At 34.6% G+C, this 107,885-nt stretch overlaps 3 protein-coding genes across 3 annotated transcripts; 1 reads left to right on the plus strand and 2 right to left on the minus strand.

Annotated features, from left to right (window-relative positions):
• Positions 1-14,067: 14,067 nt before the first annotated feature.
• Positions 14,068-18,159, minus strand: LOC133327530 (ester hydrolase C11orf54 homolog). The gene is made up of 6 exons (XM_061536048.1): positions 18,072-18,159; positions 17,624-17,722; positions 17,434-17,565; positions 14,614-14,925; positions 14,364-14,530; positions 14,068-14,241 (listed from the first exon to the last, which is right to left on the minus strand). The coding sequence occupies exons 1-6, from the start codon at positions 18,157-18,159 to the stop codon at positions 14,068-14,070; spliced, it is 972 nt and encodes a 323-aa protein (XP_061392032.1).
• Positions 18,160-24,914: 6,755 nt separating this feature from the next.
• Positions 24,915-26,413, minus strand: LOC133327531 (small ribosomal subunit protein uS12). Its single transcript, XM_061536049.1, has 3 exons — positions 26,306-26,413; positions 25,505-25,664; positions 24,915-25,198 (listed from the first exon to the last, which is right to left on the minus strand). Exons 1-3 carry the CDS (start codon positions 26,307-26,309, stop codon positions 24,931-24,933), a joined length of 432 nt encoding a protein of 143 aa, XP_061392033.1. The 5' UTR covers positions 26,310-26,413; the 3' UTR covers positions 24,915-24,930.
• A 15,085-nt stretch (positions 26,414-41,498) lies between these two features.
• On the plus strand, positions 41,499-100,988 carry LOC133327533 (uncharacterized). Its single transcript, XM_061536051.1, has 3 exons — positions 41,499-41,630; positions 94,941-96,845; positions 100,829-100,988. Exons 2-3 carry the CDS (start codon positions 94,946-94,948, stop codon positions 100,981-100,983), a joined length of 2,055 nt encoding a protein of 684 aa, XP_061392035.1. The 5' UTR covers positions 41,499-41,630; positions 94,941-94,945; the 3' UTR covers positions 100,984-100,988.
• The last annotated feature ends 6,897 nt before the right edge of the window (positions 100,989-107,885 follow it).

Raw genomic sequence — 107,885 nt, forward strand, 5'->3', positions numbered from 1 at the left:
ACAGAAGGGAAAGGGATATTAATGAAGGAAAGGCTTGTAAAAGGATTATTGCACACTAATTATCCTTTTTTTAAAATTTAGTGGGTTTTGATTGCGCAAAGCTAAGGCAAATTTTAAAAAAAATCTTGGAAAATATTAAAAGTAGAAAAAGGAATTTGAGCAGGCAAAAAAAATCTTGTAGGTGATTCCTTTGACATGAAGGGTTCAATTGACAAAAAAAATCATCAACGGGTAAGAATTTTTATGAATAGATGAAAAAATCTAAAACTTCGTGTGTGAAAAACATGAACATTTGTTGTTATGGAAACTGAGGATCATCAATTTTTCTTCATCCAAAAACAGACCTTCTGAAGCACAATTTTTTTTCTATTGAGAAAAGTCCCCCATAATCGGAAGATTCATTTCATCTCTCAAAATATCAATTTTTTTCGACAAAAAACATGGCTCAAAAAGCTAATGAAAAAACCCCTAAGAAACTGCGAACAGAATTTTTTGAGTAAAAAAATTCTATTAAACTGAGAATTGTGACTGAGAACAAGTGAAAAGCGTTAAGTTCGGCCAGGCCGAACTTTGGATACCCTCCACCAAAGGTATACTGACAGGTACTTGAAATGAAAATATAGGGAACATACCAAAAAGTGGACGTATACCGACAGGTCTACAAACCGATTATGGAAACCATAATGTACATTAAATACAAATTTCCGCAATTTTTAATGGATATTTATACCCTCTGTCGTATGGCTAATGAAACGAAATATTGGTTCCAGACCCCATGTTTCTTTGGACCAAATCCGTTTCAGAAATGTTGGATTTCATCACAACCTCTTATTTCTTGCCAACTTAGTTCAAGTTCGAAGATTGGGAATATCATTCCACACCTTCTGGCTCCTCCCACACACAAAATGGTCAAAATTGTGCAAAAATTAAATTTTATAATATCATGCGAACGGACTATTCTATTTGAACCAAATTTTGTACAACCTATTATCTTAAGCAAGCCTAGATTATGTAGGAAGATGGCATCTATTGATTCACTTCTTCTGGTGCATCCCCCACAAAAGGTCAAAATTGTCAATATGTATAAATCCAAAATCAGTCAACGCTTGGTATGGTGGAACATGAGACCATCACGAACGTACTCAGGAATTATTTCAGGAGGTTGGCTGGAAGCTGCCGGTAACTATTTTAATAAAGGAATGGGCGATATATGGGGACTACCCCAAAAAGTGGGGCGAATATAATTAATTTTTGGTAGGGACATTTGTTATCATATACGACTACAAAATACTAAATTGCAGGAAAACGCGCTCAAGAACCCAAAAAAAAAAAAATTTAAAATTGGAGGGTACCCTTATATGGGGGCTACCCGAAAAAAATTAACCTATATTTATAATTTTTTGTGGAGAGATTAAGTACATATTAAGAACTCAAAATAATAAAGTAACAGCCAATTCGGTGGAAAAATACGATCAAAACACCTAAAAAATTCTGAAAATTATGGGGTATCATTATATGGGTGCTACCAGAAAAAGTGGACCTATATTTATAATTTTTTGTTAGGGATTTTAATAACCAATAAGAACCCAATTTACCAAATATCAGCGAATTCGGTTGAAAAACACGCTCAAGAACCCCAAAATACTGAAAATTAGAGGGTACCGTTATATGGGGGCTTCCAGAAAAAGTGGACCTATATTCATAATTTTTTGTTGGGAAATTTAGTAGCCAATAAGAATCCAATGTACCAAATTTCCAAAACACAGTACAGGTCGCATTTATGATCCGAATTGGATGAAATTTGGCATAGGTCACTTATTTGGGCCAAGAACGAACCCTATTGAAATTGGGAAAAATCGGTTCAGATTTAGATATAGCTCCCATATATATTTTCGTCCGATTTAAGGTATATGGTGTACCAATGTCCCTATATATCTTCCGATTTGCACGAACTTTGGCACAGCGTTCTGAATTAGGTCTAGAATGATGTGTGTACAATTTCTTGAAAATTGGTCCAGATATAGATATAGCTCCCATATATATATTTTCGTCCGATTTAATGTAAACGATGTACCAAAGTCCCTATATATCTTTCGATTTGCACGAAATTTGGCATAACCTAATGAATTAAGTCTAGAATGATGTGTAATAAGTTTTCTGAAAATCGGTTCAGATTTAGATATAGCTCTCATATATATTTTCGTCCGATTTAAGGTAAACGATGTACCAAAGTCCCTATATATCTTTCGATTTCCACGAAATTTGGCATACCGTAATAATTTAAGTCTAGAATGATCTGTGTTAAGTTTCGTGAAAATCGGTTCAGATTTTGATATAGCTCCTACATATTTTTTCTTCCGATTTTATGTAAATTATGCACTAAAAACGCAACGTTTTAGTAGTTAATATAAATTAATTTCTGACAAGTCTTATTTAAATCGGTTCAGATTTTGATATAGCTTCTACATATATATTTTCGTCCGATTTTACACAAAATTGACACAAATTTTGCTCAACGTACTAGAGTTAGTATAACCTAGAAGTTGGATATAAACGCATTACCAAGGTGGGTCCAATCGGCACAAAATTTTGCACTACGTACTGAAGTTACTATAACATAACGTGTGGCAGGTTTATTTGAAATCGGTTTAGATTTCGATATATATAGGTCCTTGAAAAATTCGACGTCTGTTAGGATTCATCTGTTGGATATACCCAAAGTGGTGAAGGGTATCATATAATATTTTAAAACATTCCGACATCAATTGTTGCTTAAAAAATATTTTGTTTAAGTATCCAAGGTTCTGGTCGTGCTCACAATTTTTTTTTTTAAATCCAGGCTTGTGCGAGTCCTCAAAATAAATCCATTGAAAATTTCACGCAAATAAAATATTATTTCAAGGTCACCACTAATGACCACCCTCACATTTGGTTGGAGACTAATAATACAAGCATCAGTGTAATTAACCAACACTGCACACTTTGTTAATTGCTTGGCCAATAACAACAACGACAACAACAAAACACTACCAGACCTCAAAATTATTTCACACCTAAATGAAGCCACCAACCACAGTCGAAGAGGAATTGTGCAAATGGTTGTCATTGGAAACAATAAACGGCCATTTAACTACACTGGGAAAACAAAGGCATTGACTGTTAGTGGATCCACCCTGCACTTCCGCCTCCACCACCTTCTTATTCTTCTTTGTGGCAAATAATTAATTGGCCAAACCAAAATGATTGACAATTTAGCGAACAATTTAAAAAGGCCACATCGGTCTTCAGATTCAATGCGAACTCAATAAAGAAGAGATTTTTAAAATCAAAATTGGGAAGTGAGTCAAGTCAGACAGTCAATTGCTGCAATTAACCCCTCTGCTGCAAACACCCCCTACTTCAAAACACACCAAACACCCATGAATGAACGACTGGCTGGACGGATGGATTTCAAAAAAAATTTGGCACACAAGGTGTCAAACGTGTAATTGAGATTTGGTGAGGGGAGTTCGAGTCACACTTCACAAATGGACCAAATCGAAAAGGGGGTTGCAAACAACTCCTTTTGTTTGTTTGCTTTGGACTTGTGGCAGCAAAAATATCCTTGTTCAGCCGGTCCTGCTGCTCTCAACAATTAGCTGTTGTTTTTGCTTGTTTTATTGGCACCAAATGACATTAATGACCCCCGCAGTCACCCTTTTGTACTCGTTTCCACCAAACGAAGGAAAAAAGTGATAAACGTTCGGTGGTCCTCGTCACAGTTAATATTTCACCATTCGGACAAAGAAGAGAGCAACTTTGTATCTCTTCCTTTGTGTGTGTGTGGTTGTGGCTTTTGTGGCGTTTTCATTTTTAATTGGTAACAATAATTTATTGGAAATCACGCATTTTTATGGACGTTGGAGTTTCTGTGAGGAGGAGTAGGGGGTGGGGGTGGCTTCAATTCATTCTCGTAAATAATTGTAAAATGAAATTAATTGTTCCGATGTGATAAAAGTGATAAAATAGAATGAAATAAAATAAATTGTAGTTTTTGGTTTCAGTTTTTTTGTTTTGTTGTTGTTGTTGTTGTTGTTCCGATGATAAGTGTTTTAGCCGAGACATTTTAAAAATCGTTGACAGCTGTTAAAACTTGAAGTCGATTTTTCCTTTTTTTTGTGGATGAAACCACAAAATTTGTTGTGTACGAGTCATGTTGGAATTAATTTGGGAGATTAATATTGAAATACAATTTGAAGAATATTTGTTTCAAGGAGGGGATAATTCAAAAAAATATTTTTCCATGTTTCAAACAAAACGGGGATTTTTTTAATAATAATTTTAAGTGCAAAATTGAGGCTTAGATTTTTGAAAGAGTATTTTTTTCAAGCATTCGCAGAAGTAGTGGTCTATTAAAGGATTGATTTTTTTTAATTTGTTTTCAACGATTAAAACGGGCGTGGATTTTTAAAAGTATTTATTCAAGGTCTTACTCAAGACGTGGATTTTTAAAGAATGTATTTTTCAGGGTCCCAAACAAGGCGTGGATTTTTTTTTATTAATTTTTTTTCAGGGTCCCAAACAAGGCGTGGATTTTTAAGGAATATTTTTTCAGGGTCCCAAACAAGGCGTGGATTTTTAAGGAATATTTTTTCAGGGTCCCAAACAAGGCGTGGATTTTCAAGGAATATTTTTTCAGGGTCCCAAACAAGGCGTGGATTTTTTTTATTATTTTTTTTTTCGAAGGTCCTAACCAAGGCGTGGATTTTTAAGGAATATTTGTTCAGGGTCCCAAACAAGGCGTGGATTTTCAAGGAATATTTTTTGAGGGTCCCAAACAAGGCGTGGATTTTTAAGGAATATTTTTTCAGGGTCCCAAACAAGGCGTGGATTTTCAAGGAATATTTTTTCAGGGTCCCAAACAAGGCGTGGATTTTTTTTATTATTTTTTTTTCGAAGGTCCTAACCAAGGCGTGGATTTTTAAGGAATATTTGTTCAGGGTCCCAAACAAGGCGTGGATTTTCAAGGAATATTTTTTCAGGGTCCCAAACAAGGCGTGGATTTTTTTTATTAATTTTTTTTTTTCGAAGGTCCTAACCAAGGCGTGGATTTTTAAGGAATATTTGTTCAGGGTCCCAAACAAGGCGTGGATTTTCAAGGAATATTTTTTGAGGGTCCCAAACAAGGCGTGGATTTTTAAGGAATATTTTTTCAGGGTCCCAAACAAGGCATGGATTTTTATGGAATATTTTTTCAGGGTCCCAAACAAGGCGTGGATTTTTAAGGAATATTTTTTCAGGGTCCCAAACAAGGCGTGGATTTTTAAGGAATATTTTTTCAGGGTCCCAAACAAGGCGTGTATTTTTAAGGAATATTTTTAAGAAGTATTTTTAAAAAGTATTTTTTCAATGCCTGGATTTTTAAAGAATATTCATTAAGGCCCCAATCAAGCCGTAGATTCAGGGCCACAACCAAGGCCTTTTTATACTCTACACAACTATGTTGTCAGGGTATTATAGCTTTGTGCAGCCCCAAGAGTTTGCAACGCCGCGAAATATTGGTCCTAGACCCAACTTTAAGTATACAGATCGTCATATCTCGGCTAGCTAAGTCGATCTAGACATGTGTGTCAGTCCGTCCGTCTGTCCAATATAATTTGTAAACACGATACAGGCCACAGTTATAGACCAATCTTCATGAAATTTTGCATATAGGATTGGTTGTGGCCAATGAAGACCCCTATTGTTTTTGGTAAAGATCGATTAATATTTAGGGGATGAAATGGGCCAAATACTAAATTTTTGTCGGTTTTTCTGGTCGCTCCAGAGGCCGCAATAATGGCCCGAACATCGTGAAGTTTTGCATGGAGAAGGGGATTGGGCCAACGAATAAGCCTGCCTATTTTTATAAAGATCGGTCTATATTTAGCGGGTCAAATGGACTCTGACTTTTGTGTGAAAATTAACAAATTTGTATTCTATTGCGTATATATTTACCCCTGAAGGACATAGACCCGAGAAGTTGATAGTAAATCCAAGAGGAGCGGTTGACCTTTAAATTGATGCCAATTATATTGTCGGATGTGCTCAGATATGGAGTTATATATAATAAGGTAATTGTGTCTATGTGCATAGTATTACTATTACTCCATTAGAGGACGGAAATGTCCCGCTGATCGCTTTGAAATTGTAAAGGAAGTTCCGATTATGGTCAAGGACGACGCATATAGTTTTCGGTGAAGTTGAGATTTTATTCAGGGGGTGCAATGAACGGAATCCTTTAATTTTGTCAGGTTTTCTATTCGCTCTATTATACGCAGAACATCGTATATTTTACAAGGTGAAGGGGATGTGACCAAATACTTAGAGCGGCTGTTTAGATGATGATCGGTCAATATTCCGAGGGTCAAATCAACCAAAACCTAATGTTACCAGTTTTTTATTTTATGGCGTAAAAATTCACTTCAAGAAAAAATAGAAAATATGCCAGATTTAGAAAGTGAAATAAAGTTGACCTATAATCAAAAAAGAGGGTGCGAATATCACGAAATATTGCCCAGGTTCGGAATAAACACCCGCAAAAAGTTAGATTTTTGTGGAAGTTGTGTAGGGTATCATATGGTCGGCCCCGTCCGACTATACTGCTCCGCTCACTGGTTTAAAAATATTTTTTTTTCAATCCTTAACTGCGGGGTAGATTTTTATTGGTAGTTCTTCTTGAACAAAAATTGAGTTAACGCCATCTAGGTTTAGCTTGCCTCAACACATTTCCCATCATTTCTAATTGGAAATCTTCTATATCAGTATCAAGAGATCATAAGAAATTAAATAAAATTCATCCTAAGAAAAAGGTGGAAATCCTTTAAGAAGACACAAAAAATAGTGAATTACTTCAAAAAATTTGAAAATCAGTCGTTTCGGATATTAAAAAAAAAAATTATAATGTTCTGTGTATTAGAATGTTATGTAAATCACAACATAAGTAGCGCCATCTGTGTGTAGGGTTTGAGGTTGTGGCATAAATCTTATAACCCTTATGTCTTAGCAAATCACACTAATCCTGGTTTTAGCAAGGATAACAACCAAACACAATATTTAAAAATTTAAAAATATTCTTTAAAAAAATCCACGCCTCGGTTAAGCCTTGAGAAAAATCAACGCCTCGGTTAAGCCTCGATGAAACCTTAAAAAATATTCTTTAAAAAAATCCAACACCTCGGTTAAGCCTTGCAAAAAAAATCCACGCCTCGGTTAAGCCTTGAGAAAAATCAACGCCTCGGTTAAGCCTTGAAAAAATATTCTTTAAAAAAATCCACGCCTCGGTTAAGCCTCGATGAACCCTTAAAAAATATTCTTTAAAAAAATCCACGCCTCGGTTAAGCCTCGATGAACCCTTAAAAAATATTCTTTAAAAAAATCCACGCCTCGATGAAACCTTAAAAAATATTCTTTAAAAAATCCACGCCTCGATGAAACCTTAAAAAATATTCTTTAAAAAATCCACGCCTCGATGAAACCTTAAAAAATATTCTTTAAAAAATCCACGCCTCGGTTAAGGTTCGATGAAACCTTAAAAAATATTCTTTAAAAAATCCACGCCTCGATGAAACCTTAAAAAATATTCTTTAAAAAAATCCACGCCTCGATGAAACCTTAAAAAATATTCTTTAAAAAAATCCACGCCTCGATGAAACCTTAAAAAATATTCTTTAAAAAAATCCACGCCTCGATGAAACCTTAAAAAATATTCTTTAAAAAAATCCACGCCTCAATGAAACCTTAAAAATATTCTTTAAAAAATCCACGCCTCGGTTAAGCCTTGAAAAAATATTCTTTAAAAAATCCACGCCTCGGTTAAGCCTTGAAAAAATATTCTTTAAAAAATCCACGCCTCGGTTAAGCCTTGAAAAAATATTCTTTAAAAAATCCACGCCTCGGTTAAGCCTTAAAAAATATTCTTTAAAAAATCCACGCCTCGGTTAAGCCGTGAAAAATATTCTTTAAGAAATCCACGCCTCGGTTAAGCCTTGAAAAAATATTCTTTAAAAAAATCCACGCATCGGTTAAGCCCTGAAAAAAATTTCTTTAAAAAAATCCACGCCTCGGTTAAGCCTTGAAAAAATATTCTTTAAAAAATCCACGCCTCGGTTAAGCCTTGAAAAAATATTCTTTAAAAAATCCACGCCTCGGTTAAGCCTTGAAAAAATATTCTTTAAAAAAATCCACGCCTCGGTTAAGCCTTGAAAAAATATTCTTAAAAAAATCCACGCCTCGGTTGAGCCTTGAAAAAATATTCTTAAAAAAATATTCTTTAAAAAACCTTAAAAAATATTCTTTAAGAAATCCACACCTCGGTTAAGCCTTGAAAAAATATTCTTTAAAAAAATCCACGCATAGGTTAAGCCCTGAAAAAATTTTCTTTAAAAAAAATCCACGCCTCGGTTAAGCATTGAAAAAATATTCTTTAAAAAATCCACGCCTCGGTTAAGCCTTGAAAAAATATTCTTAAAAAATTTTTTTTTAAAAAAACTTAAAAAATATTCTTTAAGAAATCCACACCTCGGTTAAGCCTTGAAAAAATATTCTTAAAAAAAATCCACGCCTAGATGAAACCTTAAAAAATATTCTTTAAGAAACCCACGCCTCGGTTAAGCCTTGAAAAAATATTCTTTAAGAAATCCACGCCTCGGTTAAGCCTTGAAAAAATATTCTTTAAGAAATCCACGGCTCGGTTAAGACTTGAAAAAATATTCTCTAAAAAAATCCACGCCTCGGTTAAGCCTTGAAAAAATATTCTTTAAAAAAATCCACGCCTCGGTTAAGCCTTGAAAAAATATTATTTAAGAAATCCACGCCTCGGTTAAGCCTTGAAAAAATATTCTTTAAGAAATCCACGCCTCGGTTAAGCCTTGAAAAAATATTCTTTAAGAAATCCACGCCTCGGTTAAGCCTTGAAAAAATATTCTTTAAAAAATCCACGCCTCGGTTAAGCCTTGAAAAAATATTCTTTAAAAAATCCACGCCTCAGTTAAGCCTTGAAAAAATATTCTTTAAGAAATCCACGCCTCGGTTAAGCCTTGAAAAAATATTCTTAAAAAAATATTCTTTAAGAAATCCACGCCTCGGTTAAGCCTTGAAAAAATATTCTTAAAAAAATATTCTTTAAAAAAATCCACGCCTCGGTTAAGCCTTGAAAAAATATTCTTTAAAAAAATCCACGCCTCGGTTAAGCCTTGAAAAAATATTCTTTAAGAAATCCACGCCTCGGTTAAGCCTTGAGAAAATATTATTTAAAAAAAATCCACGCCTCGGTTAAGCCTTGAAAAAATATTCTTTAAAAAAATCCTCGCCTCGGTTAAGCCTTGAAAAAATATTCTTTAAGAAATCCACGCCTCGGTTAAGCCTCGATGAAACTTTAAAAAATATTCAAAAAAAAAAAAAAATCCACGCCTCAGTTAGGCCTTGATGAAACCTTAAATAATATTCTTTACAAAAATCCACGGTTCGGTTAAGCCTCGATGAAACCTTAAAAAATATTCTTTAAAAAATCCACGCCTCGGTTAAGCCTCGATGAAACCTTAAAAAATCCACGACTCATTAGTCCTTAAAAAGAGTTCTTAAAAAATCCACGCCTCCTTGAAAAATATCCTTTAAAAAATCCATGACCATGATTAAAGATTGACGAAATATTCCTTAAAAAATCTATAAATTTCATTTTCAATAAATTTATATAAAATGTATGTATGTACATACATATGTATGTATGTATCCATAAATATATCATCATCCCAATACGATATAAATAATTTATTCCAATCGACTGAATTACCGATTATCATTTTCTTGGCAAAAGCTGAAGCAGCTGAAAATAATCTCCACCATTGTAATATTTCGCATGGTTGCTATTGTTGTTGTCTGTGGGTTTTGAAACTTAATATGGCGAATTATTATGTTTTAAGTATTTTGGAAAAGAAATGAATTTTATACAACCAGCACACAACACACACACAGATACAAACCAACAATCTTAAATACACACAAATATGTAGATGTGTATATATAAGAAAATCTAACGTCTGTCTCTGCCATCGCCGCCAACATTATTTTCAGTTTTATACATAAATGATTGCAGATAAATATGAGCAGAGGAGTAGAGCGGCCGGCAGCATGAACAGCGGGGACGGGGGAACAGCATCTCCTTCTTCGCCAAAAATATAACCTGAAACGATGCAATTATTATGCTTTTCACGATGTGTTTTGTCTGCCATCAAATGAATAAATGAATTGTTTATGGAGGGAGAGAGAGCGAAACAAAAAACAACAAGATATAAATGGCTCTTACAAGAAAAACAAAAAAACAAATAGAGTAAACAACAACATCATCATCACCGCCAAACAGAATAGGCAACTCCCCAATAAGAAATCTAGAGCACAACAACAACAACAACAAAACGCCAGCAATAAGAATTCTCCATTATTACAAATAACGGAAACAAATACTAATGCAACAGCATGAGAGAGAGGAGAGAAGAGAAATCAGTACGCATGATTAATAAGCATAAAAGAAGAAATATAAAGAGATTTAACAGTGATGGCAAAATGTAAATTGTAAGCAGGGTTGGGAAACCAAGAAACGTGAACATTTTAAGGCATTTTTTCAAGGGTTAACAAAAGTGTGGATTTAAAAAAAAATATTTTTTAAAGGGTTTGACTAGAAGTGGATCTTTTAAAGAATATTTTCAAAGGCCAGATGATAAGTTCATTTTTTAACGAATATTTTTGGTGTCGTAGGCCACAACAAGGCTTGGATTTTTTAAAGAATATTTTGTCGGAGGCCACAACAAGGCGTGGATTTTTTAATGAATATTTTGTCGGAGGCCACAACAAGGCGTGGCTTTTTTAAAGAATATTTTGTCAAGGCGTGGATTTTTTAAAGAATGTTTTGTCGGAGGCTTCATCAAGGTTTGGATTTTAATTCGCCATATTAAGTTTCAGTGCTATTTTTTAAAGGTTAACCAAGGCGTACATTTTGTCAAGAATATTTTTCAGGGACTTACCAAAGGTGCGGATTGATTAAAGAAATGTTTCGAGGCCTTACAAAAGGTGCGGATTTTTTTAAAGAAACATTTTACAAGGATTAACCAAGGCGTATATTTTTAAGAATATTTTTCAAAGGTTAACCGAGGCGTAAAATTGTTAATAAATATTTTTTCAAGGACTTACCAAAATTGCGGATTTTTTCAGGTTTGTTTTTCAAAAGTTAAAGTAGGTTTAAATATTTTTTTTTAGGACTATTTTTTTCAGGAACTTACAAATGGTGCGGTTTTTTTAAAGAAAATATTCGAAGACACACAAAAGTTGCGAATTTTTTAAAGAAATATTGTTCAAAGATTAACCTAGGCGTGAATTTTTTGGAAATTTTTTTGGAAAATCTATTTTTTTTATTTTTTACAAAAGGTTCTGATTTTTTGTGGAAAAAATTTAAAGGGCATGACAACCATTTGATGGGGTCTACCCCTTATTTTAAGTCAATATTGATAATTTTCTGGTAAGAGGACTAGTCTACCAAGTGGACCAATCTTGAAAATATTTTGTAGGATTTAGAATTTGCTATCCAATGAGTACCCTAAATACAAAATCAATGAGTTACTACATAATATCTGAACTCGTAAGCACCTGTAAATATTCGTCCGATTTTATTTAAATGGTGCACGAAATTTGGCACAGCGTACTGAATTGAGCCTAGAATCGGTTCAGATTTAGATATAGCTCCCATATATATTTTCGCCCGATTTAAAGTAAATAATGCACCAAAGACCCTAAATATGTTTCGATTTGCACGAAATTTGGCACAGCGTACTGAGTTGAACATGGAGTGATGTGTGCCAAGTTTCGTGAAAATCGGTTCAGATTTAGACATAGCTCCCATATATATTTTAGTGCTATTTAAGGTAAATGTAAATTTGGCACAGCGTACTGAGTTAAGCCTGGAGTGATGTGTGCCAAGTTTCGTAAAAATCGGTTCAGATTTAGATATAACTTCTTTATATAGATTCGTACGATTTTATGTAGATGGTGCACCAAACTTTCAATATTTTTCAGAATGAAGCAAAATTTTGCACAGCGTACTAGATTAGGTCCAGTTTGATCTACGTGAAGTTTTGATGAAATCGGTTCAGTTGTAGATATATTTCTCCCACATATATAGTTTATCCGATTATATGCAAGTGGTGCATCAAACTCCCAATATTTTTCCGATTGAGATAAAATTTTGCACAGCCTAATAATTAGGTCCTGTTTGGTATTTATGAAGTTTTGTTGAAATCGGATCAGATTTAGATTTAGCTCTCATATATATAGTTTCGTTCGATTTTAGGTAAATTGTGCTCCCACATCCGAGTACATACGACAATATAATTGGTATCAATTTAAAGACCAACCACTCCTCTTCAACTTCTCGGGTCTATGTCCTTACGGGGTAAATATATACGCTATAGAATAAAAATTTGCCATTTTTCACACAAAGTCAGGGTCTATTTGACCCGAAACAGTCATACTTATTCTTTGGCCGGATCCCCTTCTCCATGTAAAAATTCGCAATGTTTGGGCCATAATTGCGGCCTCTAGAGCGACCAGAAAAAGGGACCAAAAACTTAAAATTTGTCGTTTTTTCTGTTTGCTACAGAGGCCGTAAAAAATTTTGTATTCTGTAGCGTATATGAAAGACAAAGACCCGAGAAATTGATAGTATATCCAAAAGGAATGGTTGGTCTTTAAATTGATACCAATTATATGGCTGTATGTAGTAGGATGTGGGAGTTACACTTAAATATCCCCCACAAATGCAAAATTTGGTGAAGATTGGTCCATAACTGCTGACTGTACCTTGATAACAAATTATAATGGACAGACGGACGGACACGCAAGTCTGGATCGACTCAGCTAGTAGAGATATGACAATCGGTATACTTAAAGGTGGGTCTAGAACCAATATTTCGCGGCGTTACAAACTCTTGGGGCACAAGGCTATAATATCCTGACAACATGGTTGTTTGTGTAGGCCTCGTCTAAACCTTGAAAATTTTTTTTTTTTAAAAAATCCTCGATTTGGTTAACCCATGGTTAACCCTTGAAAAACATTCTCGTCTGCTGTCATTTATCTAATTTGTTACTTCCATCTCTGACAAATTGGATTTCAAGTTAAGCACTCTTAAAGAGAATACTACCGTTAAAGAGAGTTTATCTCATATTGTAATAAGCATGCCGTTATCTATAAAGAGAAATTCATGATTGGGATTGGTTGCTGCCACCCCAATAACAAATACTCTCTCTCTTTCTCCCTGTGATAAAACACAATGAAGCCACACCCCTTGTTGCAAATGGAACTAATTTGAGCTGTGGATATCATCGAAAAAAAAAATGGAAAACACACCCATTTTCTCATATAATTTTCTTAAGCAATGGCCTCATTATTTTGTTTCTTTTTTTTCCCATTCTCTTTTAATATCATACCATGTGGAATGAGGGTAGTGTTCGGTGCCAGCAGCAGCAGCAGTAGTAGATGAACGAACACTTATTATACATAACATCTCAAATAATATGGATTTAATGGATAAAACGACAATGGCCATAAAAATCCACAACAACTGAACCGAAGCGAACAGAACTGAAAACAACAACCAACAAATATTCTGCTCTGCGGCCTCATTTAATAAATGGTATAGTTATTATCTTGCATTAAAAGCAGTTTATAACAATCACATAAACTTGGAAAATTGGAGGGTGTAAGTGGGGAGATCAGAAGCAATGGCCCCTGGCTTCCATTCCGGCCACTTTTGAAAATATGCTTACGTTACTGTTGTTCTACATATATCATAAAAATAAAATTTATTATATTTGTGTAACAAAACTTTGTGTATTCACATACATATATACAAAGAAAAAATTCCACACAGCTATACCGAAAGTATGGCGGGATGGACGAGCAATCAAAATTAAGTCATTAAAAGCACCATCATCAAATACACCAACAGGACGGCTGGTCCCTCTTTCCATCCACCTCGCATTCTTTTCATGATTCGTCTACATTTAATCTCTACCGAATTTATGTGTCTCCACTGGTTTATCCACCCGCACCACACGTTCGGCCACATTCAGATAAGCCTCATATTCCACAATCTCAGGTGTGGTGTCGTAATGATAGTGGCCACCCCAATTGGAGTTGGAAAATGAGTGGAAATGTTGTAAACGTAAATCCAGATCCTATAAAAAGAGAGACAAAAAAATTAATAACGGCGATATTAAGGCAAACATTAATCTCCAGTTAGCCAGCCAGCTAGGCAAGCACCCAGAGAGTGACTGAGTCACTTCTTCACGAGTCTTACGTGTTCATGAGTTATCAATGTGCCCACGGCAGTTAAGGTAGCTGGCATTTCATAGAATTTCAGCCATTGATTCAGACCATGTTCATCGACAATGGGTGTTTTGCTGAAATCCCGCATGACATGCTGATGGGCTTTGCCTTGATTAATTTTAAACATGCCACCCATACCTAGGCAAAAAGCAAAGACGAAGAAGAAAAGTTAATAAAAGAGAAATAATAAATTAAAGTTCGAAAGAAAGGACGATACTTACCCACACACTTATCCTGATATCTCTCCAACAGACCTTGGCGTATACATTCAATAAAATTCAAATGGCCGGTACGCTTTTTACATGCGATTTTTAATACTTGACCTGGTTCGCCGCGACACACAAATAAATTTAAAAGTAATGCACATCGTGGTTCGGTATCGGGAATAGATTCCAATACACATGTCTCTTCTAAACCAGAGACCTTGGCGGTGTAGCTACCACTTTTTAGTTGGCCATCTTCTGAGATGCTCATATTATAGATACCTTCACAATTGGAATTACGCAGAGGATAGGGTCCAGCACCGGCACCAACTGTTTGGAGTGGGGAAAAATTAAAATTACATTTAAAAAATATATATATAAATACCCGGATAATATTTCTATAGGAAAAAATATTCGGATAATAGTTTCAAACAACAAAAAATATTTGGATAATAGTTTCTACAGAAAAAAATATCCGGATATTATTTATAAATAACAATTAACCGGTTATTATTTTTATAGGAAAACATTACCCGGATATTCTTTTTTAAAACCGGTAAAATTATCCGGATATTTTCTATAGCGACAAATTATCCGAGTAATATTTTCTATAGGAAAACAATTATCCGGATATTTTGCTATAGAAATACAAAATATCCGATTAATATTTTCTAAGCGAAAAAATGTTACCCGGAAATTCTCTATAGGAAATTTTTTTATTCGGAAATTTTTTTCTGTGGGAAAATCTCTTATCCGGATACGATTTTTCTATAAGAACCGGATATTATATTCTATAAGAAAAATTATCCGGATATTTATTTATATAATAAAATAAAATCCGAATATAATTTTCGTTAGCTAAAAATTATCCGGATAATATTTTCTATAGTGACAAATCTGTAGGAAAATCTGTTATTCTGTTAAAATTTTCTATAGGAAAATTTGTTATCCGGATAATATTATCTATAGGAAAATTTGTTATCCGAATATTTTAAATAAGAAAAATGTTGTACGAATAATATTTTCTATAGGAAATTTTATATCCGGATATTTTCTATAGGAAAATTTGTTATCCGGATAATATTTTTCTATAGGATAATATTTTTCTAGAGGAAAAATGTTATCCGAATATTTTCTATAGGAAAATTTGTTATTCGGATAATATTTTCTATAGGAAAATTTGTTATCCGGATATTATTTTCTATAGGAAAATTTGTTATCCGGATAATATTTTCTATAGGAAAATTTGTTATCCGGATATTTTCTATAGGAAAATTTGTTATCCGGATATTTTCTATAGGAAAATTTTGTTATCCGGATATTTTCTATAGGAAAATTTGTTATCCGGATATTATTTTCTATAGGAAAATTTGTTATCCGGATAATATTTTCTATAGGAAAATTTGTTATCCGGATAATATTTTCTATAGGAAAATTTGTTGTCCGGATATTTTTTAAGAAAATTTGTTATCCGGATAATATTTTCTATAGGTTTATTTATTATACGGATAATATTTTTTGGGAAAATGTGTCATCCGGATAACATTTTTTGGGAAAATGTGTCATCCGGATAATATTTTCTATAGGAATTTTTTTATTCGAATAATATTTTCGATAGGAATAATTTTTTTTATATATGAAAATTGTTATCCGGATAATATTTTCTATAGAATAAATTCTTTTGTATAGGAAATTTGGTTATGCGGATAATATTTTCTATAGGATCATTTTTTATCCGGATAATATTTTCGATAGGAAAGTTTGTTATATGTACAAAAATATACGGATCATTTTATCCGTGAAATTGTTGCGACAGAAAATATTATCCGAATAATTTTTTATATAAGATATAATGCGGATATTTTTTCCTATATAAAATAGTATTCAGATAATTTTTTCTATAGAAATCCGAATAATTTTCCATATAGAAAATATTATACCGATAATTTTTTCCTATAGGAAATATAATTTTTTTTCCTACAGAAATATTATCTGGATATTTTTCCCTATAGAAAAGATTATATGTAATTTTTTTATTATAGAAAATATTATACGGATAATTTGTTTCGTCAAAAAATATTTCGAAAATCTTTTTATAGAAAATATTATTCGGAAAAATTTTTCCTATAGCAGCAAATATCTGTATAATTTTTCCTACAGAAAAATTTATTTGGATAATTTGTTCCTACAGAAAATTTTATCCGGATAATTTTTTCCTAATACAGTATAAACTTGATAATCCGGACCTCGACAATCCGGATTATTCGGTAATCCGGACTGCATTCCACAACCCATTGCGTATCCTATAATCCGGATTGATTGACTTATTTGACTCAAAAATCCGGATTGTAAGGATACGTTACTTTTTATTTTAATAAAAAAATCCTTGCAAATTTAATTGAAAATGGTACCCATTATATTCAAAGTTCATATTTTTGAAATGAATAATTTTCACTTTTAATAAAAACATAAAAATAATTAAATTATCACCAAATTAATATAAATTTAAACCAATTAATAAAACTCGATAATCCGGAAATCTCGGTAATCCGGATTGGGGTCTGCAATCAATTATCCGGATTAGCGAGTTTTTACTGTACAAATATTTTCAGTAATTTTTTTTTTTCTACAGAAAATATTATCCGAATATATTTTTATATATATAAAATCCGAATATATTTTTATCCGAATATATTTTTATATATATAAAATTTTTATCCGGATAGAAAATACTATCTGAATAATTTTTATCATAAAAAATAACATCCTTATAACATTTCCCTATTGAAAATATACGGATAAAATTTAAATTCTGGCATGTTAGGTCTTCTTACACACCTGCCAAAATTTTACCACCACCCATAGTCTTCTGACAAATTTCCTTGACATTGTATAATTTTTCACGTTGAACCAATGGCAGGAGATATGGTGGGCCGCCCAGCTCCAAAAGGGTTGGTGAACCACCCAAACCTAAAAAAATTAAAACAAACTTTATTATCCAAATAAATATATATATATTTCTACTTACCCGAATCCATTAAACCAAATTCCGGCTTTTTCAAATCGGGACAATTGGTAACTTCAACGGTGACATTTACGAAATTCTTAACCAAAGCTGAGTGAATAACTGTTAAAAAGTTAATAAATTTACATTAGCAACCATTTACAGTTAAAAATTTAACAGTTATGTTCGGCAAAGAGCTTTTATCAAAATTGTCTCTCCCTCTCTCTCGGTATGTACCTTTCAATGTAAATGTTATTTACAGTAAGTTCAGGTGTGTACATTCAGAAAAGAGAACATTATCTGTTTATCTCTCAAGGTAGATAACTCTAAGAGAGCAAATATTTTTGTTGTTTTCTTGCATAGATGGGCCATCATAAACAAAAAACATGTGTTTTATCTCGCAAAACAAATTTAGATAAAAGCAATTTACGTAGAAATTTATTGCCGATTAATTGAGACCACAACAACTCACCTTCCTTAAGTTCCTGCAATGAGGGCTGATATAGCGGCTTCTCTTCGTATAACAATTCACTGGTATTTAAAGCACTTTGTGATGCCATTTCTATTCACTTTTTTTTTAATTTCAAACACACCTGGACTTCTTGAACTTGTTTACACACAAATGGAATGCCACCGAACCCAACAAACTGAACGTAGTACTTTAGCGGACGACTGAAAGTTAAAGACTGACGTCCGAGGTGGAAGACTTGTTTTTTTTTAACTCACAGCGGAATGAATGAGAGAGTCGTTCCAAAACAAAACAAAGCACGACAAACGAATACAACAACACCAAGGTGTTGTGATCGTTCAGATACCACCTCGGGCTGCATTTGACCGCCGCTACCCCACCACCACCACCACAATAAATTCTAATGTGGTTCTTTGGAATGAGGGCTAACTTATACCGCACCAGGTCATTTGTGGAGGTATTGCTTCGGGTTGTTGTTGTAGTAGTTTCTGTTCGTTCTATGGATTGTTTTTATTTGTTTACATAACTGGCCACTATCTTTGCACTTCATGGCACAGGGTGTGCGGTTTTTTTGTTCAAAATGCGATAAGGTTTTTTATTTTGATTTTATTGAAGTTGGTACACACACTTATTTAGATAGTGGTCCTACATATAATTTAGGTACGAGTTTTTTTCCGAATAGAGAATCAGCGGTCACACTTAAAGCACAATTAGTGCTCATTATTCAACACTTATTTGTCTTTGAGAGTGATTTATTCGATTATTTTTTTCTGCTTTCAGTAATTACACTGAACAGCAGAAAATTTCAAAATTCTGATTTTTGAAGTTGAAATTTGAAAATTATTGAAAAATAAAATAGAAAATACTATCCGGATAACAAATTTTGCTATCCGGATAACAAATTTTCCTATAGAAAATATTATCCGGATAACAAATTTTCCTATAGAAAATATTATCCGGATAACAAATTTTCCTATAGAAAATATTATCCGGATAACAAATTTTCCTATAGAAAATATTATCCGGATAACAAATTTTCCTATGGAAAATATTATCCGGATAAATTATTTTCCAATAGAAAATATTATCCAGATAAAAGTTTTCCTTTAGAAAATATTATCCGGATAACAAATTTTCCTTAAGAAAATATTATTCGGATAAAAATGTTCCTATAGAAAATATTATCCGGATAAATTATTTTCCGGATAACAGAAAATATTATCCAGATAAAAGTTTTCCTTTAGAAAATATTATCCGGATAACAAATTTTCCTTAAGAAAATATTATTCGGATAAAAATGTTCCTATAGAAAATATTATCCGGATAACATTTGTCATATAGAAATTATTATCCAGATAACAAAATTTCCTTCAGAGTATCGGTAAAAAAAAATCGACAAAAACTGAAAATATCAACAAGTGAAAAGCGTTAAGTTCGGCCAGGGCGAACTTTGGATACCCCCCCACCATAGATATACTGATAGGTTTGGATCAATTTTGTTTCAGAAAATTTTGATTTCATCCAAACTTTGCCCATCTTATTATTTCTTCCAAACTTAGTTCAAGTTCGAAGATGGGGAATTTCGATCCACTCCTACTGGTGCCTCCCACACAGGGGCTAGACCTAAATGCGGGTTATAGTTCATTATCGAACCTTACGTTCTAGTTTTTTTTATGTCCTCCGCAGGTGAAATTATTACAACAGAGTCTTAGAACCAATCCCAAAACGCGAAACAAATCAGTTAACTATTTTAATATAAAAAGGGGGTTATATGGGGACTAGCCAAAAAGGGAGCGAATATAATTAATTTGGGTAGGGAGATTGGTTACCACATACGACTGCAAAATACCAAATTGCAGCGAATTCGGTTGAAAAACGCGCTCAAGGTACCCTTATATGGGTGCTATCCGAAAAAATGGACCCATATTCATAATTTTTTGAGGAGAGATTTGCTACCCAATATGAACTCGAAGTACTAAATTACAGCCAATTCGGTCACAAAATATGATCAGAACCCCCAAAATACCAAAAAATTGGGGGTACCGTTATATGAGGAATACCAGGAAAAGTGAACCTATATTTATAATTTTTTATTGGTACCCAATAAAAACACAATGTACAAAATTTCAGCAAATTCAGTTATAAAACGCGCCCAAGAACCCCATAATACTGAAAATTGGGGGTACCCTTTATGGGGGCTATCTGAAAAAAAATGTCCCTATATTTATAATTTGCTACCCAATAAGAACTCAAAGTACCAAATTTCAGAGAATTCGGTTGAAAAATGCGATCAAAACCCCAAAAATACCGCAAAGTTGGGGGTACCCTTATATAGGAGATATGCCTAAACGTGGCCTGCCCTGCCTGCAGACAAAATACGACTATATGCGAAATTTTGGCGATCTATTTCAATTCGTTTAGACGCTAGAGTGATTACAACAGACAGAGGGAAGGCGGGCATGCTTAAATCGTCATAGATTTTTACCCTGATCAAGAATATATATATATATATACTTTATAGGGTCGGAGGAAATGATTATTTCGATGCGTTACAAACGGAAAAACAAAACTAATATACTCTCCATACTATGGTGGAGGTTATAAAAATGGTTCCAGAGTCTTATGTAGACTTATATTGACATTTTCTGCAACAAACCAAAATGTCAAAATACAACCACTAAGGTTAAAACTGTCAAAAAAATAGAAAATTATATGTCAAAATATGGAACTAAGTTAATAGTTTTCTGAATAAATGAATGTCAACGTCCACCAAATTACAGTCCTTTAGATTGAAAAAAGGAGGCAAAAACTTGGAAAATGCTGAAAATGGGACATGACCTTTATGTGAACGCTATTTTGTGGTTATTCAACTAAATTTTTCGCCATCGAATTTTTTTCAAAAATCTTAAATTTTAATCATGTAGGCTAGTGTAGTGTCATATAAAAATCACTGATAAGATTTTTTCCATCCCGCGAAAACAGCAATACAATTTAAAATGTTTACTATATTTGTTACCAAAGTGTTGTTGGTATACAACAAAGATGATAAGATTACAAATCTGTTCACACCAAAGCATCTCAGCAGGGGGAGAAAGTCTATAAAAATTCTTAAAAATTTACAAACACTGAATTATATATAGAGCCCAAGATCACTATTTCGATAATGTACATTTTTGTCGTATAAAAAATCATATACCCTCATTAGCCATAAGGTTGATGGTATAAAAATTCCAAATCTCTATAAATATCTCTATCTCTATTAAAAAATATCAACATACAGTCGAATATTTTATGGGGTCTCCTATAAATAAGGAGGGTTTGTGGGATGATATACAAATGGTAGGACTACTACAACAACATTCCAAAAATAGGGATATTAAAAATCAAATCTTTGAAATACTTCCGCAGAAGTGTGATCTTAAAAAAAATTATCAGAATTTATGTTATGAACTTACCAGTAAATTGGGGCACAGATTCAACTTTAAACTCAAAAACATCCCTTCTCAGGCAACATATTTCTTCTATTTTCAAACTAAGGGAATTGTCTCTGTTGCTTAGTATATTTCACATTTTCAACACTGTGGACACTTTGTGAGGGCTACCTTCCAATTATTGTTAATCTAAATACGACGCATAGCGGTAGAATCTGGAAATGAAAATACACATGTATATTAAGAATATAAAATTCGTAAAGAACAAAATACATACAGACATCAAAATGTTAAATATCTTCTATGTCATGTTGTGTACCATTGCATTCAATTACACCAGCATTGTCCACTCTTTATTTCTTAACAATTTCCAAATCATGTTTCGTTTTGTCTTAACTGATCAAACGTTACTCTCAACAACGCGTACCATTACAGCAATTTGATATGACAAATTCTTTGGAAAAACTTATTTAAATAGAATAATTTGATAGAAACGACGTAAAGGAACAACAGTTGCACTAAATTCTAACAAATATTACACTTTTTAAATAGTTTTAAAACACAATTTCAGCAATTTTCACTGCTAAACCAAATTCACAAACAAAAAAAGCGCCAACTTCCAATTAGACTGTCAATTAATTACATCTCATGCACTGAACATACCCCATTGTAACGTTGTGATGAGCAGGGTTGTATTTGTTTACTGCATTGTTAAAATGTAATTAGTGCATGACGTGTTGTAGTATGAAATGCCTTACGTATAACCGTTCTAGAGGGATTGAAGGTGATTTTTTGTTTGTTTTATAAATATTTCATTTAAATTAGAGGTAACTGACATAAAAAATGACAAAAAAGAGTATCTATTATTTTAGTCATCTATGTATTAAGGAAGAGAAGTGAAAGGTTTTGCTTTTTTAATGAAAATTGGTTGTGAGCTAATAGTACGTTTATATTATATTGGATTTCGTTAATCCAGTGGATTTGAATTGTCAATTCCATTGTATATATGTCAAATGAATCCTGACAAAGTAGGTTAACCCAGTAACAAGTTCTAATGTTAATGCTGCCTAAGGTGAGGGGAGAAAACATATCAAGAAATTAAGGAAGACTGACATAAAAGTCTCCGAAATACATCCTGTGGAACCATCACAGTTGCCCAATAGTCAACCGAAATATTAGTGGTAACTAAAACATAGAACGACATTAACGGAAAAACACCTTCAGATTTTAGATGAGATTTCTACATCTCATTTCGTCAGCAATTCGTTGATAAAAAATCGCCCTTGATGGCCTATTATAAAACAATTAACCGGTCAGTGGTAATCTTTGGAGATTAAGTTTAGTTTGGGAAATTTTATAATAGAAGTGCAAGAACATTCAAATGCCGTCCTGAGCTAAGGTCCAAAATAATGCTCGGTAAAATGTTTCAATGTAAATAGCCTAGATTGTGACAGAACCCCATACATCCTGAGTCAATGGCCTCAAACTTCCTTTGAGACCAATGTATTTTTATACCCTCAGCATTATGGTTAACGAGGTGAAAATTTGCCTCACCGAAATATTGGTTTTAGACCCCATATTTTTTTTTTTTTTTTTGGACCAAATGAGTTTCAGAAAATTTGGGGTCGATTGACAAAAGTCCGTCCGTTGCCCGTCTGGTCGTTTGGTGCGCACGATAACTCTCGAAGGGACTAATCGATTTCATCCAAACTTTGCACATCTTAACGTTTCTTACAAACATAGTTGAAGTTCAAAGATGGGGAATATCGGTCCGCTTCTTCTTGTACCTCCCCCATAAAATGGTCAAAATTGTGGAAAAAATATTATAATATCATGCGAATGGACTATCCGTTTTGAAGCAAACTTTATACAACAAATTAACTTTACCAAGCCTAGATCCGAAAATGGGGCTCATTGGGCTACTTCTACTTGTAGCTCTCCCACGAAATGGTCAAAATGTTCGATATTTATAAACTTAATAAGGCGAATGGAATGTCCGATTTGAACCAAACTTTGCACAACATATTGTCTTTGCAAAGACTAGATAAAGTCCGAAGATGGGACCCATCGGTCCACTACTTCTGGTACCTTCCTCAGAAAGATTCAATATTTTATAAACTTGTAAATTTAATTTGAAGCGACTTGAATACACGATTTGATCAACAATAAATCCGAACCCTCTCGGACAAAAACAAAGACCTTAAATGTTATGCCGATATTATTCGCTTTATAATATCGGCATAACATTTTTCCTATAGAAATTATTATCCAGATAACAATCGAAAATTGTATGTCAAAATATGGACCTATGTTAATAATTTACCAAATAAATGAATGACACCCTCCAATAACCCGATGTGCAAAATTACAGTCCCTTAGATTGGAAAAAGGAGGCAAAAACTTTGAAAATGCCGAAAATGGGAGGTGACCTTTATGTAAAAACTTTGTGCATTTCAAGACCTCCGCAAACAATAGGCTGAGGGTATATTTCTATGGCAACATCGACTGAGATCTTCCCATTGGAAGAAAATTTGAAATACCCTCCCAATGGCCGGCGACGAACCATATATTTTCTATTTGAAGAGTGATTCAGCCACATAGCAGTTGCTTAGCTCCATGCGTGAAGGCTTAAACCCACGGTCGAAGACCAAATCTACAGCCACTAAAAGCAAACTTTGCGGATTTATTTCTACATTTGAAAAAAATTTAGTAATTCTAATGCTTAATTAAAAAAAAAATCTGTTGAGTCAAGGTTTTAAGAAGGGCTTAAATCGCTTCATAATTGTTCCTCTAACAAATAAATTCTAGTCTAGTCTATTCCAAAGTTTTTTTTATACGAATTGTATCCTCGAGTCCCTTAACGAATTATTAAAATCTTAAAAATTTATCGGTATTTTACTGCCCATTCATGGTCAGGATAATTAGCAGCTTAATATCTTAATGTATGGCCTAGAGCGTAGTAATTAAATAAATAATTAAGAAATTAATTTATTTGTGGACCCAAACTTTTCTTACGGCTTCTAAATGTTCTCGATCTCAAATTGATGTCAAGACATGGAACCCCATATTTAGTTGGGTCAAATATATGTCGATGCTAGGCTTGTTATCTCATACTTCTTCAAAAAATTGCAAGTCATCAAAACAATCTCGAGTATTTTGATTATTGTATGTTGTTCCACCCCATTAAACATCAGCTACAAAGCAGCAGTTTTTTTTAACAATTTTTTTGTATATTTTTTTTCTTGTTGTGTTTTAAGATTTCTTTTCTAAAAGAATATGAAAAAACAAAGTATTAAATTTTTTGTTTTGCAATGTTTTTAGAATAAAACATTTTTTTTCTATTTTGGGTATTTTCTCTGTTTGTTGTTGTTGTTTTACAGAATCTTCTTAGGTTAAAAGAAAATAATAATAATGGATAAAGGAGAAGCTTCTTAAGAACGTGGACGTTCCTTCTTTTCCTTGTACAAGGCCAAGAGGGAGACGTTGGCTACTTTGACAACCTTGAAACGGACACCGGGAATATCACCGACGGCGTGACCCTTACGACCGAAACCGGCAACCAAAACTTCGTCGTTTTCTTCAATGTAGTTCAAGCTACCGTCACGAGGTACGAAAGCGGTGATCTTCTTGCCGTTCTTGATCAGTTGGACTCTCACGCACTTACGGATGGCAGAGTTAGGCTGTTTGGCTTCAACACCACTGCAAAGGAAAAGGGAAATTTGTTAGTTTAGGAAATTGAAAAAGAAAAAAATATATATAGATTTTGTTGATGATGATTCGATGAAAGTCTGGATTAGCAGCTCCTCCTTAACTCACAGTATAATCCTGTGATTTGATTTTTCAAAAAATAAACAAAAACACAAAAATATACTGCGAGCCATGGCAAGAGACGGTTGGTCTTTTTTTGATTTGTTTGATTTTTGGTCCATGATGTTGTTTTTGTTTTGTTGTTCCGAAACACTTGTTTGTTGTTGTTGGTTGTTTGTTTGCTTGTTGTATACTTACACTTTTTCAAGTACAATACCCTTGGCGTGGGAAGCACCACCGAAGGGATTGGCCTTCCATCTTGTTCCCAAATGGGCCTTTTTGTAGTCCTTGTCAGCCCAACGTTGGTCACGACGATGGTTGACGTGCTTTCTGGCTGTGCGGAGACCTCTTGGTTTACCTGTAAATATGCGGGGGAAAAACAGAAAAACATTAGAAAATCTTCTTCCAAGATCAAATAACATGGATACTTAAAATAAACAATAAAGCGCGCATAGGCAAGCATTCACACACACACGCACAAACAAAAACACACATTTACGCATATGTCAGCCAAGGCGTCGTCGTTTTCACATTGATTTCATCCATTAAAAAAGGAGGCAATGCCCTTGCTTCATTATTGTTATTATCAATTGGATGCTCACTTTCAAGTTTGATATCATCTTTCGCAGATTTTCTTTAACATTTTAATGCATTTTTCAATTTCCATTTTCACTATGGGATGTCTTTGATATTTTTGAGTTTTTCTTTCAAACATGTTAACACATTTTTCTTTAACTTGTCACTTGTGTGAACTACAAAGACGACGACGACGTCTGTTTTACTATGGGGAACGGCGACATAATGCGGCTTTTTTTCTATCTCTCAATTTGTGACATTTCATGTCATCGCTTAATTTATCATTTTTATGCATAAAATCTTGCAAATTTCACAAACATTTATTGTAATGTTTAGTTTAGACACTTGCACACACATTTTTAGTAAATTTATTTTCATATTTTTATGTTTTCCCGTTAAATTTAATAAATTTTCGTAACTCACCCATAATTTCCAAACTTTCTCAAGCGATGGCGGAAATAAAAGAGCGAAAATAGGGATGCATAAGTCGATTTTCGCCTAATCGATTAAAAAAGAGAGACGAAATGTCAAAATCGCCTATGGAGTTGTTAGACTATCGGGCTATCGATTAGCTGGTTATCGATTGCGATGCCAAAGGGGCAATTTGGTGTATTGTGTAGATGAATTAATGATTTTAAAAGGATTTTTAACAAAATTTGGAAATATAATTAAGGAAAATAATTATAAATAAGATAATTAGTATTAAAAGAGGAAGTAAATAATAAAATTGTTTATAGATATCCCTCAATGAGGGTTATTTGTACCACATAATACAACTCTTTATGTTAGTGTTGTATTTGTAGGGTAAAATATCCCAAAATACAACAGTGAAAAAGAGGGAAATTTTTGCAAAAAAAGTGTTGCCACTTTTCAATTATGGTAAATATAATATTACAAAAAAATAAAAATAATAATAAAGAAAAATAAAGGAAACATTTGAGTTCATGTTATCATCGTGACACGTAACATGCAACGTGTCTGATTTAAATTACAAAAGATAGAGCTATTGATGCACCAAACGTTGCTATTTCGTAAAAAAATAATTGGAATGCTCCCGTAATCCACATTTGTAAATAGGGATTTGAAAACAATTTCGATTAATATAAGATTCTAGCAATTTTCGGAACAGAACAAATGTAAAATTAAAATATTAAATGTAAATCAGAAGAAAATTAGAAATGTAAAAACAATAAAAGGGTATTAATTGTTATGTTTCGGAACCTGCAAATTGAAATAAATTTGAAAAGTTTTATAAATTTTGCGTACGGGAACATCCCGAATAAGTAAAAAAATTGTCCTCTGTTCAAGAAAATTCATGCATTACTGTTAATCAAAATTGTTTCAATTCCCCTTTAATATGTTGAGTACGAGAAATAATCAATTGATATTTTACTTTATTGTCTATTTCCCCTTTACAAATTTTTAATTTTTTACCACTTTTGATGGAACATTTAGGTGGCAATTCTTTGAAATGTCACGTGCAATGTGTCGGTTTTCAATGATAATAGATGGCGCCACCAATAAATGCAAATAGCATTGACATTTGGTTAAATAAATTTAAAAAAAAAAATTTTATTTATAATAAAAATGCCAAATATATTTTATTATAAAATACTAAGAAAAAATAATTCGTTTTCATATTAAAAAATATGTTAAGACTAATCTCAACTACAACCCTTCTTCCAATTTATGTAAAAATACTACATTTTATGTGAAAAATAGATGGCGCCCAATGTAAAAGTTAAAATACATTGGGTCTGTTCGTTCATTATATCACCCACTACAAGATAAAGTGTGTTCAATAGTTGTCACTTTTTTTTATATAAAAATTTTCATTTATTTAATTTTGCAGAATACGGGAACAGCCCAGTCATCTTATTGTGTATTAAAATTTGTCATTTCAATTGTAACTACTCGTGACAAAAAAAAAATAGAATCTAAGGAATTATTACAGAACTTCTTCATAAGAAATCTACGAAATGTTAAAAAATATAACAAATCTACGTATTAGGACCTAAGGAAAGGTTATAGAAATTATTTACAAATGTACGCTTTAGATGTTATTAAAATTTTTTAGAAAAATCGACACCTTGATCTTATTCATTAAACGAATATTAAGAAATATTTAAAAGATTTAAAATATCCAGCCTTCGGAAATCAAGGAAGTCTACAATTTTTTTTTTTAAATTACCCATGGGAAAGGATCAATTAAACAATCTATACTTTATGAGCTACAGAAGTTCGTTAAAAAAAGCTGCTCTTTAGGGGCTACTTTAACAATCTTTAACAAATTTACGGCTAATCAAATATTTAAATAATGTACGGGTAGGTAGCTTAGAAAAGGCTATTTTTTCAAATCTACAACAATTACTAAAAATTTATTTAAATACAAATTCTTTAAAACAATCTACGCCTTAGAAGCTACAGAAATTCTTTAAAGCTGCAGAAATTCTTAAAAAAAAACAAGGGAAAGCTACAGAAATTCTTAAAAAAAACTACACCTTAGAAGCTACAGAAATTTAAAAAAATATTCTCTTTACTAAAAAATCTACGCTTAGAAAAATAAGGGAAAGCTACAGAAATTCCATAAAACAATCTATTCTTATAACAATAAGGGAAAGCTGCAGAAATTCTATAAAAAATCTATTCTTAGAGACATTAGGGAAAGCTACAGAAATTCTTTAAAATTTTACGCTTAAAGACATTAGGAAAAGCTACAAAAATTCTTTCAAAAATCTATGCTTAGAGACATAAGGGAAAGCTACAGAAATTCTTTACAAAATCTACGCTTAGACAAATAAAGGAAAACTACAGAAATTCTATAAAAAGTCTACGCATAGAAATTCTGCTACAGAAATTCTTTAAAAAAAACTACGCTTAAAAAATATGGGATGCTACAGAAATTCTTTAAAAATCTACATTTAAAGGAAATTACAGAAATACTACAGAAAATCGACACTTAGAAAAATGAGGGAAAGCTACAAAAATTCTTTATAAAAGCTACGCCTTAGAACCTACAAAAGTTTTTAAATACAATCTACCCCATAGGGTCAACAGAAGTTTAGGGTCTTTATGAACTGTAGAAATACTATAAAAATCTGCGCTTAGAAAAATAAGGGAAAGCTACGGAAGTTCTTTAAAAAAAATTCTACTCTCTAAGAACTACAGAAATTCCTAAAAATTTCTACGCTATATGAACTAAAGGAATTCTTTAAAACGTTCTACGCTAAACTAAAGAAATTCTTTTAAAAAATCTACGCTTAAAAGAAATAAGGGAATGCTGCAGAAATTCTTTAAAAAATCTACTCCTTAGAAAAATGGGGAAATCTACATAATTTATTTATAAAATCTACGCTTTAAAAGCTACAGAAGTTCTTTAAAACAATCGACTCCTTATAAACTAATGAAATTCTATAAAAAAATCTACGCTTAGAGACATAAGGGAAAGCTACAAAAATTCTGTAAAAAAATCTACGCTTAGAGACATAAGGGAAAGCTTCAAAAATTCTGTAAAAAAATCTACGCTTAGGAAAATAAGGGATAGCTATAGAAGTTTTTTTAAAATCCTAAAAGCTACAGAAATTATAAAAAATCTACCTATTTAAAAAATATATTAAAGAGTCTACGTTTCAGTATCGTTTTTATTCCAATGAAGGCTATAAAGATTTTTTTAAATCCATGCTTTATGATCTCAAGGAAGACAAAACGAATTTATTAAAAAACTACGTTTTTGCTAAAATTATACTCTATGATCTAAATAAAAGTTACGAAAATTCTTTATAAATTCTATATTTTAGTTTCTAAGGAAAGGCTACAAAAATCTATGCTTTTGAAGAAAACAATGTGTGAAAAATTCAATCCTAGATATTTGCCTGTCAAATCTCTTCAAGGAAGGAAAAAATAAAGAACGATAAAAATATATTTTTTTCTTTGATTTACTACCTAAATGTCATCTGACTAGTTATTGACTTTTCTTATTTTTATGATTGATCTGTGACCAACTCACCCACATCAATTCATATGTACGATATGATGGTTAATTTCCGTTTAAAGAATAAAAATAAAAACAACAACCGCAAATCGATAGTCAACAGGAAAGAATAAAAGAAAGAAGGTGGAAGCCATAAAAAATATTTCTACATTTAGCCAAAAAAACACAGATACGTCAGGCGAAAGAGTGTGCCTGGGGGGCAGTATAGGGTGTTGGTGTTAAGTGTTCAATAAAATTTACGTGATGGGGTTAAGAAGGGGTTAAACAATTTAAATCACTGGGATTTGAAAATAAAAAAACTCTAAAATATTTGTTAACAAAATCTATGATTTAGGATCTATGAAAAGATTTAAAGAATGCACTCTATATGAGCTGAAAGTGGATGAAACATAATATCTACGCTTAAAATGCTAAAAGAGAATACAAACATATTATACAAATCTAAATACTTAAAAAAATCTAAATCTATCTATGGAAAGGCTACAACAATTCTTAAAAAATTTACATTTTAGAATATATGGGAAGACTACGAAAATTCTTTAAAAATCGACATTTTAGGATATATGGGAAGGCAAGAAAACTTATTTAAAAAATCTACGCTTTAGGATGTACCGGAAGGTGAGAAAATTTATTTAAAAATATAAGCTGTAGGTACACGGGAAGGTAAGAAAATGTATTTAAAAATCTACGCTTTAGGATCTATGGGAAGGTAAGACAATTTATTTGAAAAATCTACCGTTTAGGATCTACGGGAAAGGTAAGAAAATGTATTAAAAAAGCTACCCTTTAGAATCTAAAGGAAGGTAAGAAAATTTACTTAAAAATATACTCTTTGGGAACTACGGGAAGGTAAGATTTTTTTTTTAAATCTACGCTTTATGATCTACGGGAAGTTAAGAAAATGTACATAAAAAGTCTACGCTTTAGGTTCTAGGGAAAGGTAAGAAAATGTATTTAAAAAATCTAGGCTTTAGGATCTACGGGAAGGTAAGTAAATTTACTACAAAGTCTTCTCCTTAGGATCTACGGGAAGGTAAGAAAATTTATTTAAAAAATCTACGCTTTAGGATCTACGGGAAGGTAAGAAAATGTATTTAAAAATCTACGCTTTAGGATCTACGAGAAGGTAAGAAAATTTATTTAAAAACTCTACGCTTTAAGATCAACGGGAAGGTGAGAAAATTTATTTTAAAAATCTACGCTTTAGGATCTACGGGAAGGTAAGAAAATGTATTTAAAAATCTACGCTTTAGGGTCTACATTGCATTTAAAAAATCTACGCTTTAGGATCTACGGGAAGGTAAGAAAATTATTTTAAAAAATCCACACTTTAGGATCTACGGTAAGGTAAGAAAATTTATTTAAAAAATCTACGCTTTAGGATCTACGGGAAGGTAAGAAAATTTATTTAAAAAATCTATGCTTTAGGATCTACGGGAAGGTAAGAAAATTTATTTAAAAAATCTACGCTTTTGAATCTACGGGAAGGCAAGAAAATGTATTTAAAAATCTACGCTTTAGGATCTGCGGGAAGGTAAGAAAATGTATTTACAAAAGCTACGATTTAGGATGTACGGGAAGGCAAGAAAATGTATTTAAAAAATCTACACTATAGGATCTACGGGAACGTAAGAAATTGTATTTGAAAAATCTACGCTTTACGATTTGCGGAAGGTAAGAACATGTATTTAAAAATCTAGGCTTTAGGATCTACGGGAAGGTAAGAAAATTTACTACGAAGTCTTCCCCTTAGGATCTACGGGAAATTAGGAAACTTTATTTAATAAATCTACGCTTTAGGATCTACGGGAAATTAGGAAATTTTATTGAAAAAATCTACGCTTTAGGATCTACAGGAAGGTAAGAAAATGTATTTAAAAATATATGCTTTAGGATCTACATAGAGGTAAGAAATTGTATTTAAAAATCTACGCTTTAGGATCTACGGGAAAGGTAAGAAAATTTATTTAAAAAATCTACTCTTTAGGATCTACGGGAATTTACGTCTTTTGATCTACATTTTTTTTTCTAAATTAAGATCTTTTTAAATTTACAAACATTATTGTAAAAATCTAAACTTGGGGAATTTATCTCCGCTTTAGTACCTATGGTAAGACTACAACAATTCTTTAGAAAATCTACGCTTAAAGAGCTAAGGAATGACTACAAAAATTATTATAAAATCTTTAGTTAAGGGTTTTTAAAGATCAGATATAGGAAAGACTTCACTGTATGATCTACGGGGTGTTGTTATTAAATGGAGGTTAGTATTAAAGGGATTTCAAATATTTTGAATAACTTTAAATGCAAATACGCCAAAACGAAGCACTGTTTCGACTATTAGCGTGTGAACACATTGAATGATTCTGATGGTTCCTCTCACTGAACTACTTCAAACCCCTTTTTTTCATTCGCATCAGAGCATAATTCAAAACAACACCATTCATTGGTAGTACATTTTTCTGTTAATGCTTCAATTCCGATACCACTGACATCTGGCAGATAAAATTGTAATGACACCTTCACAGACGGAACGAGATTTATAATTAACACTTAATGTATATTTAGAAACGCATGCCATATCTCTAGCAAGGTTAAACAACTTTTTACACAAAACGTGATATGTCTATTCAATTTTTCAATTTCAAAATTACATTTCGAATTTTGTTCTATTAGACTCAATTAATCATTGATTGAACAATTAATTCAAATATATATTTATTATATTGATGGAAATTAAATAAAATTAATTAAAATGCCATAACAAAAAATCAAACAGTCAAGTGATGATTACTGCCCCCGAAAAAAATGCCTACATCTGCTGCGGTGTCTTCATCTACGTGTTGTGGTGATTTATTTTTCTGGGAGAGTCCATACTGAGAGTGCTATTTTTCTATGCTTTAATTGAAGCGCATGTGCGCATTTTAATTCCATCTCCGCATATCATGATTTCAATCTTGATTAAAAGCTACTCCAAATGTCTTCAGTGTTCCTAGTAGAGATCGAGTCCAATACTCCACATTGTTGATTGGCGCCTATTAACAACAACACACCGAGCAAGTGACTAACCAATATCGTAAGTCATTGAGCGAGCGAGCCTACATGTGACGCATTAAACGCTTAGTTTTTTTTTTTTGTATGGACTAAGAAGACTACAACAAATGTGCCATATACGCATATGTTGGTAATTTTCTTGGTGTTGTTGTTTTTTTTTCATTTGTATATATTGATTGCTCATTTTATTTCTTATATGAAACACAAGAGAAAAAAAAACTTATCGCTACATATACTGCACACGTTCCAATCAGCAAAACAAAAAGAAACGACAAAAAACGCGTAACCCCACATATATCCGAAGGCACACATATGTTGCGCTGTGGGTACAGCACAGTGTTCTCAGTGCGATTTAAAGAAAAAACTACATAACGAAGGCTACAAAAATCTACGCTAAGAGAGGCTACGGGGAGGCTACAAAATTCTTAAAAACGTCTATATAAGAAATATACGCTTCAGAAACTATGGGAAGGCTATAAACAATTCTTTAAAAAATCTACGCTCTATGATCTACTGGAAGGTGAGAAAATGTATTTAAAAAATCTACCATTTAAGATCTACGGGGAGGTAAGAAAATATTTGAAATGAATTTATTTGAAATATCTACGCTTTAAGACCTACTGGAAGGTAAGAATATTTATTTAAAAAATCTACACTTAAGGAACTAAGAGAAGGTAAGAAAATTTATTTAAAAAATCTACACTTCAGGACCTACGGGAAGGTAAGGAAATTTATTTAATAGATCTACGTTTTAGAACCTACTGAAAGGTAAGTAAAATTAAATTAAAATCTGCGCTTTAGGATTGATGGGAAGGTAAGAAAATTTATTTAAAAAATGTACACTTTAGGAACTACGGGAAGGTAAGAAAATTTATTTAAAAAATTTACGCTTTATCTACGGAAAGGTAAGAAAATTTATTTTAAAAGATCTACGCTTTAAAATCTACGGGAAGGTAAGAAAATTTATTTAAAAAATCTACGCTTCGGGAACTACTGGAAGGTAAGATTTTTTTTAAAAAGCTACGCTTTAAGATCTACGACAAGGTAAGGAAATTTATTTTAAAAATCTACGGGAAGGTAAGAAAATTTATATAAAAAATCCACGCTTTAGGACCTACGAGAAGGTAAGAAATTTTATTTAAAAAAATGTAGGCTTTAGGACCTAAGGGAAGATAAGAAAATGTATTTAAAAAATCTACGCTTAAGGATCTACGGGAAGGTACGAATTTAATCTACGCTTTAGGATCTACGGGTAAGGACATTAATTTAAAAAATCTAAGCATAGGATCTACGTGAAGATAAGAAAATGTATTTAAAAAATCTACGCTATAGGTTCTACGGGAAGGTAAGAAAATTTATTTAAAAAATCTAAGCACTAGGATCTACGTGAAGGTAAGAAAATTTATTTAAAAACTCTTCGTTTTGGATCTACTGGAAAGGTAAGAAAATTTATTTAAAAAAATCTACGCTTTAGGATCTACCGGAAGGTAAGAAAAGTTATTTAATAGATCTACGGGAAGGTAAGAATTTTTTTTTCAAAAGCTACGCTTTAAGATCTACGGAAAGGTAAGGAAATTTATTTTAAAAATCTACGGGAAGGTAAGAAAATTTATTTAAAAAATCTACGGGAAGGTAAGAAAATTTATTTAAAAAATCTACGCTTTAGGAACTACAGGAAGGTAAGAAAATGTATTTAAAAATCTACGCTTTAGGATCTGGGGGAACGTAAGAAATTTTATTTGAAAAATCTACGATTTAGGATCTACGGGAAGGTAAGAAAATGTATTTAAAAAATCTACGCATTATGATCTACGTAAGGTAAGTATTTTTAAAAAAATCTACGGAAAGTTAGGAACATTTGTTTAGAAAATCTACGCTTTAGGATCTACGTAAGGTAAGTATTTTCAAAAAACAAATGGAAAGGTATGAAAATCTGTTTACAAAATAATTCTACGTTTTGGTATCTAAGGTAAGGCTACAAACATTTTTCGAAATATCTACGTCTTGAGATCGAAGGTATTTTTTTTATCCAATAACTTTAAATGCAAATATGTCAAAATATGGGGTTCTAATAGGATTTTCCAATCGGCAAACTCCTTTTCCGAGTTTTTTCTTTCTTCTGTTTTAAAATGTCAATGGAAAATTCCCAAAATTTCCTATAGTGATCTTCTACAATATCCCATATATATATATACACACACAACATTTTTTTACAGAGATTGTATAACAAAAACATTGTCGCTTGTGTGTTTCGCTTGCGTACGTGGGTCGCTCTCCCTAGGAAAACACAGCAAACAGCCAGCCAAACAAAAAAATTCCTTTAGCCATCCGATCGGTATGGGAAAAATGTTCGAATTCGTTTTCGTGGTTATTTTTATGCGTTCTGTGTGCATTTTGCTGTCGGCTGCCTTCAATGCGACGATGTTCCGATGCGACTTTTACTGCGTCCGGCGAGAAGCTGCAGTGTGCTTTTCTTTTGAGTTTTGTTTTCATTTCGAACTGAGGAAAAAAAACAAATAACAAATGTTGCGGCCCATTGGGGATCTCTCACTACTCTGGCTATCAGCACAGCCAGCCAGCCAGCGTATGGTTATTTTCGTGCTGGCAGCCAGCAAGCAAGAGTAGAGAAAACGCACACATCACAACCAACACCGAACAACTTTCTGAGGCGATAACACCACAGTCAACTATAGAAGCAGCAGACACCGCACATCATCAAGCGAGCAAAGCAAGCAAAAGTGAACAAGCAATCCAATCGAATCCAACCAGACCGACCAGCCAGCCAGCCAGACCCACCAAGCAGTCAAACTGCAAACAGCCAGTTCACTTTAGGCAGTCGCAAGGAACGGTTGTTGGTTATTTCTAGAAACTAGAAATTTTGTTTCTTCTTAAAAAAAAAAATAAACACACACACACACTCGCAGATACACGAAGCACGCAGACGGTTAGTAAAAATAAATAAAAAAAAATCGAAAAAAAGAAACAGAAACAAAAATAAAACATCAAGAAGTCATAAGCGGCGCGTGAAATGCTTGATCGGTTTGGTTGAATTGGTCGTTCGTTCGGTGGTATAAAAAATGAGCCAGCAGAAAAAAAAGCAGCAACAGTTGCTGTGACAGTAACCACAACAACTACAACATAAACATGGATAACCAAAAAATACAAATTACGAAATATATATTTTTCCCGCGGTAGCGAATTTATATGGGAGTACCAATTTCCGAAGTTCAAATGACCCAGGCAGTAATTTTTTGACAGCCTCATTAACAAAATGCTGTTTGCTGCAGAAGGCAGCTCACTCTACCCTTTTGGGTAGTTCTACAAGAAAATATTTAATACAAAGCCACACTTTCCGAACTTCGAAGTCTACGAACAATACTAAATAATATTTCTAATTTTTTATAGAATAACTTTAAATGCAAATACGTCAAAATGTGAGGTTTTAATAGAACCTTTCTGAAATTGCTGGCTTTTGATCTCCCAATCTGCGAACTTCTGTTTTTCTCTTCTTTCTTGCAAAGAAATTTTGGAAGATCCAGGGTCATTATATTAGAGACCCTAATTAACAAAATTCTCTTTAATCGTAGCCAACTATTGTTTGTATGTGTGCTGGGATTTCACTCACGCACTTTCGCTTTCGTGGCGTAAGAAGAAGAGGGCCATGTCGAACCAAATTTCATGAATGAATCTCGAACCAAAAAAAAAAATCGATTTTGTTTTATGTCACCATTACATATATCCTCTATATGTGGTTCATACACATACCTACATATATATGTGTGTGTATGTGTATATATATTAAATAAAAAGTATTTGCCTTCATCTCCCAAAAAAATACCGCCAACCGGCAGCAGCAGTACCTGTAGCTCCATCTCACACATATTGGGGAGGCATAGAGACAACAGATTTTTTCTCAGTTAATTTTTTTCACGTTTCGTTTTCTTTTTTTTTTTATTTGTCATTCGAAAACAACAGTTCACTTTTCCGCTCTTTTGCTCCACATTGTATCACCAAAAAACAAAACGAAACAAAAACGCGCGCGTTTCTTATTTGTCATTCTCATTAGAAGTTGTGAAGTAACAGCGCGCAAAGCGTACGCGTAGAGGCGTTCACTCAAAAAAAAAATCGATAAAACCCCGAAACAAAAATCACATGAATTTTGTTGTTGTAGTTTTTTTTGTTTTATGTATTAATTTTCTTTAATTTTGTTATTAGTATATATATCGTATGTTGTTGTTGTTATTGTTGGCACTGTTGACTTGTTGATGTTGGTATTTTTTTTTCTCTGAAATTCGCCGCACGGGTACGGATTTATGGACGACGCGTATGATGAAGAATGCGTTTCTCAGGCGCGATCGTTGTTTGGTGTCAAACAAATTTTTTGTGAAAAAAAAAAAAATAGAAAACAAAATGCTAGAGAACAAAAAACGAAGAGAGATTAAAAAACGAGTGTTCTTTTCAAAAAAAAAAAAAAAATAATAAATAAATAAAAAAATAAAAAAAACTTCATGATATAAATAAAATGGATAAATTTAACAACAAACAAATATATATAACAAAGTGTCTAGCGGTTGAGAATTAAAAAAAAAATCAAAAACGGATTAAAAAATAAAAAAAAAAACTTAAATAAAAAATATAATTAAAATAAAAAATGAAACATTGATCGAAAATTTCATTCATAATTTGAATTCTATTCCCCAAAAAAATATTCGATATTTTTACTATTTTCTTCGATAAAGGAGAACATGTTATCTTAGAAAAAATAGTAGATTCATGTAGAACGGAAACAGGCAACATGTTTTCATACTCTCTATGTTTTGGGTCCACTATTTAATAAAATTACTTCCGATTTCCAAGGAAATTCTTCATAAAAAATCGTAGAGGGTACCTTTCAATTAGCTAGCGGTCTCGGGTCTGTGGTCCTCAATCTGTTCTCTTCTCCTTGAATTATTTTCGATTTCCAAGGAAAACGTTTACTAATTTACGCACAGAAAATATTCAGAAAATAATATCTTAAAATCTATATTACAACTCCCGCAAGAAGGTACCTTCCAACTAGCTAGCGGTCTCAGGTCTATGGTTCTCAATCTGTTCTCTTCTGGAATTATTTTCGATTTCCAAGGAAATTCTTCATAAAAAATCGTTTAGACATTTACAACTAGAAAATATTCAGAAAATAATATTTTAACATCTATATTACGACTTCAATTAGCTAGCGGTCTCGGGTATATGGTCCTCAATCTGTTCTCTTCCTCATGAATTTTTTTCGATTTCCAAGGAAATTCTTCATAAAAAAATCGTTTACTAATTTACGTCCAGAAAATATTCAAAAAAAATATTTTAGAATCTATATTACGACTCCTGTAAAGCGGGGCTAGAGGGTACCTTCCAATTAGCTAGCGGTCCCGGGTCTATGGTCCTCAATATGTTCTCTTCTCCTTAAATTATTTTCGATTTCCAAGGAAATTCTTCATAAAAAATCGTTTACTAATTTACGCCCAGAAAATATTCAGAAAATAGTATTTTAAAAATCTATGCTACAACTCTTGCAAGGAGGCGCTAGAAGGTACCTTCCAATTATCCAGCGGTCTCAGGTCTATGGTCCTCTGTTTCTGTTCTCTTCTTGAATTATTTTCGATTTCCAAGAAAATTCTTCATAAAAAATCGTTTACAAATTTACACCTAGAAAATATTCAGAAAATTATATTTTAAAATCTGTGTTACAACTCCTGCAAGGCAGCGCTAGAGGGTACCTTTCAATTAGCTAGCGATCTGGGTCTATGGTCCTCAATCCGTTCTCTTCTCCTTGAATTTTTTCGATTTCTAAGGAAATCCTTCATAAAAATTCATTTACCAATTTACTCCTAGAAAATCTTCAGAAAATTAAATTTTAAAATCTATATTACAATTCGCGATTTTAGAGGTAGCAGAATTGATAAAAAGTATAAATGCAGAGATTGTTGAACCGGTGACTATCTTTGTGGATAACCAGGCGGCTTTGGAAGCCATCAAATCTTAGGTCGTCCTCGATTTTACGATGTATATGTCGTTATCCCTAGTAGAGACGACTGGGACCGCAGTAACCCTTCTCTGAACGGTATGGCTTTCTGTACAGACGGATCCAAGATAGAAGAAAGTACCGAGGGACAGGTGTCTACTGTGAAAGACTAGGCTTTGAGATTACCTACAAGCTAGATAGAAACTGTAATGATTTCCAAGCTGAAATCTTTACAAGTTGGAAGATTGCGGAATTAATAAAAAGTCTGCATGCAAAGTACCGGTGACTATCTTTGTGGATAGTCAGGCGGCTCTTAATGCCATAAAATCTTTTAACATCAAATCTGACGTCGTCCTCGAGTGTAGATCAGTTTTGGAAACACAGCTTTCGGCACAAGACAATGTGTCATCATGGGTAATGAAAAAGCAGACGAATTAGCTAGACGAGGATATCAATCTACAGATGTAGCAATCGATGGCTCAATCAAATCACCCATCTGTCATCTTTTTTGAAACATTGAGGCGTTCATCGACGAAGAAGCCAATGAACTTTGAATCTACAACGAATCTAGGTGCAATGTGTCAAGATCTATCTGGGCGACTCTGTCAACCAAGAGAACAAACTAGGGATAAGTAAATCTATGAGAAAATCGTAAAGTCGACTTTCGATTTTCTTCATAAATACTTGGTTTTTCATCACAAAGCTCAAGTTGCCCAAAAAATGCACTTTCCGGAACTTTACTTTATCTGTTCACAATAATTCATATAAAAAAATCAAATTTTTAGTCGATTTTGCAGAAGTCAGTAAAAGTCGAAAATCGATTTTGAACAGTTTTAACAAAATCGAAAGATCGAAAAGTCGATTTTTAGTCAAAGGCAAAAATCGAAAAATCTAAAAATCGACTTTTGCGCTCGACTACGTATCCCTAGAACAAACTCACTGTTGAACCTCAACAAAGCTGAAATTAGACTAATGACAGAAGTCATTACGCCATAAAATGCAAAATTGACAAAACGCCCCGGCATTGAATAGACTATAAATATACTAAAAACTAAATCCATAAAAGTTATGCTAATTGCGCTATTAGGTTTATGTCCCCCATAACTTGGAAATATGTTAGACTTCTTGGTCCGTGTTTCAAGACGGGTCCCAAAGGTATCCTGATTCTATCGCATTGTAAATCATAACACGCAAATCAAGATTAATGTTCCATTATAGAATACAAGTATTCAAGCGCTATATATAATAGATCTATCAACACTTTATCGAATCACCAACAGTTATTTATACGCAAGCTTACTAATTTCAATAAACTTATGAAATTGATCTTATGATAAATAGGGTATGTTAATAGATTACAATGTCCTTATATGGAAAAAATGCACGCCATTCTTAATATTTTATTCATATAACAATCATAATCATAATGTGATGCAAAAAAAAACATTCTTTAGAGGAACCGATGAACATTTTAATGCATCTATCTAATGGATGTCCTCTAAAAAATATACTTAAACATCTACAATAGATATGAAAGAAGGCTACAAAAAATTAAGAAAAAATATACGATGTAGAATCTGAAGGAATCTACATCTATCTAAATCTATCTCATTTTAAAATATACGATTTTGAATCTAAGGGAAGCCTACAAAAATTCTATAATAAATATATGATTTAGAATCTGAAGAAAATTGTCCAATTTCACCAGTACCGTGACTAGTGGAATTCTAAGGCTATCGAATTTTTGAGAAAATCTACAAAATAATGAATTTTTGTGGTAGAAGTATTTTCCATAGTTAGAAGAGGTACATATATTCCAACTACAGCAGGTGTCTACAATTTTTAGCAGATGTTTCATGTTTTTGTTCAAAGTTTTTGGAGTATTTTATCTACGGAATAAGTATTCTATGCCATTTGTAATCACGATTTTCTACAAATAGAGGAGGGAGTTTTGTCTATGAACTTTATAATAACTTTAAATGCAAATACGTCAAGATACGAAATTTATATTTTCATATTAATTTCTATAGTAAAAATATTTTCTTCAGATAGAAGAGATATATTCTAATGTTACCAATATTTATGGGCGTTTTGTCTCTGATAAATGGTATTTTAACCCATTTATAATAATTTTTAATGTAAATATGTCAAAATCCGCAATTATTATTCCATGTTCTTATAATATGTATACAATTGTTCTCCATATATCAAATAGTGCTTTCCATCCTCTTCAAATATTGTCTGATTTTTGTCCGGCATTGAACTTCCTAACGCCCATCTCTAATTAATTGAATGACATTTTATTTTCATACGCGGGAATAGTTTTAAAATTAATGAAATGAAATGAAAAAAATCGATCAATGTTTTATAATTCAATTAATAACAACAAACCACAATACAATATGTTTTTCCGACTATACAACAGCAAAACATTCAAACACACATCCCCCCACACATACACAACGAAAAAAAAAACATTTTCTTTCTTTTGGTTGCATAGAGAGAAAGGGGGCTCGCAATACATTTAATACAACACTGTTTTTAATTTAATCGCTTAATTCCCGACCATAAAGGTAAATAATATCAATTACAACAACACCGAGTAACAAGATATCACCAACAACAACAACAGTAACGGAAAATTGTCAATAAATAAGCAGCGCAGCAGCCGCATTCATTCATACAGCATTTACTCAGTGAAAAAGGTAAGTTTAGTTAGTCGTCGTCGTAGTAGTAGTAGAAGCCCATATGTCAAGCATAAGGTGGTAGAAGAAGAAGCACACGAATGTAGTGCACGACAGCACCGGGCACACACAGCATTTACTTTGCAGTTAGTTTTTTGTATGGGAGAGAGAGAGAGTGTGTGAGAGAGAGAGCTCCACATCACTGCCACCCATTTGGCCCCACGCGCACACACATTACTCATATTATAACTGTGTTGTTTTTGCTGGGAAGCTCCATCTCTCGCTCTCTCTCAGTATGTGTGTGAGATTAAGTTGCATATGCAAAGATGGGAAGGGAGAGAAAGAGAAGAATTTTGTTTTTTTTTTCACCTATTACGGGATTACGTTTGGCCGTTTTGATCTTGGTAGGAGATAGAGAAGGTGTTTTGTTGTTGTTCACGCAATTTAAAGTGGTCTAACCGGCACTTCTAGTTAACAACAAGAAATGAAAAGAAGAAAAAAAAACAAAAACAGCAACAACAAATTACTACTACCACTAACACACACAAATCGATAAAAAAGGGTGCTAATCGATTGATTAGTGCAGCAGCAAATGTTTTGGTGGGTAAACAGTGTGACGTATACTCACTGTACACAACATGAAGAAGAATGACTTGGAATATTTTTTCGGTTATTTCTTTGAATAGATAAATAAACATTTTTGGGAATTTTTTTTTGTTAAATAAATTAACTTGTTGATATTAATGCTAAATATGAATTATATATACATGTGGTGGTGTCACGTGTTAGAGTTTTTTTTTTTTTTTGTTAAAAAAGAAATTTGTTTAAAAATGCCAGGGAATTTCCTAACCTTATTTTCCATCAAGTGAATGATGACATGATAGGTGTGTCATCATCACCTTCACCATTCTGGCCAGTGTTTGTTTATTTTTTTATTTATAAAAGGCTAGTCTCAAGAGGCTTTTGAAAGAGTTAAATGAGAACAAGTACTTTGTTTACCCATTAAACTTTCATCAGCCCCCTATTGGCTAACCTTCAGATTAATGTTTCAGTATCAGATTTCTCATGATGGATGGATTGCAAAATAAGGTTTGTACTTGATTCAACATGTCGTAAGACATTTCTTCATAGTTTTTTCTATATTTTGCATAATTACCCCAACTGATAGATAAGGGTTCTTATCACATTGTGAAATTCGTACACACGCACTATGGTCGACAGTTCGGACAATCATGCAGTATACTGGCGATCATTATCATCAAAATGATAATAAATTTCGCAAAAAATATTGCTACTTATTTATCTAAAGCTATTATCATTTAAATAAATATTTAGATATGAATTTTTGAATTATGATTCATTTCAATGACAATTTTTGTATATCCCATGGAGATATATTTCATATCTGCAGATTTAGTGTTTATCAAAATAATCTGAAAACAAATACTAATTTTGGAAAATACCTAAAATTGGAATTCGTGAGTTTTGGTATTAATTTTAGGCATGCATGTTTCTAAAATATACAATGGAACAAGTAAAACTGTAGTTAAGTTCGGCCGTGCCGAACTTTTTGTACCCTTCGTCATGTGGAGGATCTTCAAAATACCTAACATCGGGACTTGTAGTTTGTGTCTGATCACCACAAATAACTGCCACAAAAAATGAAATACATACTTAAGTCACTCAGGTTGGAATATTTGTATAGGGCCTTAAACATACCGACAATATAGCGTGACCTTTGTAAGATTCAATGGCGTAGATTTAATAAAAGGTGTTTAGTTTAAAAACGTAGCCAAACTCCCCAAAATGCCGAATATTGGAGGTACCGTTATATGGGGGCTATACGAAAATATGGACCGATATTTATAATTTTTAGTAGGAGGACTGAAAGTTCACAATATATCACATTAGAGCCGATTCGGTTGAAAAAATGATTTAAATGCGGAAAAACTGAATATCGTTATATGGATACTCTGAGGCTTAAACCAATACACCTAGTTTTTGGTAGGAAGATCTGCTACATAATAATAACCCAAACAACAGTCAAATTTATTGAAAAATGTATTCAAAATATCGAAATTTGAGAGGTACCGGTATGCAGAGACTACACAGGAATTTGGGCTAATATTGATCATTTTGGAAGAGAGAGAGAGGAAAGGGGATAAAAAAGCCGAAAGTTTCACATCATCTTCGGAAAAATATGTAAAGAAAGCTCAACCAAGCAGTCTATGGACCTATTTTGGGAGACTTCTGAAAGATGTGTTTTAAACTCTATGAACCCCAAATGCCAGGACCTTTAAAACGTCACAAAATGAAATGGTAACCTTATATGGGACCTGGAAATATAAAAAAGACATTCCGACAGAAGGTATTTTATCCTCTGAAAATTCCAAATGGCAAGCTTCAATTTTTTCGCTGACTTTTAAAATGTTTAAAAAGTTGTTAAACCATTGATTCAAAAACGAGAACATGGGGAATCTAAGGTTCCCAGGGAGTTCGTAGAATTACTTTTGATTGGCCGATTGGGATATTTTGCCCCTTGAAATGTTACACTTAGAAAAAATCAAAACACCAAGCTCAGATTCTTCAGTTGGTAACAAAAAAAGAATTAAAGCGAAGTATACGATAAGAAATATTGTTAATCAGTAAGTTATTTAATAACTATGTGTAATGAATTGATGGAAAAAAATATAATCTTAAATCCTGACTTAGTCTTAAAAACGAATTGTCCCATATTAATATTGAAAGTTAGCTGAAGACTGGTAATAACTTAAAATAATCTGTCTAGATTGAACCTAAGAGAAAATGAAAACGTTGCTGCTTTAAGAAGATTCCCAGGGAGTTCGTAGAAATATCTTTCGATTGGCCGAATCGAATTCGATTGGTACAATCGAAATGTTTTCATTATCTAAATATAGAAAAATGTTCTTACAGGATATATTCTCTGAAAAATCTGAAATGCTAAATTACAGGTATTTTTCGGTGAGAAACCCAAGGGATACTAAAAGAACAATTCTAGAGCAATTTCTAACAAGAGATGTTTTTTACCCTCTTGAAGTTCGAAATGACAAATTAAATTACGGTGTTTGGAAAATTGCGAATTGAACCCTCAACATACCTTAAAGTTGAACCTATGATATATTTCATCCGAACCGATGTAAAATGTTAAGTTATGAATATTTTGTTCACACTTACCTATACTCGTACATATCCAAAACTGTCCAGCTAATATACCTTATCGTATTTGTATAACTTTAAATGCAAATATGTCAAGATTTTGATTCGTTCTTATGTCTGACAACCATTCAGGAAAATCTGAAAAAAATACATAATAGCAAATTTAATTTCTACACATACCGATAATAAATAATATTGTGGTGCAATTACCAAAAACTTCAGGAATCAGGCCTTATAGTTTTGAAATACTTTCAAGACAAAATTATAATAACTTTAAATGCAAATATGTCAAAATTATGATTCGTTCTCATGTTTGACAACTATTCAGGAAAATCTGAAAAAGAGAAGAACAAATTTAATTTGTATACATACCAATAATTAATAATATGGTGCAATTACCAAAAGCTACCGGAATTTGGTTATACATTTTAGAAATATGTAGTATCAAGACATGCAACTGATATCAATACCAATAATTGGGTTTCCAAAATTATAATAACTTTAAATGCAAATATGTCAACATTTTGATTAATTTTCCTAATTTGGCATCCATCCACAAAGATCTGAAAAGGAAAGAGGAAAAACAATTATATGTTTAGTATAAAGAAAGACTATTTCAATTAATAAATATAAATTTAATATAATGACAGTTCCTCAAATCAAAATACCTTAAAAAGAGAGTAAGAAGTCATGTCCCCGATTACTGTGAAAAACGACAGCTTTCTCAAATTCTCATTCTCTCTTTATTCATCTCCAACCAAATTCATTGATCAAAACAACATCCAATGAGCAACAGTTAATCAAGTGAAAAAAATACCGGGGAGTAGCATGCACAAGTATAGGTGTGTGTGTGTGCGTGTGTGAGGAGAGACGAGTTCTTAAATCACTGCAGAAAACGACATGCCTGGCAAAAACAAAATATTTTTATTGGCACATCAACAACACCAAGAGAGAGAGAGAAAAAAAAAATGTCAGCGCCAGTCACACGAGACAATAACAACAACACCGGTAAAGAGACTGACAGGACAGGCTTACAGGGAGTTGCCACAATCGAAAGAATTTTGTTTTGCGGCGATTTTATTTTTATTGTTGTTTTTGTAGAGAAATATGCAAAATAACTGCATAATTAGAATAACATATTTGTATTTTATTGACTCTCGATTGTTGACAGTTGTTGTTGTCGTTATTGTTTCGATTATTTAATTGATATGCATTTGTTATTGCAGCAGATACATGTGTATTATTTATTATTGCCATGACAATGTATGTGCAAATTTGCATAGAGAGAATTCTTGTAACGAAATGCATATGATTGAATAATATTCCAAAAATTTTATTTTTTTAAACTGAAATGGAGATATTCGTAATAAAGTTAAATAATTATTATTGGCGTAGGGGATGATAGATACCAAGCAACGGCTTTGATTGGCTTTAACATGGCGAAGCCCAGGCTTATCTTGATCCCTATTTCATCTCAATTGTGGACACTGACCTCCCCGCGGTGCCACCTGGGGAGCTATTCTCATCACCCGATGAAATAGTGAGCTAATATGTGCCGCGAGTTCACCCATAAGAACTATAAAAAAATGGGTTGAGGCGTCGGGTTAGTTGCCCACTCTCGGAAAACCCAACCTACTATGAAAAAGCAAAGAAAAAGAAAACCAAATCCCCATAATGTTGACGACCCCCGCAAACGTATAAAGGACCACGATCTGCGAATCTGCACTTGGAATGTGCGCACGCTATACAGAACAGGGGCAGTGTTCGCTTTGGCGGATATACTTAAGAAGTACAAAGCCGATATTATTGCCTTACAGGAAATGCGATGGAAAGGGACAGGCGTAAGTAAATCAGACGATTACGCCCTGTATTATAGCTGCCATGAAACGAGACATGAATTTGGCTGCGGATTTATGGTTAACAGGAGAATAAAAGACCTTGTCTCTAGATTCACTCCAGTAGATGAGCGAATTGCTATAATCCGTATAAAAGCGAAGTTCTTTTACATCAGTCTAATTTGCGCCCATGCTCCGACCGAAGATAAAGATGAACAGACCAAAGATATATTTTATGAGCGCCTAGAAACAGCATATGACCGTTGCCCTGGCCATGACATTAAAATTCTGCTAGGAGATTTTAATGCAAAAATCGGAAGGGAAAATATCTTTGGCCCCACCGTCGGAAAATTCAGCCTTCATGAAGAAACTTCCGACAACGGCATGAGGTTGATCGACTTCGCGGCAGCAAAAAACATGGTAGTTAGCAGCACCAGATTCAAGCATCTCGATATACACAAGGCCACCTGGATTTCTCCTGATCAAGTAACGAGAAATCAAATTGATCATGTTGTGATAGATGGAAGGCATGCATCCAGTGTGTTAGACGTCCGATCGATCCGAGGAGCGAATATCGATTCGGACCATTACCTTGTGGCAGCCAAGGTACGCACCCGTCTAAATGTTGCAGCAAAGGTGCGATCTAATACAACACGGAAACTCGACGTCGAAAAGCTGCAAACACAACAGGTAGCCGAGGCCTACTCCGCTCAACTTACCCATCTGCTTGAAGAAAGCACTTCTTGTCCCGATAATAGTATAGAAACACAATGGCAAAGAATTGCCCACTCCCTACAAACTGCAGCAAAAAGAACAATTGGGTACCAAAAACCACCACCAAGAAACCCATGGTACGATCAGGAGTGTCGTAATGCTACTGATGTGAAAAACGCAGCGTATAGGGCAACCCTGCAGACAGTAGCAACACGTAACGTGATGGAGAATTATCGGGAGAAAAGGAGAGAGGAGAAACGTATTTTCAGAAAAAAGAAGAAAGAACAAGAAAAACGTGAGCGTGAGCAAATCGAGATGTACAGGAGTCAGAATGAAGTCCGGAAATTTTACCAACGAGTAAAACACCAAACCGAAGGCTTTGGTGCAGGCACATCCTCCTGTAGAGATGAAGAAGGAAACCTGGTGACAGATACAGACAGCGTGTTGAGGATCTGGAAGGAGCATTTCGAAAAGCTACTAGTATCAAATAGTGGCGATGAAGAAGATACCCCAGAACCAATAGGAGATGATGGTATAGAGTGTATACCACCTAGCCAAGATGAGGTCATAAAAGCAATTAATCGGCTCAAGAACAACAAAGCAGCAGGAGCCGATGGGTTACCAGCCGAACTATTCAAGACTGGTGGCCAGATGCTGGTCAGGAGCATGCACCAGCTGATTAACACAATTTGGCTAGATGAATGCATGCCCAATGATTGGAACCTCAGCATCCTGTGTCCCGTGCACAAAAAAGGAGACAAGACGATATGTGCCAACTATAGAGGAATAAGTCTCCTTCCCATCGCATATAAAGTGCTATCCAGTGTGCTGTGTGAACGATTGAAGCCAATGGTCAATGACATCATCGGACCATACCAATGCGGCTTCAGACCTGGCAAATCGACCATTGACCAGATTTTCACTCTGCGCCAAATCCTGGAAAAGACCCACGAAAAACACATCGACACATATCACCTATTTGTCGACTATAAAGCCGCATTCGACAGTCCTATCCGTTCAGAGGTGTTTAAAGCCATGTCTGCGTTCGGCATTCCTGCAAAATTAATACGGCTATGCAGGATAACTTTAAGTGGCACAAGGTCAGCCGTTAAAGTAGGAAAGGACCTATCGGAGCCCTTCAATACCGAACGAGGATTCAGACAAGGTGACAGTTTGTCGTGTGATCTTTTTAACATCCTACTGGAAAAGGTCATACGAGACGCAAAGGTGAACAGAAATGGCACTCTGTACACCAAACAACACCAGTTACTCGCCTACGCCGATGACATCGATATAATGGGTCGAACATTGCGAGCGGTAACAGCCACCTTTGAACAAATTGAAAAGGAGTCTGCCAAAGTGGGTCTGGCAGTAAACGGCGAGAAGACCAAGCTGATGGTATCAACGCGCAAGACGTCCAGTAGACTCGGACCAACTGTGGAACTTGAGAACTACAGCTTCGAGGTAGTTAAAGACTTTATATACCTTGGTACCGCCATAAATAAAACGAATGATATCAGTTTTGAAATTCGGAGAAGGAGTGTGATGGCCAACAGATGCTACTATGGTCTAAGTAAGCAGTTTAGAAACAAGGCCACCTCTCGCCAGACCAAACTCACACTTTACAAGACGCTGATACTACCCGTGCTATTATATGGATCAGAAGCATGGGTACTTGCGCAAGCAGATGAGGCAGCGCTTGGGGTGTTTGAGAGAAAAATTCTCCGAAAGATCTACGGGCCGATCTGCGTCGACGGTGAATATCGGCGTCGAATGAACCACGAACTCTACAATTTATACGCAGACATCGACATAGTCAGTCGTATTGAGCTGCAGCGACTACGGTGGCTAGGCCATGTTGTGCGGATGAATGAAGATGCCCCAGCTCAAAAGGCATATAAAAATGAGCCTACGGATGGTTCCCGTAGAAGGGGAAGGCCACGAATTAGATGGAAAGACCAAGTAGAAAACAACATCTTGGAACGTGGTCTTCCAAATTGGTGGACTTGCGCACAAGACCGACGCGCTTGGAAATCTTTTTTAAGCTCGGCTTATGGAACAACCGTTCTGTAACAAGCCAGCTAAGTAAGTAAGTAATTATTTTGAAATTCCAATTATTTATCTACAATTTGAATAATGCAGATAATTTAAATATCTATATAGGTTAGCTGGATAGTGTGACGTGTTTAGGCATTTATTTTTATATAGTTAAAAAAATGTGTGTCAACTTATCACAGACGTGACAAAAAAAATATATATTTTTTGATAATGAATTTGCAACATTTATTTTTGTTTCAAATATTTTTTCGTGTGAAATTGCACTTTATCTAACAAGCGTACGACAAAACTATTTCTTGCATAATTTAAAAAATACAAGTGTTTCATAAAAAAAACGCACGTACTCAAAAAAAAAAAAAAAATAATAATAAAATAAAAAAAATTTATAACAAAATATGGGAAAATTTCTCTAGGTCAAAATTTTAATCAATAGAAGGGTCTCACAGATTTTTTTTCATAAAACATTTCTTTTGTACTAGATGTCTATATAATAAAAAATGAAAAGCCATGCCAAGCTGACATATAAATGGAACAATTTTTTTGATAATAAAAAATATTATAAGCAGTTTTCTAGCAGCAAAATCGGTCGAAAGCCGATTTAAACGGTACAGTGATATTTACGAGACTGACATTGACGGTACAGTGAGATTTACGAGAGAATATATGAATCGCTTCAGATCGAAGAACTTACTACTATCGATTTTCCTGTTGGGAGGTCGTCGTCGTTGTCTACTTTTAAACCCCATTCTCAGGCGTGCTGTCAATATCCTCTGATTCCACATACTAATGTATTTAAGCAGATTATATGTCTTCCGCAAGGATCCTTTCCATTTGTGCAGACTGCAATTCAAATCAAATGACTCGGATCACTTAATAGTATATCCTCGGGTAAACGTCGAGAAAACAAAAAATTACGACAGATGCTAAATTTGTCGTGCAGGATGAATTCATGATATGTCAATTTTTGTCTGAAACTTCGAGGAATTCATTGTCAACTTTGATAGTTAGAAGGTGTTCAAAATACTTTGAACAGAATTTTGTATTACAGAAGATTTGATCGTTGGAGTGTTGTAAGATAAGAGTCTAAAATCCCACATGCAACGTTGATATGACTGTTGGTGTTGAGATTTTATGACGCACACACGATGGGAAATCTCTCCACAGATCAAATTCTATTATTAGAACAAATAGTTAACTGATAAGTATTTTGTGTTTGAGATTAGGCTAAGCAAGAGTAGTTTAATTAGAACCTAAGGATAAATATTTTACAATAAAATTAGTGCCTTACAACCACTCAACAGAAGGTATTTTCGAAAGCTTTCACTATAGATTAGATATAGATAGCTATATTGCATTCTTGACGATATATCCTCTAACCCAGTGACCACATTGTAGATTGTGGTGCGTCAGATCTCTCCATGGTATATTAGTATTTTTTCCTATGGAGAAATATATAACGAAATTCATATATTTGACAGCACACATAATCCAAATGAAAACAGAAGTCAAATTTATCGTGCAGGGTGACTTAAAGATACTTCATCCTGCTTGAAACTCCAATGAATTCATTGTCAACATTGACATTTAGGATATAAGAAAATCGCAGATAAATATTTTGTAATCCTTTCCATTTGTACTGATTATTTGTCTAACCAAGCGACCTGAAAGAACGTTATGGTGGACCGGCCGAATCTGGATATTTTGCCTCTGGCGAAAATACCGAAAAATCTCTATCTATGTCTTTCGATTGATCGTCATTCCATAGTCGGTTTTGTTGTTGTTTTTTGTAATTAAAGAAAAGTCCTTATTTTTGATGGCGGGCATGATAACTCCTCACTGGAACATCGGAATCCAAAAATTCCAACGGTGTTAGAAAGATCACATGTCTGGCTCTCGTATGAACTAGGATTATTGACTTCGCTCTAACAATTAACAAAATGGCGGACCTTTGAAAAAATATTTTTGGAAAAGTGCCGATTTTTGACCAAAAACCAAGTTAAAAAATAAGGAAGATCTTCCCCGATTGGCTTTATCCTAGTGCATACGATAGCTATACTCTCATAGAGAAACGTGTAAAATTTTGGAATCGATTGGGTTATTAGTTTTTGAGTTATCGTGCCCGCCATTCGCAAAAGAGGAAATCACGTTTAAAGTTTGAAAAGCCCTTTAGCCGTCACTTGATGCTGACACAATAAATCGGCTATATCTTCAAGAGTTCTTGAGATTTTCACTAGAAATTTTGTAGAGACATTCTTGAATTAGTGTAGATTGGAATTAAGTCAACACAAATTTTGAATCTTAAAAGAAAAAAAAAAATATAATTGATTCCAGACCCGGTATTAACTTTAAATGCAGATATGTCAAAATTATAGTCTGGATATCATTCAATAATTTGAAATCTAAATCATATATGTATTAAGTTCTAATTATCTTCACAAACTCTTAGGGGGAACAAATGGGAACACTTTGAGTTTGTCTCAACAATATATAAATATCCCTCCACCTTGATGGAGGAAACACATAAGAGAACTTCAGGCTTGACATGTTAAGTTGGTTTATTTTATTGTAAAAGAATAAAGGAGAACGGCATCGAAAATCATGTTTAACTCTGATATTCCTTTATAAATTGTCTTTTCATACAAGGCAAACTGAATACTCGTATGTGTTTCCCCTTGACTCCGAATGGTCTTCCATAGCTTGAGATATTAACTTTAAATGCAAATACGTCAAAATAATTCATGACAGTAATTGAGGTCCCCACACAAATTCTAATTTTTCTTCCAGTAACTCCAAATGGTGGATCCTAGATTCCCAATGATATTTCGCTTGGGATATTGTTTTAACTTTAAATGCAAATATGTCAAAATTAATTTTGAATTAATTGAGATTCCGATTATCTTCCCAGTATATCCTAATGGCGGAACCTAAAAGAAAAAACAAATAATATTATCACACCTCTAAAATTTAAAATAAAATATTACCCAACCGTTCTGCAGATCACAAGTTCATGATTTAGCCTGGGAATGAGGTAAGGTTACGCAAATCCCCCAATGAACTCGACAATCGACTTTGTGAGCCAATGTGTAGCAATGTTAAGTATAATTTCATCGCACATCTACCTTCGAAGTATGGGAAGTGTGTCCAATACGAGTACAACAATGCAACATATTGTACAACACAGTCAGCACCTTCGGTACTGCGCTGATTGGGCTTAGCTCTGTTGCCGGCAACTTGTAACATGAATGAGATACTTTATGGAAAAAAAATTCCCAGGTTTTTTTTCGGAGAGTATATATATGTCCAAGAGACGAAGAGAGTATCAGATATACATGTTTTGTGGTTCTCATGATTATTTATGGATTTCTTCATTGAACCTGAAATGAAACAGAGGAGAAGAAGAAAAAAAAACGAAAAAAGGAAATCGATGATCCATTCGTTTCTTGGGTTCATGTTTTGGTTCGATGGCTTGTCTTTTGGTTTTTTTTTTCGCACACTGACTAATGAATGCGAGAACTTTGCCACAGGCAGGAAGAAAGGAGGGAGGTCGGGGAGGCGACCAAGAATACAGACACAGGCATTCATTCTTAAGTTGTATCGATTCTCGTGTGTGCGTTTTTTTTAATGAAATCTTGACAAACGTTTTTTTTATTTTCGTTTCGTTTAGACAATACCTAGGCAGCCACTAAAATGTTTACGCAGCACAGTGTGGCCAACATGATGATTTGATTTTTTTAGGATTAATATTGTTTACGTTGGTGGATAAATTGTTTGAGAGAGATTTTGGTTTGTTTGTTTTTTTGGAATGTTCTAGATTAAAACAACAAAAAATGCTTTGTTTTTGTGTATGAAAACATTTTTTTCATTTTAAAAATAAATTTGCATAATAAACGAGTGGAATTGAAAAATGCGATAACATCAGTTTTTTGGAAGAATAAAACATTAAATTTATATGAAAGATAGTTTAGAAGCTAATCAGTTCTCAAATAAGTCGACCAAAAGCCACAATTCGACTGATGTCTATTCGAACAGGATTTAAGTCGTCTTGTAACCTGAAATATTAAATACCCAAACCTTATAAAAGTGGCGCCCGATGTCACAAACTTATTTAAAAAGGATTTTCAACAGATGTGACATTGGGCGCCATCGTTATAAGGTTTGGATATTTAATCATTTAGGTTCGGAAAATGTGTGAATATTTTTCATATCGCTCGGATATGTAATAACTTTAAATGCAAATACGTCAAAATTTTATTATAATTGAGATCCACAAGAATTTCCTTTCAGTAACTTCAGTAACTCCTTGATTCCCAATTATATTTTCTTTAGCTTGGTCTTGCAGTCGAATTATGTAACGAATATACCCATTGTAAATAATACACTTATCGATAGCATTTAGTAAACCCATTGTGAATAGTACATTTATCGATAGCATTAAATACGATCAAATACAACAATGTAGCTAGAATTAGAATGATGAAATAAAATGAAAAGGAAGCAATTCTTGGCGTACCTCTAGAAGAGTCAACAGGATATAATAACTTTAAATGCAAATATGTCAAAATTACTTTTTGAAATATGCAAACTTACTTGAAAATACCCCTGTGTGGCATTGTGCGCCATTATTATAAGGTTTGGATATTTAATTACTTAAGTTCGGAAAATGTGTGTGTATATTTTTCATATGGTTCGGATATACAGGGTGAGATGAACAAAACCTGCAACCAACTTCAGACAGCTGTCATTTCTAAGCCACTCGTCCGACAGCTGTCGAAAATTATTCCAGTGACAGCTCATTATATTGTTTACAAGCGTAAAAAAGCATTTTGGTGAGAACTTTCCAGGAAAAAAGTTATTCTTGATCCTCATGGCAGGATTAGTGATAATGATAGTTGGATGCTCTTTGAAGGAGCCCTTCAGTTGGCTATCGTCTGTGGGTCGGACCATAGGGATCGTCAGTTTGGCAGTGCCTTCATGTAGAAGGGCGTCAATGTCAACTGCTTAAACAGGAAATCAAAAGATATCCTCGTGAAAACTGTTGGCGGCTTTGGTGCACTCTGGGAAGGAACCAAACACTTGTGGTTTTCCCTTTATATTCGACTGGAAAATCACGTGTGGATATCGTTAGAGCACTCCAGCATTTAAATGTGAATAAATTTTTTGTGTCTCGTAACCATCGCTCGTTACCGTGATGCTGGTAGCGTAGCTCGACGTCATGGAAGTGGACGGAAGAGCAACAGCAACATCAGCAGCCATGGTTCGAAAAATAAAGAAGCATATTGATCGAAACCCGCGTCGCAGTGGCCGAAAAATGGCTCGTGAACATATCGCAATATTCCATGCAGCAAATATTAAAAAATGAGCTCGGGGTAAAGCCATTGAAATTCCAAAAAATATCAGAACTTACACCGCAACAGAAAGAAAATAGCCTCAAATGAGCTAAAGAGTTGCTTCGCTTGGCCAAAAGTGTTGAACTGCCGAATTTGGTTTTCTCCGATGAGAAGAAAACATTCGATGTCCAGCAGTTTGTAAACAAAAAAAAAAAAAAAAAAAAAATTATCGTGTTTACTTGCCAAAGAGGTCAGCTGAAAATGTGCACCTTCGATTGGCCACCAGAACTCAAGCGTCGGCCATGGTGATGGTGTGGGTCGCCATAACAGCCGATGGCCACTCTCCGCTCGTTTTAATCGACCGTTGCATCATAATAAATGAGGAATATTATTGCGAAAATATTCTGGAGGGTGTATTAAAGTCCTGGACACGCCGCAGAACTTGGACATTCCAACAGAACTCAGCAGCATGGCACTCAGCACACGCCACCCAAGAATTGTTACAAAATGAGGTTGCTTGCTTCATTTCCAGCACACAATGGCCACCAAAATCTCCGGATACCAATTCGTTGGACTATTGTGTCTGGAGCGTTTTGGAAAGCAAGTTTGGCACTAAAAAATACCAAAGTCCAATCCTCAAGCAATCGCTTCGCCGGGAATGGACAAAAATACCGCAGCGTGTGACGATTTCATTGGCCATTTGAAGACCATAATTCGTGCCAAAGGTGACCAATTCCAACAAATCTAAACTAATTTTAAAATTTGCTGATATTTCCGCGTTTGCCTTTGTTACAGTTTTTTATCTCACCCTGTACAATAATTTTAAATGCAATCTACAATCTACCTATAACTATTTTTATAATTATATTATCTCCGAAAAAAGATGGTAAAAAAGGAGCCCCAATCGATTTCTGAACATCACCTATCCAACGTAGCCGTCTGACAATACCGATGTCTGGTACAACTCATGGTTCATTCGACGGTAATATTCACAGTCAACGCAAATCGGCCCATATATATTTCGGAGAATTTTTCTCCCTCAAACATCCCCAAGTGCTGACTCATCTGTTTGCGCAGCACGGGTATTATCAGCGTGTTACAGAGTGTGAATTTGGTGTAGCGGGTGGTGGCCTAAACTGCTTACTTAGACCATAGTAGCATATGTTGGCCAACACTATCCTTATCCGAATTTCAAAACTGATGTCATTAGTTTTATTTATGGTGGTATCAAGGTATATAAAATCTTTGACTACCTCAAGTTTCAAAGTTGGTCCGAGTCTATTGGACGTCTTGTGCGTTGATACCATCAGATTGGTCTTCTCGTCATTTAGTTCCAGACCCACATTGGCAGGCTCCTTCTCACTTTGTTCAAAGGTTCGATATCGATGTCATCGACGAGTAACAGTCCTAGGTGCCTCTACCTGAGTCTTCAGATTTCAAAGGCCTTATATTGCAGCATTCGATTACTCCATCGTAAGGTATTTGTGTGATCTGACAGTTTTCAATATCTTTTATCACATATCGGTAATTCGGAAGTATTTAATTTACTACATAAGGACCTCTATGTTCCTACATTTTGGTCCTATCGTAGTATCTCACTACAAAGTCACCTACTTTAAATGTATTTACTACGCCCATTTTGCCTTAGACCGTTGCTCGCTACATGCCTGCGACCTCGTAATTCCAACCTCTGCCTTGTCTCGTCGTATGTCCTAAATACCCTTGTTAACATTTTGACTGCATTCCCGAGAATGGCGTCTTCTATTTATTTCATCATCATTCCTTTTTGAATCTTATGATCTAATTGATAGTCGGTAATCTATTACATGGTTGTATTTTGACAATGATGTCAATCTGAACAAATCTACTACAATTTCATTATTTTTCTTTGGATTTGCTCCATAACTCGGAACTAAGTTTATTTTAAATTTTGTGTCATATTTAAAATTATTTGATTAGGATAAAGGTCTAGACTTCATTTGTTTGACATGGAAAATGTTCGGGGTCACTACTTCAATATGTAATGTACAAACATACACAAATGTTTGTGGATACCTACAACTTATTTATTCCGATTTCATCATAATCTCTCTATTTAATGTTTGTTCCAATTTCAATTTTTCAAAGCGATAACGTAATATTTATTTTGTTGCCTTTTTGAAACAAAGAAATTAAATAAACAAATGCCATGGAAACAAAATGCAACAGATGTGCGTGCCGGGCCGGGTTTCGAGAGCGCTGATGAGTCATTTTTAAGATAGGATTGTTGTTTTTTAGAAGAAAACAAAATTGAAATAATCTTCACTGCCAAAGAAATTTGATGAGACATTTGTATGGCCTAATTTGGGATAGACTGGATAGCATGGGGGAGTAGTCACAGAGTTGAGTCATGAGTCAGCTGAAGTGATAATTCCATTTGTGGTTTCTTCGATTTTTTAGTACTAAGTCGTAATTATTTTGACTCAATAATTTTGAAGGGGGCCTTTAAATCTGGTAATTTTATTATGTAGGATTACTCGACGATGTTGGGAGATCCATATATTCATTGCCGAATTTTTAACCCGAGCTGTGCTACCATGACCATATGGTCTCTCTTCTAAATATCTCATATTATCTTTTGTACATCATCTTATCTTTCGTACATCACCTTCTCTCATCTGATTTCTTACAATAAACATACAACTCTGTGTGAATACATGAAATAATAGGTGTGTTCCAATACATTCTACAACAATTGTCATATATTTTCAGAAGTTCTTTGCTATATTTTAGATTTGAGCATTATTCAACATTTAGCCGAGCTGTTCTAGCGTGACCATGTGGTCTCTCTTCTTTATTTCTCATCTTATCTTTTGTACATCATCTTTTCTTATCTGATCTCTTACAATCATCATACAACTCTGTGTGAATTCATGAAATAATAGTTGTGTTCCAATACATTCCACTACAATTGTCATATATATTTTCGGAAGCTCTTTGTTATATTTTGGATTTGCGCACTATTCAACATTGAGATTGAAATCCCATTCCCATTTTTTTTTTGAGGTAGTTGTGAAAATTTTCCAAATCCTTTCCAATTGAGTTGACGAAGTGAGTCGGCTCTTTGCCAAAAAAAATATTTCCTAATTTTCCACATTAACAAACTTTGCACCCACTGTTCACAAATAGGCTAATTACGTTAACCTAAGTACTGGGTAACGTGAGAGCCCAGTGGAATGTAAAGCCGACGAAGAAGGAGAAGCAAATGCTGCATTAACATGCCTCCTAACTAAGTCTAAAGACTTAAAACGTGTGGCGTTATTTTTTTGGCCATGTCTAAATGGTGCGTAAGTGTTCTCTCTCCAGCCAAAAGAAAGATTCCTTCGCGTAGTAGTAGTACCTGACGCTGCGGACGATGATAATGATGATGACGTTCCAACAACTTGGCTTACACACATAACAGTCTGCACCTATTTAATCATTCTATTCACATAGCCGAACATGTTCGGGACATGGCATGGGAAAAATGCAAAGGTATATAAAATAAATTCCTCACAAAACTCCACACATTGTGTATGGCGAACGTAAGAGATGGTTGTCGTCGTCGTCGTATTGCAGACGTCCAATTGTTGTCATCGAATGACGACGAGATAGGCATGCTTACAGATTAGCTTCTTGTTTGCTTGTGGCAAATGTTGCATTTGCCGCCTGTCGTGTAAGAAACATTTACCGATACTGGTTTCATTGCGAAGTGCCGGAGAGTGGGGTCTTAGGGGGAATTTGTGGAAAAAAGAAGTGCAGACATTGAAATATTTTATTAATGTCATTGAAATCTCTAAAACGATGTGTTTTAGAATTCTTTAAATTTTTCCAATATGGTGAAATTAAAGCTAATCGCAATGAAGTTAGAATTTTATTAAATGTGGGATTTCAATAAGGAAACACTTTAACTTTTATGAGTTATTCTAATAATAGTTTATTTATAAAATGAATTCCTTAAAGTATTTTTGCGAAATTATTGTTTTGCGTGTTTTTGCTTGTAAAATTAATGTTTTACCCAGGCAATGGTTGCTTAAAGACTAACAAGATCTTACAAACTACTTTACAACAGAGTCTTAAACACAACCAGAGAGTCAGGAGTCAGTGACATACTTTTTTTTGCCGGGGTGAAAACCAAACGAAAGAGTTAGCGTCTAACGGCACAAAATGTCAATTATTTGTTTTTGCTCTGCATTGCTCTTCCAAATTGTGTCCGTTTTGATTGTGTTTTTGTAATCAGGATATTCCAAGTTATAAAAAATGTCGTATTTTTTATTTCCTCGATCAATTTTTCTTCCATTTTAATATTAATTCGTTAAAAAAACGTCCACAATCTTTGAAAATATTTGCCATATGTTTTGATATAAATTTCCATTGAAATGTTGGTAGCACTGCTGATTTTTACCTACAATGTGGCAACTCAATTGAGAGCAAGAGAGAAAATTTGAGTATGACGCTGAGCAAAAATGAATATGTTCTATTCTAGCGTCAAGCCGCTAGACGTCAATGTCAGCCGTCGGGATTTCCCGTTGCCAATAAGAAGCACGAGGTAAACGACCGTCGCTGACTCTAGATCCTCTGGTTGTGTTAAGACTCTTTTATTCTTTGCTCTTCCCTCTTCCTTAAAGTTATATAGTTATCCTTATTTTATATTATTTATATACAGTGTTGTATTTTAATATGTTACTCCACTACTATGCGTCGGTTATCGTCTGTTCCCACAGTAATGATAGCCTGACATCGGATAGTTAATTTGTAAAACTAAAATTGTGGGTATTTGCGGAAATGTATCTAAAGCATCGGACTCTGTATTCTTAATCTACATGATCGAAGTCACAATGGAAATAAAAAATGCGATGCGTTTTGGTTTTGGTGGTTCCTGAGGCATTTTGGTCAATGTAGTTTTGCAAAGATCATTACGTTCATAATTTGTATTTATATCGAAGTTATTACGAAATTGCAGAAGGTTGAGATTTTTTCTTCCTATAACATTTTAGATGTTCATATGTCCCGATTTGTATTTTGTGACCCTTTCGACATTGGATATATGTTTTTTTAATAACATTAAATGCAAATATGTCAAAATATTCAATAGCTTTGGATTGAAAAATGGATCTATGGAGGCTGAAATTAAAATGGATTGCTTCTTATTATATTCAAATGTTTAAACATACCTTGGGTCTGGTTATGAGATATATTTTCAGAATTTCCTAGCTGAGTTCGCATTTTTTTTTTTGAGATAATTGCGAAATGTTTTTTTTTTAATTTTAAAATCGTGAAATTGGATATATCTTTTAATGTAGATATGTCAAAATATTGAATAGCTCGGGGTTTTAAAATGGATATATGGAGGCTGATTGCCCAAAAATTACACATTTCAAAACTTTATTTGATCTGTTGACAACAATACTTCTAAAAATATTATTTTAAGCCGATTTTGCTTTAGTCCGTAAAAGTCCAAAATCGATTTCGAACAGATTTGACAAAATCGAAAGATCGAAAAGTCGACTTTAAAAAATTCGGAAAGTCCAAAAGTCGACTTTTGCGCTCGACTACGTATCCCTAGTCGACACAGATCGGCTCAAAGATCTTCCGGAGAATTTTTCTCTCAAAAACTCCAAGAGCTGGCTCATCTGATTTCGCAAGTACCCATGCTTCAGATCCATACAACAGTGCGGTTAATATCAGCGTCTTGTAGAGTGTGTTTTCAAGCTGTAGTTTTCAAGTTCCACAGTTGGTCCGAGTCTACTGACGTCATTACTGCCAGTCTCACTCTGGGAGACTCCTTCTCAATTCGATCAAAGGTGGTATTGAAGGGCTCCGAGAGGCACTTTCCGACTCTAACTGCTGATATTTTGTCAGTTAAAGTTATCCTGCATAGCTGTATTAATTTTGCAGTAGTGCTGAACGCAGACGTGGCTTTAAACACCTCTGAACGGATACGGCTGTCGAATGCGATTTTATAGTCGACGAATAGGTGAAATGTGTGCGGATTGAAGCCGCATTGGGCTTCGCCATGTTAAAGACAATCAGAGCCGTTGCTTGATATCTATCATCCCCTACGTCACCCATATATATTAATCTATAGATATTACCAAACCTATAGATATTAAAACAGTCCATACGAAGAAGTCTCGTTTCTTCGACTTTAAAATTTTTTTGGGTATTTCTAAAACCCTTCTTAAATTCTGAACATTTTTCTCTCATAACATTAACTTTAAATGCAAATATGTCAAAATTGCGTATGCTCCAGATTCGAACATTTTTAAATATTTTGTCATAGATTAGTAAAGCGAGAGATAAAAATTAAAATTTGGGCGAGAAGTATATGATTCCATGGGAATGTAAATAGTTCTCAATTGAACATCAGCTTGTATTATCAATAGATTAAATTCCGTTCCTTACACAAAGAAACTAAATCAAATATTTCACTCAAACTATTTATTAAATAAGCCATGAATTTAGGCATCTGAGAATTTCATATTTAAAGAGTAAATATGTTGGGTAAACACCAAAATCGAAACAAAGAGCGATGTAGTGATTCCGATTCAAAAATGATTGCATCATAAGAAGTGGGTTATAGCCCGATAAAATCTAAAATTAATTTGATTGGAATTGATGAAAGACAATGGATTTGACATCGAACATTGTTCCGAAGAAAATTGATCCATTATTAAAACCTAAAATCTTTAGGCAATAGCAAAAATCATAAATATATATCGTAGAAGAGAACGAAACTCTCAATTCGAATTAGGCGAATGAGGCTCCTGGAAGATATGCAGAGAAGATTTTCCCATTGGGCTCCGAAGAGAGGCCAATTAAAGTGGTTAATTGTAATGCTGTAGAAGGGGAAACAATTTATCGAACTTATACGAAAATAGTCAACGAAAAATCGATATTATAGTGCGTTTACATTTAACCGGATTTCGTTAAACCAGTGGGTTTCAATTGTCAATTCCATTGCATATATATTACGAATAAATCCTCATAAAGTAGGTTAACCCGTTAAAAAGTCCTAATGTATATGCCGTTTTTGATATCAAAATTAATTTTAAGTAATTATTTATACGCTTTCGAGTTGAGCTTGATGATCTAAGTTTTGCAATGAAAAGGAAAGCCAGGAGAAGAACCTACGTACCCATCATTATGCGACGCGTTTCGCCGTTGGTAAAGCGGCTCATCAGGCATATTGGGCTATGTGGCTTTACAAAGGTCGTACGTTGATAACTTGTATTTATTCCGCCCTGATGCGAAACTTGCATATGCGAATTAAATTCAAATTTGTCAAAGTTCGACATTTGTCTTTGTAAGATAAATTTTGAATTTTGTAAAGCCACATAGCCCAAAATGCCTGATGAGCCGCTCAACCAACTGCGGAACGCGTCGCATAATGGTGGGTACGTAGGTTCTACTCCTGGCTTTCCTTTTCATTGCAAAACTTAGATCATTAAGCTCGACTCGAAAGAGTATAAAAATCACTTCAAATTACTTTCAAATGATCACTGCCCTTACAAGGCAAAATTCAAATAACAAAAATTCATTTCAGCTGAGCACGGCTAGGGCTCGAACTTCGGTCCTCGGAACAACACAAATGTTGCCAGATCACTTAACGTTCTGAGTCATAAACACACTTTCAAAAGGGTTGCGCAAAAACATGTGTATACCATTGAAGAAATTGTAGGTGTGTGGATTTTAATTATCCATCGCTACAACAAAAATCTGCTTTGAAAAGGACCGTTCCTAGAATGAAGACAAATGTCTAAATCAAATCAAATAGTTTTCTTACAAATATATTTTTTATTAAATAAACTACAAGTCTAGACATTTTGGGACATTCAATGAACCCAATTTTGAAGTGGTAAACAAAAATGAAATATTTATGATAGCAATTAATTTTGAAAATAAATACAAAATTGACACATTTTTGTTTTAGGACCGGGAAATTATTGCTTTCTCACAACATCGATAGGAGTTTATTGTACCCTACCTAGTTTATGAACTATAGGGGTGATAGGGTTTTATAATGCTATTGATAGCATTTTTTTCTTTATTTTTAAAAATGGTTTTTAACGCTGTTGTATATTTTTATTTAATACAATTAAGTGATAAGCAAACACACACACACACAAAATTGTTTTCAATTTAGATTTAGATTATTTCAATATTTTTGTTTTTCAAATAGACATCATCTATATATTAAGTAAATAAATAAAAATATATTAAATATAATAATATTTAATATATAAATATTTTTTCCTCACTTAATGGGGAGCATGATGCTGATCATGATGATCTCTGGGTGCCTTGAGATAACCTCTTTATTGTTTGCTAACCCATTTTCTAATACCAAGGCGTCAGCACATCATCAGGCAAACAATGGAAAATAAATAAATACGAATATTAGTTATCAGTATAGAGAGAAAGAAAGGAAAAAAAACAAACAAATAGCAAACTGGACAATTTAAACTGATTTTAAAATAATATTCTGATTATGTGTGTGTTTTATGGCAGACAGCTAATGATTTCAATATTTGCGCCCAGATTTAATAGGCAAATATTTTGATGGATGGGTGAAGGGATGGAAGATCAGCATAATCATCAACATGACTGTCTAATGTCACGATTAGTTTTTATTGTTTATTTTTCTAGTGCTGGATAGTAGGCAAATAGAAAATAATTAATGGTACGGAAGATTTTTTGGAACCAAGAACAATTTTACGAACCCACGAATATGTCCATTAAAAGTGTTCCCCATAGGTAAGGCTTTTAAATTGGCGTCTTCAAACGATTCACTTGTTGACAGTAGAGTTCAGAATTTAGCGTTTGGCCATATGAAAGCAACTCCTAATAAATAATCCCCTTCCAGTCCCACCAAATGCATAGCAGTACCTTTTCCTGGCCGTTAGTCCTGGTTTGGCCACGGTTTAAGGTGCTTTACCGCTTCTTGACCACGATCGTTTTCGCACAGGATTATCTTATGTGATCCATTTCTCATCTCCAGTCATCATCCGTTTAGGAAATGGCTCCATCTTCCGTTCCTTTTGGTCGAGGCTTCGCAGATGGAAATTCGATCCATCCTATTTTTATACTCTCAGCCTTATGGCTAATGAGGGTATAGCAAACATTGATACGGTGAAAATGTGCCTCATCGGAATATTGGTTTTAGAACCCATGTTTCTTTGGACTAAATCCGTTTAAGAAAATTTGGAGTCGATTTAGCCATGTCCATTCGTCCGTCTTTACGTTGTCCGAGGGAATAATCGATTTCATCCAAACTTTGCACATCTTAATATTTCTTCCAAACTTAGTTTAAGTTCGAAAATGGGGAATATCGGTCCACTCCTTCGGGTACCACCCCCACAAAATGGTCAAAATTGTGCTAAAAATTAATTTTATAATAAAATGCAAACGAACTATTCGATTTTAACGAAACTTTGTACAACATATTATCCTTACCAAGGCTAGACCAAGTAGGAAAATGGCACCCATTTGTCCACTCCGTCTGATACCTCCCCCAGAGACGGTCAAAGTTTTCAATCAGGCGAATGGAATGCCCAATTTGAACCAAATTTTGCACAATCTATTATCTATGTGCCCAGCTCTTCCAATTTGAAAGACCCTGTTCCGAAATGTTCTCTTTCAGTTTGGGCTTTTCATCGAATTCGTGACCTTTCCCTTCTGCGTGAACCATTAGTTGGACTTTTGAGTTGGGGCATCCTAACAACATGGCCTAGTCAAAGTAGTCGCTGCAGCTCGATACGTCTGACTGTGTCGATGTCCGAGAATAGATGGTGCAACTCATAGTTCATTCAACGGCGATATTCACCGTCAACGCAGATCAGCCTATAGATATTTTTCTCTCAAACACTCCCAGAGCTGCCTCATCAGCTTGTGTAAGTCCGTATGCTTCAGATCCATATAACAGTGTCTTGTAGAGTGTGAGTTTGGTCAGGCGGGAGGTCACCTTGTTTCAAAACTGCTTACATAGAGCATGGTAGCATCTGTTGGTCAACACTATCTCCTCCGAATTTCAAAACTGATGTCATTAGATTTATTTGTGGCGGTACCAAGGTATATCAAATCTTTGACTACCTCGAAGCTGTAGTTCTCAAGTTCCACAGTTGGTCCGAGTCTGCTGGACGTATTGCGCGTTGATACCATCAGCTTGGTCTTTTCGCCATTTGCTGTCAGTCCCACTTTGGCAGTCTCCTTCTCAAAGTAGCTGTTATCGCTCGCAATGTTCGACCCACTGTCGATATCGTCGGCGTCGGCGTTGGCGAGCAACATATGGTTTACAGCCTGCCATTTCTGTACACATTTGCTATCGTATGACCTTTTCCAGCAGGATGTTAAAAAGGCCACATGACAAACTGTCACCTTGTCTAAGTCCTCGTTCGGTAATGAAGGGCCCCGAGAGGTCCTTTCCGACTTTAACTGCTGACCTTGTGCCAATTAAAGTTATCCTACATAGCTGTATTAATTTTGCAGGAGTGCCGAACGCAGACATGGCTTTAAACACCTCCGAGCGAATGTGACTTTATAGTCGACGAATAGGTCGAATATGTCGTGTTTTTTTTTGTGGGTCTTTCCAGGATTTAACGCAGTGTGAAAATCTGATTTATTGTGGATTTGCCAGGTCTGAAGCCGCATTGATAAGATCCCATATCATTGACCATCGGTTTTAGCTGGATAGCACTTTATATGCGATGAAAAGGATGCCCCTATAATAACTACATCAAAATATTATCAAGCTGAGACCCTTTTAAATCTACTGGGTATGTAAGGCGAAATATGCTATGATATGAGGAATCCAAAATTAATTTGCTGTGATGGGATACAATGGGTTAGGTGTCTAAAAATAATGACTAATAAAAGTGTCAAGCTTGAAGGAAAATGTCGACGAAGATGAAATCCGAAAAATTTTCGACGTAATTTCATTGTTCCGATAATTTTAGCCTTTAAAAATCCTTAACGAAAAATGGAATATGATTACAGACCACACATACGATTTATTAAGAATCTTTGTAGTTTCTATTTATACCCTTCACCATCACTTTCTAAGTCGATTTATGCATGTCCGTCCGTCCGTCTGTCTGTCCATGTTAAATTGTAAACAAAGTACAGGTCGCATTTATGATCCGAATTGGATGAAATTTGGCATAGGTCACTTATTCGGCCCAAGGACGAACCCTATTGAAATTGGGAAAAATCGGTTCAGATTTAGATATAGCTCCCATATATATATTTAACCGATTTAATGTAAACGGTCCCTATATATCTTTCGATTTGCACGAAATTTGGTACAGCCTAATCATTTAGGTCTAGAATGATGTCTGCCAAGTTTCGTGAAAATCGGTCCAGATTTAGATATAGCTCCCATATATAGTTTCGTCCGATTTCATGTAAATGGTGCCCCAAAGTCCCTAGATATCCTTCGATTTGCACGAAATTTGGTACAGCCTAATCATTTAGGTCTAGAATGATGTCTGCCAAGTTTCGTGAAAATCGGTCCAGATTTAGATATAGCTCCCATATATAGTTTCGTCCGATTTCATGTAAATGGTGCCCCAAAGTCCCTAGATATCCTTCGATTTGCAGGAAATTTGGCATAACGCACTTAATTGAGCCTAGAATGATGTCTGCCAAGTTTCATGAAAATCGGTCCTGATTTAGGTATAGCTCCCATATATAGTTTCGTCCGATTTCATGTAAATGGTGCTCCAAAGTCGCTATATATCTTTCGATTTGCATCAAATTTGGAATAACGTACTGAATTGAGCATTGAATGATGCCTGCCAAGTTTCGTGGAAATCGGTCCAGATTTAGATATAGCTCCTATATATAGTTTCGACCGATTTCATGTAAATGGTGCACCAAAGTCGCATAACGTACTAAATTAGTGGGATAACGTACTGAATTAAGCCTAGAGTGATGTCTGCCAAGATTCCAGAAAATCGGTCCAGATTTAGATATAGCTCCCATATATAGTTTCGTCCGATTTCATGTAAATGGTGCCCCAAAGTCCTTATATATCCTTCGATTTGCAGGAAATTTGGCATGACGTACTTAATTGAGCCTAGAAGTACGTTATTGCCAAGTTTTATGAAAATCGGTCCTGATTTAGATATAGCTCCCATATAATGTTTCGTGCGTTTTCTAGAAGTACAGACATAGCCCAACGGATGACCTATTTATATTTGTTTGAAATCGATTTACGTACTTTATGGATAGATCTAGGTAGACTCACATTTAGATAAATATCACATATTTTATTTCATCCAATTTCATGTTGATAGTCCTGTTTAATATACCCATAGTGGTGAAGGGTATCATATAGTCGGCCCCGTCCGACTTTACTACTTTCCTTACTGGTTTTTTAATCTGGTGTATAAACAACTCAAGATTGGTTTGACAAATTTTCCCACTCTTCTAAAAAATAGTTGACGGCGGCCTTCTACTTTCGTTTGATTGTGAAAAAAATACATAGTTTTCAAAATAATATATTTTTTTAAGATTTTAATTGATCAGTTTGTCTACCAGACCTGCACGTGTAACAGCTTCAGTCTGCTATTACTATCACAAGATTGTGTTCTACATACATACATACACACATTATCAAGTATATCGCTGTATATTTGTAGATCATTTTAGGTTGTTACGAGGGCTACTACCTCGTATTTGTTTGTTTTTTCTAATTTTCGAAAGTCGATGTGAAACTGTCTGTAATAATCAAACAACACTCGCACTTCGGTGTTCAATAAACAAAAATAATAATAAGACTAATAAGACTAATAACACGAATAAACAATAACAACAACAACAAGAAAAAATAAAAATATATTACAAATATTTAAATGAGTTCATTTGCATACATGTCTCTGAGCCGTACACACACATACATATGTACCTTTTGTCTATATGTTTCTAAATGTGAGAGGGAGGTGTGAGGTGAGAATGGCTTATTGACTTCAGAGGTTATTCACTAGTTATGGCCCTGTGTACGATGAATGCGACTTACTTTTATGAGGTCAAGTTTGGTTTTTTTTTCATTTCGTTCCATTTTCGACAAGTGAAACAAATCGACAAACAGTATGAGGCCGCAATGTTATGACGGAATGCAAGAAGGAAAACTATTTTGATAATTTGGGGCCGAAATTTTTGTAGCCTCTACTATGAGGTGGACATTTGAGGCTGACACAATAAATCGGCTATATCTTCAAGAGTTCTTGAGATTTTCACTTGAAATTTTGTAGGGGATAGGCCCTTGGGATAAAAAAATTGGACTTACATATCAAAAGAAAAAAAAAACGAATTAATTTGATTGGAAATTATGGCAGTTAATGGGTTAAAAAAGAAAACGTCGAAGAAAATCCTTATTAAAGACAATAGCCTACGACAAATCGCAAAAATATTTAATAGATCTGAAAAAATGGGTTTTAAGATGGAACCTAAAAACTACGGAAATAGATAAGTATCACATCAAATTATTATCATGTCGAGACCCTCGTAAATCTTCTGGGTGAACAAGGCACGAGTTAGGGCACCAGTTCGAAATTTAAGTTAGGTTCGGTCGAGTCCCTAAACACTATACGAAAGTATGTGGTCAGCATTATAATATGTTCGGACAGTTCGGAATGTTCTTAGCCTAGCACTAAAAGCGCACTATAAAGCAGAAAAAAGTTAAGTGTTTTGGAAACATTCATCTCTGTTATGAACACATGTTAACGTTTTGTTTCGATCTGGCAACTCTCTCATATAGGAACAGGTGTTCAAAACGGAGGCATCCGCAATTTTTTTACGATGAAAGTACGTATTTATAATTTTGCCATTGTAAAAATTTGCGGATGCGTCCTTTTTGAACACCTATATCTATATGATTTTTTTCTGTTTATACCGCACTTTTTGTGCTAGGCTAAGAATCATACTTGCAGCTCTTCCACAAGAAGAATTCCTGCAGCACTGCCACAGGAAGAAGAATTTCTGCAGCTCTCCTATAGGAAGAATAATACCTACAGCTCTTTCACAAGAAGAATAATGTCTCCAGCTCTCCTATAGGAAGAATAATACCTTCAGCTCTTCCACAGGACTAAGAATACCTGCAGCTCTTTCACAGGATGAAGAATACCTGCAGCTCTTTTACAGGATGAAGAATACCTTCAGCTCTTCCACAAGATGAAGAATACCTGCAGCTCTTTTACAGGATGAAGAATACCTGCAGCTCTGCTATAGGAGGAAGAATACCTGCAGCTCTCCTATAGGAAGAAGAATACCCGCAGCTCTCCAGGAATAAGAATACCTCCAAGAAGAGAAATGCCTCCAGCTCTCCTATAGGAAGAAGACTACCTTCAGCTCTTCCACAGAACGAAGAATACCTGCAGCGCTTTCACAAGAAGAATAATGCCTCCAGCTCTCCTATAGGAAGAAGAATACCTTCAGATCTTCCACAGGACGAAGAATACCTGCAGCTCTTTCACAGGATGAAGAATATCTGCACCACTTTTACAGGATGAAGAATACCTCCAGCTCTCCTATAGGAAGAAGAATACCCGTAGCTCTCCAGGAATAAGAATACCTCCAAGAAGAAGAATGCCTCCAGATCTCCTATAGGAAGAAGAATACCTGCACCTCTTTCAAAGGAAGAAGAATATCTGCAGCGCTTCCAAAGGAAGAAGAATCTCTTCCCTGGGAGGAAGAATACCGACAGCTCATCCACAGGACAAAGAATACCCCCATATCTTCCATAGGAAGAAAAATACTTGTAACGCTTCCACGGGAAGAAGAACGCCCACAGCTCTTCCACAGAACGACGAATACCTGCAGCTCTTCCACAGGAAGAAGAAGACCTACAATACCTACGAATACCTGCAGCTCTTCCACAGGAAGAAGAAGACATATAGCTCTCCTATTGGAAGAAAAATGCCCCCTGCTTTCCTATAGGAAGAAAACTCCCTTTAGCTCTCCTGTAGAACGAAGAATATCTCCACCTCTTCCATAGGAAGAAACATGGCAGCAGCTCTTCTACAGGCGGAAAAATACCTGAAGCTCCTCCGATATTATGACGACGAATATCTGCAGTTCTTCCACAGGAAGAAAAAGACATACAATACCTAGGAATACCTGCAGCTCTTCCACAGGAAGAAGAAGAAGACCTACAGCTCTCCTATTGGAAGAAAAATGCCCCCAGATTTCCTATAGGAAGAAACCTCTCTCCATAGGAAGAAACATGGCTGCAGCTCCTCTATAGCCGGAGAAATACCTGCAGCTCCTCCGAAATTATGACAGACATTGGGTTAGAAGACAACGAAAAACAAAACCCTGGTACGGGAGAAGAAAGTTCCATTATTAAAGGCAATAGCCAACGACAAATCGCAAAAATAAGTAATCACATCAAATTTTTATCAGGTCGAGACCCTTTTAAATCTTGTGGAATAATAATGTACTAGAGTTGGAGTACGACAGCGAAATTTAGGATAGGTTCCGCCGCCAACATTTCTATCGAATCGATTTTCTTTTTTACCTTCAACATTTTGATGGCAATAATAGCTGCCACATGGGCTGTTCTATTCCGCTCAAAAAAAAAAGAAAAAAAAAACAGAAAAAAAACTTCGATGCGTGATTACCAATCATCGTAAGGTTAAATAACAAACAAAACAGAAATTGATCATTCGCCTTGTTTGTGTGTGCACCACGCATTTTTTCTGATTAGTTCATTTATGTCTCATTTGTTGCTGTTGTTGTTGATATTGTTCTGTTGTATCGATTGATCTGATCGTTTGATGTCGCCCATTTGGGTGTCTCTATCGAACGTCGAGTAGAGGTTTGATAGATACGCGCAATTGTGTGTGTGTGCGCCCGCGGGCTATTGACCAATTTAAGTTCAATCAAAAATCTAAATGACGATGACAAAAAAAAATGTTATTGGTATATAGGGCTATTATTTATTTCTAGTATTTTTTTTTTGTTTGTCAAAATCAATTCGAGAGAAAATATAGATGTGTTCGCATGTGCAGTGGTAGTTGATCATGATGATGATTATTTATTATCAGAAAAATATAAACTTATGTGTTTATAATAAATGGTCTGTTCCAGGAACATTACAAAAAAAAAGTTATTTAAAATCACTCTTTGAGAATATGCATAGAATCACTTTCTAAGTCGATTTATGCATGTCCATCCGTCCGTCTGTAGATGTTAAATTGCAAACAAAGTACAGGTCGCATTTATGATTCGATTTGGATGAAAATTAACACAGGTCACTTATTTGGCCCAAGGACAAACCCTATTGAAATCGAAGAAAATCGGATCAGATTTAGATATAGCTCCCATATATATTTTCGTCCGATTTAATGAAAATGGTATTCCAAAGTCCCTATATATCTGTCGATTTGCACGAAATTCGGCATAGCGCACTGAATTAGGTCTACAATGACGTGTGTTAAGTTTCCTGAAAATCGGTTCAGATTTAGATATAGCTCCCATATATATTTTCGTCCGATTTAATGTAAGTGGAGTACAAAAGTCACTATATATATATATATCGATTTGCATGAAATTTGGCATAGCGTAATGAATTAGGTCTAGAATGGCGTGTGTTAAGTTTCTTGAAAATCGGTTCAGATTTAGATATAGCTCCCATATATATTTTCGTCCGATTTAATGTAAATAGTGTACCAAATCCCTATATATCTTTCGATTTGCACGAAATTTGGCATAGCGTAATGATACAGGTCTAGAATGATGTGTGATAAGTTTCCTGAAAATCGGTTGAGATTTAGATATAGCTCCCATATATATTTTCCTCCGATTTAAAGTAAATGATGTACCAAAGTCCCTATATATCTTTCGATTTGCACGAAATTTGGCATAGCGTAATGAACTAGGTCTAGCATGATGTGTGTTCAGTTTCCTGAAAATCGGTTCAGATTTAGATATAGCTCAAATATATATTTTCCTCCGATTTAAGGTAAATGATGTACCAAAGTCCCTATATATTTTTCGATTTGCACGAAATTTGGCACAGCGTAATGAATTGGGTCTAGAATGATGTGTCTTAAGTTTCCTGAAAATCGGTTCAGATTTAGATATAGCTCCCATATATTTTTTCGTCCGATTTAATGCAAATTGTGCACCAAAGTCTATATAAATATCTTTCGATTTGCACGAAATTTGGCATAGCGTAATGAAATTGGTCTAGAATGATGTGTGTTAAGTTTCCTGAAAATCGGTTCAGATTTAGATATAGCTTCTATATACATTTTCTTCCGATTTCTTGTAAATTATTCACTAAAGACCCGATTTTAGTATCGGTTGCAGAATGACATGTTTATGGATCCAATTTCATGTTAATTGTCCTTCAAAAATTCGACGTCTGTTAGGATTCATCTGCTTAATATACCCAATGTGGTGAAGGGTATCATATAGTCGGCCCCGTCCGACTTTACTATTTTTCTTACTGTTCTTTTTTTTCTCTTTTTTAATTTAAAATATTAGTTCGAATATTTTCCAAATTCATAAACTAATTAATTTTTTTTTATTTAATTTCAGGTAAATTTCCAGTTCGACATAAATCGAAGTCGAGTATGTAAACAAAATCAGCTGATTCGATGATAAAATGCGCATCCAAAAACATAATTGTATATAAAAAATTTTTAAAAATTTCGAAGATCGTCCATTATTGAGGAAGTTCCATATGGACAAAAGCGAATAGAGTTTGCAAAATTCCACATAAATTGAAAAGGGCCGATATATATGGTCCACTAAAACGGCTAACTGTGCTATGGTCTGAAGAATCTAAAATTAATTCGATTGAAAGTAATGACAGACAATGAGTTTGATGTAGAACAAGTGAAAAAGCGTTAAGTTCGGCCGGGCCGAACTTTGGATAACTTCCACCATAGGTATACTGACAGGTACTTGAAATAAAAATATAGGGAACATACTGAAAAGTGTACCTATACCGACATTTCTACAAAACGGATTATGGTTCTAAACATTGGTCCTAGACTCCATGTTTCTTTGGACCAAATTTGTTTCAAAAAATTTTGATTTCATCCAAATTTTGCCCATCTTATTATTTCTTCCAAAATTAGTTCATGTTCGAACATGGGGAATATCGGTTCACTCATATAACTATTTTAATATAAAAAGGGGGTTATATGGAGACGACCCCAAAAAGGGGGGGGGGCGAATATTAAAAATTGTTGGTAGGGAGATTTGTTACCATATACGACTACAAAATACTAAATTGCAGCGGATTCGGTTGAAGAACGCGCTCAAGAACCACAAAATACCGAAAATTGCGGGTACCCTTATATGGGGGCTATTCGAAAAAATGGACCTATATTTATAATTTTTTTGTGGAGAGATTTGGTACCTATTAAGAACTCAAAATACTAAATTACAGCCAATTCGGTGGAAAAATACCATCAAAATCTCCAAAATGCTGAAAATTAGGAGGTACCGTTATATGGGGGCTACCAGAAAAAGTGGACCTATATTTATAAATTTTTGTGGAGAGATTTGGTATCCAATAAGAACCCTTTGTATCAATTTTCAGCGAATTCGGTTTAAAAACGCACTTAAAACCCTCCAAAATACTGAAAATTAGGAGGTACCGATCTATGGGGGCTACCAGAAAAAGTGAACCTATATTTATAATTTTTTGTGGAGACATTTAGTACCCAATAAGAACTCAATGTACCAAATTTCAGCGAATTCCGTTGCAAAATGCGCTCAAGAACCCCAAAATACTGGAAATTAGAAGGTCCCATTATATGGAGCCTACTAGAAAAAGTGGACCTATATTTATAATTTTTTTGTAGAGGGATTTGGTATCCAATAAGAATCCTTTGTATCAATTTTCAGCGAATTTGGTTTAAAAACGCACTTAAAACCCTCCAAAATACTGAAAATTAGGAGGTACCCTTATATGGGGGCTATTCGAAAAAATGGACCTATATTTATAATTTTTTGTGGAGAGATTTGGTACCTATTAAGAACTCAAAATACTAAATTACAGCCAATTCGGGGGGGAAAATACCATCAAAATCTCCAAAATGCTGAAAATTAGGATGTACCGTTATATGGGGGCTACCAGAAAAAGTGGACCTATATTTATAATTTTTTGTGGAGACATTTAGTACCCATTAAGAACTCAATGTACCAAATTTTAGCGTATTCGGTTGAAAAACGCGCTCAATAACCCCGAAATACCGAAAATTGGGAGGTAGTGTTATATGGGAGATATGCCTAAACGTGGACCGTTATAGCCCATCTTCGAACTTGACCTGCCTGCAGACAAAATAAAAAACCTATGCAACATTTCAGCACCCTATCTCAATTCCTTCAGATGATTACAACAGGTGGACGGACGGACATGGCTAGATCGTCTTAGAATTTTGCACTGATCAAGAATACTTTAAAGGGTCGGAAACGGAATGACAAATTTAATATACCCTCCATACTATGGTGGAGGGTATAAAAATTGTTGCGCCGACGAAGAAGAATAGATCATTCATTATTAAAAAAATCAAATCGCAAAAATAAGTCAAGAGAACCTTTTAAATTTTCTAAAAGAATTGAACGCAAGTTAGAGTTCGAAAATTAAATATTCTTCACACATACACACACACACACAAATTAAGACATTAACTGGTCATTTTAGCCATTTCGGACATCACACACCATTCAGGCGGTATTTTCTTGAACGTTTTTATTTTTAGTTTTAATTTTTCTAGATTCAAGTGAATTTTGAACTGGTTTCATTTGTTGCCGGTATTTCGTATCTAAATTTAAGCCAGATTAGTTGAGTGACTGTTTAAACATTTTTTCTAGACCAAATCCAAAATTAATTTGTTGTTGTTGTTGCTGCCTTTGGTTTTGGCCGACAAGTGTGGCTAAGTAGTTTGGTAGCTTGAAATGTCTGTTCATGTCTTGTTTTGATTATTATAAAATAATCAAAAAAAAAAAAAAAAATGAAAACAAAAAAAAAAAAAAAGATTATGAAGCCGTTCTTACTTAAGAGTCTTGAAACCGGAGCTTTAGCTGTCAGTCAGGCATACAAAATTAAAAAAAAAACAACAACACCAATAATTATATTTCGGTTTGAAGCGCATGCAAGAAGCTACTGTATTAATATAATTAGTAAATTAAAAAAAAATAAATAAATATAATTAAAAAAATACCATTGAATTCTAAGAGAGAGGGAAATCTGGTTTCGAAACTTCTGAAAAAAAAATGAAAAGGAATTTCATAACCAAAAAGTTTGCAACTAATAAAATATAAAAAATATATTCAAAATAACGAAAAATATTTCTTAAGGAAATTTTCAAAAAAAAAAATATTTTATTCGGCCCCCGAAAAAAAATTCAGAAGTCTGGATTTTATTCACATAGTTGCCAGCTAATCACTTATCGCAAATGCTGACCCCAGGCAGAAGCATACCATCCTCTCCCTCGTTCACCACTTACAAATGCAACGCATTTGTAATTGAAAACAAAACGAACTGATTAAACCACAATTTGTATTTCAAAATGATATTGAAAATGTCGGGCATGTGAATGAACTCTGAATCGAGAAACACAAAAAATAGAGAGCGAGAAAGAAGAAAAAAGACGCATTGGAATTTTCATGATAATTTCAAAATGTGTTGGACAGTTTTTTTTCTGTTTATCATCCCAAACATGTCGGGGTATTTTATAGTTGAACAATTTTTATGTTTTCAACTCCCGCATGAATACAAATTGAAAATATATTTGTATATTCCCAAATGGGGAAAGATCAGACACAAAAATTCACAAAGAAATGTAAACATTTACAGGGTGAACCAAAAACATCCTCTCGATTTTTGTTCTATAAAAAAGTCGACACCAAAGGGCCTCACGAATTTTTTCTGTAGGACTCACTAATTTTTTTTCTGTAGAAAAAGGATCGACGCTGAGGGAAAAACTCGACCCCTGAGAGTCTCACATATGTTTCCTCTAAAAAATCGGCCCCTGAGGGTCTTGCGATTTTTTTCTATAGAAAAAATTGAATCCTTTTCACATTTTTTTCTACAGAAAAAATCGACCAATAAAGATCTCACGAATTTTTCTACCGAGAAAATCGATCCCTGAAGGTCTCAAAAATAGACCCCTGAAGGTATCAAGAATTGTTTCTATAGAAAAAATCGACCACTGAGGGTCTCAAGAATTTTTTCTATAGAAAAAAATTGACCCCTGAGGGTCTCACGATTTTTTTTCTATAGAAAAAAATCGACCCCTGAAGGTATCAAGAATTGTTTCTATAGAAAAAATCGACCACTGAGGGTCTCACGAATTTTTTTCTATAGAAAAAATCGACCACTGAGGGTCTCACGAATTTTTTTCTATAGAAAAAAATCGACCCCTTAGGGGTCTCACGAATTTTTTTCTATAGAAAAAAATCGACCCCTTAGGGGTCTCACGAATTTTTTTCTATAGAAAAAAAAAATCGACCCCTTAGGGGTCTCACGAATTTTTTTCTATAGAAAAAAATCGACCCCTTAGGGGTCTCACGAATTTTTTTCTATAGAAAAAAATCGACCCCTTAGGGGTCTCACGAATTTTTTTCTATAGAAAAAAATCGACCCCTTAGGGGTCTCACGAATTTTTTCTATATAAAAAAATCGACCCCTTAGGGGTCTCACGAATTTTTTTCTATAGAAAAAAATCGACCCCTTAGGGGTCTCACGAATTTTTTTCTATAGAAAAAAATCGACCCCTGAGGGTCTCACGAATTTTTTTCTATAGAAAAAATCGACCCCTGAGGTTTCACGATTTTTTTCTATAGAAAAAATTGACATCTATGTGTCACACGAATTTTTTTCTATAAAAAAAATCGACCTCTTTGTGTCTCACAAAATTTTGTTCCAAAAGAAAAAAAAATCGGGCCCAAGTGTCCTCACGATTTTTTTTCTATAGAAAAAAATCGACCCCTTAGGGGTCTCAAGAATTTTTTTCTATAGAAAAAAATCGACCCCTTAGGGGTCTCACGAATTTTTTTCTATAGAAAAAAATCGACCCCTTAGGGGTCTCACGAATTTTTTTCTATAGAAAAAAATCGACCCATTAGGGGTCTCACGAATTTTTTTCTATAGAAAAAAATCGACCCCTTAGGGGTCTCACGAATTTTTTCTATAGAAAAAAATCGACCCCTTAGGGGTCTCACGAATTTTTTTCTATAGAAAAAAATCGACCCAATTTTTTTTATAGAAAAAATCGACCCCTGAGAGGGTCTAACAAATTTTTTTCTATAGAACAAAAAATCGACCCTGGGAGGGTCTCACGAATTTTTTTCTATAGAAAAAAATCGACCCCTGAGGGTCTCACGAATTTTTTTCTATAGAAAAAAATCGACCCCTGAGGGTCTCACGAATTTTTTTCTATAGAAAAAAATCGACCCCTGAGGGTCTCACGATTTTTTTTTCTATAGAAAAAAATCGACCCCTGAGGGTCTCACGAATTTTTTTCTATAGAAAAAAATCGAACCCTGAGGGTCTCACGAATTTTTTTCTGTAGAAAAAAATCGACCCCTGAGGGTCTCACGAATTTTTTTCTGTAGAAAAAAATCGACCCCTGAGGGTCTCACGAATTTTTTTCTGTAGAAAAAAATCGACCCCTGAGGGTCTCACGAATTTTTTTCTGTAGAAAAAATCGACCTCTGAGGTTCTTTCAAATTTATTTCTATAGGGAAAAATCGACCTCTGAGGGTCTCACGAAACCCAACGGAATTTTTCTATTAGAACCTATTTTTCTATAAAAATTGTAAGGCAACAATACCTATTTTTCCTTCCAAAAATGTTAGCTACGCTCTTGTGCAGTCATAAAAGATCTAATCACGTTTTATTGCTCCCACAAAAATTTATTTATTTTTAGATAAAAAAAAATAAAAACAAAAAATATATTTTATGACTCCAAAATGGGCCTAATATTCGGCAAACAATTAAACTTCTGAACGAACTCCTTCTTATCGGAGAGTAGCACTGCACAGCAAACAATCCAATCCACCCTGCAATCCAATAGAGAAGTCTCCTCCATATTCTGTCACCAACCATCACATGATTGTTGTTGGTGGGTTATATGATCACCACCACCACACATTATCTAAATAAATATACTAAAACAAATGCAACAACAAAAACAACAAGAACAACAACAATAAAAAATAATATATAATTTTTTGTCCAAAAATAATTTCATCAACGTTTTATTTTTTTTTTGTTTTGTTTTCATGTTTTTATTTTGTGTTTGTTCCGAAGAAGAAAACATTCGTATCAACAATTTCAAGTACACCCATAAACAACCATGGAAAGTGGAAATGCTACCTCCTACGAGGCTATCTACCCCTCTTGGAAGAAAGACTCTTATGCAATTTTGTGTTGAGAACCAAGAACAACAATAGCACACACACACTCACCCCTACCCTGGCTGTATTAGTGACCGCCGCGCATAACCGCTCACTCAACACACTGCCTGCCACTTGTATGAGTGTCTCTTAAGTGGCCAATAAATGTCATAGTTGACTTAAATTTCCCAAACGAAAAATAAATGTTTTCCTGATGTTTCCCATCGTCACCAAAATTCTTTTAAGGAGTAACACTTAGGGAAATTTATTGCCCATACACTCAGAAGTACCCAATAAAGATAAAGCCCTAATCTGGAGAACGGAAGATAAACAGAAAAGAAATATTAGAAGAACACCAAGAAATTTGTCTATTGCAAAAACATGGGTCCACTGGTCCGCACTAATTTTTTTCTATAGAAAAAATCGACCCAAGAGAAAAAAAGAAAAAATGAGGCTCAAGGGTCTTCACTAATTTTTTTCTGTAGGAAAAAATTGGGACCTCACGAATTTTTTCTACAAAAAAAAATAGGACACAGAGGTCCTTAGATTTTTATATAGAAAAAATAGGACTCCTGGGTGCTCACGAATTTGTTTCTATGAAAGAGAAATAGGACCCAAAGGTCATCACGATATTTTTTCTATAGGGCCCAAAGGTCCTCACTAATTTTTTCCTGTAAAAAAAATACGCCCCAAGAGAAAAAATATAAAAAAATAGTGATCAAGGGTCTTCATTAATTTTTTTTCTGTAGGAAAAAATTGGGACACAAGGGTCCTCATGAATTTTTTTCTACAAAAAATAGGACACAGAGGTCCTTAGATTTTTATATAGACAAAATAGGATTCCTGGGTGCTCTCGATTTTTTTCTATGAAAGAAAAATAGGACCCAAAGGTCATCACGATATTTTTTCTATAGGGCCCAAAGGTCCTCACTAATTTCTTTCTGTAGAAAAAATCGACCCAAGAGAAAAAATATAAAAAATGGTGATCAAGGGTATTCATTAATTTTTTTTCTGTAGGAAAAAATTGAGACACTAGGGTCCTCACGAATTTTTTCTACTAAAAATAGGACACAGAGGTCCTTAGATTTTTATATAGAAAAAATAGGATTCCTGGGTGCTCTCGATTTTTTTCTATAAAAAAATAAGACCCAATGGTCCTCACTAATTTTCTATAGAAAAAAATCGTCCCAAAAAAATTGGGAACCAAGGTCCTCACTAATATTTTTCTATAGGAAAAAATTGGGACACAAGGGCCCTCACGAATTTTTTTCTACAAAAAATAGGACACAAAGGTCCTTCGATTTTTCTATGAGAAAATAGGACACAAAGGTCATCACAATTTTTTTTATAGAAAAATTTGGGACCCAAGGATCCTCACGATTTGTTTCTATAGATAGAAATTGTCGCAAAGATCTCCCGATTTTTTTTTCTAAAGAAAAAATTTTGTGAGCCAAGGGTCTAAAGGTCCTCACTAATTTTTTATAGAACAAATTGGGGCACAAAGGTCCTCACTAATTTTTTATAGAACAAATTGGGTCCGAAGGGTAATGACGAATTTTTTTTCTATAGGAAAAAAATAGGACAAAGGGTACTTCTACATTTTTTCTACAGAAAAAAATTGGCACCCAAGGGTCCTCAATTTTAAAAATTTTTTCTATACAATTTAAAATTTTTTTCTATAGACATTTTTTCCTATAGAAATGTTTTTCTATACAAAAAAATGGAAGTATTGGTCCTTTCGAATTTTTTCTATAAAAAAAGGGCCAAGGATCCTTTCGAATTTTTTTATAGAAAGTAATAGAACTCAAGGCCCGAGTATAATTGACAAAATAGTCCCTCCCATGTATCCTTTCGATTTTTTTATATAAAACAATGGATCCAGGCGTCCTCCCGATTTTTTCTATAGAAACAAAGGATCATAACCAATTTTTTCTGTAGAAAAAATGGGACCCATGGGGCCTCAAACATTTTTTTCTACAGAATTCTATTAAAATTTTTTCTATAGAAAAAAATCCACTAAGTCTCCTAACGATATTCTTTCTTTGGTAAAAATAGGGTCCATCTCAAATTTTTTCTTCAGTTTCATGATTTTCGAATTGCTTGGGAACCATTAAAAAAATTACAAATTCTATACAGGTAGCTGATTGTATTGAAAGATAATTTAAAAAAGAATATTTTTCGGAACTCCAAATTTAATTGCGGAAATCCATAACCCCCTCTCCATTTAGTTTTGAAATTTTCAAAATGAAACATAAAAAAATTGTCTGAGCGGAAATAAGCCACTATAAAATGTCTTATCATTTTTGTTTTTTAATTTACACAACTCTTTGTCGGACAGACAGAATAGCTGAGTGATAGGAGCGGAACGGTTTGGAGTATGTTTAGTGTAAATATTATCAACATATAAATACAAAAGAAGGCGAAAGAAAGTTTAGTGGAAATGTTCGGAAAGCACAATGAAACCTCTATCTAGCGAAATAGTTCCGATCAACTTCATATAAATTATTGGGAAAATATTGAAGACATATTTCGAAATTGTATTGTAATATTTTTCGATCAAAAGCTTTTGGGAGAAACAAGGGCATTCGGTATTCTGGAGATTTTTTTTCGAAAGTAAACAAAAACACACACACACATGTTGCTGTTAAAAGTTCGGAATTTTAAGTTTCGTTAATAGAACTTCAGTTTAGTTGCGTAAACAAACTGAGGCCGGCAACACCAACGCATTATTGGAGATCAAGAGGAGATAATCGAGTTGGACGGATGTTTGGACGGATAAATGGTTTGAATACCCAACACCCCACCACCAACCAAACGCAAAATATGGGGGGCCACCACATTCTGACGAGGCGATGTAGCTGTAGCCCCCACCATAGATACAAATAGCCAAAACACTGACAGACAAACTTTGTCCGCTTATATGTATGTGTGACTGTGTGTTTCTCCGTGTTTTGTTGTGTGATCTTCCCCCTCTCCCCTCTCTCTCCCCTCTTGGTTCGGCTCTCTAATGGATTATGTCTGTTTATGTTTCTCTTCTTCTTCTGTTTTTCAATGAATGACAAACCAACGAAAGAAATGTCTAACAGAGACTAAATGTCAGACAAATGAAATGGCTGGCTGTCTGCATGTCTGTCTGTTGGACTTCACTTGGAAAATGGCTAAGTAAAAGCAATGACAACAACAACAACAACAGTACCGTTAGGTCTGAAACATGCAAGCCACAGAGGCAACAACAACAACAACCACAACAACTTTTATAACAACACCAACAAATTTCTCTTTAATGTTTTTGTTTTTATGTTGGTGTTGGTGTTGTTGTTCTTGCTAAGTATCTCTCTGAGTACAATATCTTCACGTTAGCAAAAAGGCCTATACAGTGGAACCTCCTAAGGGCCCAATGACAGGAAAAAAATCAGGTTCAAGTTCACAATAAAAATAAAAGAAGACCAAGAGGTTTAGCAGATTTTTTCTATGGGAGTTTTAAATGCTTTCCCGAGAAAAAATTAGAGGTTTAAAATATTTTCGATGATTTTTCGAATATGGGATCTGAAATCCCAAAGTTTTTTTTTTGTACAGAAAAAAATGGTATCTGAGGTCACAATGATTTTTTTTTTCTATAGATAACAGTATACCTTGTACATCTTTCGAATATGGCCCAGAGATTCCAATGCATATTTTAAGGTTCCAACAAATTTATTTTTAGAAAAAAAAAATTGCCCTGTTTGTATTGCCATGTTTATATTGAAAAAAAACTGTCCTTAGTTCCCAAAGATTTTTGGTATAAGTTTTAATAGAAAAAAATTGGTCCTGAACAGTAAAAAATGTACTGAGACCTAACGATTTCTTTTATAGAAAAACACTAGTCCTGAGATCACAACAGTTTTTTTTTATGGAAAATAATTAGTCCTGCAGGTTCGACATTCTTTTCTCATATGAAAAATAAACCTCAGGTTCCTGCCAACGTTTTTTCTGCAGAAAAAAATTGAACCTGAGGCAGAACGAGGTCCAAAGAGTGGAGAAACAGATCTATTTTTTTATAAAACAAATTGACCTTATGTTCCCAATAAAGAAATACATTTTATACCCTTCATCACACTGTGGTACTGGGTATTATGTCTTTGTGCATATGTATGTAACAGGCAAAAATAATCGAGATAGACCCATGGTTCCTTTTGAGAATATGCATAGAATAACTTTCTGAGTCGATTTATGCATGTCCGTCCATGTTAAATTGTAAACGAAGTACACGTCGCATTTATTATGCGAATTGGATGAAATTTGGCACAGCTTATTCATTTGGCCCAAGGACGAATCCTATTGGAATTTGGAAAAATCGGTTCAGATTTAGATATAGCTCCCATATATATAATTTCGTCCGATTTAAGGTAAATGGTATACCAAAAGCCCTTAATATCTTTCGATTTGCACGAAATTTGGCACGGCGTAATGAATTAGGTATAGAATGATGTGTGTTAAGTTTCCTGAAAATCGGTTCAGATTTAGATATAGCTCCCATATATATTTTCGTCCGATTTAAGGTAAATGATGTAACAAAGTCCCTATATATCTTTCGATTTGCACGAAACTTGGCACATCGTACTGATTTAAGCCTAGAATGATGTGTGCAAAGTTTCCTGAAAATCGGTTGAGATTTAGATATAGCTCCCATATATATTTTCGTCCGACTTAAGGTAAGTGGTGTACCAAAGTCCCTAAATATCTTTCGATTTTCACGAAATTCGGAACAGCGTAATGAATAAGGTCTGGAATGATGCGTGTTAAGTTTCCTGAAAATCGGTTCAGATTTTTATATAGCTCCCATATATATTTTCGTCCGATTTAAGGTAAATGGTGTACCAAAGTCCCTTAATATCTTTCGATTTGCTCGAAATTTGGCACAGCGTAATTAATTAGGTCTAGAATGATGTGTGTTATGTTTCCTGAAAATCGGTTCAGATTTAGATATAGCTCCCATATATATTTTCGTCCAATTTAAGGTAAATGGTGCACCAAAGCCCCTAAATATATTTCGATTTGCACGAAATTTGGCACAGCGTAATGAATTAGGTCTAGAATGATGTGTGTTAAGTTTCCAGAAAATCGGTTCAGATTTAGATAGAGCTCCCATATATATTTTCATCCGATTTAAGGTAAATGGGCACCAAAGGCCCTAAATATATTTCGATTTGCACGAAATTTGGCACAGCATAATGAATTAGGTCTAGAATGATGTGTGTTAAGTTTCCTGAAAATCGGTTCAGATTTAGATATAGCTCCCATATAGATTTCCGTCCGATTTAAGGTAAATGTTGTACCAAAAGCCCCTAAATATATTTCGATTTGCACGAAATTTGGCACGGCGTAATGAATTAGGTCTAAAATGATGTGTGTTAAGTTTCCTGAAAATCGGTTCAGATTTAGATATAGCTCCCATATATATTTTCGTCCGATTTAAGGTAAATGGTGCACCAAAGTCCTTAAATATCTCTCGATTTGCACGAAACTTGGCACATCGTACTGAGTTAAGCCTAGAATGATGTGTGCAAAGTTTCCTGAAAATCGGTTCAGATTTTTATATAGCTCTCATATAAATTTTCGTCCGATTTAAGGTAAATGGTGTACCAAAAACCCTTAATATCTTTCGATTTCCACGAAATTTGGAACAGCGTACTAAATTAAGTCTAGAATGATGTGTATTAAGTTTCCTGAAAATCAGTTGAGATTTAGATATAGCTCCCATATATATTTTCGTCCGATTTAAGGTAAATGGTGCAGCAAAGTCCTTAAATATCTTTCGATTTGCACGAAATTTGGCACAGCGTAATGAATTAGGTCTAGAATCATGTGTGTTAAGTTTCCTGAAAATCGGTTGAGATTTACCTATAGCTCCCATATATATTTCCGTCCGATTTAAGGTAAATGGTGCACCAAAGTCCCTATATATCTTTCGATTTGCACAAAATTTGGCACAACGTAATGAATTAGGTCTAGAATGATGTGTGTTAAGTTTCCTGAAAATCGGTTCAGATTTGGATAAAGCTCCCATATATATTTCCGTCCGATTTAAGGTAAATGTTGTACCAAAAGCCCCTAAATATGTTTCGGTTTTCACGAAATTTGGCACAGGATACTTAATTAAGTCTGGAATGATGTGTGTTAAGTTTCCTGAAAATCGGTTGAGATTTAGATATAGCTCCCATATATATTTTCGTCCGATTTAAGGTAAATGGTGTACCAGCTCCGATATATATTTTCTTTCGATGTTATGGAAATTGTGCACAGTTCTTCGTATTCAGATTTAGATATAGCTTCTATATCTGACCAAAGGAAAAATTTAGTATCGGTTGCAGAATGACATGTCCTTTAAAAATGCGACGTTTGTTAGGATTTTTCTGTTGAATATACCCAAAGTGGTGAAGGGTATCATATAGTCGGCCCCGTCCGACTTTACTGCTTTCCTTACTGGGTTTCCTATAGAAAAATTGTGTCAACCAATTTTTCTTTAAAAATTTGGTCCTCAGGACCCAACTGATTTTAATATCTAAAAAAAAAAGGTTCTGAGGCCACAATGATTTTTTCTATAGAAAAAACATAGTATGGAGATCTCTTCAAATTTTTATACAAAAAAAAAATTGTAAGACCCTCAGGGTAGTTTTATTTTTCTATAGAAAAAAATTCTTGAGGCCCTCAGGTTCGACTTTTTTCTATAGAAAAAACAAATTCGGGAGACCCTCAGATTTTTTTTCTATAGAAAAAAATTCGTGAGACACTCCAGGTCAATTTTTTTTTCTATAGAAAAACTAATTCGTGAGACCCTCTAGGTCGATTTTTTTCTATAGAAAAAAATTCGTGAGACCCTCCAGGTCGATTTTTTCTATAGAAAAAAAATGGTGACCCTCCAGGTCGATTTTTTCTATAGAAAAAAAATGGTGACACCCTCAGGCCCTCCAGGTCGATTTTTCGTCAGACACTTAGGAATGACCTATTTTTTCTATAGAAAAAAATACGTGAGACCCTTTGGGGTCGAATTTTTTCTATAGTATAAAAATTCATGAGACCCTTAGTGATTTTTTTCTAAAAACTAGGTCCTGAGATTTTTTTCTCAGACCTTGGAAATTTCCACAACATTTTTGTTTCCATGAAAACAAATATGGGTCCTGTGATTTTCATTTCACAATTATTGAGTATTTTGTTTACTCCGATCATGTTTCCGATTGCATTATCAACTTTATTGTTGTTGTTGTTATTTTTGTTCTGCTGATCTCAGGTGACGTAAATTGAAATGAAAGCTGATTACGACAGGTTTGTCTGTCGTCAATTATGGAGGCTTGGTAATTTCAAGCAAAACAAAATCCATCCCCATGGATACGATTAACATAAATCGATTAAAAACACATACCAACACATGTATTCCTACGTGTATGTGTGTGTGTAACTGGTCATAAAATATCATTGTCAATTAAAAATGTATATAAATTATATAAATCATTAATAATAATAAATAATAAAAAAAATATGTTATTAACAACAACAAAAATTGGTTCAATAACCCTACAACAACTGATAAATTAAAAAAAATATTCGGAATGGGAACCTGTTCCATTTCCCCGAAAAAAAAAAACAAACAGGGATTCTTTCACACCAAAGTGAAAGTGAAAAAAATGGTAATGATTTTCTGGAACCTCGAGAAAAGGCATTTTTATGGTGCATATAAAAAATTCGAACCTGATTGTTTTTTTTTTAATCCGGAAAACACGTGTTTTCCACCTCATCGGTGTGGTTGTACGCCATGTAACCAATGCCAGTTACCACCTTCACCACCACCATCACTAAATTTTTGTAAACAATAATCTGTCAATGACTCCGCAACAAATGTCAGAAAAATATAAATATCAACCAGCTTAACCCGACAACAAAACCCACAGAGCTCCTCTCCTTCGTTTTCGGATGGGGCCCAGCACCAGAGAACAACACATGGATGGATGGTCACATTTTGTGTTTTCCATTCTTATCTTCATCTCAGGGTGTACAGCAATTAAAAAACAACAACAGCAACATCAAGAACTACAACAACACCAACACGACTGCTTTCCATTTCGATATGGCCCTGCCATGTCACCGACACAATTCATTCACTTATCACCACAACCGCGCTGCTCTCTATAAGCATTTAAATTGTGATAACGTCGATTGTGGTGCGGAGCTGGTGTTGTTGTTGTTGACAATGTGGATCTTGTTGTTGTTATTGTGGGTCTTGGTATCACCGGGCCCCAATCTACAAATCTACCAAAAACAGTGTCATAATCCAATTTGTTGTGCAAACATGCATCCATAAAACTCCGTCGGAATTTTGGTTCGATGGAGGAGGGGGGTTAGGGAGGTGAGATCTTTTTTTAATTTACTATCTTTGGGAAAGCGAGGCCACAATCTCTAGGTGTATCGACAAAAAGTGTTATTGTTAAACTGTCATGTTTTGTTACTATGTTCTACAAATAAGAAAAAAAACAACAACAAAGCAATCAGATTTATGACCTCCCACCATAATAATGAGGAGAGGACGCAAGGAGGCACAGTGGTGAGACCCTCTTTTCTATAAGAAAAAAATCGTGAGACCCTTTGGTTGCAATTTTTATATAGAAAAAAAAATCGTGAGGCCTTCCAGGTAAGACCTTTTGGGTCGATTTTTTTCTATAGAAAAAAATTCGTGAGACCCTCAGAGGTCGATTTTTTTCTATAGAAAAAAATTCGTGAGACCCTCAGAGGTCGATTTTTTTTCTATAGAAAAAAAAATTCGTGAGACCCTCAGAGGTCGATTTTTTTCTATAGAAAAAAATTCGTGAGACCCTCAGAGGTCGATTTTTTTCTATAGAAAAAAAATTCGTGAAACCCTCAGAGGTCGATTTTTTTCTATAGAAAAAAATTCGTGAGACCCTCAGAGGTCGATTTTTTTCTATAGAAAAAAATTCGTGAGACCCTCAGAGGTCGATTTTTTTCTATAGAAAAAAAGTCGTGAGACCCAAGGGGTCATTTTTTTCTACAGAAAAAATTTCGTGAGACCCTAGGGTCGATTTTTTTCTACAGAAAAAATTTCGTGAGACCCTCAGAGGTCGATTTTTTTCTATAGAAAAAAATTCGTGAGACCCTCAGAGGTCGATTTTTTTCTATAGAAAAAAATTCGTGAGTCCCTCAGAGGTCGATTTTTTTCTATAGAAAAAAATTCGTGAGACCCTCAGAGGTCGATTTTTTTCTATAGAAAAAAATTCGTGAGACCCTCAGAGGTCGATTTTTTTCTATAGAAAAAAATTCGTGAGACCCTCAGAGGTCGATTTTTTTCTATAGAAAAAAATTCGTGAGACCCTCAGAGGTCGATTTTTTTCTATAGAAAAAAATTCGTGAGACCCTCAGAGGTCGATTTTTTTCTATAGAAAAAAATTCGTGGGACCCTCAGGGTCGATTTTTTCTATAGGAAACAATTCGTAAGACCCTTTAGGTCGATTTTTTTCTATAGGAAAAAATTCGTGAGACCCTCAGAGGTCGATTTTTTTTCTATAGAAAAAAATGCCTCAGTAACTGAGGTCGATTTTTTTTCTATAGAAAAAAATTCGAGAGACCCTCCTGGTCGATTTTTTTCTATAGAAAAAAATTCGTGAGACCCTCAGAGGTCGATTTTTTTCTATAGAAAAAAAAATCATGACATAACATTTCGTGAGACCCTTGGGTCCTATTTTTTTCTATGGAAAGAAATCCTGAGACCTTTGGGTCGTTTTTTTTTTTTTTTGTTGCTTTAAAAGAAAATTGTGAACAATGTTTTCCTACTCCAAACCACTGTCCCTTCCCTAATGCTGGTTGTTGGCTCTCAATCTCTATTGCCATTCCGCAGGTTAATCAATTTTATCAATGAAAGGTTTATATGGAGTAAATTATGAAATGATTTATTTTCTTCAGCGTCTGACTATTAACACCCAGCCAGGGCTGAAATACGGAAGCACACCCGTCAATGTTTTTCACTTCAGCTGAAGTTTTATTTTCTGAAATTTAGATTTACCTGGCATGATCCCTTCAGAGACTGAGAGAGTTCGATAGAGTGTAGTGAGCAGCAGAGGAAAGTATTTGCGCTTCTTGACAAATAAACAACGACGGACGAACGGCCGACAGGGTGGCGGGGTATTTATTTGTGGTCTTTTGTGCAGATTGGCCATCCATAAAATCCAACTATCCCGAAAAAAAACGACAGAACGATAAGATATCATCGCCATCGCCGTCGTCGCTGTTCAAGTGTAGTAAAAGTGCTAGACGACCAAGGCGACTAAGCAAAGTCTAGATTCCAGATTATATTAGGTGCAGCGGACTGGAAAATAACTCTTAGTATTGTGGAGATTTGATTGGACTTAGCATTCGAGTGGCGAGTCTTCTTCTTGGTTGTTTTGCTGGTTGGTTAGTGAGATCTACGGTGGAAAGGTAAAAAAAGAAGTGATTTTTTTTTGAGTGAATTTTTTTTGGATAAATCCGAAATGTGAATTTTGAAAAGAATTTCCTAATTTGAAAAAAAAATAAAAAACAAGAAGAAATTAAAAAAATGTGTGTGAAATGTGAAAACAATAATCGATTCTCGTATCGGGTTCATTGCCACGGAAAGCATGTGACTTTTGTGTTGAAAAAAAAATTTGGTCATAATTAATTTTCGAAATGAAAGTCAATTTTTTATGGACTGTACAATGCCCTGCAGGCTTTTTTGCCTTAAACCTGCCTGACAGTGAAGTGACAATTTTTTGTGGGTGTTTTTTGTTTTCCTGAAAGTGAAACAAGATTTGTGGGACCATTAACTTTACAAAAATAATTTTGAAACCAAAAAAAAAAAACAAAAATAATTAAAAATTGTGTTTTAATTTCGATATAAAAAATAAGCCCCCGAAGGCATAATTTATTAATAGACCCTATGATAAAACGATTCTGTTCCATGCAAAACATTGTGATAACCTCATAAAAAAACCTGACAACCGTTGCCCCTATTTTTTCTATAACATAAAATTCTGAAAATTCTCAGTAAATCGGGCGCCATATTCTTAATTGAAAATATTCGTAATATTATTATTGGGGATTCTAGAAATTTCTTTCTACAAAAAATCGTTTGGCCCTGAGTTCAACATTTTCTATCGAAAACCCTTTTTAAAGGACCTGAGGACCAATTAAAATTAATTAAAATTAATAAGGAATACAATGTGACAAGCTCAGTGCCCTCAAAAAAAAAAAAAAACATTAGCGGATTCTCATGTGTCACTATTTCTATGCAAAAATTCGTTGGGGCCCCTATTGGTCTTATTTTTTCCAAAAAAAATTAATTTGGATTCTTATGTTCCTAATTTTGCCTATAGAAACAAATTCGTAAGGAGTATTGGGGAGCTATTTTTTCTATGGAAAAAATTATCAGAACCCTTAGTGGCTGCGTGCTAAAAATCAGACGCTGAAGAAAATAAGTCATAATTTACGCCACCATATAAACCTTTCATTGATAAATTTTGATTAACCTGCGGAATGACAAGAAAAAATACGACGGCCAACAATCACTATTAGGGAAGAGACAGTGGTTTTGAAGGCAGAAAAAAAGGTTTGAGGTTTTCTTTTAAAGAAAAAAAAAACAAAGATCTGAGGTTCAAACGATTTTTTTCTATAGACAAAAATCGACCTGGAGGGTCTCACGAATTTTTTTCTATAGAAAAAAATCGACCTGGAGGGTCTCACGAATTTTTTTCTATAGAAAAAAATCGACCTGGAGGGTCTCACGAATCGACCTGGAGGGTCTCACGAATTTTTTTCTATAGAAAAAAATCGACCTCTGAGGGTCTCACGAATTTTTTTCTATAGAAAAAAATCGACCTCTGAGGGACTCACGAATTTTTTTCTATAGAAAAAAATCGACCCAAAGGGTCTCACGAATTTTTTTCTATAGAAAAAAATCGACCCAAAGGGTCTCAAGAATTTTTTTCTATAGAAAAAATTCGACCTGGTTGGTCTCACGAATTTTTTTCTATAGAAAAAATCGACCTGGTTGGTCTCACGAATTTTTTTCTATAGAAAAAAATCGACCTCTGAGGGTCTCACGAATTTTTTTCTATAGAAAAAAATCGACCTCTGAGGTTCTCACGAATTTTTTTCTATAGTAAAAAAATCGACCTGGTTGGTCTCACGAATTTTTTTCTATAGAAAAAAAATCGACCTCTGAGGGTCTCACGAATTTTTTTCTATAGAAAAAAATCGACTTGGAGGGTCTCACGATTTTTTCCTATAAATTTCTGTAGTAAAAAGTGGACCCAACTGTCCGAAGGACCCGAAGGGTCTCACGAATGTTTTTCGGTAGAAAAAAATCAAAAAATCTATATAAAAAATACGGAGAACCTTGGGTCGAAAGAAAAAATTCTTAAGACCCTGAAACCCTTGGGTAGATTTTTTTCTATACAAAATATCCTTAAGAACCTCCATGTCGTTTTTTTATAGAAAAAAATCCGTGTCTTCCTCCAGGTTGATCTTTTTCTATAGAAAAAAATTGGTGATACCCTTGGGTCTATTTTACCATTTACTCAATTTAACCATGATTCAACTGTTTTCAAAACCCCATACCCTATTCGAATCTTTCTCTCTCTCTCTCTGTCTTTCACTAATTAATATTCAAAGCATAACATTCTGAATAAGTGCCACCATTATTTATATTTGGAAATTTATTAATTGGAAAAGAATTTGAATGAAATCAATGAATGGCAAAAGAACACACACGCACATACATACACATACATGGATGTGTGTACATGTGTTGTACAGCATGGTGCTATTGTCTTTTCAACACACAGTAATAATGCCAATAAATTGTCGACAAATCAGGGAATAACTCAAAACAGACGACCGACAATGGGACAACAACATCGTCGACGACGGCGACAACAACAACACCAATCATAACAACATTACAACAAAAATTGGTATGCACGTAAATGGCCGATATAGGGCTTCATTACATTCGTCACAAGCGAACTTACAAGCAACAGCAGACAAGTGGTCAGATGGACAGACCGCCAAATGGAGAACAAAACCAAATGACAATAGAACATACAGAATGACAAGCCAGAAGAAAACAAAACAAAATCTAAAAATAAAGAAAACAAATGTCCAATAGCTTATGTGGTGGTGGTCAGGGTGACGGATAGGTGTGAGAGCTGGTGCTGAAAATTCGAGCTTGCTAAAAAAAAATATGTTTCGGTGGCGCATGAAATTTGCTAAAAAAAAGGGGGAATTTTTTTCCCCAGGCTGGCGTCTCTATAGCGGCTTAAAACGGATTTGGCCAAACCAAAACAGAAGCGAACAACAAAAACAATGTCAAAACACAGCAAAGGAATGCGAAAAAGTAATTGCGAAGAATCGGAGAAAGAAAATAGTTAGAGGGCATATAACGACCCACCATTATTTACCAAAAAAAAAAAAAAAAAAAACAATAATTATGAAATGTTATTGACAATTGTTCGAAAAAAAAACACTTAACAAAATTGAAAAAGAGAAATTCTTATGTCAATGGCCTTTGGTAAAACAATATGCGTTGTTTTTTATTTCTTCGAGAATGGCAAAGAGACAATTACTTACTTAGCTGGCTTGTGGCAGAACTTACCTTCCATAAGCCGAGCTTAGAAAGGACTTTCAGGCGCGTCGGCCTTTTGTGCAGTTTTTCCAATTTGAAAGACCATTTTCGGCGATATTATCTTCGACTTGATGTTTCCAACGTATTCTTGGCCATTAGCTGGTTCACTTTTATATGCTTTCTGGGCTGGGGCATCTTCAACCATTCTCACAACATGACCTAGCCAACGTAGTCTCTGCAGCTCAATGCGTCTAACAATGTCTATGTCCGAAAATAGCTGGTACAACTCATGGTTCATTCGACGGCGATATTCACCGTCAACGCAGATCGGCACATAGATCTTTCGGAGAAATGTTTTTCTCAATCACTCCAAGAGCTGCCTCATCTGCTTGCGTAAGTACCCATGCTTCAGATCCGTATAACAGCACGGGTAGTATCAGCGTCTTGTAGAGTGTGAGTATGGTCTGGCGGGAGGTGGCCTTGCTTTTGAGTTGTTTGCTCAGACCATAGTAGTATCGGTTGGCCATCACTATCGTTCTCCGAATTTCAAAACTGATGTCATTCGTTTTGTTTATATGAAATCTTTGACTACCTCGAAGCTGTATTTCTCAAGATTCACAGTTGGTCCGAGTCTACTGGACGTCTTGCCCGTTGATACCATCAGCTTGGTCTTCTCGCCGTTTACTGCCAGACCCACTTTGGCCGACTCCTTCTCAATTTGTTCAAAGGTGGCTGTTACCGCTCGCAATGTTTGACCCATTATATCGATGTCATCGACGTAGTAACATGTGGTGTTTGGTTGTACAGATTGCCATTTCTGTTCACCTTTGCGTCTCGTATGACCTTTTCCAGCAGGATGTTAGAAAGATCACACGACAAACTGTCACCTTGTCTGAATCCTCGTTCGGTATTGAAGGTCCTTTCCGAATTTAACTGCCGACCTTGTGTCATTTAACGTTATTCTGCATAGCCGTATTAATTTTGCAGGAATGTCGAACGCAGACATGGCTTTAAACACAGCTAAACGGATAGGGCTGTCGAATGCGGATTTATAGTCGACGAATAGGCCGCATTGGTATGGTCCAATAACGTCATTGACCATTGGCTTCAGTCGTCCACACAGCACACTGGATAGCACTTTATATGCGATGGGAAGAAGGCTAATACCTCTATAGTTGACACATATCGTCTTATCTCCTTTTTTGTGCACGGGACACAGGATGCTGAGGTTCCAATCATTGGACATGCATTCCTCTAGCCAAATTGTACTAATCAGCTGGCGTATGCTCCTGGCCAGCATCTGATCACCAGTCTTGAGAAGTTCGGCTGGTAATCCATCGGCTCCTGCTACTTTATTGTTCTTCAGCCGATTAATCATTGGACATGCATTCCTCTAGCCAAATTGTACTAATCAGCTGGCGTATGCTCCTGGCCAGCATCTGATCACTAGTTTTGAGAAGTTCGGCTGGTAATCCATCGGCTCCTTCTGCATTATTATTCTTCAGCCGATTAATTGCTCTGACCTCATCAGGTGGCTAGGTGGTACACACTCTATACCTCTTATTGGTCTTATTGGTTCTGGGGTATCTTCTTCACCGCCACTATTTGATACCAGAAGCTTTTCAAAATGCTCCTTCCAGATCCTGAACACGTTGTCTGTATCTGTCACCCGGTTTCCTTCTTCATCTCTACAGGAAGATGTGCCTGCACCAAGGCTTCGAATTGGTGTTTTAATCGTTGTTAAAATTTCCGGACTTCATTCTGACTCATGTACATCTCGATTTGCTCACGCTCACGTTTTTCTTGTTCTTTCTTTTTTTTGCTAAAAATACGTTTCTCTTCTCTCCTTTTCTCCCAATAATTTTCCATCGCATTATGTGTTGCTACTGTCAGCAGGGTTGCCATATACGCTGCGTTTTTCACATCAGTAGCATTACGACTCCCCTGATCGTCCCATGGGTTTTTTGATGGTGGTTTTTGGTAACCAGGTATTGCTTTTGCATCGATTTTTCAAAAAGGGCAATTTATGCCACTGATCGTAGATTTTATTTAAGATTTTTAAAGGTTCCTTAGCATAAAATTTTCGGATCTTCTTTTTGGTGCACCAAAGACCCTACATATTCTTCGATTTGCACGAAATTTGGCATAGCGTACTAAATTAAGTCTAGAATGATGTGTGCTAAGTTTCACGAAAATCGGTTCAGATTTAGGTATAGCTCCCATATATAGTTTCTTCCGATTTAATAGAAATGGTGATATTGGTGCCACCTCTTTTACGCCGTACCCTCTCCACAATGTGAAATGTTAGCCTACTTATATCACTACCTTTTATGTGTTTGGATTTCTCCGGTTTCCTCACCATGATGGGTTTCTTTGTGCCCTTCAACTTCCTTAAGCCAGGTGGCGTTGAAGATGGTATGGACGATAAATACATCCCCTGAGGTCCCGCAATTTTTTTCTCATAGTACCCACACGTGTGTAACAAAAAAATTGTTTTTGCGTTTCAATTTTCTCATTGGCCAGTTTGCCGTTGTTTATGACTCAGGTCCAATGTCCTCAAAACAAAAAAAAAACTCATTACTTTTTTCTTGGAGGCAAATAATTTTACAGTTCGAATATTCGCATTCGAAGTGACATGTTTTGAAAAGTATGTTACTTTTAGGAAAGAAAAAATACCAAGTTGACTATCCATCAACGGCTATAAGTATAAGACGATCACGTGCGTCACTCCGATCACTCCCTTCTCTCCGAAACTCATTTGGCTGCAGGCCATGAGAATTCGCAAGAACACCAAAGGCAACAATAAAAACATATCTATTATATACATATGTATATTCCTCAATCTGCGAACATAATGGTTGTGGGACAAAATATTCCTATGAAATCGTGACATTTCATTATGGGATCATTATGGTTAAGTTGCGGAATTACTGTGGCCAACAACAACAACAATAATACACAACAACACATGACATGTGTTGGACACACACCCCTTTCTATTTTGTTCGGATTTTGGAAAGAAAAACATGAATAGATTATAAATATATTTTTTTAAACACCTACATACCTATATATAAATACATATATACCTCTTATAGGTATCTGTTATATATATATAGAGATCTTCTTCTTTTTATTTTCCCACTTTGAAACAAAAAACAACAACCTTGAAATATTATTTTCCATTTCATTTCACGTCTTCCCATTTCGCTACTTTCAGATTAAATGGCCGCAACACAACAAAATCATCGGAATGGTCCGGTTGCCGATGAACCAGCAGCCTCCGACAGTTTGGTAGCCAAGTCGAATAATCATCAACAGGACAACAAGGACCAGCAATTCGAAGATGTGGACAATTCAACGGCAGCAGTTGTTGTACCACCGGACAGTGGCTGGGCTTGGGTTGTTATGGTGGCCTCCTTCCTCTGCTGTACCATCATTGATGGTATTGTCTTCTGTTCCGGCTTCATCCAAGACGACCTGATAAAGGAGTTTAATGTGAGCAAATTCTACGTCTCCTTTGTGTCGTCGCTGCTGAGTGGTTGCTATCTGATGGCTGGTCCATTTGTAAGTGCAATGGCCAATCGTTTTGGTTTCCGTCCCGTAACAATCGCTGGTGCTCTCTTTGCAGCCGTCTGCTTTGTGGCCTCCAGTTATGTCCAAAGCATTGAATTGTTGATGTTCGTCTATGGTGTCCTGGGTGGCATTGGGTTCTGTATGGTCTACATACCTGCCGTTGTCATCATTGGTTTCTATTTCGAGAAATGGAGAGCCTTGGCCACTGGTATTGCCATGTGTGGTTCCGGTGTCGGCACCTTCGTCTTTGCCCCTCTCTCCAGCTACTTGCTGAAGAACTACGACTGGAGAACTATGTTACAAGTCCAAGGTCTAATCATTGTGGCCTGTGCCATCATTGGCATTGCCTTCCGTCCCATCCAACCGCTCACCTTGGCCGTCACCGACAACGGTGTCGAAGAGGACAACAAAAACAAGGCCAATGGCCATGGCAACTCTGTGGCACCCAAACCCCAATTTGCCACCACCGCCTTCAGCAAACCCCTGCCCGAGGGTCGCTTCGCCTATTCCATGCCCAACTCTGCCCACAACACCTACATGGGTGCCTCACCCAAACATCACTATCCCACCGCAGCCGAAGTCTTCAAGGGTGCCAATTTGGAACGCCGTCTGTCAGGTGCCTCCGGCGGCAAGGGTACTGAGCTGAAGAACATGCGCAAATCGCAACCCACCACACCCAACGGCGAACCCCAACAAATGACCTTCAATCTGCACAAGGAGCTCACCACCGTCGGCGAAAATGAAGAAGACACCGAAAATGAGAATTTGTTGGTCACCGAAGCCAAACCCACAATTGTCCAAGGCCGCCGCCACACAGTTTCCGGCAGACGTCCCCAAAACATTGGCAGTCGCAGCAATGTCGGTTCCCAGGATGGTGTCAACACCACTGTCACCCGCCCTATGTATCGTGATGATGCTTTCTTCACCGGTTCCCTGACACGCATCCCTCAATATCAATCCCAATCCTCGTTGGCCTATCACATGTCCGTCACCCGTCTGCCCACCAAACAAGATCAATTGGAAGAGCGTGAAAGTGGTTGCCATCTCTGCCCTGAAGCTGTACGCCGTACCCTCTCCACAATGTTGGATGTTACTCTGCTAAAATCGCCATCTTTCATGTGTTTGGCATTCTCCGGTTTCCTTACCATGATGGGTTTCTTTGTACCCTTCACTTTCCTGAAGCCACGTGCCGTTGAAGGTGGTATGGATGATAGTGCCGCTTTGCAAGTGGTCTCCGCCATTGGTTATTTCAATACAATTGCTAGGATATTCTGTGGTTCGATCACATCCTTCCCCAGTGTCAAGCCATTGTGGTTGAACAACATCGCCATCACAGCTGGTGGTATTGCTACCATTTGCAGTGGTTTCTACATTTCCACCGGTACCCAATGGACATTTGCTGTGTTGTTCGGTTTCTGTATTGCCTGCTTCTCGGCGTTGAGATCATTGATTGCCGTCGAAATGATTGGTTTGGAAAAGTTGACGAATGCCTTCGGTTTCCTTATGTTGTTCCAGGGTATTGCTGCAACAATTGGTAGCCCTATTGCAGGTGAGTTTTATTGACTTTACATTTCCCTTTAAGAAGATAGTTGGATTTGGAGTCTTTCAGGAATTAAAAAAACTACTCTGTCATGATTAGATCATCTGGACAATATAGTAAAGAGCTTCACTACAGTTGTACTCCAGGTTTCATTCCGAAAATCATTCCATGACTATTGAGCATTAATTATATAAGAATCTGGACTTCTGAGTTCTATTTTATGTCTTCCATCTAAGACCGAAGGCCGAAGTGATGTTATCCTTTTATATTTGCCTAAATTTATCGGCTACTAGAAACCCCATAACTCCATGAAGAACATAAACTTCCAGTATCATCAGATTATAGAGTGATGTATCTTAGGTCAGGGTATGGTATCTATATTTACCCAGATTTTACTTGCGTCGTATAAAATCGAAATGGGTTGAGAACTCTCGTATCTCCAAGAAACTTCAGTAGGTCATTGTGATCAGAACAAAAAATCTGACCGTATGATGCTTTTGATATTGACACCAATTTGAGTCAAACGTTCTTAAAATCTCTCTACGTATGATACCTCATCAGGACTTGGTAGATATTTGATGCGGGTTACTTAGACTATATTCTTTATCTTCCATTGTTTTACTTCTCGCATTTTGGAACGGAAAATAGAAATTTCTAATCACATCACTTTAAGTATACGCTCCATCTATTTATTGGACCTCATAGGAGCTTACAGTATTATTTGGTCTTCTAGTTTTGGTACTTCAATATATTTCCTCGAAGTCTGGGACTTATAATGGATTCTGGCGTTCTTGGTCTTCTAGTTTCGGCACTGGAATATAAGGTCATAGTTTTTTTTCTTGCAAAAAAAAAAATTAAAAAATAAATATAAAATCGAAAGTTTTTCAGAATCTCCCTTCAGAAAGAATGAACTTTATGAACCAAGAATAGAATGAATCTGGTTTTCAAGGTTTCCTAGATTCGACACAGGAATATTTTTCTCCATAAGTCCTCGAAGTCTGAGTTTCAGAAAATATATCTCTATAAGGTTTAGGTTGTACGCAAAGTAAATATTATCTCGAAAGTGTTTCAAATTCGATCGTCGGTAATTATGAATTTTTGGAAATAAATATAATATATATATATATAGAAAGTGTTTCAAAAACCCCCTATATCGCCTTGGAGAACATGAACGGTTTGATTAGTACCGAAACCTGTTATTTAAAGCCGAACATCCTCTGTAATACAAAAGATTTTCAAGTACTTCGTAGTACAGAATTTTCCTGACATTCTGACACAGAATTTTTGCTGACATAGTGCTTACATTCAAGTACTTCGTAGTACAGAATTTTCCTGATATTCTGACAAAGAATTTTCGCTAACAATGAGCTTCCGATGGCTCCAAAATCTTACTAAAAATTGTTACATATAAAATCGAAAGTGTTTCAAAAACCCCTTGCATTGCCATGGAGAACATGAACATTTTGATTGGTACTGCAATCTATTTAGATGGTGTTTGAAGACCGATTTTTCCTGAAATTATGACGCACACTTCTTTGCAATTTGGTATTTGAATGGAGACCAACATTTACACCAAAAACTTGTATATATGAAATCGAAATCTCTATAGCCATTAAGACCATAAACGGTTTGATTGGTACCGAAACCTATTATTTAAAGGCGAACGTCCAACAGATTTTCAAGTGCTTCGTTCTGCAAAATTTTCCTAACATTCTGATGGAGATTTTCGCTAACTTAGAGCTAACAATGACTCCAAAATTTTCTAAAAATTGTTACATATAAAATCGAAAGTGTTTCAAAAACCCCCTATAACTCCATGGAGAACACGGACGGTTTGATTGGTACTGCAACCTATTTAGATATGTGTTTGAATACAGAAATATTTCCTGAAATTTTGACGCAGAGTTTTTTGCAATTTGATATTTGAAATTTATACAAAAAAATTATAAAATCGAAATCTTTATAGCCATTAAGAACATAAACGGTTTGATTGGTACCGAAACCTATTATTTAAAGGCGAACGTCCTCTGAAGCACAAAAGATTTTCAAGTACTTCGTTAGACAGGACAGGATTTTCCTGACATTCTGATGCAGAATTTTTTGCTAATATAGACTTCCAATGGCTCCAAAATTTTCTAAAAATTGTTACATATTAAATCGAAAGTGTTTCTGTTCCAAGTTTTTCAACAACTTGAACCAATAGAAACCAAGTTTAGAGCTTGCGACGGCTCCAAAATTTTTAAAAACTTTTTGTATAAAATCGAAAGTGTTTCAAAAACACCTATAATGCCATGAAGGTCATCCATCGTCTTCTGAAGTCTCTGTAATAAAATATTTTTTAGAACTTATAATTAATTTCCAAAAACGTCTATAAATTGTTATAAAATTGAAAGTGTTTTAAAACCTCCTCTACTTCGTTCTGCAGAAATGTTCCTGAAAGTTTGCTGCAGTGTTTTCACCAACATGATCTCCGAATGTGGCTTGCGATGGCTCTAAAATGTCTAAAAACTATTTTGTATAAAATCGAAAGTGTTTCAAAAACCCCTATAATGCCATGAAGGTCATCCACTGTCTTCTGAAATCTCTGCAATAAAATAATTTTTAGAACTTATAACTAATTTCAAAATTTCTCTTTACCTTGCCTTGCTTGCAATGACTCCAAAATATCTAAAAACCTTGCCATGCTTGCGATGGCTCCAAAATATGTAAAAACTTTTTTGTATAAAATCGAAAGTGTTTCAAAAACCCCTATAATGCCATTAACGCCTTCGGAAATCTCTGTAATAAAATACTTTTTAGAACTTATTTCCAAAAACTTCCACAAATTGTTATATATAAAATCGAAAATGTTTCAAAACCTCCTCTACTTTGTTTTGTTCCTGAAATTCTGATACAGGATTTTCACCAATTTTATCTCCGAATAGAAACCAAATTTAGAGCTTGCGATGACTCCAAAATATTTAAAAACCTTGCCATGCTTGCGATGGCTCCAAAATATGTAAAAACTGTTTTGTATAAAATCGAAAGGGTTTCAAAAAGCCCTATAATGCCATTAAGGTCATCCAACGGAAATCTTCTGTAATAAAATAATTTTTAATAAAAAACTTCTACAAATTGTTATATATAAAGTCGAAAGTGTTTCAAAACCTCTTCTACCTTGTTTTGTTCAAATTTTCTGATTTTACCTTGCCTTGCGAAATTGACCAATGACTCCAAAATATTTAAAAACCCTGCCATGCTTGCGATGGCTCCAAAATATCTAGAAACTGTTTTGTATAAAATCGAAAGTGTTTCAAAAACCCCTATAATGCCATTAAGGTCATCCAACGCCTTCGGAAATCTCTGTAATAAAATAATTTTTAGAACTTATTTCCAAAAACTTCTACAAATTGTTATATATAAAATCGAAAGTGTTTCAAAACCTCCTCTACTTTGTTTTGTTCCTGAAATTCTAATACAGGATTTTCACCAATTTTATCTCCGAATAGAAACCAAATTTAGAGCTTGCGATGACTCCAAAATGTCTAAAAACTATTTTGTATAAAATCGAAAGTGTTTCAAAAACCCCTATAATGCCAAGAAGGTCATCCAACGTCCTCTGATATCTCTGTAATAGAATAATTTTTAGAAGTTATAACTAATTTCAAAATTTCTCTTTACCTTGCTTTGCTTGCGATGTCTCCAAAATGTCTAAAACAGTTTTCTATAAAATCGAAAGTGTTTCAAAAACCCCTATAATGTCATGAAGGTCATCCGGAGGCTTCTGAAATCTCTGTAATAAAATCGATGTTTAGAACTTGTAACTAATTTCAAAATTTCTCTTTACCTTGCCTTGCTTGCGATGGAATTTTTAAAATCTTCTTTGTATAAAATCGAAAGTGTTTCAAAAACCCCTTCCAACGTCTTCTAAAATCTCTGTAATAAAATAATTTTTAGAACATATAACTAATTTGAAAATTTTCTCTTTACCTCTGCTATTTTTCTCATTTCAGGTGCCCTCTACGATGCCACTAAGGATTACAATGCCTGTTTCTATTTTGCTGGTGGTCTCATCCTGCTATCGGCCTTCCTGTGCTATCCATTGCCCGCGGTGGCCAGATGGGAGAATAAACGTAACGAAAAGAAGAATGCACTGCCTCAAGCTTAATGATCCTGCAGCACACACACACTCCCACACATCCTTCTTTTTGAGTTCTCTCACCCACACACACACACACAGGCATAAATATAAATACATTTACATTAAATTCTCCACTCATACCACCAGCATCACCAATTATCCATTGTATATTTTTTTGAAGACGACAAGTTTTAAGACAAAAAAAGGAAGTACAAAAATAAAATTAAAAAAAAAACAAAATATATGAAAATACTGAAGCCTTCCTTTTTAACGAATATACATAAAATATAATGAAAAATAAGTAGAAGATGAACGAGAAGAAACAAATAGAAACTGTCTTCCAGGCCCTAGGGAAAAAATATTAATATGGACAATGAAAATCAGAAGAAGAAGAAATGCAAAATTTTATAATTTTTTTTTGGAAATCTAAGAAGTAGAAGAAACAAAAAAAACAAAGACAACGAAAAATGAAAAAAACCAAAATTTTCATTAACGTTCCTAAAGCAATGCAAGGAATTTGTTAGGTTGTAATTTCAAAAAAAAAATGGAATTGAAAAAATTTAGGAAGGGAAGGTTCCCTTCCCTCCCTTGGAAATTGTTTTTTTTTTCCTTGTAAGAGAATTTTCTTGCATTTCCTTGTTAAAAAAAGCAACATAATAATGTTTATTTTTTTAATTTTAAATATTAATTATTTTTATTATTATTAATTTTTTATATATATAAATAATTATCAGTCATAACCCAAATATAACAACTGTTACATTGAGTTTTTTTATGAAATAATATAATTTTTTTTTTTTTTTGTGTAAACATTTAAGCCTTAAATAGTTAAAAACTTGCCTCAAAATAAAAAAAATTGTTTTAAAGAAGAAGAAGAAGAAGATGATGAAAAGAAGAAGAAAAAGAAAAGGGTGATCAAATGAGACTGATACAGGTTTTATAAATATATATTTTTTTAAATCAATTTCAAACATATACACTTTTTAGGTTATGAGTTAAAAAGGAGAATAATAGAGAAAAAATTTAGCTACCCTGCAGCCACTCTGAATTCAACATAACCTAAAATATTATAATTTTTTTATTTAACCTCACCTAAAAAACGAACTAATTTTTTAAACTCTTGTAGTAATAGTTAGTACAAAAAATTATTATTTTTTAAACCAACAACAACAACAATAAAACAAATGTATACAAAAACAACAAACAAACCGAAAATTTGAAATTGTAGTTGCATTGCAATCAAAAATAATTTTGTGTGTGTTTGAGGTGTTATTTGAAATGTCCAAGGCCTTAAAATGCTTTATTTAATATGGCCTTGAGATTAACAACTGCAGATTTTGTAGAGAATTGTGATTTGTTGTTTTTTTTTTATAAATTGAAATTAAATTAAATTTCCAACTAATATTTTCTACTACAAATACAGAGGTTTGGAGGTCAATGCAAAATCTGAAAGATTAATGATAAAGTAGATATCGGATATAAGCACATCTCATATAAGAAATAATCGCATATAAGAAAGATTATCAAGCTTATACTTTCTTCTACCCGACAATTCCGACAAAAAAAACGCATATAAGAAATAAATCTCCAGCTTTTTTTTTTTTTGAGTTTCTTATATCAAATATCTATTGTACCATATTACATATATCGGATTTTAGGGATATATAAACCAAATTTTACTCTACTTGCATACCTATGTATCACTATAGAAGCTTTACTCAAGTTCAGAATATGTTCAAGGTCCTGGTTCTACGGTATTTTTCACCTCCTCCTTCAATTTTTGCCACCATGCAATGGCTTCAATATTTCTATTTTTATAAATAATTTAAAAATATATTCCAGCACTTATTTCTATCGAATTTTATCTCCAATTTCCGATATCGAGTTCTTGGTATTCTAATAAAATCTAATCTCTTGCGGCAAATTGCGATATATAAAATCGAAAGTGTTTCAAAAACCTCCGGCAATGCCATGGAGAACGTACACGTTTTTTAAATTGAATTGAATCGAGTTCGCATTTGAAGACCTGAAAATGTTTTACCGGTTTCTTCCTGACATTCTGAAGCCGATTTTCATCAAATTGGTCAACTAATAGAAACCAAGTTAAGAGCATAAAATGTCATCAAAATTTTCTAAGAATGTTTTATATATAAAATCGAAAATGTTTCAAAGACCCCTATATATCACCATGGAGAACATGAACGGTTTTGTTGAAACTGCAATAGAATTTGAGTGTTTGTTTAAAGACGAACCTAGAACAATTTTTCTCAAAAAGTCGTTTGTATATTATCATTAGAGGTTATTAGGTGAAACAATAGCTATTTACTCTTCTCGTATACCTAGGTATCACTATAGAAACTTACTTAATTACAAAAAGTGTTAAAGTGTTTCTTTCCACAAAAAAAAATCCTCAATAGTTTTAACCAAATTGAAATTCTAATGGAACTCCAGTTTGGAGCTTACGAAGTCTCCCAAATCTCTTCAAAATATTGTTTTCAATTTTCATCAGAGGTTATTAGGAGAAAGTATAGTTTCTTTGAATCACTTGCTTAGCTACGTAACTCCGCAGTACAGAAGATGTTCAATCGCTTCGTTCTACCGAACTTTTACTCAATTTCTTAAACTTATGATCTTGTAATGAAATCCAAGTGTAGAACTAACGTTAGCTCTAAAACATTCTACAAATTGTTATATATAAAATCGAAAGTGTTTCAAAAACCCGCTATATCACAAGGAAGAACATATACTTCTTGAGCAGCTATACAATCTATTTGGGTATGTAATTAAAGACCCAGAACCCACAACAATTTCCCTCACAAATAAATGTTCTCTCGTTTCCTCGAGAACAGAAGTTGATCATATGATTCGTTCTATCCATTTTTTCCTGAAATTCCGCTGTAGAATTTTAATCAACATGATATTTTTTGTGAAACCCATCTTCAGACCTTACTGTGACTCTAAACATTTCTACAAGTCGTTATATAAAATCGAAAGTGTTTCAAAAACCCGCTATATCACCAGGGATAACTTAATCTCCTTGAGCAGCACAACAATCTATTTAAATAGGCGTTTAAAGACCCAGAAACCACAACAATTTCCTTCACAAATATTTTTGTGGATTTTAAGCAGAGGTTACTATGCAAAGATCGATGATTTCCTCCTTCCTCGAGCACTGAACTTGATTATGTGACTCATTCTACCGAATTTTCCCTGATATTCTGACACAAAGTTTTCATCGACTTGATATTTTTATGAAACCTATCTTTAGACCACATCTTATCTGCAATATTTCTATAAATGATCATATATAAAATCGAAAGTGTTTCAAAAACTCCCTAAAATCTTAGAGAAGATTTACTTTTCAAATATCATTGCTTGGGACTTGTATTTTAAGACGAACCCAAAACTTTATTATCTGGAACAGATTTTGTAAAGTTTCTTCAGCAGTTTTATAAGTAGAAAAAATAGTATTTTATTCGACCTGCATACCGATGTATCGTTTTAAAATCTTCTCCGGAGATCAGAAATGGCATTCATGTACTTCGTTCTATCGTATATTCCCTAAATTTCTGATACATAGTTCTCACACCCTTGACCTGTCAATGGAAAACAAATGTTTACAAAATTGTTGTGTATAAAAATGGAAATTTTTCAAAAACCCCACCATCTGTTGTGTATAAAATCGAAAGTGTTTCAAAAACCCCTCCATCTCTTTGTGAAACATGAATATTTTTAATGTTTTAGCTATTTATTGGGGTTTTAGAGTGGAGGCGAATTTTCTGGAAAACTTTTTGTGAATTTCCATCAGATACTATTGGGGGAATGAATGGCTCTGACAAGACTTTTTGGATGTCATAACGACACATGTTTGGATCCCTAATGTGGTCTGTCCCATTCAGGTATTCCAGTTGCATTATATCTGCCTATTTTCCCTTCATTTGTATTCCTGATGATTATAACCTTCCCAGGAAATTTCATATAAAATCGAAAGTGTTTCAAAAACTCCCCTCTCCCATTCTGGGTTTCAAGTGAAACACAGTTTCTTTGTCAAAATCTGAAATATTTTATCAGAGATTTTTAGGAAGGCAATTAAGTTCGACCCAAGAATTTGTCTCTTCTCAGACCTCTAGTTTTCCTTGCCGTATCTTCAATATCTGGCGACCTGAGTTGTAGATCATAGATCAAAAAATTGTCCGCAAAAATTACATGTAAAATCGAAAGTGTTTCAAAAACCCCTCTATCTCCATGGGAATTATAAAATATTCCAATGACAATGCTTTCCTTTCCAAGTCAAACTGAAAAATAAGTGAGAATATAATATAGGGTTTTAGAAAAATGTTTTATATGAGTATTGATTATATCCGATACATGCTCTATACGTTGTTAAATTTATATTTCCATCGATGTGGCTCACCTTATGTAATTGAGAAACAATTTAAAATTATGTTTTGAAGATGTGAATAAAAATTTAATTGATTTTTAATATGCGTACTCCGCATGGTCTAGCCATGAACGAAAATAATGCCAAAACAATTTTAATTTATATCTGGAGAAAATAGAATTTCAGGCGATTTTAGGACCATCAATTTCTTAAGGCCTCTTCTACTCTTCAGATTCTTAGTTCTTTGTAAGGAAAGACTTTCTTCACATCAAATTTTAACGCCAACAAATTAATACTTCTTTCACAGCGTACTGCAATGACCTCTCTCCCAAAAGCTCCCATAAAATTACTCTTTTTAAAAAATCCCAAAACAACAACATATTTGATCCCTCTTTTTCTTTCTTTTTTTTTAATAATTAAAACAAAACTAATAAAAATAAACATAAATAATTAAAATAAATACAAGAAAACTGTTATATTTTAGATCAGCTGTTGATCAGCATTTTAGTTTTAAAATATAATAAATAATTATTAATAAAGTTAAAAACCAGATAGCCTTATCCATATTTGTACATGAAACAGAAATACTGAAAAAAAATAATTTTAGTAAAATATGGACCTAGACTACAATTTAGAAGACAAACTGTGTAAATTTATATATATATATAGAGAGAGAAATGAAAAGTGTCAAAAAAATTATATAGAAAAACCAGAAAGTGCCTTTCAATAAAAAAAAAATAAAAAATAAAAATTTTTGTTATTTGTAAAAATAACACATAAAAAATGTAGGATTTTTTTCATTTCAAAGGAAAGGGACTAAATTTGGTAAGTATGGATAAGAAAGTTCTTTAAAATCCGTCAATAGCCAAAAGAAAAACAAATTGCCAAACTACAGACACGTGGTAATGTCAAAATGTGGACAATTCGGTTTAAAAAAATAACTGAAAACATATCTAAACATTAAAAAACTATTTAAACATTAACCGAATAAAAGATCCAATTCCTCCAATTTCTGTCAATTCGACCAAAATAAAAACGTTTCTGGAATCTGTTATCTGTTAGGTCTAGTTTGTACCTCTCAATCTCTCCCTTCGAGTTGCGTTTCACCTTAAAGCACCATTTACTATCAATTGATGTTTTTCCTTTTGGCAATTTAGTCATTTCCCAAGTTTTATTTTGTGATAAAGCTGCTAGCTCATCATCCATTGCCTTTTTCCACTCTTGGTGTTGGTTTCCTCCCCCATCTTCATTCGATGCATGACACACATATCCATATCTTGTCACTGGTCTTGAAATTCTGGTTGAGCTTCTTATATTATTTGTCGGTGCGATTCCCGTATATATATGTCGATAGTCAGGCGGCCCTGATAGCGGTGTAGTCGCATACTATAAACTCGAAAGCACTTCATGATTGTAAGTCCGTTTTGAATGATATACGACAGATAGTTGGTTTATGTTGGGTTCCAGGACATAATGACATTGAAGGTAATGAGATAGCCGACGAGCTTGCTCGAGGGGGCTCACAGTCGTCCAATCTTCTGATTGAGAGATCTGTGAAACCTCCCATCAGCTATTTTATTGGCAGAATCCGTGCGTTCCATTGCGAGGTAGCTGGTAACAGATGGCTAAGGGAACCTGCTTGCAGAATCTCAAAATATATCTGGCCTGAATTCTCTCATAAAAGAACGTCTTCGCTGTTGAAACACAACAAGAGGGATATCAAAATCGTTGTGAGGACTATAACAGGTCACTGCAAAATTAGATCTCTCACTTCTAAGTGGGACTCCAGTGGAGAGTATTACTGTCGTCTATGTGAGGACGAAGAAAAACTGGAAATAATTGAACATATCCTCTGCAAATGTCCATCGCTGATTAGCAGAAGACATAAACAGTTTGGAAGATATGAAATTTTACCCCCAATGAGGACCCTAAATATCAAAATAGAACGCAGGGCGTCCCTTCAATGTTAACCAATGTTGATAATTTTCGATTGAGAACCTTAAATATCAAATTATAATTAAAAAACCTTACCATAATACCCCATATTTAAGGGTGCCCTTACATGGCGCCCAACCTAAAAATATCATGATGAGATGAAAAAATTGCAACCAACTTTAGACTGCTATCATTTCTAAGCCACTCGTCCGACAGCTGTCAATTCAAAAAAAAAAAAAAAATATCAAAATAAAACCGGGGTTTCCCTTAAATGTGAACCCTATTGAAATTGGGAAAAATCGGTTCAGGTTTAGATATATCTCCCATATATAGGACCTCCGATTTATTGTAAATGGTGTACCAAATTCCCTATATATCTAAACCCTTTGCACGAAATTTGGCACAGCGTACTAAATTAAGTCTATTCAGATTTAGATATAGCTCCCATATATATTTTCGTCCGATTTATTGTAAATGGTGTACCAAATTCCCTATATATCTTTCGATTTGCAAAGTCCCTATATATCTTTCGATTTGCACGAAATTTGGCACAGCGTATGTGTGCAAAGTTCTAAAATGATTTAGATATAGCTCCCATATATATTTTCATCCG

The sequence above is a fragment of the Musca vetustissima genome, unplaced genomic scaffold (assembly GCF_032173495.1).
Source record: "Musca vetustissima isolate MV318-11 ecotype Yass unplaced genomic scaffold, APGP_CSIRO_Mvet_v1 utg15269, whole genome shotgun sequence".
In the NCBI taxonomy this organism is placed as follows: Eukaryota; Metazoa; Arthropoda; class Insecta; order Diptera; family Muscidae; genus Musca; species Musca vetustissima.

What these genes read in the sequence shown, in the direction of transcription:
- LOC133327533 (XM_061536051.1), top strand. Translation starts at nt 94,946, where the DNA reads ATGGCCGCAACACAACAAAATCATCGGAATGGTCCGGTTGCCGATGAA. An exon ending in AATTGGTAGCCCTATTGCAG is followed by an intron (nt 96,846 to 100,828) that starts GTGAGTTTTATT and finishes TTCTCATTTCAG; the next exon opens with GTGCCCTCTACGATGCCACT.
- LOC133327530 (XM_061536048.1), bottom strand. Translation starts at nt 18,159, where the DNA reads ATGGCATCACAAAGTGCTTTAAATACCAGTGAATTGTTATACGAAGAG. An exon ending in ATATCAGGATAAGTGTGTGG is followed by an intron (nt 14,531 to 14,613) that starts GTAAGTATCGTC and finishes CTTTTTGCCTAG; the next exon opens with GTATGGGTGGCATGTTTAAA. An exon ending in CATTGATAACTCATGAACAC is followed by an intron (nt 14,242 to 14,363) that starts GTAAGACTCGTG and finishes CTCTTTTTATAG; the next exon opens with GATCTGGATTTACGTTTACA.
- LOC133327531 (XM_061536049.1), bottom strand. An exon ending in GGTATTGTACTTGAAAAAGT is followed by an intron (nt 25,199 to 25,504) that starts GTAAGTATACAA and finishes TTTCCTTTGCAG; the next exon opens with TGGTGTTGAAGCCAAACAGC.